At 44.3% G+C, this 144,179-nt stretch overlaps 3 protein-coding genes and 3 pseudogenes across 3 annotated transcripts; 3 read left to right on the forward strand and 3 right to left on the reverse strand.

Moving 5' to 3' along the window:
- The first annotated feature begins 27,942 nt into the window (after positions 1–27,942).
- LOC133761071 (SLC35A4 upstream open reading frame protein-like) lies at positions 27,943–28,315 on the forward strand (annotated as a pseudogene).
- Positions 28,316–28,625: 310 nt separating this feature from the next.
- Positions 28,626–30,543, forward strand: LOC133761070 (probable UDP-sugar transporter protein SLC35A4). The gene has a single exon (XM_062193720.1). The coding sequence runs from the start codon at positions 28,683–28,685 to the stop codon at positions 29,655–29,657; it is 975 nt and encodes a 324-aa protein (XP_062049704.1). The 5' UTR covers positions 28,626–28,682; the 3' UTR covers positions 29,658–30,543.
- Positions 30,544–35,955: 5,412 nt separating this feature from the next.
- On the reverse strand, positions 35,956–43,260 carry LOC133761072 (intelectin-1-like). Its single transcript, XM_062193721.1, has 7 exons — positions 43,203–43,260; positions 41,810–41,908; positions 40,470–40,717; positions 39,976–40,134; positions 39,479–39,599; positions 38,304–38,407; positions 35,956–36,108 (listed from the first exon to the last, which is right to left on the reverse strand). The coding sequence occupies exons 1-7, from the start codon at positions 43,258–43,260 to the stop codon at positions 35,956–35,958; spliced, it is 942 nt and encodes a 313-aa protein (XP_062049705.1).
- Positions 43,261–59,537: 16,277 nt separating this feature from the next.
- Positions 59,538–104,832, reverse strand: LOC133759248 (intelectin-2-like; annotated as a pseudogene).
- LOC133759251 (voltage-dependent anion-selective channel protein 2-like) lies at positions 104,831–109,116 on the forward strand (annotated as a pseudogene).
- Positions 109,117–110,164: 1,048 nt separating this feature from the next.
- LOC133761074 (intelectin-2-like) lies at positions 110,165–119,855 on the reverse strand. The gene is made up of 7 exons (XM_062193723.1): positions 119,783–119,855; positions 117,733–117,843; positions 115,566–115,813; positions 115,085–115,243; positions 114,281–114,401; positions 112,996–113,099; positions 110,165–110,391 (listed from the first exon to the last, which is right to left on the reverse strand). Exons 1-7 carry the CDS (start codon positions 119,838–119,840, stop codon positions 110,239–110,241), a joined length of 954 nt encoding a protein of 317 aa, XP_062049707.1. The 5' UTR covers positions 119,841–119,855; the 3' UTR covers positions 110,165–110,238.
- Between the last annotated feature and the right edge of the window lie 24,324 nt (positions 119,856–144,179).

Here is a 144,179-nt window from a genome sequence, read left to right on the forward strand (position 1 = left end):
TCTTCCATATGGGTAGCAGGAGCCAGTTAAAATTAACTGAGCCATCCCTGCTGCCCATAATGACCTGCATTATCAGGAAACTGAAGTCAGTAGCCAAAGCAGAGTGTTTACATATCTCCCAATGCCATTATCGGGAAAAAGTTTATGAGACACTGTGTTTGCTAAGATAATATTTTATATCTTATGGATGCATGAACAAGAGAAAACAGAATTGTATCCAGGACAAAGACAGCATTCAAATATAATTTAACTTTCCTAAATAGTACACTTTACACCTTAATAGCCTGGATTTGGGTATACCTTAATTCAATGGCATATCTATGTTTGTATTTCAAGTATATAAAACAGCAGGCATGTTATCGCTAGCATCACAGAATCTGCAGAAAGGCTAACTCCAACATTAACAATGAAGTGCTACTCTGAAGTGAGAACTTCCTACAATCCCCAACATGAGATATCAAACCCAGGGTCCAGAACTAATTAGATATGTGACACTGGGCAAACCACTGCATCCCTCTCAACCTCAGGCTTCTCATCTGTCAATTCGGGGTGATACGCTCCTCCTCACTGGAGTGTGGAGAGGGTAAAATGACAAGAGCAAATGAGAATGTGTGCACACATATGAAAGGCATGATTATCAACAAGATGACCTCAGAGACCTTGACTTCTCTTTCCACCACTGTTAGCAGCTCCCTTCAGCTGGGACGCACAGTTCAGTCCAGAGATGACAACATTCCACATAATAACTCAATAGCACTTCAGCCAGACCCAGTCTAGACTCACTTCTACTTCCAGAGATTCCCTTCTTTGGGAGACATGTGTAGTTTGTAAATTGAGCTGCAATAAACATTAAGGTGCAGACAAGGAGCATGGAATTTCATCAGATCTCCCCTGTGGGTGGCAGGGGCCTAGCTACATCAGCCAAAATCTGCTGATTTCCTAAGTGAAATGGCAGAGAGCTGGATTGGAAGCACCGCAGCCTGGATTCCAACTGGAACGCATAAAGATGCCCATGTCACAGGCCACAGCATAATACACTGGTGCCAGGATGCTGGCCAATAAACCTTGATTTGACTTTAAGATGAATTTATTATTTATTTTAAACAGAGTTACATAGAGAGAGGGAGACAAACACACAGAGAGAGAGAGAAGAGAGAAAAAGAGAAAGAGAGAGAGAGAAACTTTCCATTGAGTAGCCAGTTTCCCAAATGACCACAACAGCCATAGCTTGGCCAGGTCAAAGCCAGGAACATAGGAACGTGGAACTACTTCTGGGTGTCCCCTGTACAAACCCCAAGTTCAGAGAAAGAAGAAATCTAAACAAACCTACATATACACAAATAACTGCTGATCAGACTCAGGATCATACTGCTGAGGGTGATCCTTCTGTGCTACTGACACTGCTGAAACCCCATCAGGAACTGCACACCAGATAAAAGAAAAGTCAGGGCCCCACCCCAGTGAAGACCCAGAAGTTCCTGGTTTATCCTGGCCGAGCCCCAGCTGTTATGGCCATTTGGGGAGTGTACAGTGGGTGCAAGATATCCCTTTCAAACTCTCTCTCTGTGTGTCTCTATAACTCTTCCTTTCAAATAAATAAAAATATATATTTATAAAGATTTATTTATTTATTGGAAAGTCAGAGTTACACAGAGAGAGAAGGAGAGGCAGAGAGAGAAAGTGAGCAAGACTTTCCATCCGCTGGTTCACTCCCTAAATAGCTGAAATGGCCAAAGCTGTGCCAATCTGAAGCCAGGATCCAGGAGCCTCCTCCTGGTCTTCCATGCAGGTGCAGGGGCCCAAGGATTTGGGTCATCTTCCACTGCTTTCCCAGACCATAGCAAAGAGCTGAATCGGAAGTGGAGCAACCGGGACTAAAATCAGTGCCCATATGGGATGCCGGTGCTTCAGGCCATGGCCTCACCCACTATGCCATAGCACCAGTCCCAAATAAATATTTTAAAAAGTAATCAAGAATGTGAAATGCAATTGATGCCCCCACTCCTTATGATCACCACACCTTTCCTGCTTGAGCAGGCAGTCATCCAACTCCCAGTACAGAGTATGTACCAGGTAAAGTGTGCCACGTCACAGTGACCATTGGTGGTACAAAAGCTGACACTGTTTGTCCTATAGAAGCCTTGTGAAGGACAAAATAACAACTAAGAATTCTTGCCCTGGAGTTGGAGCCTGTGAGGTTTCCAAGGTGGCTGAATAGGAATCCTGTAACAGAAAGGAAATAGCCAGAAAACCAAACTGAGGAACAGTGTGCAAATAATAGACCTCCTACACTCTTAGATGTAACCATATCATTAAAAACCAAAAAAAAAAATCTGTTACTATTCTAGATTCAAAGGTCCAAAATATGTAGCAAATAAAGTAACCATCTTTAATGCCTGCCAATTGGTAGCAGGTGCGTCCACCAACAAGGCTGTCTCTCAGTCTTGTTCAGCTGGTTCTGGTTGACTGTCAGTTGTAGGCTTGATGTTTCTGGCTGGTACCCAAATAGGCTATCCGCATTCTCTGGAAAGAAACAATCATATCCTTGGCCCTTGGTTAGCATAAGTATTTTTAAGGGCATTGGAAATCATGATCTGAATTTTGCATCCACTCTGACATTAATGGCAAACATGCAGGTAGGATGGGGTTTAATGGATGGGGTTGCCTAAGTTTTTTCCACAGATATTTGAGAAGTGGCTGACTAGACATTGCTGCGTTGCTGCTGTCATGTCATTTTCACTGTTGGAGCTCTCTCTCCCCAAGCCTTCATCTGTTACCTGTGAATTTGCCGGGTGAACAGAAAGTGAAAGGAGGAGCTGAGAAGCGGCATTATGCTCTGGGCGGTGTGTGCCTAACCTGGGGTCACTTCGACCAGCAACAAGGACAAGGAAACAGGTGTAGGAGGGGGTTCTGTGCTCACCCTCACAGAACCAAACAGCACACAAAACAGAGGGGCCTACTTGCCAAAATCAAGGGGGGACATTGCCAAGTCTGTCCACTGTCTCTCTCCTACCCACGTTGGGCACCAGATGTTGAGGTTGATTCATTCTGAGAGGAGTAGCACGGTTGGGGTAAGAGGTGCAGAGTCATAGCAAAGACACCAGGAGTGGGTGAAAGTGGGCCAGAGTCGCGCAGCCCACAGACTCATTTATTTCAGTTGTTGCAGCAGCTTATATAGTCGTGGCAGCCAATCTGGTCAAGGGGCAGTTTATGCCCTAACCAATCACTGCCTGTTGCCAGGGAGGCTCCTTTGAAAGTGGATGCAAAGCACATTAGCTCCTGCTCGGGCTCCTAGTACAGGCTTCAGAAGCATCTGAAATTCAGGCTCTGCTTCCTGCAGGAACAGCAGAGAAGCCAGCATCACCCTCTGACCACCATGCTGCACACCTCGGCTCCCCATGCTCCTTGTTTCAGATCCCAGGGCCTTCAGTTTCTTCTCACAGGCAGGGGATGAGGGTGCAGCATTGCCTCCCTATCAGCTGGGTGGGACTCTGACCACTCCACCAGTGCCAGGTGTTGGTTGCCAGCAGCAACATGCCTGATCAGCGGAAACAGGCCAGAGAGGGAACAGTGGTAAACACGAGGCGTGCATCAGACCAAGCACCTGTGAGGAAGTGGAACTTTTCCGAGTGCTCCATGGTGCCCACTAAGTACTGCATGTCTGCACTTTCTCCTGCCTGCCGTCTTGTCTGTAGGAGCAGGTGTCCAGGAACTGAACAAAGAGCTCCTAGAGCTCTGTGTCGCATGAAGGTTATGAATTTCCACAAATTTAAAATGACGTTAAGAATTCAAATGATCATGGTGCCTCAAATTAAAGTGCAGGAAATCACCACAGAAAGGAGAAGCAGGTGGGAAGCTAGGCCTTACGGATGCCACTGGGAAGCAAGTGTTTTTCAGGCTCATTTTAGATGTCTCCCTTGTGAAAAGCAGAAACCAACTGGAGGAGCAAGGAATCAAGGCGCTGAGCACACAGTTCAGGGAGCAGAATGCCGATCCCCATGGGCCAGGGACACCCTCCCATGTGGTGGAATGAGACAGCTGTGTCAAGATGGCCGCTGGCAAGCAAGCATCAGTTATTCAGGAATGGCTTCGGAACCCACCTTTCAAAGGAGCCTCCCTGGAGGGGATCGGGCATGTGCATTGGATTGCCCCCCTCCTTCTTCTTGGGCGGGAGGGGACAATTCATGACCAGCACCAGCTAAAACCCAGGCCTTCCCAGTCAACATAGAGCCTGGGGGAGCCAGGCCACAAGCATGGTACCCCTGGGAGGCTAAGGACTGCAAGGAACTCTGCAAGGCGGTTGCTGAGGACGGCTCCAATTCACCATGGGCGCTTACTCTCCTTCAGGACATAGCATATCACCCCTGCGTGCCTAAGGATTGGTTTGACTGCACAAACGCTACCCTCAGTGGCCCACAATTCATTAAATGGGTGGCATATTACAAGGAGGAATGCAGGGTTTGGCCCGAAGCTAATAGGCAGGCACAACCGCCAATCTCTATTACCTACCCCATGCTTGTGGGAACCAGGGAAGGTTTCACTACTGGCATTCAGCAGGCTGCAGTGCCCACCCCCTACCGGGACCAGGTTAGGCAAGTGGGATTGTCAGCCTGGCAAAAGTTGGACGAGGGGCCAACAGAGTCACCCCTGGCAGGAGTTAGACAAAAACTTGGCGAACCCCTTGTGGACTTCATCAATAGGGTGGAACAGAGTGTTAAATGTAAGCTCCCTGCAGGAGACCTTAGGGAACAGTTATTAAAACAAAAAGGGGGAGTGGCTATCCCCCCATCTACAGTTACATAAGGCCTTGTTTATCAATAATATTTTAAATTTTTAAAAGGATCAAGTGAATCAAGTTTCCAAAAACATTGGGGACATTTAACCCCTAAACCACAGATGCTCATTAGATGGAGAGACCCTCTCACCCAACTCTGGAGAGGGCCTGACCCACTGATTCAGCTGGGAAGGGGATTTGTCTGTGTGTTCCCCATAGGGAAGTTGACTCCAATTTGGATACCGGCCAGAAATATCAGGCCTATGTCCAATACAAGTAACAATCCACCCAGGGAGCAGTACACCCCTGAGGGAGATCCCCTTGCCTTCCCTCTTCCAGAAACAGATGGAAATCCAGATGCAGGTGATGATGCGGATGCTACTCTTTGCTGTGAACCTGACAATAAGTGCCCAGCCCAGTGATGGGGCATTCGATGACCCAAACGTGATCATCAGAACACTCCAAGAGGACCTGGAAAAAAGACATAGAACTCCAAGAAAGCCCCTTTTGGACGGGCCTTAATGGACTCCTGCCCTACCTCCTCCCTCTTCTTGGACCGCTGCTTGCCCTACTTTTAATCCTTGCTATTGGCCCCATGCATAATGAATAGGCTTATACAGTTTATACAACAGTGCATAGAGGCAATAAGGGTGAGACAGGTTGAGGTTCATTACCAGAGGCTGGTAGCCACAGAGGGCTACGATCCCCTGCACTGGGGAAGTGCCCCTGGTGCTCTACACATTGCCAATGACGGGTAAGACTCTGGATGAACTGGAACAACCTAAGACAGGCGGTGGGGAAGGCTCACCACGCTCCCATAATTACAAGTCATGCGACACCCCAAGACGGGTAAAGCACTCAGCATCCTGTACCATCCTAAGACAGGGCTCATGGTCAAGCTGCCTGGGTTACCAATGATGGGTAAGGGCAAGGACTGCTGAGGGCAACCTAAGACAGGGACTGTGTGTTAAAACATAAAGGGGGAGCTGTGGGGGAGGCTGAATCCGGAGAGGCCTAGAGGAACTTCCTAAGCCTGCCTCGAGTTTGAAGACCTGTCTTTAAGTTTCAAACCCCCGGCGGTAAACAACCCAGACCCAGGGCGCTTTTGCCTAACAATCATTGAGGTGTTATAATGGGATTGGCTAAAACCCTTTTGCATCACATCACCCTACCCCTTGCTCGCATCCACTCTGTACCGCCGCTATATAAACACCTCTCTTTTACAATAAAGTGAGATCCTGCTGCGACTCCACTCCCCACCACTTCTGATTGTCCCCTGGTTCAGGGAGGCTGAGTGGCGGGTGGTGCACTTCCACTCCTCAGACAAGACAGGCTGCAGGCAGCCTGCCTAATTCCCTGGCAGTGAAAAGGAAGAGTCACCGCAGACATGCATGCCAACAGAAAATAAAAGAGTTGGTGGATCCATCTTAATATCAGACAAAATAGACTTTAACACAAAAAGTGTTAAAAGAGACAAAGAAGGGCACTATGTAATGATTAAGGGATCAATTCAACAGGAAGATATAACTATTATAAACGTATATGACCTAACTAGAGGGTAGCTGGCTATAAAAAAAGAAATGCTAAGAGATTTAAAGTGAGACTTAATCTCCAGTACAATAGTAATGTGGGACTTCAGTACTTCACTTTCAGCACTGGACATATCAACCAGACAGAAAATCAACAAGGAAACAGCAGATTTAATTGATACTATAGACCAAATGGACCTAACAGATATCTAAAGAACTTTTCATCCTACAGTTGCAGAATACACATTCTTCTCAGCAGTGCATGGAACTTTCTCTAAGATTGACCACACATTAAGCCATAAAGCAAGTATCAGCAAATTTTTAAAAAACGGAAACCATACCATGCATCTTCTCAGACCACAATGGAATGAAGCTGGAAATCAGCAACTCAGGAATACCTAGAGCATACGCAAACACATGGAGACTGAACAATATGCACCTAAATAATCAGTGGATCATAGAAGAAGTCAGAAGAGAAATCAAAAACTTTCTGGAAACAAATGAAGATGACAACACAACATATCAAAACTTATAGGATACAGCAAAAGCAGTGTTAAGAGGAAAGTTTATAGCAATAGGTGCTTACATCAAAAAATTAGAAAGGCACTAAATAAATGAGCTCTCCATATATCTCAAGGATATAGAAAAACAATAGCAAACCAAACCCAAATCTAGTAAGAGAAACAAAATAATTAAAATTAGAGAAGAAATCAACAAAACTGAATCCAAAAAAATAATACAAAAGATTAGCAAAATGAAGAGCTATTTTTTTTTGAAAAAAATAAACAATATTGACAAAACAAGACCCAACTAACCAAAAAAAAAAAGGAGGGAGAAGATCCAAATCAATAAAATTAGAGATGAAAAAGGAAATGTAACAAGACACCACAGAAACAAAAAGAAACATCAGAAATTACTACAAAGAGTTGCATGCCAACATACTGAGAAACCTAGCAGATATGGATAGATTCCTGGACACATACAACGTAACTAAATTGAGCCATGAAGACATAGAAAACCTAAACAGACCCCTAACCAAGATGGAAATTTAATCTGTAATAAAGACCCTCCCAACAAAGAAAAGCCCAAGACCAGATGGATTCACTACTGAATTCTACCAGACATTTAAGGAAGAATGAACTCCAAATCTTAACAAGTTACTCAAAACAATGGAAAGAGAGGGAATGTTGCTGTGGATTCGTTCTGAGAGGAGAAGCATGGTGGAGGCAAGAGGTGCAGAGTCACAATACAGACACCGAGAGTCGGGTGAAAGCAGGCCAGAGGAGAGCAGCTTGCAGACTCATTTATTTCAGTTGGAGAAGCAGCTTATATAGCCAAGGCAGCCAATCCAGTCAAGGGACAGTTAATACCATAACCAATAACTGCCTGTTGCCAGGCAGGCTCCTTTGCCAGGTGGGTTCTGAAGCCATTTCCTGAGTAACTGACGCTCGCTCACCAGTGCCATCTTGGCATGGCCTTCTCATTCCATCATATTTCCCCTTTTTTGTTCATTTTTGAGCAACTGAAGGTATGATCATTGGCCATATCATTGTTGTCCCCATTTGCATGCAGTCTCCTCATGCAGCTGTGCCTGTCTTGGGTTGTTCCCCAGGGGATCTTACCTGTCATTGACTAACCAGCCCTCAAAACGGGAGACCACAGGAGTGCTTGCTCAAATGAGGGTAGGAATGAGGAACAATGGTAATCAGGAATGCATGACCACATGCAGGCTGCAGGCCATTCGAGTTGCTGACTGGAGCTAGTATGGTATTAAGCAGTAGCGGATGTGGCTATAGGCAGTTCCTCAGGCCAGGATGATGGGGCAGGTACGTCCTCTAACAAGGCACTCTCCCAGTCTTGTTCAGCTGGTTCTGGTTGACTGTCAGTTCCAGGCTTGATGTTTCTGGCTGGTACCAAAATGGGCTGTCCTGCATTCTCTTGAAAGACACAGCATATCCTCAGCCCTTGGTTAGCAGAAGCCTTTTTATGGGCATTGGAATCCATGGCCTGAATTTTGCTTCCATCCTGACATTAACAGCAAACATGCAGGTGGGATGGGATCTAGTGGCTGCCCTAAGAGCCTGGAGTGCCCAGGACTGCCACAAATGTGGGGCTCCTCATTGGGTGTGGATAGGATAACCTCACATGGGTTATTGCCTTGAGGTCACCTAAGTTCATCCCACAGATATTGGGGGGGGGGGGTGACTGACTAGACATTGCTGCGTTGTCTGCTGTCATGTCAATTTCACTATTGGAGCTCTCTCTCCCCAAATCATCTTCTGTTACCTGTGAAGCAGAGGCCTGGAGTATCTTTCCCATGTTTGAGTGCTTAACAATGGCATGCCACCAACTAAAGCCAAAGGAATTACACCACAGCACTGCTGCCATAACAAAACAAATTCCTAAAACCTAAGTGGCTGATGGAACTATGAAAGGACTTCCCTTTGCTAGATGAACAGACAGTGGTGTATTAGATCATAAGTATGTGCTGTACTTAGAGAAGGACTTCCTTGATTCGTTAGGTCAAGGCCGTATTCCCACATGGTGTCTCCAGAGCGTCACCTCTCTCTTGAGTGAGGGAAGATGACTTGGATCTGAATTCTGGGATGATCAGTTCCTTATGTGAATTTGCCAGGCAAACCAAAAGTAAAAGGAGGAGCTGAGAAGTGGCATTGTGCTTCTGGTGGTGTGTGCCTAACCTTGACCGAGGACAAGGAAAGGAAAGGGTGTAGGAGGGGGTTCTGTGCTCACGCTCACAGAACTGCACACAAAACACCTAGGGGCCTACTTGCTTAAAACAAGGGGGACCTCGCCAAGTCCAACACACTGTCTTTCTCTCAGCCACATTGGGTGACAGATTTTGAAGTTGATTTGTTCTGAGATGAGAAGCAAGGTGAGGGCAAGAGGCACAAAATCATGACACAGACACTGGGAGTCAGGTGAAAGCAGGCCAGAGGCGAGCAGCTCAAAGACTTGTTTATTTCAGTTGGTGTAGCAGCTTATATAGCCAAGAAAGCCAATCTGGTCAAGGGGCGGTTTATGATGTAACCAATCCTAGCCTGTAGCCAGGCAGGCTCCTTTGCCAGGTGGGTTCTGAAGCCATTTCCTGAGTAACTGACGCTCGCTCTCCAGTGCCATCTTGGCATGGTCATTTCATTCCACCACAAGGGAATCCTTTCAGTTTCTTTCTATAAACCCTGCATCACCTTAATTCCTAGACCTCAAAAAGATACAAAAGAGAGAGTTACAGATCAATTTCTCTGATGAACATAGATGCAAAAATCCTCAACAAAATTCTACCCAATCGAACCCAACAACACATCAGAAAGATCATCCACCCAGACCAAGTGGGATTTATCCCTGGTTTGCAGGGATGGTTCAATGTTCACAAATCAATCAATGTGGTACACCACATTACCAAACTGCTGAAGAAAAGCCATATGATTATCTCAATAGATGCAAGAAAGCATTAGACAAAATATGATCAGAGTCGGCGAACTCAAAAGGACTCCATAGCTTTGGTAACTAATGACAAGAGCCTCAGATGATTACTGACGTCATAAACAAGAGTGTCAACTTGTTAAGTCAACAACAGGAGTCACTATGCACTTACTCCTCATGTAGGATCTCTGTCCTAAATGTGTTGTACATCGTGATTTAATGCTATAACTAGTACTCAAACAGTATCTTACACTTTGTGTTTCTGTGTGGGTGCAAACTGTTGAAATCTTTACTTAATATATGCTAAACTGATCTTCTGTATATAAAGATAATTGAAAATGAATCTTGATGTGAATGGAAGGGGAGAAGAAGCTGGAGAGGGGAGGGTTGCAGGTGGAGAGAAGTTATGGGGGGGGAAGCTATTGTAATGCATAAGCTGCACTTTGGAAATTTATATTCATTAAATAAAAGCAAAGAAAAACAGAAAGCATTAGACAAAATATGACAGCCTTTCATGATGAAAACTCTAAGCAAATTGGGTATAGAAGGAACATTCCTCAACACAATCAAGGCAATTTATGAAAAACCAATGGCCAGTATCATATCGAATGGGGATAATCATTGGAAGCATTCCCACTGAGATCCAGCACAAGATAGGGATACCCACTATCACCATTTTTTATTCAATATAGTCCTGTAAGTTTTAGCCAGAGCCAGGCAAGAAAAGGAAATCAAAGGGATACAAATTGGAAGGAAAAAAGTCAAACTATTCCTATTTGCAGACGACATGATTCTTTATATAGGGGATCCAAAGAACTCCACTAAGACCCTTGGAACTCATAGAAGAGTTTGGCAAAGTAGCAGGATAAAAAACAATACACAAAAATCAATAGCCTTTGTATACACATACAATGCCATACCTGAGAAAGAACTTCTAAGATTAATCCCACTCACAATAGCTACCAAAAAATCAAATACCTTGGAATAAATTTAACCAAGGATGTCAAAGAATTACAAAATATTAAAGAAACAGAAGAAGATACGAAAAATGGAAAAATCTTCCATGCTCATGGTTTGGAAGAACCAATATCATCAAAATGCCCATTGTTATAAAAGGAATTTACATATTCAATTAATACCAATCAATATACCAAAGTCATTCTCCTCAGATCTAGAAAAAATGATATTAAAATATATATGGGGGCACAGGAGACCTCAAATAGCTAAAGCAATCTGATACGACAAAAGCAAAGCTGGAGGCATCACAATACCAGATTTCAAGATATAACACAGTGCAGTTATAATCAAAACAGCCTGGTACTGGTACAAAAACATATGGATAGACCAATGGAACAGAATAGAAACACTAGAAATCAGTCAAAACATCTACAACCAACTTATATTTGATCAAGGAGCTAAAACCAATTCCTGAAGCAAGGACAGTCTATTCAACAAATGGTGCTGGGGAAACTGGATTTCCACATGCAGAAGTATGAAGCAAGATTCCCATGCTAAATTTTTCACAAAAATCCAATCAACATGAATTAAAGATCTAAACCTATGATCCGACACCATCAAATTATTAGAAAACATTGGAGAAACCATACAAGATATAGGCACAGACAAAGACTTCCTGGAAAACACCCCAGAGGCACAGGCAGTCAAAGCCAAAATTAACAATTGGGATTGCATCAAACTGAGAAGTTTATGTACCACAAAAAAAAAAGCCAGGAAAGTGAAGAGGTAACTGACAGGATGGGAAAAATTATTTACAAACTATACAACTGATAAAGGATTAAAAACCAGATTATACAAAGAGATCAATAAATTCCACAACACCCAAACAAACAACCCCCTTAAGAGAAGGGCTGAGGACTAAAACAGATATTTTTCAAAAGAGGAAATCCAAATGGCCAACAGACACAGGAAAAAATGTTCAGGATCACCAGCCATCAGGGAAATCATATCAAAACCACAATGAGGTTTCACCTCACCCTGGTTAGAATGATATCATACAGAAATCAACAAACAACACATGTGGGGGAAAAGGTACACTAAAGCATTGTTGGTGGAGATGCAAACTGGTAAAGACACTATGGAGGACAGTTTGAAGATACCTCAGAAATCTTAATATAGACCTATCATATGACGCAGCCATCCCACTCCTTGTAATTTACCCAAAAGAAAATAATCTGTAAATAAAAGAGCTATCTGCACTTCCATGTTTATTGCAGCTCAATTCACAATAGCTAAAACATGGAATCAACCTAAATGCCTGACAACAGAATTCTGGATAAAGAAATTATGGGATATGCACTCTATGGACTATTACACCATGGTTAAAAAATGAAATCCAGTCATTTGTAACAAAATGGAGCATAATGCTGAGTGAAATAAGCCAGTCCCAAGAGACAAATATCATACATTCTACCTGATTTGTGACAAGTAACTGAGCACCTCAAAAGAAACCTGTAGAAGTGAAACTGACACTATGAGAAGCAATGACTTGATCAGCCTAACTTGTCCTGATTGTTGAGTAATAGCTTACTATTTAATTCTTTTTAGTATTTTCTTTTTCTACTTAATACCATTGATTGAACTCTTTACTTAACAAAAAATTATTCTTGGGTGTTTAAATCCAATTGAAAATTGATCCTTGTAAAAAATAAGAGTGGGAATAAGAGTGGGAGGAGACGTACAGTTCAGCACACATTCGCACGAACTTACACTTAAGGGTAAAGATAAAAATTTGCCATAGGACTCCAAATTTCTTTTAGTTGGTAGGTACTAATGCCATCTTACATGTTAAAGTGATCATATTAAGTGTATAACTGATAATATAGATAGAATAGATAGAATTAAGTGTCAAAGGGCTCACAAAAATAAGACCAAGTGTCTGCTAATAACAATAGATAGAATTAAAAAGGGGAGAATGATCCAACATGAGAAGCAGGCCACACAGCAGACTCATAGAATGACAAATACCCTTAACAGCACTCTGGCCTCAGAATCAGTCCGTAAGGCATTAAGATCTGCTGAAAAGCCCATGAGAGCATTTCAGGCATGGAAAACCAAGATACTGTGGCAAAAAATTATCTACATGAAGGATCTCTGTGAGTGAGATCCCAGTAGAAAGAAGGAGCCATCAAAGAAGGAGGACATTTCTGAAGGGAGGAAAGAACTTCCACTTTGTTTTTGGCCTTGTCTAAATAAGGTCAGAGTTTGTGGACTCAGAAGTCTTCCAGGAGAGGAGCCAAGATGGCGGAATAGTGAGGGCGTGCACTGATAGTCCAGGAAAAATAGTTTAATAAAAGTGGAGTTACTGTAGTCTCCGGAAAAGGCTCAGGAAAAAATTGCAGAGGAAACTCTTCTGGATCTAGTGGATGTGCACAGAGGACCTACAGGGAGAGCAAGGACGCTCACGGTGCAGAAGCCAAGGCACAGGAGCTGAGGCGTGGAAGCCGAGTCACGGAAGCCAAGCTGTGGAAGCTGAGCCGCGGAGTCTGCACGCCAGCGCTGGAAGGGGAGGTGAGACAAAAACCTCGGTAACCCGAGTCATTGGCAGGGAAAGGCAGAAAGAGCCTAGAGGGAACAAGGGTTGAAGCCCCACTGGGGAAACTTCACCAGGCCTCCTGGAGGAGAGAAAAATAAATAAATAAATAAAGGGAACCAGCACGGACACTAGCCTCTCTCTCCACTCACCTTACAAAGCTGAGCAAGACAAAGAGCAGGCGCCATTTTGGACATACGTAAAGTGGCGCCCGCCATCAGCCAAGCAGAAAAACCTGACTCTGATGGGGAGAAATAACTGGAGTTTAGAACCTAGTAAAAGTGTGGAGCTAACGAACTGAGACTGTGAAAATCTAAGGGTGGGTGAGAGAACTCACCAAGCACACAAACTCAGCAACCTTGGCAACCCGGTGAGAGACTGCTGAGAAATTTGAGACCACACTGAGAGCTGCATAGACCCTTTGTGTGGTCCTAGGGGTAGAGCAGACTAATACCCACAGGGGCCAGATTTCATACATCAACTACCCTCAATTCCACTCAGCTGTGCAGAATTACTTCCCAACTGAGTCAAAAAAGAGAGAGAGAGAGAGAGAGCAAGAGAGAGAACAAACTGAGTGAGTCACCTTTGGCACATCCTTAACCCTGAAGAACCAAACAGAGCTCTCTGGCCACATCCATCACAGCCTCTAAGGATCCATCAAAAGCAGACAGTCCACTTAATCTAGAGTCATAGTATAATGAGAAAAAACACCACACCCAAGAAACCAAAGAATATCTCCACAATGCCAAACAACAAGTGCAGAAACCGAGGTAACAAGAACAAGGAAGACACTATGATGCCCCAAATGAAAAAGACACCCCAATTCAAGATTATGAAGATGATGAGATAGAAGAAATGCAAGAAGCAGATCTCAAAAAATTGATAAGAACATTAAGAAGTTCTCAAAAACAAATTCTTGAACTACAGAAATCCTTAATGGACAAGATAGAAAATCTCTCTCGTGAAAATGAAATATTAAGGAGGAATCAAAATGAAATGAAACAACTAGTAGAACAAGAAACTGTGGTAGTGACGAGAAATCATAATGAAATGAAGAATTCAATAGATCAAATGACAAACACATTAGAGAGCCTTAAAAACAGAATGTGTGAATCAGAAGAGAGAATATCGGACTTAGAAGACAGAGCATAGGAAAGTATACAGTCACACCAAAGAAAAGAAGAGGAAATTAGAAATCTAAAAAATATCTACAGGATAGTCCCCCAGTACTATTGTATTGGAATCTAAGTCTCCCTTTAAGTCTACAGGATACTATTTAAAAACCCAACATTTGGGTTCTAGGAGTTCCTGAAGGCATGGAGAGAGAGAAAGGATTAGAAGGCCTTTTTAGTGAGACACTAACAGAAAATTTCCCAGGTTTGGAGAAGGACAGAGACATCCTAGTACAGGAAGCTCATAGAACCCCTAATAAACCTGACTAAAAGAGATCCTCACCACGTCGTAATCAAACTCACCACAGTGAAACATAAAGAAAAGATCCTAAAATGTGCAAGAGAGAAATGGCAGATTAGTCTCAGAGGATCTCCAATTAGACTCACAACAGACTTCTCATCAGAAACCCTACAGGCTAGGAGGGAATGGCAAGATATAGCCCAGGTACTTAGAAAAATTGCCAGCCCAGAATATTATATCCTGCAAAGCTCTCATTTGTGAATGAAGGTGAAATAAACACCTTTCATAGCAAACATAAATTGAAAGAATTTGTCGCCACTCATCCAGCCCTGCAAAACAGAACACAGCCAGCAATATGAAAGAAGGTAAAAGAAGAAAACCTAGCAGTAAAAAATCATAGGAAGCTTAAAGCATATACTAGAAAATATCTTTGGGGAAATTGCAAGGCAAAGTCACTACTTATCAATAGTCACATTGAACATTAATGGACTCAACTCTCCAGTTAAAAGGCACACTGGCTGAATGGATTAAGGAACAAAACCCATCTATTTGCTGTCTACAAGAAACACATCTTTCCAACAAAGATACATACAGACAGAAAGTGGAAGGCTGGAAAAAGATATTCCATGCCAACAGAAATGAAAAAAAGCAGGTGTAGCCATATCAATATCAGACAAAATAAACTTTAACACAAAAACTCTTAAGAGAGATAAAGAGGGATACTATATAATGATTAAGGGTTCAATTCAACAGGAAGATATAACAATTATCAATGTATATGCACCTAATCACAGGGCACCGGTTTATTCAAAAGGTATGTTAAGAGACTTAAAGGGAGACTTAGATTCCAATACAATAGTACTGGGGGACTTTAATACTCCACTCTCAGAAATAGACAGATCAACCAGACAGAAGATCAACAAGGAAACAGCAGATTTAATCGATACTATTGCCCAAATGGATCTAATAGATATCCACAAAATTTTCAATCCTATATTTGAAGATTTTACATTCTTCTCAGCAGTGCATGGAGCCTTCTCTAGGATTGACCACATACTAGGCCATAAAGCAAGTCTCAGCAAATTTAAAAGAATTAGAATCCTACCATGCAGCTTCTCAGACCATAGGGGAATGAAGGTGGAAATTAGCAACTCAGGAATCCCTAGAGAGTATACAAGCACATTGAGACTGAACAACATGCTCTTGAATGAACACTGGGTCATAGAAGAAATCAAGAGAGAAATCAACAACTTTCTGGAAGTAAATGAGGATAATACCACAACATATCAAAACTTATGGGATTTGGCAAAAGCGGTGTTGAGAGGAAAGTTTATAGCAATAGGTGCCTACATCATGAAATTGGAAAGGCATCAAATAAATAGCTTTCAACGCATCTCACGGATCTCAAAATACTGCAGCAAACCAGACCCAAATCTAGTAGGAGAAGAGAAATAATTAAAATCAGAGAAGAAATCAACAGGATTGAATTCAAAAAAATACATTACAAAAAAATCAGCCAAACAAAGAACTGGTTTTTTGAAAAAATGAATAAATTGACACACCATTGGCTCAACTAACTAAAAAAAGAAAAGACCCAAATCAATAAAATCAGGGATGAGAAAGGAAACATAACAACAGACACTACAGAAATGAAAAGAATCATCAGAAATTACTACAAGGACTTGTATGCCAGCAAACACGGAAATCTATCAGAAATGGATAGATTCCTGGACATATGCAACCTACCTAAATTAAACCAGGAAAACATAGAAAACCTAAGCAGACCCATAACTGAGACAGAAATTGAAACAGTAATAAAGGCCCTCCCAACAAAGAAAAGCCCAGGATCAGATGGATTCACAGCTGAATTCTACCAGACATTTAGAGAAGAACTAACTCCAATTCTTCTCAAACTGTCCAGAACAGTAAAAAATGGAATCCTCCCAAATTCTTTCTATAAAGCCAGCATCACCCTAATCCCTAAGCCAGTGAAAGATGAAGCATTGAAAGAAAATTACAGACCAATATCCCTGATGAACATAGATGCAAATTTCCTCAATAAAATTCTCGCCAATAGAATACAACAACACATCACAAAGATCATCCACCCAGACCAAGTGTGAATTATCCCTGGTATGCAGTGATCGATCAATGTTTGCAAATCAATCAATGTGATACACCACATCAACAAACTGCAGAAGAAAAACCACATGATTATCTCAATAGACGCAGAGAAAACATTTGATAAAATACAACACCCTTTCATGATGGAAACTCTAAGCAAACTGGGTATGGGAGGAACATTCCTCAATACAATCAAAGCAATTTATGAAAAACCCACGGCCAGCATCCTATTGAACGGGGAAAAGTTGGAAGCATTTCCGCTGAGATCTGGTACCGGGCAGGTATGCCCACTCTCACCACTGCTATTCAATATAGTTCTGGAAGTTTTAGCCAGAGCTATTAGGCAAGAAAAAGAAATTAAAGGGATACAAATTGGGAAGGAAGAAGTAAATTATCCCTCTTTGCAGACGATATGATTCTTTATTTAGAGGTTCCAAAGAACTCTACTGAGAGACTATTGGAACTCATAGAAGGGTTTGGCAAAGTAGCAGGATATAAAATCAATGCACAAAAATCAACAGCCTTTGTATACACAGGCAATGCCATGGCTGAGAAAGAATTTCTGAGTTCAATCCCATTCACAATAGCTACAAAAACAATCAAATACTTTGGAATAAACTTAACCAAGGATGTTAAAGGTCTCTAGGATGAGAATTACAAAACCTTAAAGAAGGAAAATAGAAGAGGATACCAAAAAATGGAAAAATCTTTCATGCTCATGGATTGCAAGAATCGATATCATCAAAATGTCCATTCTCCCAAAAGCAATTTATACATTCAATGCATTACCAATCAAGATACCGAAGACATTCTTCTCAAATCTGAAAAAAATGATGCTGAAATTCATATGGAGACGCAGGAGACCTCGAATAGCTAAAGCAATCTTGTACAACAAAAACAAAGCCGGAGGCATCACAATACCAGATTTCAGGACATGCTACAGGGTAGTTGTTATCAAAATAGCATGGTATTGGTACAGAAACAGATGGATAGACCAATGGCACAGAATAGAAACACCAGAAATCAACCCAAACATCTACAGCCAACTTGTATTTGATCAAGGATCTAAAACCAATTCCTGGAGCAAGGACAGTCTATTCAATAAATTGTGCTGGGAAAATTGGATTTCCACGTACAGAATCATGAAGCAAGACCCCTACCTTACATCTTACACAAAAATCCACTCAACATGGATTAAAGACCTAAATCTACCACCTGACACCATCAAATTATTAGAGAACATTGGAGAAACCATGCAAGATATAGGCACAGGCAAAGACTTCCTGGAAAAGACCCTAGAGGCGCAGTAGTCAAAGCCAAAATTAACATTTGTGGTTGATAAATTTGAGATGTTTTTGCACTGCAAAAGAAACAATCAGGAAAGTGAAGAGGCAACCAACAGAATGGGAAAAATATTTGTAAACTATGCTATATATAAAGGGTTAATAACTAGTATCTACAAACAGATCAAGAAACTCCACAACATCAAAACAAACAACCCACTTGAGAGATGGGCCAAGGACCTCATAGACATTTTTCAAAAGAGGAAATCCAAATGGCCAAGAGACACATGAAAAAATGTTCCAGTTCACTAGCAATCAGGGAAATGCAAATCAAAACCACAATGAGGTTTCACCTCACCCCGGTGAGAATGGCTCACATTCAGAAATCCACCAACAATAGATGCTGGAGAGGATGTGGGGAAAAAGTGACACTAATCCACTGTTGGTGGGAATGCAAACTGGTAAAGCCACTATGGAAGTCAGTCTGGAGATTCCTCAGAAACCTGAATATAACCCTACCATTCAACCCAGCCATCCCACTCCTTGGAATTTACCCAAAGGAAATTAAATTGGCAAACTAAAAAGCAGTCTGCACCTTAATGTTTATTGCAGCTCAGTTCACAATAGCTAAGACCTGGAACCAACCAAAATGCCCATCAACAGTAGACTGGCTAAAGAAATTATGGGACATGAACTCTATAGAATACTATACAGCATTCAAAAACAATGAAACCCGGTCATTTGCAACAAGATGGAGGAATCTGGAAAACATCATGCTGAGTGAATTAAGCCAGTCTCAAAGGGACAAATATCATATGTACTCCCTGATCAGTGACAACTAACTGTGCACCTAAAAGGAAACCTATTGAAGTGAAATGGACACTATGAGAAACAGTAACTTGATCAGCCCTTGCCCTGACTCTTGATGAACAACTTAATACTTTATCCCTCCTAGTATTTTTTTTGTTCTACTTAATACTATTGGTTGAATTCTGTAATTAATACACAGTTATTCTTAAGTGTTGATACTTAACTGAGAAAATGATCCCTGTTAAATATAAGAGTGGGAATAAGAGAGGGCAGAGATGTACAATTTGGGACATGCTCAAGCTGACTTGCCCCAAACGGTAGAGTTAGAAACATAACAGGGGATTCCAATTCAATCCCATCAAGGTGGCATGTACCAATGCCATCTCACTAGTCCAAGTGATCAATTTCTGTTCACAATTCATCATAATGATAGGACTAAGAGTCAAAGAGATCAACAAGACTAGTGTCTGCAAATACTAACTGATAGAATAAAAAAGGGAGAGAACGATCCAACATGGGAAGCGGGATACACAGCAGGCTCATAGAATGGCAGCTGTCCTAAACAGCACTCTGGCCTCAGAATCAGCCCTTGGGGCATTCGGGTCTGGCTGAAGATCCCATGAGAGTATTTCGGGCATGGAAAGCCAAGACACTCAGTAAAAAAAAAAAAAAAAAAAAAAAATGACCTAAATGAAAGATCTCCGCGAGTGAGATCCTAGTGGAAAGAACAGGTCATCAAAGAAGGAGGTACCTTTCTCTGAAGGGAGGAGAGAACTTCCACTTCTTCCACTTTGACTATGATCTTGTCTAAGGTGGACTCAAAAGGCTTCCATAGCCTTGGCAACTCATGACAAGATCCTAGGGGGATTACTGATGCCATAAACAAGAGTGTCAATTTGTTAAGTCAGCAACAGGAGTCACTGTGCACTTACTCCCCATGTAGGATCTCTGTCCTAAATGTGCTGTACATTGTGAAGTAATGCTATAACTAGTACTCAAACAGTATTTTTCACTTTGTGTTGCTATGTGGGTGCAAACTGTTGAAATCTTTAATTAATATATACTGAACTGATCTTCTGTATATAAAGATAATTGAAAATGAATCTTGATGAGAATGGAAGGGGAGAGGGAGCGGGAAAGGGGAGGGTTGCGGGTGGGAGGGAAGTTATGTGGGGGTATCCATTGTAATCCATAAGCTGTACTTTGGAAACTTATATTCATTAAATAAAAAGTTAAAAACAAAACAAAACAAAAAAAAGAAGTCTTCCATCGCCTTGAGAGCTCATGACAAGAGCCTTGGGTGATGTCATAAATAAGAATGTCAATTGTTAAATCAACAACAGGAGTCACTGTGCAGTTGCTCCACATGTAGGACCTCCATTCTTAATGAGTTGTACTATGATAATTAACAATAAAACTTGTCTTCAAACAGTACTTTATACTTTGTGTGTCTGTGTGGATGCAAACCATTGAAATTTTTACTTAGGATAGAGTTGATGTTCTGTATATAAAGAAAATTAAAAATGCATCTTAATGAAGAATGGGATGGAAGAGGAAGTAAGAGGTGGGACATCTGGGGGTAGGAGAGCAGGTATTGGGTGAAGAACTGCTGTAATTCCAAAAGTTATACCTATGAAATTTATATTTATTAAATAAAAGTTTTCTACTATAAAAAATTTTTCATCATGAAATGTTGTTGTATTTTATCAGATGCTTGCTCTGCATCTATTGAGAAAATCACATGGTTTTTTGTTCTTCAGTTTGTTAATGTGCCATATTACATTTATTGATTTGCAAATGTGGTACCATCCTTGCATACCAGGGATAAATCCTACTTGGTCCCAGTGAAATTCTGTCTGATGTATTGTTGGAATCAAATAGTTAGTATTTTTTGAGAATTTTTTATCTAATTCATGAGGGAAATTGGCTATAGTATTTTTCTCTGTTGTATCTTTTTCTGGCTTAGGAATTAAGGTGATGCTGGCTTCATGGAAGGAGTTTTGGAGGACTCCCTCCCTTTCAATTGTTTTAAATAGCTTGAGAAGAATTGAAGTTAGTTCTTTAAATGTTTCATAGAACTCAGCAGTGAATCCGTCTAGTCCTGGACTTTTTTTGTTTTTGTTGGGAGGGTCTTTATTCCTGATTCAATCTCTGTCTTGGTTTTTGGTCTATTTAGGTATTCTGTGTTTTCATGGCTCAATTTTGGGAGGTTGTATGTGTCCAGGAATCTATCCGTTACTTCTAGGTTTCCTGGTTTGTTGGCATATAGCTCTTTGTAGTAATTCCTGTTAATTCTCTTTGTTTCTGTAATATCTGTTGTTACATTTCCTTTATCATCTCTGATTTTATTAATTGGGGTCTTCTCCTTTTATTTTTTTTTTTTGGTTTGTTGTGCCAGTGATATATCAATTTTGCTTTCTTTCAAAAACTCAGCTCTTCATTTTGTTTATCTTTTTTATTTTATTTCCTTTTTTAAGATTTTATTTATTGATTTATTCAAGAAGCAGGTTACAGATAGTGAGAGGAAGAGACAGAGAGAGAGGTAGAGAGGGAGAGAGGGACAGAAGGGGAGAGAGAGAGAGAGAGGGAGAGAGAGAATCTTCCATCTTCTCATTCATTCCCAAAATGGCCACAATGGCCAGAACTGAGCCGATCTGAAGCCAGGAGCCAGGAGCTTCTTCCAGGTCTCCCATGTGAGTACAGGGGCCAATTATTTGGGCCATCTTCTACAACTTTGCCAGGCAATGGCAGAGAGCTGGATTGGAAGAGGAGCACCCAGGACTAGAACCAGTGCCCATGTGGGATGCTGGCACTGCAGGTGGAGGACTAACCCATGGCACCACAGCACTGGCCCTTTATTTAATTTCAATTTTGTTTATTTCTTCTCTAATTTTAATTATTTCTTTTCTCCTACTAAATTTGGGTTTGGTTTGTTTTTATAGGTGCTTGAGATGCACTGATAACTCATTTATTTGGTGCCTTTCCAATTTCTTAATGTAGGCACCAATTGATATAAACTTCCCTCTTAAAACTGCTTCTGCTCTATCCCATAATTTTTAATAAGATTTATTTATTTATTTGAATATCAGAGTTACACAGAGAGTAGAGGTGGAGGGGGGTGTCTTCCATCGGATGATTCACTCCCCGTTGGCTACAATGGCTGGAGCTGCACCAATCCAAAGCCAGGAGCCAGGAGCTTCTTCTAGGTCTCCCATGTGGGTGCAACAAGAACTTGGGCCGTCTTCCACTGCTTTCCCAGGCCACAGCAGAGAGCTGGATCGAAAGTGGAGCAGCCAGATCTCGAACAAGCACCCATATGGGATGCTGGCTCTTCTGACCAGGACATTAACCTGCTGTGTCACAGGGCCGGCCCCTATCCATAAGTTTTTATATGTTGTATTGTTGTCGTCATTTGTTTCCAAAAATTTTTTTGATTTCTATTTGGATTTCTCCTGTGATGCACTGTTCCTTCAGGAGCATGTTCAGTCTCCATGTACACACAGGTTTTAAAGAGCATCTAGTTAACAGCTGTGTGAACTCATATTTGTGTATTTCCAAACTATTTCTTTTAAACAACTAGAATCAGTTCTAGCTACTTATGGAGTTTACAGGTAGTATGCTACTTGTATTTCTGTATTTGAAACATTTTGTTTGAATCTTTGTCCAAGTACTATTTTTTTAATGTAAAGAAATATATATTTTGCAGCCAGAGCTGGGGCTTAGTGAATAAAGCCACTGCCTAGAGTGCCAGCATCCCATATGGGTGCCAGTTCAATCTAGTTCTCTCCCAATATGCCTAGGAAAGCAGCAGAAGATAGTTCAAGAGCTTGGGCCCTTCACCTACGTGAAAGACCCAAATGAAACTCCTGGCTCCTGGCTTTGGCCTGGCCAAGCCCTGGCCATTGTGGCCATTGGGGAGTGAACCAATGGGTGGAAGATCTCTCTCTCTCTCTAATCTCCTTCTGCAAATCTGTAACTCTAGCTTTGAAATAAATAAAGTAAATCTTTAAAAAAAAAAACTAACATTCCACTTACTTGATTTGTGTATTTTACACTACTAGAAACATACACAAAAAAATTAGGAGAAAGGCAAACAATTTTGTCAGTTTCCTTGATACACCCCAGCATCCAGAATTTAGTAACTGCTACACTCCCCATTAATGCTTGTCAAAAGATTAAACACATTAACAAATCAATAGGAAAAAATCATGAAGCAGGTGGTTCATGCTATATAGTGACATAAAGAATGAAAGCAAAGTGCATAATTTTATAACTAGTAGAGAGAAAAAAGCATGGAAAGTGAAACACAATTGTGTTTATTCCAGGGCTGCTAAAGAAATGCCACAAATTAGTGCCTTAAAAAGGAGAAATGTATTCTCTCACAGTCCTGGAGGTTAGCATTTAAAATTAAGGGGTCCACATGGCCAAGTTTTGTTCCAGAGACTTATGGGAGGCTCTGTTCTGCCTCTTCCTCGTTTGTGGTGGTTGACAGTACTCTTGGAATTTCTTGATTTGTGGCAACATAACTCATTTCTACCTCCATTTTCGTGTGGCCGTCTTCCTACTCTGTGTATGTTTGTGTGTGTATGTGTGTGTGTGCACACATACATCACTCCTCCTCTCCTTTTAGTGATACCAGTCACACTTGATTAGAGCCCTCCTTAAGTCTGTACACCCCTATCCAAATGAAAACCATCTGGAAAATCTCCATTACCAAATAATGACACATTACACGTTCTAGAATTAGAACTTCAACCAAACTTTTTAGTCAAAACAATTTAACCCACAACAACAATCTTTGTCATAGCTGTTGAGTTATGTCTATAATGTCCCATTAGCAGTGTCTAGCACCCTTGTAATCTGAATGCTAGTGACAGAGCCCCAATCCCCCAGTGTATTTACTGAAACATCACCCCAATATGGCAGCATTTGGGTGTAATTAGATCATAAGGGCAGTGCCCTTAAGAATGGGATTAGAGGTGGTCAGCACTGTGGTGTAGTGGGTAAAGCACTGCCTGTGGTGCCGGCATCCCATTGGGCACTGGTTTGAGTTCCAGCCGCTCCACTTCCTATCCAGTTCTCTGGTGTGGCCTGGGAAAGCCATGTAGGAGGGCCCAAGACCTTGGGCCCATGCATACGTATGGGAGACCTGGAAGAAGCTCTTGGTTCCTGGCTTCATATTGGCCCAGCTCCAGCTGTTGTGGCCATTTGGAGAGTGAACCAGCAGATGGAAGACTTCTCTCTCTCTCTCTCTCTCTCTCTCTCTCTCTCTCTCTCTCTCTCTCTCTCTCTCTCTTTCTCTCTCTCTCTTTCTCTTTCGCTTTCTCTTTGCATTTGAATGGGAATAGAGCCCTTGTAGAAGAGATTTCTCACACCTACCACCAGGGGGCAATGACAGTGGGAAGTCAGCCCTCTGTGTGGCTCAGACTCTCATCACACACTCAACTTGCCAGTGCCTGACTATTGCACATCTGGGCCTCCGGGACTGTGAAAAATAAATTCCTGTGGTTTATAAACCACCAGTCTATGATATTTGGTTATAGGAGCCAGATTGAGACAATCATCCAATTATAAACAATGTAGCCTAGGTACAGAAAAGACTTATCTTTTACAATTAGGGTGCAAGTGTGTCTGATTCACTGATTGCCTGCCAACAGATCAGAATCTGATCTGCCACATTGGCAAGCCCTGTCCATCACAATAGGCTTTCTTTATTTTACTAGTAGTGCATGCCTGTTAACCTTAACCTGCATCACAGAATCCTTGCACTGCACCCCCCCTCACACAAATGTGATTGTTTGTCTCCATCCTGACTCCTTTCTTGGGCTTTTCATTGGCCAGGGCAAGCACAAAAGTCTTCTCAGCTGCTGATCCATGAAACAGGGACCAGGTCAGCACCAAAGGAGCACACCAGCAGCACCAGGAGTGGCTGCAGTACCATGATTCTTAGCTCTTTCATGAGGTTGAAGTCAGGTGGTGGATGGGACTGAGATCATCTCTATGGTTTCTTCTCTGACATGTTAGAGATCTGGCTGGGAAGAGTGAAACAGATGTAACTGGAAAGACATAGAGCATCATTCACATCTCTCTACTTCCATATACTAGTTTCTCATGGTATCTGGAACATAGCAGCTTCAGGGTGACTGAACATTTCACAGGATGAATCAGAGCTGCAAAGACAAAAGTCCTAAGAAAAAAGCCAAGGAGAAATGCTATCATTTTTATGATTTGATCTCAGAATCCACTTAATGTCACTTCAGCCATACTCTATTCATATCAAATCAATCACTGAGCCCCCAAATGTCAGTAACATGGTGCAGTCTTATCTGTGGTACAATCTACATCCCAGATACCACCCTATGATCTAGCCCCTGCTCCCATTGCTGGAAGCCAGGTGACCACATGTCCCAACCACCGGTGTCAGCTCCACCCCCATCCTAATGGGATTCACTGCTCCTACTTCCCTGCCTGCCCCCCAGCAAAGTTTTAAGAAGACCTGTTGGCCAGCACATTGGCTCACTTGGTTAATCCTCCACCTATGGCGCGGGCATCCCAGGTTCTAGTCCCTTTGGGGCGCCAGATTCTGTCCCGGTTGCCCCTCTTCCAGTCCAGCTCTCTGCTGCAGCCCAGGAAGGCAGTGGTGGATGGCCCAAGTGCTTGGGCCCTGCACCCGCATGGGAAACCAGGAGGAAGCACCTGGCCCCTGGCTTCGGATCGGCGCAGTGCACCAGCCACAGCTCGCCGGCCGTAGCGGCCATTTAGGGGGTGAACCAACGGAAGGAAGACTTTTCTCTGTCTCTCTCTCTCTCTCACTAACTCTGCCTGTCAAAAAGAAGAAGAAGAAGAAGACCTGTTCCTGAACACGTGGCTCTTTCTGAGTCTCTATCTCCCTGTGTCTCTCTCTTTCTCTCATTCTCTTTCTAGATCTCTCTCTCTAGCACCCTCCTTCTCTCTCTTTTTCTTCATCCCTTCCTTCTGGTTTGTCCAGTTTCCCTACCAATAAACTCATTCCCTTATAAAAAAATCAGAAGCCCCTAAAATTTTGTAGGAAATTTATTAAGGAATTAATCAACTGAGTGGAGAATATGCCATTCACTGTGCATCCATACTGTGCATCTACCAGTGAATTTTCTAGACCAGAATTTGTTTCCTAAGGTGAAACATTTTCACCACCCATTTTGAAGATAAGAGGTCATAACTGAGCCTGAGTGGACTTTGGATTTTGGAAGTGATACACAGAACAATTGCTGGTTCTACACAAAACCACAAGAATACACATTTTTGAAGGGGCTCAGAACAAAAAAAAAAATGTGTACAGCAGAGCCTGGCTCTAGGGAAATTATTCCTTCTGTATGGTCCTGTGATTGATCACTCTGTATCAACAGGTACATGGTAAAGCTTCTGTTTGGAGTCACTGGCAAGGCACAATAGGAGAACCACACCACATACTACAAAGGTTTCTTAGGTTGTTCATCCTTCCTCTGCCAGGTATTCTGCACCTGACAGCTCCTGGCTTGCTACTCAATGCTGGATGGAAAAAATGCACAAGGAAGGAACATCAAGAAACTACTGGGGCCAGCATCATGGTGCCACTGATTGATTGCCGCTTACAATGCCAGCATCCCCTATCGGACTGTAGGTTAAGGCCCAGATCCTCTTCTAATCCAGTTTAGATTCAGCTCTCTGCTAATGCTCCTGAGAAAGCAGCACAAAATGGCACAAGTACCTGAGGCTCTGCCACCCAAGTGGAAGACAAGGAAAACGTTGCTGACTCCTGGCTCTGAAATGGCCCAACTTGGCTGTTGGTACCACTTGGGAAGTGAATCAGTAACAGAAGACCTCTCTTCCTTTCTCTCTCCCCCCATATCTCTCTCTCTCTCTCTCTCTCTCTCTCTCTCTCTCTCTTTCTCTCTCTCTCTTCTCTCAGGGCCCAGTCTCTTCACTTTCCCTTACAAATAAACCTTTTTAAATGAGAGACAGAAAAACCCAAGGAACCTAAACTTTTTGTTATACTCTGAATATTCCCTCCAATATCAAATCATATGTTATAAAATGGAAAGGATTGGCCGGCACCACAGCTCAATAGGCTAATCCTCCGCTATGCGGCGCTGGCACACCGGGTTCTAGTCCCGGTCGGGGCACTGGATTCTGTCCCGGTTGCCCCTCTTCCAGGCCAGCTCTCTGCTGTGGCCAGGGAGTGCAGTGGAGGATGGCCCAAGTGTTTGGGTCCTGCACCCCATGGGAGACCAGGATAAGCTCTTGGCTCCTGGCTTCGGATCAGCGCGGTGCGCCGGCCGCAGCAGCCATTGGAGGGTGAACTAACAGCAAAGGAAGACCTTTCTCTCTGTCTCTCTCTCTCACTGTCCACTCTGCCTGTCAAAAAAAAAAAAGAAAGAAAGAAAGGATATATTTAAGATCAAGTCAAGGCTAGTTAAGGAGACAGAACTAAATCAAATGTCTCAGATTTCCATGTGATCTGCATCTTCTTTTTTGCTTCTTTTTCTTTATTAACATCTATGACCCAATATTAAGTAACCTGTGATCAGTTAATAGAGAAAGAAAGTGTGATTGACACATGGATCTGACTATATTGACACTGGCTATAAGTAGATACCCACTGTATCATAGCCCTACATAAGTTTAGCCTGAAATGTACCAATAGAGGAAAATTCTCCTTGAGAATAACTTCAACTGTTTCATCTGGCTGCTCACTTTTTAAGGAAGAAGACCATGACCCACAGTATAAATTTACACTCACTTTTACACAGTGGCTTGCAGATTTTCCCTTTAGTGAAGGGACTTGGATAAACCAAGAGTAAAGATTTTAAAAAGCACAACCTTTTCGACTAGTAAATAAGATTCTTACATGCCATATCAGAGAACGTTAGATTCCCAGCTCTGGTTTCTGAATCTACCTTCCTGCTAATGAAGATGTGGAGTGCAATGGTCTTGACTCAAGTAAACCTGGTCCCTGCCACCAAGGTGAGAAACTCTGTTTAAGATCCTGATTCCTGGAAGATGGCGGATGACAAGGATTCTGTACCCAAGCTTAAGGACCTGGCATTCCTCAAAAACCAGCTGGAAAGCCTACAGTGACGTGTGGAAAGTGAGGTCAACAGTGGCGTGAGCCAGGATGGCTCACTCTTGTCCTCCCCATTCCTCAAGGGATTCCTGGCTGGCTATGTGGTAGCCAAACTGAGGGCGTCAGCCGTATTGGGCTTTGTTGTGGGCACCTGCACTGGCATCTACGCAGCTCAGGCATATGCTGTGCCCAACGTGGAGAAGACATTGAGGGACTATTTTCAGTCACTACGTAAGGGGCCAGACTAGTTCTGGATCCCATGGGGGAGGCAGGATGAGTAGCTGGGGCCTGCAGGTAGAGGCCTTTCAATCACAGACACTGTTTGGCTTCCCTGGCTGCTACCCATTGGCTTTTTTCAACTTCCCTGCTACCTTCATCTTTGCTTCCCTTCCTGCAGAGGGTGGGTGGTGGCTTGTCAGCCTGCACCTTGGACTTCTTTTTCCCTCCCTAACTCCATGGTACTGTTCCCAAGACTGTGGCTTCGAGGGCCAGCAGCCCCTTCTTCTCCCAGCCCTGAGCTCCCAGTCTGCAGCCGACTGTCATCTTCAGTATTCTCTCTGGCGATGTGCCACGGCTCCTCCCTCCTGCGCATCAGCTCCATAACTTGATTTCCCCCAAACATTGCAACTCCCGCTGTCCCTCGCTAGGTATACAGGCCACTTGGTCTGGTGTGGGCATGAGTGTAGAGGACGGGGGTATGCCACGCCTGGGCCGTCCACGGCAGGCCCGCTGGATCCTGATGCTACTCCTGTCCACTGCCATGTATGGTGCCCATGCCCCGTTGCTGGCGCTGTGTCACGTAGACGGCCGAGTGCCTTTCCGGCCCTCTTCAGCCGTGCTGCTGACGGAACTTACAAAGCTGCTGCTGTGCGCCTTCGCCCTCCTGGTGGGTTGGCAAACATGGCCCCCAGGAGCCCCACCCTGGCGCCAGGCTGCTCCCTTCGCACTATCAGCCCTCCTGTATGGCGCTAACAACAACCTGGTGATCTATCTTCAGCGTTACATGGATCCCAGTACCTACCAGGTGCTGAGCAATCTCAAGATCGGAAGCACAGCCCTGTTCTACTGCCTGTGCCTCCGGCACCGCCTCTCCGCACGCCAAGGGTTAGCACTGCTGCTGCTGATGGCAGCAGGGGCCTGCTGTGCAGCAGGTGGTCTTCAGGAGCCTAGGAACCCTCTTCCCGAGACCCCTCGAGTAGCTGCTGCCAGCCCCGTGCCCCTGCATATCACTCCACTCGGACTGCTGCTCCTCGTCCTGTACTGCCTCATCTCGGGCTTGTCATCTGTGTACACCGAGCTACTCATGAAGCGACAGCGGCTGCCCCTGGCACTTCAGAACCTCTTCCTCTACACTTTTGGTGTGCTCCTGAACCTAGGTCTGCATGTAGGCGGTGGCTCCGGCCCAGGATTCCTGGAAGGTTTCTCAGGATGGGCAGTGCTGGTGGTGCTGAGCCAGGCGCTCAGCAGCCTGCTCATGTCAGCTGTCATGAAGCACGGCAGCAGCATCACACGCCTCTTTGTTGTGTCCTGCTCGCTGGTGGTCAACGCTGTGCTCTCGGCGGCCCTCCTGCAGCTGCAGCTCACAGCCGCCTTCTTCCTGGCCACACTGCTCATCGGCCTGGCTGTGCACCTGTACTATGGCAGCCGCTAGCCCCTGGACACCTGCTCCCTGACCCTAGACCCCATAGATCGGGCACCACCTTCAGAGCCACCCCCCAGGTCTCCGGCCCCCTCCCCTCAGCAGCCCTGTAACAAGTGCCTTGTGAGAAAAACGGGAAGTGAGAGCATCCAGACTGGTGTCTGCGAGGTGGATGGATAATGGGGTACCTCTGGGAGTTGTGAAGAGTGGGTTTGGTTAAGGAAACTCTTGCCCTCCCTACCCCCAAATTCTTCCAGACTAAGGAATTAAATATCTAGGCCTGAGAAATGACCCTATCCCTGATGAGGGAGGCACTCTGCCTTATCTTGGATGAAGGCAGCTGCTCAGAATAGGGTGTGGGTGACAGGTGGCTTTCCTTGCCAGCTGTGGTCATCCCCACAGACCCACTTCTCCCAGGCCTGGTGCTTACTGCTCCAGACACCATAAGGGATGCTTAACCCCTGACTCATGCAGGAAGAGCCAGTTGCCACAGTTCATACAACCACCACTTAGGCGCTCTGCCAGCTACAGTAGTGCCTAGAGATGTGGCCCTCCCACCCCTGCAGTGCTGCTCCCCTCCCCCAGCCTTTGTTCTGGAAACCCCAGAGAGGGCTGTGGCTTGACTATCTCAGGGAATGTTGCCCCTGGGCCCTGGCTTAAGCCCACACTTCTGACATCTCCACTCACCCCAGGGGCCCTCTTGAAGCCCTTCGCCACCTCTAAAGCTCCTAGGAGATATCACCCTTCCCACTCTGGGTCCTGCTCCAAGCTGGCAGTGTCCCAACTTCCAACAGCCTGGGGAAGCTCTCTGCAGAGTGACCGGTTACAGGAAGCTTCTACAGTTCAATCAATGTCTCTAATTGCATAAGCAATAAGGTGTTAATAAAGTGTTCTAGGGTCTGGGCTGGTTCCTAAAAAAAAAAAAAAAAAAAAATCCTGATTCCTGGGTCCACTACTGTGAGTCAGTGGTTAAAACTGCCTCATGGATGCCCACATCCCATATGGAAGTGCCCAAGATCAAGTCCATCCCCTGCTTCCATCCCAGAATCCTGCTCATGTGTACCAAGTTAGACAGCAGGTCATGGCCCAAATGTTTGGATCTTTGCCACCATTGTCAGAGACCTGGATGGAGATCCTGGTTTCTGGCTTTGTTCTGGTTTGATCTGACTCTTTTTTGGCCTTGGGGGAGTGAACCAGCAAATGGAAGGTGTGTGTGTGTGTGTGTGTGTGTGTCCCTCTCGCCCTGTGACATGTCTTTACTATAGATAAATAATAGATATAGGGATAGAATGATAGATGGTTAGAGAGATAGGCTTCAGTCCTGGAATCCTGGGGCATTTGGGAGTTAGGCAGTGACCCAATGAATGTGAATTCTCATTTTCTTTTCTCTGCCTTTGACCCTCTCAACTAAAATTTTCAAAATAGAGAGAGGGGCTGCCACTGTGGCGTAGCAGGTAAAGCCACAGACTGCAGTACCGGCATCCCATATGGGTGCTGGTTCAAGTCCTGGCTGCTCCACTTCCAACCCAGTTCTCTGCTATGGCCTGGGAAAGCAGTAGCAGATGGCCCAACGGTGCCATGGCTCACTAGGTTAATCCTCAGCCTGCTGCGCCGGCATCCTATATGGGCTCCAGGTTTTAGTTCCCACTGCCCCTCTTCCAGTCCAGCTCTCTGCTGTGGCCTGGGAGGGCAGCAGGACCCTGCACCCGCATGGGAGACCAGGAATGAAGCACCTGGCTCCTAGCTTCGGATTGGCACAGTGCTGACCGTGGCGGACATTTGGGGAGTGAACCAACAGCAAAGGAAGACCTTTCTCTCTTTCTCTTTCTCTCTCTCTCTCACTGTCCACTCTGCCTGTCAAAAAAAAAAAAAAAAGAAGAAGAAGACCCAAGCCCTTGGGCCCCTGGGCCCCTGCACCCATGTGGGAGACCTGGAAGAAGCTCCTGGCTCCTGGCTACGGATTGGCCCAGCTCCAGCCTTTGTGGCCATTTGGAGAGTGAACCAGCAGATGAAAGACCTCTCTCTCTCTCTCTCTCTCTCTCTCTCTCTCCCTCTCAGTGTGTGTGTGTGTGTGTGTATGTCTTCTCTCTCTGTGAAACTCTGACTTTCCAATTAGTAAATAAATCTTTAAAAAAATGAAGAGAAAAAATGATCTTTCTAAGTGAATCACAATTAATATTTATTAAGTATTATCAAGTGACTGTTAAATATTTTTCCAAGGAACACTATTATTTAAGGAACACAACTTCATGCATTTCACAAGTAAAACTTTAGGAATATAGTGATTCTTCCCACCATGCCTGCCCTCCCACCCACATTTCCACCCCTCCTCTCCCTCTCTCTCCCATTCCCAGTCCCATTCTCCACTAAGATCCAGTTTCAATTTCCTTTATACACAGAAGAACAACTCTATACTAAGTAAAGAATTCAACAATTTGCACCAAAAAAGAAAAAAAACTGTCTTCAACAGTTGAGACAAGGGCTGTTCAGTCATTTTCAGTCATTGCATCTTGAATTTAATTTCACTTCTTTTTGTTTTAAAGAAAATTAATTAACTTTAAAGAAACACCCAAGAACGATACATCTTTTGTGGGCACTCAGACATAATTATAATACAGCTCTTTGAATACAGAGAGGTCCTGCATTGGAAGTTAGTGCACAGCGACTCTTGTTGTTAACAATTAACAATCTTATATATGAAGTCAGTGATCACCTGAGGCTCCTGACATGAGCTGCCTAGGTATGGAAGCCTTTTGAATCCACAGACTTTTTTCAGTACTTAGACAATGCCATAGCAAAGTGGAAGTTCTCTCCTCTCTTCCTTATTTGATAAAAAAAATCTTTAAAAGATTAGATAGGGGGTTGGTGCTGTGTCCCAGTGGGTTAACACCCCGGCCTGAAGCGCTGGCATCCCATATGCGTGCCGGTTCGAGACCAGGCTGCTCCACTTCTGATCCAGCTCTTCTATGGCCTGGGAAAGCAATAGAAGATGGCCCAATTATTTGGGCCCCTGCAGCCACATGGGAGACCCAGAAGAAGCTCCTGGCTCCTGGCTTCTGAATGGTGCAGCTCCAGCCATTAAGCCAAATGGGGAGTGAACCATCAGATGGAAGACTTCTCTCTCTCTCTCTCTCTCTCTCTCTCTGCCTCTCCTCTCTGTGTAACTCAGACTTTCAAATAAAAATTAATAAATCTTTTTAAAAAAGATTAGATTGCTGACCAAAAACGTGGAAAACAATAGGAGTCGACATTTAGGAACAAGCACAAAATCTGCAGAGCATTATTCCAGGTAGTGTGCACTAGAGAGCATCTCCTGTCAAGGAGGAACTCAATGACCAGAATGATAAGATGACCCATCTGATGGAAGCCAGCCACCATCTTTCCCTAGCAACTGCAGTGTTTTTTAGTGCATTTATGTAAAATGCAGCCATGGCACCTGGGATGAGGATTGCACAGACAAAATAGCAAGTCCTTCTATTCACCAACACCAATCTGGCCAGAGCCACTTGAAAGTTTCCCATCATCAATATCAGTGGTCAATACTGAACCTCAATGTAACATAATTTCTTATTAGAAGACAGATTTCCTACTACCTAGTGATAGGCTGGATTACCTTAGACTATTTCTATAATAGAGGAATGATAATCTTAAACAGGAAAGACAATTTATTCTGGTTATAGACTACCTCCCTGGCCATAATTCTCAGGCAGAACCGATATTCACACACTTAAAGAATACCTCTTCTATCACCATGATATCTAATAGAACATTACCTAAAACCAGATGTCATATTTTATGGAATTTATCATCTCACCACAAGTCCTATTTCTGAGAAGAAATGACTACATTGAATGATGAAATGAGCTGCTAACTTCCTCATCCGCACCTCTTCATGGTAAAGGCACTTTGTTACAAGACACAAACTAAATAAGGAGCTAATGTATTGTCTCCATTCCCTGCTCTGGCGTAGCCTGAATGCACAGGTCTGGAGAGTGAGGAGGCAGAACTGAAAGACTCCTATCAATATTACACCAAAAATAAATACTGAAGGAATGTTAATTTCTCATATCCACAACATTGACGTCAGTAGTATGAATGACCCTGTGAGTGACAGGAGAGCTGATGGGATAACTTTGAGTCCTCTGGGGTGGAATCATGAATTCATCAACTGGACTAAAGAAAATTGGATACTTATGGGCAAAAGGACTTGACCATGACAGATAATCTTCATTAGTCCTTCCAGGACCATTCTCTATGTGACTCTGTTTCCCATGAGAGTGACCTTGAGGATCTCTCATGACCGACCACCAACCACAGGCCCCACCCCTTATCCCCCAACATTGATGATTAGGGTCAACATGTGAATTGGGGGGACACATTCACAGCACTACAAGGGGAACAAAGGAATAGGAAGAAAAGCAGGAATGCAGTAGGAAGGCAAAATGAAATGTACCCACAGTAGCTGACCAAGTACCATCCAAATCAGGCTCAACCGACAACAACCATTGATGTTAACTTGCAGGAGACATGGCAGAACTCAAAGGAGCTCAGCCTCAGCAGCAAACAGAGAGACAGTTACAGCATCAGGGCCCCTCAAAGAGCACCAAACACCTCCTCCCATGACCTTGGCATAGTCCCACAGACAGAGCTGCACACAGCTGATGTGTTTGCCTCCATCTAGAACTCTACATGGCAAAGCTCATAGAGATATTTTATAAACAGATTTTGTTTATGCTTGGTAATGCAAAATGAAAGCCATGCAATGGCGTGGAATTCTCAACATGTTGTTCAATTACTGATTGGGTAAATGGTATTGTTAGTGGAACCTTGGAGGTAAAAAACCAATGGTATGAGTCTGGTTTAACTTTCACTGAAGATGGAACTGTGGTAAGAGTCTGGAAATAGATTTAAATCACATGGAAGGCAAGGGCCCTCAAGAAACGGGCACAGACATTAGATACTCTGTTCTAACCAACTCAAGAAATAAAAATGGTTAAATGATATTTTTCCGGGGGAGGGGGCATGTATAAGTCTTGGGTGTGATGCTGACTTTGGTTTTGCTAGAACTGAAAACACTGATCCCATTGTCTATGGTCAAGGAATTGCAGAATGCCAGGTGACCTTATATCCAATCATTGCATTCTCTAGAATTTAAACAATACTCTCTATGCTTTCCCACACACTGCTACTGACATCTCAGATCACATCATTCTTGGTTTTGCACAGAAGATGTCCTGTGCAGTATAAGATGCTTCTTGGAATTCCTGGCCTCTAGTCAGTACATACCAATCACATTCCACCTCAACCCCTACCCCACCCTTACACACGCACAGTGGTGATGATACCAACACATGGCCAAATGTTCTTGGGAGAACGGAGAGTTGTCACATGACATATTGCATAGGATTCACTTACAGAAAATACATGGTTTATTGTTTGAAATTCAAACTAGAGCTGTCCTAACCTATATTTAATTGCTAAATCTGTTAATCCAATCTGAGAGACAATTTCACCCTATCTCTCACAACTCATTTCCCATTTGAGAACAAATGCTCTTGCCCCTGATGAGTAGTGGACAAAAATTGCAATGTTGAGGTTTAGAGAATGTAATTACCAGACTTTCATTTTGAGGAAAACAGTATAACCCACCTGAGCTCTGCTCCCTAGTCAGTACTGCTCTGGTCAGCATCCCATTTGCACAGATGAGTCATTCAAACCCCAGTTAAACGTATGGCTCCTATTTGAGTAAGCAATTCAAGATGAGATTCCAGATGTCCCAACCACATCCACCCCTGGGAAGACTGTCCTGACTGCCGAGGTAGCAGTTGGTTGTACCCTCTGTTTCCTGGGTTTCTGCCAAATCTAAGCAGTGTTCTCTTTAAGGTATTTTGTATTGAAGACTTTACTCAACCAATAAGAATACATTAGGGAATCACTATATTCCTAAAGTTGTACTTATGAAATGCATGAAGCTGGTATTCCTTAAATAAAAAGTTTCTTTGGGAAAAAGAAAATACATTAGGGAGAAATTAACTTGAAATACTTGCCCCTGTGCCTCATTCAGGGCTTCCTAGAAAGAGGGGTTACTTGTGTTCCAAGCCCAGAATGTCCATGTTGGAACTCACTAGAACAACTATGTGTTCTTTTATATATCTCCCAGGTTGTTGGCTGACTTACAGAAAGAATCAAAGACACCTAGAGCCACAAATTGATGTACTTTATTCTTCCCCCTCCTTATTACAATTCCAGTTCCTCTGTTCTGACGGTCTGGGATTTGGAGATGGCTTCCTGGTCCCACACCACAGAGCTCTCATCTGTAGAACAACAGCACAGCTGCCTCGGTGATCTCCCGGCTGCTGCTATAACTCTGATGAGTTCCATATCCACTCCAGTCAAAGGCGGAGAAATCCCCACACTGCCTGGGATTGCCCTCCGGGAAGTATCCTCCTCCACCAATGCAGTGCTGGGAACACAAAGAAGGGACACAAGAAGTCTGAGATTCACTGCTGACACCAGTGGGTAATTAATGGCCAAGGTCCCTGGAGTCCTTGGCCAGAAACTATGAGACTGACCACTCCCTCCCCCAAACCCCGTCCTCCAAAGGATTCATTGGTATTTATCTTTTTTCTTAATTCTTCTGTGCTTTTCTTTTTTGAAGAGACAGGAAATCTTTATTTATTAGAAAGAAAGAATAACAGAGAGAGTTAGGGGGACAGAGAGACAGATCTTAACACTGGCTGATTCAATCACAAAATGACCATGAGTGAGGCTGGGTCATGCAAAATCAGGAGTGAGGAACTTCATCTTTGTCTCCACATGAGTGCAGGGACTCTAGTACTTGAACCACCATCTGCTGCCTCCCAACAGCATTTAAGAGGGAAGGGTACCTGGGCCAGCACTATGTGCAGTAAGTTAATCCCCCACCTGTAATGCCAGCATCCCATGTGGGCGCTGGTTCTAGTCCCTGCTGTTCTGCATCTGATCCAGCTCTCTGCTATGGCCAGGGAAAGCAGTAGAAGATGGCCCAAGTCCTTGGGCCCCTAAGCTCATGTGGGAGCCCCAGAAGAAACTCCAGGCTCCTGGCTTCAGATTGGTTCAGCTGAGCCATTGCTGCCATTTGGGGAATAAACCAGTGGATGGAAGACCTTTCTGTCTCTCCCTCTCATTGTCTGTAACTCTACCTCTCAAACAAATAAATAAAATCCTTTTAAAAAAGGAAGCAGTTTACAAAGCACAGTGGACAGGACTCAAACAAGGCACTCAAATATGGGATGCAGTTGTCCCAAGCAGCAGCTTAGCCCATTGCACCAAAACACAGGACCGTCTATATATTATTCGGGGCATTCATTCTCAGACCCACCAACTGAGCATTCATCTGCACATGTCCTAAGTACTTAAGGCTCAGTCTACACCTCAGTTTCCTGTTATGCTGGCTCAACTTCTCATAACTTTAAAGCATCATCCAACAGCACTGAGTCCCAAATCTCTCATTCCTGCCCAGATATTGCTTACACTTGAGACTTCCATATACAACCAACTCAAAGGTGTGTCTGCTCAGATATCTCACAGGTATCTGAATGCCACCTGAGGGAAAGGAAAAACTCTGTTCACTTCCCTTGAATTGTTCTGCAACCTATCTTAGGTAACTGAAAACACACAGTTACCAAAACACCTGGTAATCAAAACATGTTCAGTCTATCACCTGTGTGTCTCTGGAGCTCATCCACCCTTATCAAGAACACACTGACTGGGTCAGCATTGTGGCATAGTGGGTAAAGCTGCCGCCTACAATGCAAGCATACTCTATGGACACTGATTGAGACCAGCTGCTCCACTTCTGATCTAGCTCCCTGCTAAGGCACCTGGGAAAGCAGCAGAAAATGATCCAAGTGCTTGGGTCCCTACACCCACATTAGAGACCTGATAGAATCTCCCTTCTCCTGATACAGCCAGAACAAGCCCGAACAAGCCCTGGCCTTTGCAGCCATTTGGAGAGTGAATCAGCACACAGAAGATTCTCTCCCTCTCTCTCTCTCTTTCTCGTTCTCTCCTTTCCTCCCTCTTTCCCTCTCTTTTTGTAACTCTGACTTTTAAAAAAGTAAATAAATCTTTTTAAAAAATTAAAAGGAAACGTGACTCAGATACACCCTCTTCTACAATAGGACTTGAACCTAATTCAAATTCCCCTTGCCACTAATTTATCTGCCCTTGAATCCACATCTTCCACACACACATTGGAATCATCTTAGTAAAACCAAAGCTGATCAGGACAGTCCTCTTTAAAATTCCCCAATGATTTTCATCTCCCAAAATATATACTCCCATTGTTAACATTAGACAAAGTCCCTCCATGCTCTGGTTCCTGTAGGTATTTCCATCATCAGCCCCTTGCTCTATCTCATGCCACAGAATTATACAACACCTTGCTGCTCATTCAACACACCAGGATTTCTCACACACCAATGATTCTGAACATGTTATGATACATATATCTTGGTGAATCCCATTAAAGTAAGTTCTGTTCATATGACACATTATAATAGTAAAGGATATGAGAACAAGAGAATAGATACACACAGGCACACCAATATACAGTCACTCAGAGACAAACACACCTATACACACACCCACATGGAAATGGTCTCCAGAAAAACTCACCAATTCAGTGTTACAGCCAGTAACTCTCATCCCAGCACACAGCGCATTGGCTGCTCTCTCATTGTTAAACACCCTGAACTGGACAAATCCGGCAACAAATTCATCTGAAAAGGAAGAGGTAAAGAAACAGTCAAATATTCAAAGAAAGGGCTAGAAACAGTTTTTGATCTGCTCATCAATACCTTAAGCCCAAAGTCCAGCATACAGTCCAACCCAGCACCTCTGTCTGTGGCCAGTGGCAGGTGCACTGAACCCTGAAAGAGTTCCTGTGGGAACTTCCTTCCATGAGGAAAGACAGAGCTAACCCTAGGACTTTACAAAGGATGCTCCTCTGCCTGGGACATGGAGGAGAAATGAGGCTCAACACAGAGATCATCACCAAGACCTTACAAGGTCCAGCAAGGATCAGCCATGGTCAGGTGTCACCACCTGCTTCTCTTCACATGTCTCCAATTGCCAGGTGTGGATCCTCCCATCATCACCTGTCCTCATCCACACAGAAAAGTATAACCAAAATGCCGTTGCCAGTCTGTGACTTAACACTTGCAATTTTTTTATACCAGAAGGAGTTTGTCTTATTATCACTAACAGCTATCCTTCAGCACAGAAATTAATTTCTCTCACCACATTGCCAGTTTTTTTTCCTGGGAACAGTATCCTGTACCTTGCCTTACCGCTTGCAAGAGGCAACTTCCTTCTTTTGTTCTTTTCATATCCAGAGCAACTTAAGTTGGTGTGGGTATACCTTATTCAAGCATATTATATCTCTTCTGCATTTATTTTCTTAGAAATAGGATTATTTTGACAAAGTGTATGAGTATTTCTGTGACAGTGTTATTGTCTGTATATAATTTACAAATTCCTTCTTCTCTACTATGATTCTTGACAAACAAAAAGGGAAAGATACAAAAATATAAAACAACATTTGGAAAAGAAAAAGAAAGTAATTTACAAGAGGCAAGTTAAGGCAGTGGATTTTAAAAAAGAAACCTAGGTTTAACTCCTCTGAAAATACTAACTCCATCATTGTCTCATGATAAATAAATGACAGAAGACCATGTCGAGATTCTAGAGAAGACTCAGGCACGTGGTAAATGCTCAGTGAACACCAGCAATAATGAACTATCAGTGATAATTTCCCGTGAAGGCACGAAAAGGTTAATGATGGCACTCACTCCGACCCAGAGGTGAGTAATAAAATGCAGTTTTCTCAGCATCACCAAAGTCATAGAGCACAGGAACTACTGGGCCATTGTCAGTCCAACACTTCCCCGAGCCGTACTTCACCGGGTATTTCTGCAAGACGTAAAAGAGGAGTTGAGTGAGGAGAGTGGAGCAGCTGCCAAATTGTGACAAGCTAAGAGGTCCTTCAAGCCAATTCATAATTCAGAAACCACTTTCAATAATACTGATTCCTTTCTCCCCAGAGCTATGTCTCTCCAACAGTCCCAAGCTCCTAGTCCCCGCCTCTCTCCCCAGCCTCCATAGTTCTCTGCCCTTGCTTGGCTCAGACTTCTGGGAGAGGCAGGACATGGGTTCACAGTGAACCACAAGTAGCAGAAACAGGCAAGCACAGGTGCTCAGAGGTTATGTGGGACCACAGAGCTAACTTGCTCCACCTTAACACATGCTCCCTGTTCACCAAAGTGCCCACATCCAGAGCCCTGTGTACCTGGTAGAGGCCAAACAGATTGTGTCCCAGATGCTGGAAGAAGCCAGTGCTGGTGCGGTACCTCAGCAGGGAGCTGTTCCTCCAGTGCTGCAGGGGCGTCTTGTTGGGCACGTGCCAGATTTCTAGGTCCTGGGCCTGGATGTCGTAGTAGCCGGGGTTCTGGGGAGCAGCACATACTGAGACAACCAGCCCAGGAGGTCCCATCTGGCAGACAACTCCCATGGGCAGCATTGGCTGAACTGGTGGCTTGGGGCTCAGGTGGGACATGGCCAGCAGCCTCAGACAACCCCACTTTCAGCACACAATGAATCCCCAACACTACTCCAGTCCATCATGGTCTTGTAGGAGGGAAGATGTGGTCAAGACATCTAAGCACTTCTTCTCCAACCCTACTCCATGTCCCTGCCTTAGAGCCCTCCCTCCTGCCCGCATGTGGCCCTGCAAACTCAACTCCTCACCTTGCCCAAGTGGTGGGAAGGAGACACGGTACCAACCTTGTAGTCATCACTTGTGGCTGCCTCCGCGGACCCGAAGGTGTTGTAATTGGCCCAGTTGCCGTCCCCCTCGGGGTAGTCTGCTCTGTTGCCCTGCTGACTGGACCAGCGATCACCCAACGTGCACTTCCCAGCCATGTAGTCCTCGTGCACACTGGCCACCAGGGTCCAGCCACCACCCCCAGAGGTCATGTCGCAGAAGGTCTGGTAGATGACCCCATTCTCAGTGCTGAGGAAATACAGGCCATCTGTAGAGGGGACCAGATATGCAAGCTCATGGTGGGGCTCACCATACACCCAGAAGGGCCCTGGGCACCAGGAACACAGCCTAATGTCTCCCCCATCCTGCATCCTTTACCAAGTGTGCCCAAGGCTGCTGCAAGATCCCCCAGGTTCAAGAGTTCATTTTCCTGTGCCTGGGGCAGAGCCTAGAATCACCGAAATCTTTAGCGACATTCCTCAGAAGTTCAACATGGAACCATCATGACTCAGCAATTCCATCCCAAGTTGTACCCACAGCAGCTCACACAGATATCTGTACATGTATCACACAGATATCTGTGACATTCATCACAGCATTAGTGCAAGAGGCAAAATGTAGGAATAACGTGAACACGCATCAACAGACAAATGGATGCACAAAGTATTCTCTCTGTCTCTGTCTCTGTCTCTCTCTCTGTCTCTCTCTCTCTCTCTGTGTGTGTGTGTGTATGTGTGTAAACATATGAAAAGCATAAAAAGCATTGAGTTACCCAATGGTAAACTACAGACTAGCCTCATAAAATGATGCTAAGTAAAATATCCAGGCATAAAGGGCTAAGCGCTAATGGTTCTCATTCAGGGAGGTGATGAGAAGAGGCAAATACATAGTGAGGGAAAGAAGAGCAGCAGTGACCACAGCTGGAGGACAAGGAGAATAAGGAGTTAGTGCTTAGTGGGCACGGAGTGTCTGCATCCACCTTAGGAAATGAAAATGTTGTAGAGATGCAGCCTTGTAACGGCTGCACACCAGTGAAAAGGTGGTTAATGATAGTGAGTGAGCAACTAAAATTGTTTAAACTGGAAAATGTTATCCAATACGTTATATATGGGTGTGTGTATTTGTGTGTGTATATACATATATATATATATTCCTATGTATATACTTATATATGTATTCAGAAAAGTAGTAGCTACATACATTTAAAGAAAAAGAATATTGATATATATTTATTATACAACTGATATATATGAATATATATTTTGCCACAAGTTTTTCAAAACTTCTAAAGGAAACTACACTCTCAGAGGACAGACCCTGACCACGCTGCCTGGCTCTGTCTAGATGTCTCAGCACTCACCGCGTGACTTAGGGCACTCTTGTTTGATTTCCTTGCAGCTTCTGGGCAGATTTGGAGAATATGAACAGGTCCATTCCGAGGGATCTGCGTAGGCCACAGCTACAGAACAAGCAGAGTTCGAATCTCATTCCTGCTTTCACCCAAATCCCAGTGTCCTTTTGTGCCAGATCCCAAAACCATTGTACCCCTACTGCAGTCCCCAGCTGCCCGGGATCCACAGCCCTGTGTGATCCAGATCAGCTCCATAAAGCTCTGTTGACCCTGCACTCAGTAGGCTTCATGCACATCACTTCCACATGACCCCAACTGTGACCCTCCTTGCCCTAGACACTGGGCATTCCAACACACTCAACATCCCCACGAATTGCTTCCCTGGGGATGAATGGATACTCAACAAAATTATATGGAGAAGAATAAAGGATAAGAGCTAGACATGCCAGCAAACCAAAACAAAGTGTGTGATATGAGAGGGGAGAGGCCAGAATGGAGGCAGGAGTTGTCAGGATAGGATGTGTGAGGCCCAGGAGGATTCTGAGTCCAGGTGACACCCAAGTGTGTTCTTAGGAAATATACAAGATGTCTCTGTAGGATGAAAGAGAAGAGAAATAAAGGCAGGGGGAACACTATATCCAAGACTCTGTAAAAACAAAGGAAATCATAATCCAACCTATTGAAGAAATTAAGTAGCTAAACGTGGCTGAACCTGGGGTGTGATGTAGGGAAGAGGGAGACAGTGGCCAGGAGACTAACAGAGGCACAGAATGAAGACCATTGTATGTAACTCCAGCTCTGTAAACTGCTCTAATGTCGGGAGGATTGGGAACAACCACGATCTGCGAGGACAGGGGTGTTTACCTGTAAAGAACTCAGCCCTCACCATTGTGTCCTTTGAATCGAACTTCATATAATGAAGCGTCAGTCTCCTAGTTCTCAAATAAGCTAAGAACTAAGTTTTGTGAAGATTAAGAAAGAAGATATCTAAAAACATTGTTTTTCATAAAAAAAAACTGAAGAAAGAAAAATACAGATGTTAAGATGCCATCACTCTGATTTTTATAGGAAAACCATCAAGATAACATTTCTGAGCATAAAGCTGACTATGCCCATCCCATGGAAACTCAAGGTCCACAGGATGAGGAATAGCACAGGACAGACTTTCCCTGGAGCCTCCACAGGATCACACAGAGGCACAGACATGGCCCCAGCCAGTGCCACAGGAAACACCCTCCCAGCTATGGCTCTGTACCCCTGGTGGCCAGAAATCAGCAATCAGCCCACATGCCTGTCGATCTGTGAATCTCAAAAACACCCTCTCTAGCCTGGATCCAGCCTAGTTCTGCTGTTGAGCTCCAAAGCTGAGCTGAGAACTTGCCGTTCCCAGTGTGAGACCCACCTGCACTTCGCCATCCTGTGGCCACAAGGAGGAGCAGCAGGAAGCCCCACTGGGTCATGTCAACCTAAAGAAAAGAAAGATGAAGGTCACCACCTTGACATATTGGGTCTCTAAGTCCTTGCTCCACTAGACACTGCTATAAAGACTCTAGGATCCCTTGCCTTTGGTTAAACTCACACATCCCTAGGACCCACATCACGGCAGCCTCCCTGAGCTGAAGACGGGGCTCTTGCACTCACAGAGCTTGTTTCTGTCCCAGCTGCACCTTCTCCAACACGATCACACCGTCCTCCCCTCCAAGCCGGCACAACAGCTAAGTGGAGACAGGGAGCTCTCTACAGAGGCTCCTGGTGCAGGGTGAGAAGCTGAGCCCTTTATGGTGAAAGCCCGTGGGGCCCCACACCCAGGTAGGTGTCCACCTCACCTCACTGGGCTCAATGCCCAGTGGAGGGACAGCCCTAGTTTTCTCAAGGAGGGTCCTTAAATCAATATTAATTTGTGTAATTTCAAGTGCTGAAAAACAATTCCTAAGGTCATATACAGCCATGTACCCAAAATTTGGGGAACTCATAGACCATCGCCTTCTCCAAAAGGAAACACAAATGGGTGAGTAAACCACCCAGAGTCGGTATTATTCGGGGTGTGTGTGTGTGTGTGTGTGTATCTTTCCTTCTGGTAGAAACTTTTTAAAATTAACCATGTACTATCTTTTTTTTTTTTTTTGATAGGCAGAGTGGATAGTGAGAGAGAGAGACAGAGAGAAAGGTCTTCCTTTTTGCCATTGGTTCACCCTCCAATGGCCGCTGCAGCCGGCGCATTGCGCCGATCCGAAGCCAGGAGCCACGTGCTTCTCCTGGTCTCCAATGCAGTTGCAGGGCCCAAGGACTTGGGTCATCCTCCACTGCACTCCCAGGCCATAGCAGAGAGCTGGCCTGGAAAAGGGGCAACCGGAATAGAATCCGGTGCCCCAACCGGGACTAGAACCCGGTCTGCCGGCGCCCCAAGGCGGAGGATTAGCCTGTTAAGCCACGGCGCCGGCCCCATGTACTATCTTAACAGTAAAAGGAAATTTTAACACAAACCAGAAAAGGGTCATTTCAGAATCAACATAAACATTCAGGCTGATAAATGCATGGTTACAAAGACTAGCCTTTTTTTTTTTTTTTTTTTTATTTTCCATTGACTGGTGAAACTTTGCTACAAATGCATTTGGGAATAAATCAGAACAAATTCTCTGCAATGCCTCACCCCTCCTGTATCATTCCTGTGCTGATGTCATTCTTCAGGACCTGAAAGTCATGTTCAGCTATAATAGTAATGGTCAGATCCTCCTCAATAAAACCATGTGCGTAACATAAAGGTTACTACAGCCTAGGTGATAAGCAGTCTTCAGGAAAAATCACAAATGATTTTTTAAGCCAATATTTTCTGGGTTTATATGTTCAAAGTACTGCTTTAAACGAAATCCTCAAAAATGCTGAGTTTAAAAACAGCACCAAGAAGAAAAGCTCAGTAGAACATGTGAAGGTCTTTCACTACTTTTCTCATTGATTTTTGAAATGCTTTGGATTTTCAGCATCATTAGCATCTCATCCTCAGGGAAACATAAATCATGGACTAACTGGCAATGGACGGCATCTACGAATCTAGGGAAAATGAACGTCTGTGGTAGGGAGGTCCCCTTCGACCACCATCGTCCAGCAGTGACTGTGTCCATCGGCTGACTCGTCCTCCCAGCTCAGGTCTGCACTGTGATGAAGCTCCCAGGGGGGAGATGAGGACTCAGCTGATTCCAGCATCGCCTGTCCCTCATGGGCACACATAGCCCTGGACCTGGAACTGAAGCTGGGCCAAAGCTCCAAGCCAGGCACTCCAAGGTGGAGGAGGCATTTCTCAGTACCGGCTTAGCTACCAGCCAGACGCCACTCCTTTTGGATCCATGTTAGGAGGTGGCCCGCCTTCCCCAGAACCTCAGTCCATTTTTCCTCTTGGCAGCCTGCCCGGAGATGAGTTACATGCTCACTGGGTCAGGATGGCTGCCATAACAGAATGCCACACTTGTGGCCAAAACACTGCAAATTGTCTGGGCCTCAGTTCTGGTGGCTGCAAGCCCAAGAGTGACACGTGGCCAGCTCTGCGCTCTTCTCAGGCCTCCAGCTTCACCTTGCAGGGGGCCACAATCTAGGCGCTACTGTGGTCATTGTGCATTCTTCCCTGAATTCCTCTGTGTGACTGTATTTCCTCCTCTTATAAAGAAGCCAGTCATACTGTCAGAGCCCACCTAACAACATCTTCCTCACAAAGTCACATCTTTAAAGACCCTCCTTAAAAAACTGTCACAGGGGCCGGCCCTGTGGCATAGTGGGTAAAGCCGAGTCTGCATACCAGCATCCCATATGGGCACTGGTTTTAGTCCTGGTTGTTCCACTCCTGATCCAGATCTATGCAACGGCCTGGGAAAGCAGTGGAAGATGGCCTAAGTCCTTGGGCTCCTGCACCCATGTGGGAGACCCAGAAGAAGCTCCTGGCTTCTGGCTTCGGATCCACTCAGCTCCAGTCATTGTGGCCATTTGAGGAGTGAACCAGAATATGGAAGACCCCTGACTCTCTGTAACTCTGCCTTAAACATAAATAAATAAATCTTTAAAAAAAATAAATAAAGTTGGGGCTGGTGCTGTGGGACAGTAGGTTAACGCCCTGGTCTATAGTGCCAACATCCCATGTGGGCAGCAGTTGAGACCTGGCTGCTCCACTTCCAGTCCAGCACTCTGCTAAGGCCTGGAAAGCAGTGGAGGATAGCCCAGGTCCTTGAGCCCCTGCTCCTGTGTGGGAGACCCAGAGGAGGCTCCTGGCTCCTGGCTTTGGATTGGCATAGCTCCAGCTATTGCGGACATCTGGGGAGTGAACCAACAGATGGAAGATCTCTCTCTCTCTCTCTCTCTCTCTTCCCTCTCCTTCTCTCTTTGTGTAACTCCTAATTTCAAGTAAAATAAATAAAATCTTTAAAAACAAAAAATCATATGCTGAGGCCTGGGTATTAGGACTTCAGCATAACAATTTTGGGTGGACACAACTCAGCCCACAGCTCATGCTCACTCGTGATGCAGTCTCTGGCCAGGGGGATGACATAATCCCAATGGCCTCAAACTCAGCATCTCAGCTGGGATTGATTCTGAAACATCTGACATCAAGGCCCTTCCCTGGTCACACTACAGAGATAGGGACAAGGGTTTGAGCAACAGTTTCAGCTGCCATTTGGGTATCTCACATCCATTGAATGCCTGCCACTCTGCTTCTGTCCAGCTGACCGTTAATATGCCTGGCAATACACCAGAGGATAGCCAAGTACTAGGGCTCCTGAAACCCATGGGGGAGATCCTCATGGGGTTCCTGTCCACTAGCATTGGCCTGACACAAGCTTTGTTATTGCTGCAATTTGGGGAGTGAAACAACTGACAGGAGCCAGCGCTGCTGCATAGCAGGGGAAGCCAGTACCTGCAGCACTGGCATTCCATACGGGCTTTGATTCAAGTCCCGGCTGGTCCACGTCTCATCCAGCTCCTTGCCAATGTTCCTGGGAAAGCAGAATAAGATGGCCCGAGTCCCTGGGCCCCTGCATCCACGTAGGAGATCTGGATGAAGCTCCAGGCTCCTGCATCAGCCTGGTCAACCCTGGCCATCTGGGGAGTGAGCCAGTGGATGGAAGATCTCAGTCTCTGTGCCTCTGCCTCGCCCCCTCTGTAACTCTGACTCTCAAATAAATAAAGAATGTTTAAAAAAAACAGATGTAACATTTCTGTCTCTTTCTCTTCCCCATTTCTGTCACTATGGAAAAATAAGCAAATATTTTAAAAGGAAATTATTCTCATCATTTCTAGCTAAAATTCATCTCCATTATTTTTTTCTCATTATTTTTTGTCATATGGTGTTTGGCTTTTTTTTTTTGTCCTGTATACTGAGGTTTCTTGAAAGATTTATTTATTGGGTCCGGCTCTGTGGCTTGTGGGTTAAACCTCCGCCTGAGGCACCAGACTCTCACATGGCGCCAGTTCCTGTACCTGCTGCTCCTCTTCCTGTACAGCTCTCAGCTGTGGCCTCAGAAAGCAGAGGAAGATGGCCCAAGTGTTTGGGCACTTGCACCCATGTGGGAGATCAAGAAGGAGCTCCTGTCTCCTGGCTTTGGATCAACCCTGCTGTTGTGTTTATTTGGGGAGTGAACCAGTGGATGCAAGACCTTCCTCTCTGTTTCTCCCTCTCTGTAATTCTACCTCTCAAATTAAAAAAAAAAATTACAAAGTCTTTATAAAAGATTTATTTATTTATTTGAGAGGCACAATTAAAAGAGGGAGAGATAGAGAGGTCTTCCATCCTCTGGTTCACTCCCCAAATGGCTTTGGATAGAGTTGCTTCTTGTGAGTTTAAATGTCTCACAAGAGTCAACCCCTGTCAAAATAACTCAAAATGTAACTGAGTCAATAATGTGCCCTGAGAGAGAACAGTGTGAAGAAAAATCCCTCCTCAACCACCTCCTCCAGGTGCCTTGCCTACACTCCCTTGTTTTAAAACAGTAAGTAAATGAAGTTTTACTGTAAAAACTAACACACAAACAGAAAAGGATATAAAATAAGGACTGTTTAATGAATTACAGAAAGACAAACTCTGTGTAATAAAATGTGTGACTATCCAGGAACACAGGGCATCCATTCTTATTCCACTGAAGAACTCTTGTTTATTCTTGGTGTTTTCCATGACATAAAATTTTTTTGTCATTTAGATTTTACATACACAAACACACACACACACACACACATAATCCGACAGACTTGATGTGAAATACATTGAATTAATGTCTCTTCAATACTGAATGTGAACTGTTTGCAAATAGCTTGGATTTTCATTGGATTCTTATATCTCACATCTATTGTAGAGATTTTCCTTGTATTACATTTTCTAATTTTTTAATGTACTCATCTGAGATACAGAGAAAGACTGGCATATAGACAGACAAACACTGACAGCTTGAATCCCCTGGTTCACTCTCCAATTGCCTCAAACACGTAAGGCAGGGACAGGCTCAAGCTAGGAGCCTGGTACTCAAGCCAGTTCCCCCACCAGGGTGCCAGGGTCCCAGTCACTAGAACCATCACTGCTGCCTCAAGGAAAACACACTTTGATGCTACTGCCTATGCTTCTTTTTTTTAACTTTTATTTAGTAGATATAAATTTCCAAAGTACAGTTTATGGATTACAGTGGCTTTTCCCCCCCTATAACTTCCCTCCCAACTGCACCCCTCCCATCTCCCACCCCCTCTCCCATTCCATTCAAACCAAGACTCATTTTCTATTATCTTTATATGCAGAAGATCAATTCAGTATATATTAAGTAAAGAGTTCATCAGTTTGCCCCCACACAGAACACAAAGTGCCAAATACTATTTGAGCACTAGTCATATCATTAATTCACATTGAACTACACATTAAGGACAGAGATCCTACATGGGGAGCAAGTGCACAGTGACTCCTGTTGTTGACTTAACAAATTGACACTCTTGTTTAAGCTGTCAGCAATCTCCCCAGGCTCTAGTCATGAGTTGCCAAGGCCATGGAGCCCCCTGAGCTCGCCGACTTTGATCCTATTTCGACAAGGCCGTAGTCAAAGTGGAAGCTCTCTCTTCCCCTCAGAGAAAGGTACCTCACTCCTTGATGGCCTGTTCTCTCCACTGGGATCTCACTCGCAGAGATCTTTCATCTAGGTCCTTTTTTTTTTCCAGAGTGTCTTGGCCTTCCATGCCTAAAACACTCTCATGGGCTCCTCAGCCAGACCCAAACGCCCCAAGGGCTGATTCTGAGGCCAGAGTGCTGTCCAGGACAACTGCCATTCTATGAGTCTGCTGTGTATCCTGCTTCCCATGTTGGATCATTCTCTCCCCTTTTGATTCTATCAGTTAGCATTAGCAGACACCAGTCCTGCCTATGTGATCCCTTTGACTCTTAGACCTATCATTATGATCTATTGTGACCTGAAATTGATCACTTGGACTAGTGAGGTGGCATTGGTACATGCCACCATGATGAGATTGTATTGGAATCCCCTGGCACATTCCCAACTCCACCACTTGGGGCAAGTCAGCTTGAGCATGTCCCAAATTGCACATCCCCTCCCTCACTTATTCCCACTCTTATATTTAACAAAGATCAATTTTCAGTTAATTTAAACACCTAAGAATAATTGTGTGTTAATTACATAGCTCAACCAATGGTGTTAAGTAGAACAAACAAAAATACTAAAAGACATATAGTATTAAATTGTACATCAACAGTGATGATAAGGGTTGAACAAGACGCTGTTTCTCATAGTGTCCATTTCACTTCAACAGGTTTCCTTTTTGATGCTCGGTTAGTTGTCACCAATCAGGGAGAATATATGATATTTGTCCCTCTGGGAATGGCTTATTACACTCAAATTGATGTTTTCCAGGTTCCTCCATTTTGTTGCAAATGACCGGATTTCATTGTTTTTGACTGCTGTATACTATTCTATAGAGTACATGTCCCATAATTTCTTTAGCCAGTCTACTGTTGATGGGTATTTGGGTTGGTTCCAGGTCTTAGCTATTGTGAATTGAGCTGCAATAAACATTAAGGTGCAGACCGCTTTTTTGTTTGCCAATTTAATTTCCTTTGGGTAAATTCCAAGGAGTGGGATGCCTGGGTTGAATGGTAGGGTTATATTCAGGTTTCTGAGGAATCTCCAAACTGTCTTCCATAGTGGCTTTACCAGCTTGCATTCCCACCAACAGTGGATTAGTGTCACTTTTTCCCCACATCCTCGCCAGCATCTGTTGTTGGTGGATTTCTGAATGTGAGCCATTCTCACCGGGGTGAGGTGAAACCTCATTGTGGTTTTGATTTACATTTCCCTGATTGCTAGTGAACTTGAACATTTTTTCAAGTGCCTGTTGGCCATTTGGATTTCCTCTTTTGAAAAATGTCTATTGAGGTCCTTGGCCCATCTCTTGAGTGGGTCATTTGTTTTGATGTTCTGGAGTTTCTTGATTTCTTTGTAGATTTTGGTTATCAACCCTTTATCTGTAGTATAGTTTGCAAATATTTTTCCCCATTCTGTTGGTTGCCTCTTCACTTTCCTGACTGTTTCTTTTGCAGTACAGAAACTTCTCAATTTGATGCAATCCCAATGGTTAATTCTGGCTTTGACTGCCTGCGCCTCTAGGGTCTTTTCCAGGAAGTCTTTGCCTGTGCCTGTATCTTGCAGGGTTTCTCCAATGTTCTCTAATAATTTGATGGTGTCAGGTGGTAGATTTAGGTCTTTAATCCATGTTGAGTGGATTTTTGTGTAAGGTGTAAGGTAGGGGTCTTGCTTCATACTTCTGCACGTGGAAATCCAATTTTCCCAGCACCATTTATTGAATAGACTGTCCTTACTCCAGGGATTGATTTTGGATCCTTGATCAAATATGAGTTGGCTGTAGATGTTTGGATTGATTTCTGGTGTTTCTATTCTGTTCCATTGGTCTATCCATCTGTTTCTATACCAGTACCATGCTGTTTTGATAACAACTACCCTGTAGCATGTCCTGAAATCTGGTATTGTGATGCCTCCGGCTTTGTTTTTGTTGTACAAGATTGCTTCAGCTATTCGAGGTCTCCTGCGTCTCCATATGAATTTCAGCATCATTTTTTCCAGATTTGAGAAGAATGTCTTCGGTATCTTGATTGGTAATGCATTGAATGTATAAATTGCTTCTGGGATAATGGACCTCTTGATGATATTGATTCTTTCAATCTATGAGCATGAAAGATTTTTCCATTTTTGGTATCCTCTTCTATTTTCTTTCTTTAACGTTTTGTAATTCTCATCCTAGAGACTTTTAACATCCTTGGTTAAGTTTATTCCAAGGTATTTGATTGTTTTTGTGGCTATTGTGAATGGGATTGATCTTAGGAGTTCTTCCTCAGCCGTGGCACTGCCTGTGTATACAAAGGCTGTTGATTTTTGTGCATTGATTTTATATCCTGCTACTTTGCCAAACCCTTCTATGAGTTCCAATAGTCTCTCAGTAGTGTTCTTTGGATCCCCTAAGTAAAGAATCATATCATCTGCAAAGAGGGATAATTTACTTCTTACTTCCTAATTTGTATCCCTTTAATTTCTTTTTCTTGCCTAATAGCTCTGGCTAAAACTTCCAGAACTATATTGAATAGCAGTGGTGAAAGTGGGCATCCCTGCCTGGTATCAGATCTCAGTGGAAATGCTTCCAACTTTTCCCCATTCAATAGGATGCTGGCTGTGGGCTTTTCATAAATTGCTTTGATTGCATTGAGAATGTTCCTTCTATATCCAGTTTGCTTAGGGTTTTCATCATGAAAGGGTGTTGTATTTTATCAAATGCTTTCTCTTTTTTGTGCTTATCTGGTCATGTGTAGGTTACATTTTCTTTTTTTTTTTTTTTTTTTTTTTTTTTTTTTTTGCTTTCTCTGCGTCTATTGAGAAAACCATATGGTTTTCTTCAGCAGTCTGTTAATATGGTGTATCACATTTATTGATTTGTAAACACTGAACCATCCCTGCATACCGAGGATAAATCCCACTTGGTCTGGGTGGATGATCTTTCTGATGTGTTGTTGTATTCTATTGGCAAGAATTTTATTGAGGAAATTTGAGTCTATGTTCATCAGGGATATTGGTCTGTAATTTTCTTTCAATGCTGCATCTTTCTCCAGCTTAGGAATTAAGGTGATGCTGGCTTCATAGAAAGAATTTGGGAGGATTCCCTCTTTTTCGATTGTTCTGAATAGTTTGAGAAGAAATGGAGTTAATTCTTCTTTAAATGTCCGGTAGAAATCACCAGTGGAGGATGGCCCAAGTGTTTGGGCTCTGCACCCCATGGGAGACCAGGAGAAGCACCTGGCTCCTGCCATCGGAACAGCGCGGTGCGCTGGCCGCAGCGCGCTACCGCGGCGGCCATTAGAGGGTGAACCAACGGCAAAGGAAGACCTTTCTCTCTGTCTCTCTCTCTCTCACTGTCCACTCTGCCTGTCAAAAATACAAAAAAAAAAAAAAAGAAATCACCAGTGAATCCAACTAGTCCTGGGCTTTTCTTTGTTGGGAGGGCCTTTATTACTGTTTCAATTTTTGTCTCAGTTATGGGTCTGTTTAGGTTTTCTATGTCTTCCTGGCTCAATTTAGGTAGGTTGCATATGTCCAGGAATCTATCCATTTCTGATAGATTTCCGTGTTTGCTGGCATACAAGTCCTTGTAGTAATTTCTGATGATTCTTTTTATTTCTGTAATGTCTGTTGTTGCATTTTCTTTTTCATCTCTGATTTTATTGATTTGGGTCTTTTCTTTTTTTAGTTAGTTGGGCCAGTGGGGTGTCAATTTTGTTTATTTTTTCAAAAAACCAGCTCCTCGCTCGTTTGGCTGGGTTTTTGTAATTTTTTTTTTATTCAATCCTGTTCATTTCTTCTCTGATTTTAATTATTTCTCTTCTACTAGATTTGGGTCTGGTTTGCTGCAGATTTTCTAGATCCTTGAGATGAATTGAAAGCCCATCTATTTGGTGCCTTTCCAATTTCTTGATGTAGGCACCTATTGCTATAAACTTTCCTCTTAACACTGCTTTTGCTGTATCCCATAGGTTTTGGTATGTTGTGCTGTTATCCTCATTTACTTCCAGCGAATTTTTGATTTCTCTTTTAATTTCTTCTATGACCCATTGTTCATTCAGGAGCATGTTGTTCAGTCTCCATGTGTTTGCATATGCCCTAGGGATTCCCGAGTTACTAATTTCCAATTTCATTCCTTTGTGGTCTGAGAAGCTGCATGGTATGATTCTAATTTTTTTGAATTTGCTGAAACTTGCTTTATGGCCTAGTATGTGATCAATCCTAGAGAAGGTTCCATGTACTGCTGAGAAGAATATAAATGCTTTCTGTGTAGGATGAAAAGTTCTGTAGATATCTGTTAGGTCCATTTGGGCTATAGTGTCATTTAAATCTACTGTCTCCTGCCGGCGCCGTGGCTCAACAGGCTAATCCTCTGCCTTGCGGCACCGGCACACCGGGTTCTAGTCCCGGTCGGGGTGCCAGATTCTGTCCTGGTTGCACCTCTTCCAGGCCAGCTCTCTGCTGTGGCCAGGGAGTGCAGAGGAGGATGGCCCAAGTACTTAGGCCCTGCACCCGCATGGAAGACCAGGATAAGCACCTGGCTCCTGCCATCAGATCAGCACGGTGCGCCAGCCGCAGCGCGCCAGCCGCGGCAGCCATTGGAGGGTAAACCAATGGCAAAGGAAGACCTTTCTCTCTGTCTCTCTCTCTCACTGTCCACTCTGCCTGTCAAAAAAAAGAAAAAAAAATCTACTGTCTCCTTGTTGATCTTCTGTCCTGTTGATCTGTCTATCTCTGAGAGTGGGGTGTTGAAATCCCCCAGTACTATTGTATTGGGGTCTAAGTCTCCCTTTAAGTCCCTTAAAAATCTTTTAAATAAACCGGTGCCCTCTAATTAGGTGTATATACATTGATAATCATTATATCTTCCTGTTGAATGGATCCCTTAATCATTATATAGTGCCACTCTTTGTCTCTCCTAACATTTTTTGTGGTAAAGTTTATGTTGTCCGATATTAAGATGGCTACGCCCGCTCTTTTTTCATTTCTGTTGGCATGGTATATCTTTTTCCAGCCTTTCACTTTCAGTCTGTATGCATCTTTGTTGAAAAGATGTGTTTCTTGTAAGCAGCAAATAGATAGGTTTTGTTCGTTAACACAATCAGCCAATCGGTATCTTTTAACTGGACAGTTCAGGCCATTAACGTTCAATGTGACTATTGATAAATAGTAACTTTGCCCTGCCATTTTCCAAAGATATTTTCTAATATATGCTTTGAGTTTCCTGTGATCTTTTGCTGTGAGGTTTCCTTCCTTTACCTTCTTTCATACTGATGACCGAGTTTCTGTGTTTCTGTGTGTAACACATCTTTAAGCATCTTTTGCAGGGCAGGATGAGTGGCGACAAATTCTTTCAATTTCTGTTTGCTGTGAAAGGTCTGTATTTCACCTTCATTCACAAATCAGAGCTTTGCAGGATATAATATTCTGGGCTGGCAGTTTTTGTCTCTTAGTACTTGGGCTATGTCTCACCATTCCCTCCTCGCTTGTAGGGTTTCTGATGAGAAGTCAGCTGTGAGTCTAATTGGAGATCCTCTGAGAGTAATCTGACGTTTCTCTCTTGCACATTTTAAGATCTTTTCTTTCTGTTTCACTGTGGTGAGTTTAATTACGACGTGGTGAGAATCTCTTTTAGTCAGGTTTATTAGGGGTTCTATGAGCTTCCTGTACTAGGATATCTCTGTCCTTCTCCAAACCTGGGAAATTTTCTGCTAGTATCTCACTGAAAATGCCTTCTAATCCTTTCTCCCTCTCCATGCCTTCAGGAACTCCTAGAACCCGAATGTTGGGTTTTTTAAGAGTATCCTGTAGATTCCTGACAGTATTTTTTAGATTTCTAATTTCCTCTTCTTTTCTTTGATTTGACTGTTTCCTTTCCTGTTCTTTGTCTTCTAAGTCTGATATTCTCTCTTCTGCTTCGCCCATTCTGTTTTTAAGGCTCTGCAATGTGTTTGTCATTTGATCTATTGAATTCTTCATTTCATTATGATTTCTCGTCACTATCACAGTTTCATGTTCTACTAGTTGTTTCATTTCATTTTGATTCCTCCTTAATATTTCATTTTCATGAGAGAGATTTTCTATCTTGTCCATTAAGGATTTCTGTAGTTCAAGAATTTGTTTTTGAGAACTTCTTAATGTTCTTATCAATTTTTTGAGATCTGCTTCTTACATTTCTTCTATCTCATCATCTTCATAATCTTGAATTGGGGTGTCTTTTTCATTTGGGGGCATCATAGTGTCTTCCTTGCTCTTGTTACCTTGGTTTCTGCATTTGTTGTTTAGCATTGTGGAGATATTCTTTGGTTCCTTCGCTGTGGTGCTTTTTCTCATAATACTATGACTCTAGATTAAGTGGACTGTCTGCTTTTGATGGATCCTTTTGATGGGTGTGGCCAGAGAGCTCTGTTTTGTTCTTCAGGGTTAAGGGTGTGCCAAAGGTGACTCACCCAGATTGTTCTCTCGCTCGCTCTCTCTCTTTTTTTTTTTTTTTTTTTTGACTCAGTTAGGAAGTAATTCTGCACAGCTGAGTGGAATTGAGGGTAGTTGATGTATGAAATCTGGCCTCTGTGAAACGTATGAAATCTACCCCTGGGACCACACAAAGAGTTTATGCATCCCTCAGTGTGGTCTCAGATTCTCCACAGTCTCTCACCGGGTTGCCAAGGTTACCAAGTTTGTGTACTCGGTGAGTTCTCTCACCCCTCCTCAGATTTTCACAGTCTCAGTTCGTTAGCTCCACACACTTTAACTAGATCCTAACCTCCTGTTACTTCTCCCCACCAGAGTCAGGTTTTTCTGCTTGGCTAATGGTCGGCGCCGCTTTGCATACGTAAAATAGCGCCTGCTCTTTGTCTTGCTCGGCTTTGTAAGGTGAGAGGAGAGAGAGGCTAGTGTCCGTGCCGGTTCCCCTTATTTATTCATTTTTTTCTCTCCTCCAGTCAGCCTGATGAACTTTCCCCAGTGGGGCCTTAGGACTCGTTCTGCCTTTCCCCGCCAATGTCTCAGGTTACTGAGGTTTTTGTCTCACCTCCCCTTCCAGCACTGGCGCACAGACTCTGCGGCTTGGCTCCTGCGGCTCTGCTTCCACGCGTTGGGCGACCTTGCTCTCCCCATAGGTCCTCTGTGTCACATCCACTAGATCCAGAAGAGTTTCCAATGCAGTTTTTTCCTGCGTCTTTTCCTGAGGCTACAGTAACTCCACTTTTATTAAACTATCTTTTCCCGGACTATTGGTGCGCGCCCTCGCTATTCCACCATCTTGGCTCCCAGGAAGAGCTGTTTATTAAAAAAATAAACAAAACTGACACACCATTGGCCCAACTAACTAAAAAAAGGAGAGAAGACCCAAATCAATAAGATCAGAGGTGAAAAAGGGAATGTAACAAAAGACACCACAGAAATAAAAAAAAAGTCATCAGAAATTACTACAAAGAGTTGTATGCCAACATACTGGAAAAACCTAGCACATATGGATAGATTCTTGGACACATACAACCTACCTAAATTGAACATGAAGACATAGAAAACCTAAACAGACTCATAACTGAGTCCGAAATTGAATCTTTAATAAAGACCCTCCCCGCCAAGAAAAGCTTAGGAAATATGTGAAATCAATGAAGAATAGATGATGGCGAGAATGTGAGGGAAAAGACACACTAATCCACTATTGGTGGGAATGCAAACTGATAAAGCCACTATGGAAGACAGTTCGGAGATTCCTCAGAAACCTGAATATAGCCCTACCACATGACCCAGCCATCCAACTCCTCAGGATTTACCCAAAGGAAATTAAATTGGCAAATAAAAGAGCTACCTGCACCTCAATGTTTATTGCAGCTCAATTCACAATAGCTAAGACATGGAATCAACCAAAATGTCCTCAACAGTAGACTGGATAAAGAAATTATGGGACATGTACTCTATAGAATACTAATCAGCAGTATAAAAAATGAAATCCGGTGATTTGCAACAAAATGGAGGAATCTGGAAAACATCATACTGAGTGAAATAAGCCAGTTCCAAAGGGACAAATATCATATGTTCTCCCTGATCTGTGACAACTAACTGAGCGCCTAGAAGGAAAACTGTAGAAGTGAAACGGACACTATGAGAAACAATGAGTTGAGCAATCCTAGTCCTGACTATTGAGGAACAGCTTACTATTTTATTTCTTTTAGTATTTTCTTGTTCTACTCAATAACATAGGTTGAACTTTTAAATAATGCACAATTATTCTTAGGTGTTTAAATTTAACTGAAAAGTGATCCCTGTTAAAAATAAGAGTGGGAATAAGAGAGGGAGGAGATGTACAGTTCAGGACACGTTCACTCCAACTTACCCCTAATGGTAGAGCTACAAACATGACAGGGGATTCCAAATCCCATTAAGTTGGCATGTACCTATGCCATCTTACTAGTCAAAGTGGTCAATTTCAGGTCACAATAGGTCATAATGATAGTCTAAGAGTCAAAGGGATCACACAAACAAGACAAGTGTCTGCTAATACTAACTGATAGAACCAAAAAGGGAGAGAACGATCCAACATGGGAAGTGGGGTACACAGCAGACTCAAAGAATGGCAAATGCCCTAAACAACACTCTGGCCTCAGAAGCAGCCCTTAAGGCATTCAGATCTGGCTAAAAAGCCCATGAGAGTTTCTTAGGCATGGAAAGCAAGACATTGTGGGGGAAAAAATGACCTAAATGAAAGATCTCTATGAGTGAGATCCCAGTGGAAAGAATGGGCCATCAAAGTAGGAGGTACCTTTCTCAGAAGGGAGGAGAGAACTTCCACTTTGACTATGACCTTGTCTAAATAAGATTGGAGTTGACAAAATCAAAAGGCTTCCATAGCCTTGACAGCTAATGACAAGACCCTTGGGTGATTATTGATGTCATAAATAAGAGTGTCAGTTGTCAAATCAACAACAGGAGTCACTGTGCACTTACTCCCCTTGTAGGATCTTGTCCTTATAGTGTTGTATTATGTGAATTAATGCTACAACTAGTACTCAAACAGTACTTTATACACTGTATTTCTGTGTGGGTGCAAACTGTTGAAATCTTTACTTAGTATATACTAAGTTGATCTTCTTATATAATTATTAAAATAATAATTAATAAAATAATTAAATTTAAATTAATAATAAAATAATTAATTAAAAGATAAGATCTTCTTATATAAAGATAATTAAAAATGAATCTTAATGAGAATGGAATGGGAGAGGGAGTGGGAGATGGGATGGTTTGTGGGTGGGAGGGTGGTTATGGGGGGAAAACCACTATAATACAAAAGTACTTTCAAAATTTGTATTTATTAAATAAAAGAAAAAAATAAGTCTTGGGTGTGATGTTGACTCTGGTTTTGCTGGAACTGCAAACAATGATCCCATTGTCTATGGTCATGAAAGCTGATTGCAGATTGCCAGGTGACTTTATATCCAATCATTCCATTCTCCATAATTTAAACAATACTCATGACACTTTCTCACACAGTGCTATTGACGTCTCAAATCATATCATTCTTCGTTGTGCACAGAAGATGTCCTGTGCAGTATAAGATGCTTCTTGGAATTCCTGGCCTCTAGTCAGTACATACCAATTTAATTCCACCTCAACCTCTACCCCTACCCCACCCTTACACACACACAGTGGTGACACTATTGTAGACATGACCATATGTTCCAGGGAGGAGGGAGGGCTGTCACATGAAATATTGCATAGGATTCACTTACAGAAAATACATGGTTTATTGTTTGAAATTCAAACTAGAGTTGTCCAAACCTATATTTAATTGCTAAATCTGTTAATCCAATCTGAGACAATTTCACATCTATCTCTCACAACTCATATCCCCTTTGAGAACAAATGCTCTTGCCCCTGATGAGTAGTGGACAAAAATTGCAATGTTGAGGTTTAGAGAATGTAATTACCAGACTTTCATTTTGAGGAAAACAGTATAACCCACCTGAGCTCTGCTCCCTAGTCAGTACTGCTCTGGTCAACATCCCATTTGCACAGATGAGTCATTCAAACCCCAGTTAAACGTATGGCTCCTATTTGAGTAAGCAATTCAAGATGAGATTCCAGATGTCCCAACCACATCCACCCCTGGGAAGTCTGTCCTGACTGCCGAGGTAGCAGAATAAAAGCAGTGGTTGGTTGTACCCTCTGTTTCCTGGGTTTCTGCCAAATCTAAGCAGTGTTCTCTTTAAGGTATTTTGTATTGAAGACTTTACTCAGTCAATAAGAATACATTAGGGAATCACTATATTCCTAAAGTTGTACTTATGAAATGCATGAAGCTGGTATTCCTTAAATAAAAAGTTTCTTTGGGAAAAAGAAAATACATTAGGGAGAAATTAACTTGAAATACTTGCCCCTGTGCCTCATTCAGGGCTTCCTAGAAAGAGGGGTTACTTGCGTTCCAAGCACAGAATGTCCATATTGGAACTCACTAGAACAACTATGTGTTCTTTTATATATCTCCCAGGTTGTTGGCTGACTTACAGAAAGAATCAAAGACACCTAGAGCCACAAATTGATGTACTTTATTCTTCCCCCTCCTTATTACAATTCCAGTTCCTCTGTTCCTGACAGCCTGGGATTTGGAGATGGCTTCCTGGTCCCACACCACAGAGCTCTCATCTGTAGAACAACAGCACAGCTGCCTCGGTGATCTCCCGGCTGCTGCTAGAACCCTGATGAGTTCCATATCCACTCCAGTCAAAGGCGGAGAAATCCCCACACTACCTGGGATTGCCCTCCGGGAAGAATCCTCCTCCACCGATGCAGTGCTGGGAACACAAAGAAGGGACACAAGAAGTCTGAGATTCACTGCTGACACCAGTGGGTAATTAATGGCCAAGGTCCCTGGAGTCCTTGGCCAGAAACTATGAGACTGACCACTCCCTCCCCCAAGCCCCGTCCTCCAAAGGATTCATTGGCATTTATTTATCTTTTTTCTTAATTCTTCTGTGGTTTTCTTTTTTGTAGTGACAAAATGTCTTTATTTATTAGAAAGGAAGAGTAACAGAGAGAGAGAGAGAGAGAGAGAGAGAGAGAGATTGTACACTGGCTAATTCAATCCCAAAATGACTATAATAACTGCGGTTGGGTTGTGCAGAAATCAGGAGGTAGGAACTCCACTTGACTGGCAGAGACTCAAGTACTTGAGCCAACATCTGCTGCCTCCCAACAGCATTTAAGGGAGCAGGGTACATGGTCCGGTGCTATAGGCCAGTAAGTTAATCCTCCACCTGTGGCACCAGCATCCCAAGTGGGCAGTGGTTCTAGTCCCAGCTGCTTCGCATGTGATCTAGCTCTCTACTATGGCCTGGGAAAGCAGAAGATGGCCCAAGTCCTTGAGCTCTGCGCTCATGTGGGGGACCTGGAAGAAACTTCAGGCTCCTGGCTTCAGATTGGTTCAGCTGAGCCATTGCTGCCATTTGGGGAGTGAACCAGTGGATGGAAGACCTTTCTCTCTGTCTCTCCCTCTCACTGCCTGTAACTCTACCTCTCAAACAAATAAATAAAATCCTTTAAAAAAAAAAAAAAAAGGAAGCAGGATACCAAGCACAGTAGTCAGGACTCAAACAAGGCACTCAAATATGGGATGCAGTTGTCCCAAGCAGCAGCTTAGCCCATTGCACCAAAACACTTGGCCCTTCTATCTATCCTTCAAAGCATTCATTCTCAGACCCACCAACTGAGCATTCATCTGCACATGTCCTAAGTACTTAAGGCTCAGTCTACACCTCAGTTTCCTGTTATGCTGGCTCAACTTCTCATAACTTTAAAGCATCATCCAACAGCACTGAGTCCCAAATCTCTCATTCCTGCCCAGATATTGCTTACACTTGAGACTTCCATATACAATCAACTCAAAGGTGTGTCTACTCAGATATCTCACAGGTATCTGAATGCCACCTGAGGGAAAGGCTGCTTCCCTTCACACTTCTCCAATTGCCAGATATGGATCCTCCCCTCATCCACACAGAAAAACATAACCCAAATGACTTTGCCCATCTGAGATTTAACACTTGCAATATTACTATGCTAAAATATTTGTCGTGGAGCCGGCACTATGCCATAGTAGGTAAAACCACCACCTGCAGTGCCAACATCACATATGGGTGTCGATTCGAGTCCCGGCTGCTCCACTTCTGTTCCAGCTCTCTGCTATGGCCTAAGAAAGCAGTGGAAGATGTCCCAAGTCCTTGACCCCTGCAACCATGTTAGGAGACCTGCAGTAAGCTCCAGGCTCCTGGCTTTGCATCAGCACAACTCCAGCTGTTGCAGCCATCTAGGGAGTGAACCAGCAGATGGAAGACCTTTCTCTGCCTCTCCTTCTCTCTATGTGTAACTCTGACTTTTAAATAAAAAATCTTAAAAAAAAAAAACTCTTAAAAAAAAGTTTGTCATAGATTTAGGAAGCACCCAAAATATTGTGATCTTGAAGCTTTTAGCTCACCATTTGAAGGGCGAACATTTTGAGCCTTAACTTTCACACTTTGATACTTGGACTTTTTATTTATTAAAATAAGTAGCCCATCTTTATAGAAATAATTGATAAAATTTGGGGAGAGGGTACTATTTAGAATAAATTAATTAAACCAATTTTATTCCATGATCAACTTCTTATAAACTAGGATTAAATAATTTTCATTTTACTGAAAACTATGATCCATTGTCGTTTTTTACTGAAAATATTTTAATAAGGTCAGCTATTTTCTATTTAAATTTTATGATAAATATTTTAATAAAATATTATTCTCCAGGATTCGGAGCGGCAGGATGGCGGAATAGGAAGGGAGCACATTGATAGTTCAGCAAGACACACAGGTTAATAAAAGTGGAGATACTGCAGGGTCAAGGAAGAGTAGGGGAAGAAACAGCAGAGGAAACTCTTCTGGAACTAGTGATTCACAGTGGACCTGCGTGGAGAGCGTGGGAGCCCAAGTTCAGGACACCAGCAGCAGACTCAACGCACCAGCGCTGGAACGTGAGGTGAGCCGAACATCAATAGCCTGAGACACCAGCGGGCAAGCGGAAAGAGGAAACTAGAGGGAACGAGGCTTGAAACTCCATGGGGAAAAGCTCACCAGGCTAACTAGAAGAGAGAGAGGAAAAAAAAAAAAAGTGACCGATACGGACACGAGTTTCTCTCTCTCCACTCACCCCTCAAAGGCGAGCAAGACAAAGAGCAGGCGCCATTTTGGACATATGTCATAAGCAGGGCGACCTCAGGTCTGCACCGGCCCTGAGCCTAGCAGAAAAACCTGACTCTGGGGGGAGGGGTGAAATAACAGGAGATTAGCATCTAACTTGGCAACCCAGTGGGAGACTGCAGGAGAATTGGAGCCCACACTGAGGGCAGCACAGATTCCCTGTGTGGTCCTTGGGAAAGAGCTTCCAATCTCTGGCTCCTGTGGGTATATCATTCGCCTGCTAACTACCTCCAATTACGTTCAGCTGTGCGGAATTACTTCCCTTTTGAATCAAAAAAAAAAAAGAAAGAGAGATTTACCACGCCTAACCTGGGAGTGTCATCTTTGACACACCCTCAGCCCTGAGGAACCAAACACAGCTCTCAGGCCACACTTATCTCAAGCCTCTAAGGCTCCACTGAAAGCAGACAGTCCACTTAATATAGAGCCATAGTGTAACAAGAAAAAACACCACAGTGAAGAAACCAAATATCTCCAACATGCCATACAACAAACGCAAAAACCAAGGTAACAAGAACAAGGAAGACACCATGACGCACCCAAATGAAAAAGACACCCCAATTCAAGATTATGAAGATGATGAGACAGAAGAAATGCAAGAAGCAGATCTCAAAAAATTGATAAGAACATTAAGAAGTTCTCAAAAACAAATTCTTGAACTACAGAAATCCTTAATGGACAAGATAGAAAATCTCTCTCGTGAAAATGAAATATTAAGGAGGAATCAAAATGAAATGAAACAACTAGTAGAACATGAAACTGTGATAGTGACAAAAAAACCACAATGAAATGAAGAACTCAATAGATCAAATGAAAAACACATTAGAGAGCCTTAAAAACAGAATGGGCAAAGCAGAAGAGAGAATATCAGACTTAGAAGACAGAGAACAGGAAAGGAAACAGGCAAACCAAAGAAAAGAAGAAGAAATTAGAAATCTAAAAAATATTGCCAGGAATCTACAGGATACTATTAAAAAACCTAATATTCGGGTTCTAGGAGTTCCTGAAGGCATGGAGAGTAAGAAAGGATTAGAAGGCATTTTCAGTGAGATACTAGCAGAAAATTTCCCAGGTTTGGAGAAGGACAGAGGCATCTTAGTACAGGAAGCTTATAGAACCCCTAATAAACATGACCAAAAGAGATCCTCACCACGACACATTGTAATCAAACTCACCACAGTGAAACATAAAGAAAAGATTCTAAAAGGTGCAAGAGAGTAACGTCAGATTACTCTCAGAGGATCTCCAATTAGACTCACAGCAGACTTCTCATCAGAAACCCTACAAGCTAGAAGGGAATGGCGAGACATAGCCCAGGTACTAAGAGAGAAAAACTGCCAGCCCAGAATATTATATCCAGCAAAGCTCTCATTTGTGAATGAAGGTGAAATTAAGACTTTTCATAGCAAACAGAAACTGAAAGAATTTGTTGCCACTCATCCTGCCCTGCAAAAGATGCTTAAACATGTGTTACACACAGAAACACAGAAACATGGTCACCAATATGAAAGAAGGTAAAGGAAGGAAACCTCACAGCAAAAGATCATAGGAAGCTCAATTTCTCTTTGACATAGAATTACACGCTGATGCTCTGTTAAAGCAATGTGTTAAAGTAATCTAAAAACAAAAAGCAATTCAAATCAATTGGCAATCTACAAAAAGAGTTAAAGATTTTAAAAGCTATTATTAAAATTGCTATATTGGTCTATTATGCTATGTTATATGTGTGTACATATTGTATGTCCACATAGGAAATTTTATTAAGAGTTTTATTTTAAATGGCTTATAGATTAAGATTGTCCATAAATTTAAGCTGCTAAAATCAATCAAAGATACATTTTAATTTGTGGGACCTGAATCTGTGTATCATATGTTTTAAACTTGTTGGTAGAAAGAAACTAAAAACATTTTATATGGTTGTGTTTAAGTTTACTGGTTAAACAATCTATACCATGTTAGATATTTAAGAGGTGTTTTCAAATACATGATTCTTAAAATTTATAGAAGGCATTGGACCTTCTGGTAAATGTTTTCTTAAGTTGTTATCTAATGGTTGAAACGGTTTGCTAAGTATTCATGTAATATTGCTATTGTCAGCAAGCGATCTAGGACTTGCTCCCTCATTTCTCTATTCTAAGCCCAACTTGTTCTTTCATTTCTCTATTCTCTTCAAGGTAGGAAACTAATTCTACTATAAAGGAATCTGTAGGACGCACAATTTAATCTTTAGACCTTATACAAGAGATGGCTAACATTTTTCTGCAATAGCATAGCCAAAATAAGAATTTAAATAATAATCTCATAGCTAGATTCACTTCGCCATCAGCGAAGTATACAGTAAGTAGAAAAAACCTCCCTTTCAGACCAAAGGGAAAGAAAGTTTTAAAGTGAGAATATAATTTTCCTCATGGGCATTGTCTACCTTAGAAAAACTACTACAGAACATGCCTGTGACTATAGACTTGTAGTTCAGGCCACCGAAGAATAGAGATGGGATACGGGCACTCCCTTGACTTGCATCCTCTGGTCTGCTTTAACACAAACCAGGAGGAAAAGAAAGCTAGGCATCAGAAGCAATGGGTGGCAGGCCTATTAATGGCTGATCTGTACAGTGATCTGCCCTCAAGGAGACCCAACAGGCCAGTCCACTGCAGTGGCTTTCAATGTGGTAAGCCTGGGCTTCAGCAGAAGTCAGCTTGTGAAGAGCCCTGGCAGCTCTGCCAAGAGTTGGATCACTGGAAATGGACCTGCCCTGGAGTCGAAGGATGCCCAGGTCAGAGCCACAGATCTTATTGGCTCTAAGCTGAAAAGCCCTTCACTCAGCCCAACTTCCAAAGTGACCACTGCAGCTGAGGGGATGGTCAAGTAGGGTCAGCAACATTGCAGGCAGAACTGTAAATTTCTTGTTAGAGATGCCACCTGCCTTTACCTGGCCAGCTCTCCTCCCAGCCCAGCCAAGTAATGAAAGTCAACAGAGTGCCTTCCCCTAGGAGGTTCACACCTCCCTTAGGATATACCCCATGTGAAGAGATAGATAGGTCTGGGCCTCTTAACTTACAAGGCCTAAAGCCCACCAGATTATTATCAAGCCCCTTCTATCAGGTTCTATTTGCCTCTCAATCAGAAAACTTAATTGTAGCTTAGACAGCACCTTTCTTAGCACATCTAATAATGACTCTGTCCTTTGTTCTAGACCCTGTCTAGCACACTTGGGCCTCATTCCTTTGTAATCATAACCTCTACTCTACCACCAATGGCTCTACTCCCAACCTGTGTGTACTGATGGTCCTCTTCCCCACTTAATGCTGTATAATTGTTCAAACCTGGTAAATGCCACTCTTAGGATCATTGGTTACTATCCTCACTCTGTCTTTTATGACCTTGTCTAAATATGATCAGAGTTGGGGAACTTGGAAGGCTTCCATAGCCTTGGCAACTCATGACGACAGCCTAGGGTGGTTACTGGCACCATAAACTAGAGTGTCAATTTGTTGGGTCAACAACAAGAGCCGCTGTGCACTTGCTCCTCATGTGGGATCTCTGTCCTTAATGTGCTGTACATTTTGATTTAATGCTGTAACTAGTACTCAAACAGTATGTTTCACTTTGTGTTTCTATGTGGGTGCAAACTGTTGAAATTTTTATACTAAATTTATCTTCTGTATATAAAGAGAATTGAAAATGAAACTTGATGTGAATGGAAGGGGAGAAGGAGCGGGAGAGGGGAGGGTTGTGGGTGGGAGGGAAGTTATGGGAGGGGGAAGCCATTGTAATCCATAAGCTGTACACTGGAAATTTATATTCATTAAATAAAAGTTAAAAATAAAATAAAAAATATATATATTATTCTCCAAGTTTAGTTAATAAAGTTTTTCATGTGCAGTTAAAAAAAAAAGTTTGTCTTATGATCATTAATAGCTATTCTTCAGTACAGAAATTACTTTCTCTCATCACATTGCCAGTTTTTCTTTCCTGGGAACAGTATCCTGTCCCTTTCCTTAACTCTTAAAAGAGGCAACTTCCCTCTTTTGATATTTTCATATCCAGAGCAACTTAAGTTAGTGTGGCTATACCCTATTCAACCATATTGGATCTCTTCTGTACTAATATCTCAGAAATAAGATTATCATGTCATCATTGTCTCATGATAAATAAATGATGGAAGACCATGTCGAGTTCCTAGAGAACAGTCAGGCGTGTTGTAAGTGCACAGTGAATACCAGCAATAAATGTCATTGACAATTTCCCATGAAGGCACCAAAAGATTAATGATGGCACTCACTCCGACCCAGATGTGAGTAATAAGATGCAGTTTTCTCAGCATCACCAAAGTCATAGAGCACAGGAACTGCTGGGCCATTGTCAGTCTCACACTTACCCGAGCCGTACTTCACTGGATATGTCTTCAAGGTGAAAAAGAGAAGTTGAGTGAGGAGAGTGGAGCAGCTGCCAAATTGTGACAAGGTAGATATTTCTACAAGCCAATTCATAATTCAGAAACCACTTTCTTTTTTTCTTTTTTTCTTTTTTTCTTTTTTTGACAGGCAGAGTGGACAGTGAGAGAGAGAGAGAGAGAGACAGAGAGAAAGGTCTTCCTTTGCCGTTGGTTCACCCTCCAATGGCCACCACGGCTGGCACGCTGCAGCCAGCGCACCACGCTGATCTGAAGGCAGGAGCCAGGTGCTTCTCCCAGTCTCCCATGTGGGTGCAGGGCCCAAGCACTTGGGCCATACTCCACTGCCTTCCCGGGCCACAGCAGAGAGCTGGCCTGGAAGAGGGGCAACTGGGACAGAATCCGGCGCCCAAACCGGGACTAGAACCTGGTGTGCCGGCGCCGCTAGGCGGAGGATTAGCCTGTTGAGCCACGGTGCCAGCCCCAGGAACCACTTTCCATAACACTGACTCCTTTCTCCCCAGAGCTAAGTCTCTCCAATAGTCTCAAGCTCCTAGTCCCCGCCTCTCTTCCCAGCCTCCATAGTTCTCTGCCCTTGCTTGGCTCAGACTTCTGGGAGAGGCAGGACATGGGTTCACAGTGAACCACAAGTAGCAGAAACAGGCAAGCACAGGTGCTCAGAGGTTATGTAGGACCACAGAGCTAACTTGCTCCACCCCTAACACATGCACCCTGTTCACCAAAGTGCCCACATCCAGAGCCCTGTGTACCTGGTAGAGGCCAAACAGATTGTGTCCCAGATGCTGGAAGAAGCCAGTGTTGGTGCGGTACCTCAGCAGGGAGCTGTTCCTCCAGTGCTGCAGGGGCGTCTTGTTGGGCACGTGCTAGATTTCTAGGTCCTGGGCCTGGATGTCGTAGTAGCCGGGGTTCTGGGGAGCAGCACATACTGAGACAACCAGCCCAGGAGGTCCCATCTGGCAGAAGACCCCCAAGGGCAGCCCTGGCTGAACTGGCGGCTTAGGGCTCAGGTGGGACATGGCCAGCAGCCTCAGACAACCCCACGTTCAGCACACAATGACTCCCCAACACTACTCCAGTCCATCATGGTCTTGTATTAGGGAAAATGTGGTCAAGACATCTAAGCACTTCTTCTCCAACCCTACTCCATGTCCCTGCCTTAGAGCCCTCCCTCCTGCCCGCATGTGGCCCTGCAAACTCAACTTCTCACCTTGCCCAAGTGGTGGGAAAGAGGCACGGTACCAACCTTGTAGTCATCACCTGTGGCTGCCTCCGCGGACCCGAAGGTGTTGTAATTGGCCCAGTTGCCGTCCCCCTCGGGGTAGTCTGCTCTGCTTCCCTGCTGACTGGACCAGCGATCACCCAATGTGCACTTCCCAACCATGAGGTTCTCATGCACACTGGCCACCAGGGTCCAGCCACACTACCCCCTGAGGTCATGTCGCAGAAGGTCTGGTAGATGACCCTATTCTCAGTGCAGAGGAAACACAGGCCATCTGTAGAAAGGACCAGATATGCAAGCTCTTGGTGAGGCTCACCACTCACCCAAAAAGGCCCTGGGAACCAGGAACACAGCCTAATGTCTCCCCGACCGTGCATTCGCATTCCTGCTTTCACCCAAAACCCAGTGTCCTTTTGTGCCAGATCCCAAAACCATTGTACCCGCACTGCAGGGCACAGCTGCCTGGATTCTACAGCCTGGGAGATCCAGATCAGCTACATTCAGCCAAGATGACCCTGCACTCAGCAGGCTTCTTGGACATCCCCTCCACACAACCCCTCCTTGCCCTAGACACTAGGCATTCCAACACACTCAACATCTCCAAGAATTGTCTCCCCGAGGACGAATGGATACTCAACAAAATTATATGGAGAAGAATAAAGGATAAGAGCTAGACATGCCAGCAAACCGAAACAAAGTTTGTGATATGAGAGGGGAGAGGCCAGAATGGAGGCAGGAGTCATCAGGATAAGATGTGTGAGACCCAGGAGGACTCTGAGTCCAGGCAACACCCAAGTGTGTTCTTAGGAAATATACAAGATTTCTCTGTAGGATGAAAAAGAAGAGAAATAAAGGCAGGGGGAACGCTATATCCAAGACCTTGTAAAAACAAAAGAAATTATAATTCAACCTACTCAAAAAATTAAGTAGCTAAACGTGGCTGAACCTGGGGTGTGATGTAGGGAAGAGGGAGACAGTGGCCAGGAGACTAACAGAGGCACAGAATGAAGACCATTGTATATAACTCCAGCTCTGTAAACTGCTCTAAATGTCTGTAGGAATGGGAACAACCATGATCTGCGAGGGCAGGAGTGTTCAAGTGCAAGGGACCCAACCCTCACCACTGTATCCTTGGATTTAACTTCCCATAATGAAGCCTCATCATCCTTGTTCCTCAAATAAGCTACCAAACAGAGCTTTGTGAAGATTAATGAAAAAGATATCTAAAAACATTTTTTCATGGAAAAAAAGGAAACAAGAAAGAAAAATACAGATGTTAAGATGCCATCACTCTGATTTTTATAGAAAAACCATCAAGACAACATTTCTGAGCATGAAGCTGACTATGCCCATCCCATGGAAACTCAAGGTCAAGACCACAGGATGAGGAATAGCACAGGACAGACAGTTTCCCTGGAGCCTCCACAGGATCACACAGATGCACAGAACATGGCCCCAGCCAGTGCCATGGGAAACACCCTCCCAGCTATGGCTCTGTACCCCAGGTCTCCAGAAATGAGCAATCAGCCCACATACTTGTCGATCTGTGAATGCAGTCTGTTGAAATCTTTACTTAGTATATACTAAGTTGACCTTCTGTATATAAAGATAATTGAAAATGAACCTTGATAAAGAATGGGATGGGAGAGGGAGTGGGAGATGGGATGGTTGCAGATGGGAAGGAGGTTATAGGGGAGAAAGCGTCCATAATTCAAAAGTTGTACTTTGGAAATTTATATTTATTAAATAAAAGTTGAAAAAAAAAAAGAAACACCCTTTCTAGCCTGGATCCATCCTAGTTCTACTGTTAAGCTCCAAAGCTGAGCTGGGAACCTGCTGCTCCCAGTGTGAGGACCCACCTGCACTTCGCCATCCTGTGGCCACAGGAGGAGCAGCAGGAAGCCCCACTGGGTCATGTCAACCTAAAGAGAAGGAAGATGAAGGTCACAGCCTTGACATACTGGGTCTGTAAGTCTTTGCTCCACTGGACACTCACACATCCCTGGGACCAACATCACGGCAGCTTCTCTGATTTGAAGACGGGGCGCTTTCTCTCACAGAGCTTGTTTCTGTCTGTGACAGCAAATTATTTTTTCAGCTCTCTGTTCTGTGCTGACTTAATTACTTTCAGCTTGATCCACAAGAAATACGCTGAAAGCCTTGTAATATTAAGAAACAAGCAGTTTATTTAAGTAGCAAATTTTAAGAAGTAGGAGAGAAAGAGAGAAAGAACGGGGAGGGAGGGAGAGTCCCTAAGAGTAGGAGACCCAACCCAGGAATTTACCACTAGGCAATCCACACACAGCACCGGAAAAGGATCCTTACTGAAACCCAAATATCATCAGTAATCATCACGAGCATGTTCAATGTTCAGCTTCACTGCATGTTCCCCCGGGATGAAACAGCAGCAGCAGAGGCTTGCTCTGGCTCCCTCTTAAAGCCCCCAAGGACAAAGGTGGCTCATTGCCAAGATTTTAGGCAAGCAGTGCATCCCATCTAGGATCTTTGCCAGAGAGCCAAGACGAAGCATGCCCACCTGTTTATCAAAAACATTGCTTTATCCTCCTCCCCGGGAACTGGCCAGGCTCCCAAGGAGCAGGAGAAGGTCATTTGGCAGACATTTACTTGTTTACCAGAGCCGAACCTAGATACAAGCCTCTCCATCCTAAAAATTTGTCCTTACACTGTCCCATCTGTACCTTCTCCAGCATGGATCACACCGTCCTCCCCTCCAAGCCTGCACAGTAGCTAAGTGGAGACAAGGATCTCTCTCTGTAGAGGCTCCAGCTGCGGAGTGAGAAGCTGAGCCCTTTGTGGTGAAAGCCCAGTGGGGCCAACACCCAGGTGTCCTCCTCACCTCACCCAGTGGAGGGACAGTCCTAGTTGTCTCAAGGAGGGTCCTTTATGCAGTGTTAATTTGTGTAATTTCAACAATTTTAAAGGTTATATACAGGCATGTGTCCAAAATTTCGGGAACTCATAGACCATTGCCTTCTCCAAAAGAAAACTCAAGTAGGTGAGTAAACCAACCAGAGTCTGTATTATTTGGTTTTTGTTTGTGTCTTTCTTTCCTTCAAATAAAAACTTTCTAAAATTGACCATGTACCATCTTCACAGAAAAAGGAAATTTTAACACAAACCAGAAAAGGATCATTTCAGAATCAACATAAACATTCAGCTTGAATAAATGCACTGCTCCACAAAGACTTTTTATTCCACAAACAGGTGAAACAGTACTACAAATGCATTTTCAAATAAATCAGCACAAATTCCCTGGGATGACTCACCCCTCCTGTATCGTTCCTGTCCTGATGTCATTCTTCAGTTCTCAAGAGCCCTGTTGAGCTATAATAGAATTGATCAGTTCCTCCTGAGTGATACCACATGCCTAATATAAGTTTACTATGACCTTGGTGATATGCAATCTTTAGAAAAACATTGCGAATCATTTCTTTGAACCCAATATTTTCTGGGTTTATACGTTCAAAGTACTGCTTTACACAAAACCCTCAGACATGTTGATTGAAAAAAAGCATGAGGAAGAAAAGCTCAGTAGAACATTTATAGTTCTGTCACTGGAGAAAAGAGCCGTGGAAGCCATGGGGTTCTTGTCTTCATGCAAGAAAGAATTCAGGTGTGAGACAGAGAGCAAAGTAATAAGGTTTTATTGGGGATAGGGTATCTGTCAAAATGGAAGAGATAGGGAGAGAGTGCCCAGTAACTCGGACTGAAGGAGAGTGAGTTTCCGTGGTTGAATGGGGAGAATACACGAGGGCAGGCCAGGTAGGGTGCTCAGCTCTCTGCTGAGCACCAAGTCTTTGTTTGGACTCCCTAGGTTTTTAAGGGAGTCTGTTTACCCACCTCCCCCTCTCTTCCAGGAAAAAGGATGGGGAGTCCTAGCAGAAGGATTTGTTGAGTAAAAATTAGCACATTCCTCCCCAGATTTGCTGGACAAGGCAGAGTAGAGGGGCTTCCCTTAGGGTGTCTGTGAAGGTTTTGTTGCCCCATGTTATCAGGTCAGGTAACGCATTTGGTCCTGAGGAGAGAATTTCCTTGGGAGCTTTCCTTGGAGGAAGGGCTGGGAACACCTGGAAGGTGATCAGGGTCTGAGCCAGACTTTGAAGAGCAAAATGATGGATTTCAGGAGCTTCCGCAGTAGGTGCTGGTCTTCAGGCCCTTCTCATACACCCATAGGCTAATTCCTGATTTCCTACCTAACACTTCTTTTATACTTTTCTCATTGATTTCTGAAATGCTTTGGATTTTTACATCTTCAGCATTATTAGCATCTCATCCTCAGAGATACATGAATTATAGACTAATTTGCAATTGACAGCATCTAAGAATCTAGGGAAAATGAAAATCTTTGGTAGGGAGGTCACCCTCTTTGAATCACCATCATCCGACAGTGACCGTGTCCCATTGGCTGACTAATCCTCCCAGTTCGGGTCTACATCTATGATGAAGCTTTCCACTGGGAATATGAGCAAGCCCCTCAGCAGGTGGACACAAAAACTACACACATCACCTCATGAAACAGGATATGAGGGGCAGGCAGGCTTGGGCGTGTGTGACACAGGCACTCCTGGATCGACAACTTCAAGGCCCCTGGCTGTGGGCTCATCCTGTCGGGATGGTGGGGCAATGGCGTTCTTCGCCAAAAACACCAGCGAAAGTTTTGGTTAATATTTCCATTCATTAGCAGTTAGGCACAAGCTTTTATAGAGCAGGAAAAAGGGAGTAGCTAGTTCAGGGTAGCAACACTAATTGTATAGGATAAAGCCAATACTGGTGCCACTATGCTTCTCCAATCAGCTTGAAGGTCACGTAGCCCACGTAGCCTTCCAGGCGGTCTTATGGGTCTGGGCCATATCTGGGAGCTGTTTACCTAGCTAGCAGTTACAAGGCCCCTCATCAGGAAGAAGGAGTGGAAGAAATATGTCTGGGGCCCCTGCCACCTGCCAGCAGTCAGGTCATATGTGGATCTCAGTGTGCTGAGTCCTCAACTAGGGTTTTTCCCAGGGAGGCATGGTGTGCCACACCCTCTTGACTTCCTGCATAGGCTAGGCAGGCAGTCTTCCAGCCAGGCACATTTGGCTCCTAAGTTCTCTCTTCTCTGACCACAGCCAGTGGCTGTGCCAGACATCACCTACAAGACACAGAGAGGGGGGAGGTCGCTGCTCCTTCTAGATCTATTCCTCTTTTTCTTTATTTACTTTATTGGTAGAGAATAGATCATCAGAAATTTCCAGTTTGCTAGTTCACAATTCAGATGCCTACAAAAGCTCGAGCTGAGCCAGGCTGATGCCAGGAGCCAGGAACTAAGGGTGGGTGATAAGGACTCAACTGATTCCAGCATCACCTGTCCCTCCTGGGTACATATTACCCAGAACCTGGAATTGGGAGCCAAGCCAAAAGTCTAAGACAGGCACTCTAAAGTGGGAGGCAGGCATTTCCCAGTAACATATTAACTACTAGCCAAACAACCACTCCGTTTGGATCTATTTTAGGAGGCGGCCCGCCTTCCCCAGAACCTCAGTCCATTTTTCCTCTTGGAAGGCTTCCCAGAGATGGGTCTCATGCTCACTGGGTCAGGATAGCTGCCATAACAGAATGACACACCTGTGGCTGAAACTGCAAATTGTCTGGGCCTCAGTTCTGGCAGCTGCAAGCCCAAGAGTGACATGTGGCCAGCTATGCACTCTTCTCAGGCCTCCAGCTTCACCTTGCAGGGGGCCACAATCTAGGAGTTGGTGTGGTCATTGTGGATTCTTCCCGGGTTTCCCTATATGTGTCTGTATTTCCTCCTATTATAAAGTCACCAGTCATACTGTGTTACAACCCACATAACAACCTCATCCTCACAAAGTCACATCTTTAAAGACCCTCCTTAAAAAACTGTCACAGGGGCCGGCGCCATGGCTCACTAGGCTAATCCTCCGCCTTGCGGCTTCGGCACACCAGGTTCTAGTCCCGGTCGGGGCGCCGGTTCTGTCCTGGCTGCCCCTCTTCCAGGCCAGCTCTCTGCTGTGGCCCGGGAGTGCAGTGGAGGATGGCTCAAGTGCTTGGGCCCTGCACCCCATGGGAGACCAGGATAGGCACCTGGCTCCTGCCATCAGATCAGCGCGGTGCGCCGGCCGCAGCACACCAGCTGCGGCGGCCATTGGAGGGTGAACCAATGGCAAAAGGAAGACCTTTCTCTCTGTCTCTCTCTCTCACTGTCCACTCTGCCTGTCAAAAAAAAAAAAAAAACTGTCACAGGGGCCGGCATTGTGGCATAGTGGGTAAACTTGTTGCTCAACTTCTGATCCAGCTCTCTGCTATAGCCTGGGAAAGCATTAGAAGATGGCCCAAGTGCTTGGGCCTCTGCACCTGCATGGGGACCCAGAAGAAACTCCTAACTCCTGGATTTGGAACGGCTCAGATCTGGATGTTGTGGCCATTTGGGGAGTAACCAGAGTATGGAAGACTCTCTCTCCCTCTCTGCCTCTGACTCTCTGTAACACTGCCTGACAAGTAAATAAATAAATCTTTTTCTAAAAAAATGTCACAATCTGAGGGCTGGGTATTAGGACTTCAGCATAACTACTTTGGGTGGACACCACTCAGCCCACAGCACATGCTCACTCATGATGCAGTCTCTGGCCAGGGGGGTGACAAAATCCCAATGACCTCAAACTCAGCATCTCAGCTGGGATTGATACTGAAGCATCTGACATCAAGGCCCCTCCCTGGTCACATTACAGACATAGGGACCAGGGTTGGAGCAACAGTTTCAGCTGCCATTTGGGACTCACATTCCTCTAATGCCTGCCCCTGGGCTTTTGATCCAGCTGACTGTTAATACGCCTGGCAAGACACCAGAGGATAGCCAAGAATTAGGGCCCCTGAAACCCATGGGGGAGACCCTCATGGGGTTCCTGTCCACTAGCATTGGCCTGACACAAGCCTGGTTATGGCTGCCGTTTGGGGAGTGAAACAACTGACGGGGACCAGTGCTGTTGCTTAGCGGGCAAAGCCAGCACCTGCAGCACCAGCATTCCATACACGCATTGATTCAAGTCCTAGCTGCTCTACGTCCCATCCAGCTCCCTGCCAATGTGCCTGGGAAAGCAGCAGAAGATGGCCCGAACCCCTGGACCCCTGCATCCACGTAGGCAATCTGGGTGAAGCTCCAGGCTCCTGGCTTCAGCCTGGTTCAGCCCTGGCTATTGTGGCCATTTGGGGAGTGAACCAATGGATAGAAGATCTCAGGCTCTCTCTGTGTATCTGCCTCACCCTCTCTGTAACTCTTTCAAAATAATAAACAATCTTTAAAAAAAAAAAAAGATATAAGATCTGTCTCTTCTCCATCTCTGTCACTATAAAAAAAAAAAAAGCAAATATTTTTAAAAGTAAATGATTCTCGGCCGGCGCCGTGGCTTAACAGGCTAATCCTCCGCCTTGGGGCGCCGGCACACCAGGTTCTAGTCCCAGTTGGGGCACCGGATTCTATCCCGGTTGCCCCTCTTCCAGGCCAGCTCTCTGCTATGGCCCGGGAAGGCAGTGGAGGATGGCCCAAGTGCTTGGGCCCTGCACCCTCATGGGAGACCAGGAGAAGCACCTGGCTCCTGGCTTCGGATCAGCGCGATGCGCCAGCCACAGCGGCCACTGGAGGGTGAACCGACGGCAAAAAGGAAGACCTTTCTCTCTGTCTCTCTCTCTCACTATCCACTCTGCCTGTCAAAAAAAAAAAAAAAAGAAAAAAAAGTAAATGATTCTCATCATTCCTAACTAAATTCCATCTCCAGTATATTTTTTCTAAAATATGTGTCATGTGGTTTTTTGTCCTGTGTGCTGAGTTTTTTTTAAAGATTTATTTATTGGATCTGGTGCTGTGGCATAGTGGGCTAAGCCTCCTCCTGAGGCACCGGCGTCCTATATGGGCTCTGGTTCGTGTACCTGCTGCTCCTCTTCCAATCCACCTCTCTGCTATGGCCTGAGGAAGCAGAGGAAGATGGCCCAAGTGGGCCTAAACCCATTTGAGAGACCCAGAAGAAGCTCCTGGTTCCTAGCTTCGGATGAGCTCAGCTCTAGGTGTTGCAGTCATTTGGGGAGTGAACCAGAGGATGAAGACCTTTCTCTCTGTCTCTCCTTCTCTGTAACTCTACCTCTCAAATAAATTTTGAAAAGTTTTTAAAACTTTTTAGAAAAAGATTTTTTTATTTATTTGATATTTGAGAAGCACAGTTAAAAGAGGAAGAAATAGAAAAGTCTTCCATCCTCTGGTTCACTCCCCAAATGGCTTTGGATAGAGTTGCTTCTTGTGGGTTTAAATGTCTCACAATAGTCAACCCCTGTCAAAATAACTCAAAATGTATCTGAGTCTAAAGTTGTGCCCTGAGAGAGAACAATGTGAAGAAAATCCCTCCCCAGCCACCTCCTCCAGGTGCCTTGGCTACACTTCCTTGTTTTAAAACAGTAAGTAAATGAAGTTTTACTGTAAAAACTAACACAAAAACTGAAAAGGATATAAAATAAGGACTGTTTAATGAATTACAGAAAGACAAACTCTGTGTAATAAAATGTGTGACTATCCAGGAACACACTCCTTCCTTATTCTTCTGAAGAACTCTCGTTTATTCTTAGTGCTTTCCCCTACAAAAAAATTTTTTTGTCATTTATATTTTACATACACATGCACACACACACACACACCCTGCAGGCTTTATGTGAATTATATTGAATTGGTGTCTTTATAATACTGAATGTTATCTCTATAGTTTCTTTGAATTTTTTTGTTTTTGTTTCATTTTGTTTTTAAAGATTTATTTTTTGAAAGTCAGGGTTACGCAGAGAGAGGAGAGGGAGAGAGAGAGAGAAAGAAAGAGGTCTTCCATCTGATGGTTCACTCCCCAATTGACCACAATGGCCGGAGCTGAGCCGATCCTAAGTCAGGAGCCAGGAGCTTCTTCCAGGTCTCCCATGTGGGTACAAGGCCCCAAGTACTTGGACCATCTTCTACATAGCAGAGAGCTAGATCAGAAGTGGAGCAGCCATGTCTCAAACCGGTGCCTATATAGGATGCCGGCGCTTCAGGCCAGAGCATTAACCCACTGCACCACAGTGCCAACCCCATTTGTTTGAATTTTCATTCCACTCTCATAATATCTTACAACTTTTCTGTAGAGATTTTTCTTGTGTAAGTTTTTTTAACTTATTCATTTGAGACATGGAGAGAGGCTGGGATATGGACAAATTTTGAGAACTCCCAGTCCCGGGTTTACTCTCCAAATACCCCAACCACCTAGGGCTGGGAAAGGCTCAAGCTAGGAGCCTGGTATTCAATCCAGGTTTACCACCTGGGTGCCAGGGACCCAGTCACTAGAGCCATCACCACTGCCTTAAAGCAACACACTTTGATGCTATTGCCTGTGCTGTCTTTATGAATTTACTTCTCCAATTGCGAATTCTAATTGTTTATATGGAAAGATATATGTTGACTTCGTATCTGGCAAAAAAAAATGTTCCTTTCTTTGGTTCATAATAATCATTTTGGATTATATGGGATTCTATGTAACAATTACATTATCTGAAAAATAGTACCTGTTAACCTTTCTTACCAATTGTCACAGCTTTTAGTTCTTTCTCATGTGTTACTACACTGCTGTTCCCATCTGTATCACGTTAACTAGCAGAGAAGAAAGTGCGCATCAACCTCCCCATTACACTGCTGCACAGTTAAGTAGGAAGTTGCTATAAATTTTTGTAAATAACCTTTACCTGATTGAGAATCTCCATTTTTTTAACTTACTTAAGAGATAGAGAGAGCTCTAATGCTACTTCAATCCTGAAACCATGTCCAACAATGTGGACAACAGGGACACAACTACTTGCAGCAGGAGGCTAGAGTCATGAGTTTCAACTAGGTAGCAAACTCAGGCACTGATGGGTGGAATGCTATGCCTTAACCAGAATCTTATATCACTAGCATAAATACTCAACCCAGAAATTCTTTCTTATCCTTGGATTTTTTTTTTTTTGAGAGGCAGAAAGATAGAGACAGCTCCCCTTTGCTAATCCACTCCCCCAAATGCCCACAACAGCCAGGACTGTGCCAGGCCAAAACTTGGAGTTGGGAATTCAATCTAAGACTCCCACATGGGTAGCAGGAGCTCAATTACTTGAGCCAGCACTGCTGCCTAGGATGCTGTGTGCTGGCAGGAAGCTGGAGTCAGTAGCCAAAGTAGGTACTATGGTTCAGAATAGGCATCTTTTTTTTGTTCTGTTTTGTTTTTAAGGGAAAGATTTTATTTGAGGAAACCCAACAGACTGGAGGGAAGGGGTGAAGAAGGAAAAGAGGGAGGAGAGTGTAAGAGAGACAGAGACAGAGGTCAGGAGATGGAGAGGAAGAGAGAGATTTAGAGAGAGAGAGAGACATGTTCATGAGTAGGTTCTTTTAAAACTTCACGGAGTGGGAGCGGGCAGGGAAGTAGGAGCAGTGAATCCCATTAGGATGAGGGTGGGACTAACACCGGTGCTTTGGCCATGTGGCTTACCTGGCTTCCAGCAATGGTGGCGGAGGCTAGAGCCTAGGATAGTGTCAGGGTGTAGATCGTGCCATAGATAAGACTGCACCATTTTGCTAACATTCCCCCCCTTTGTTTTTTTATAAAGCAGGATTTGTATGGGATTACATTAGTCCCCAAAGTCCAGGAGGGGTAGAGGGACAATGATTTGTCTTTAGAGCTACTTTCTGCTGATGTGGGGTGACGAGGTACTCTTCACTGGCATGGAGCGATGTCTCAAGCCACTGTCTCCTGGGTGGGGAGCCGAGTATATTCCTGTAGCTGCATTTGGTTGACTGCCTGTTGCTGAAGGCCTTGGTTTGTTTCATTATCACCTCCTGTAAACACTTAAGCAGACACAGTAGTATAAAAGACGGGGTGAGAATAACAACCAATGATCCTAAGAGTGGCATTAACCAGGTAATGAGAGGATTTCATGAAGAGAGAAATGAGGCGGGGGGCGGGGGGGGTGTCTCTGGACCCTTGTGAGGACTGTTTGATGGACGTGGTTTAAAGCTGATCCCAGGGGCCAGCGCCGAGGTGCAGTAGGTTGATCCTCCACCTGCAGTGCCAGCATCCCATATGGGCACTGGGTGCTAGTCCCAGCTGCTCCTCTTCCAATCCAGCTCTCCACTGTGGCCTGGGAAATCAGTGGAAGATGGCCCAAGTTCTTGGGCCCCTGCACTCACATGGGAGACTGGGAAGAAGCACCTAGCTCCTGGCTTCGGATCGGCGCAGCTCTGGCCGTTGTGGCCATTGGGGGAGTGAACCAATGGACGGAGGACCTTTCTCTGTCTCTCCCTCTCACTGTCTGTAACTCTGCCTCTCAAATAAATAAATAAAATCTTAAAAAAAAAAAAAAAAAGCTGATCCCAACCAAGGACGGGAGAAAGGCCACTCAATTTTTGCAGGTAGAGTGGTTTGTCTATGGAGAAAATCCTAAACAATCATACAACATTAAGTGGAGGAGAGGACCATCAATACACACAGCTTGGGAGTAGAGCCATTGAAGTTAGAGTAGAGGCTATGATTACAAAGGAACAAGGCCCCAAGTGGGCTAGACATGGTCTAGAACAAAGGACAGAGTCATTACTAGAGGACCTAAGAAAGGAGCTGTCTCAGCCAAATAGAAACTGACAGAAGGGGCCTGATAACAATCTGGTGGGCTTTAAGACCTTGCCAGTCATGAGGCCCAGACCTATCTGTCTCTTCACATGGGCTACATCATAAGGGAGGTGTGAACTTTCTTGGGGAAGGCACCCTATTGACTTCCATTACCTAGCTGGCCTAGGAAGAGAACTGGCCAGGTAAAGGCAGGTGGCAACTCTAATAGGAAATTTACAGTTCTGCCTGCAATGTTGCTGACCCTACTTGGCTGTCCCCTCAGCAGCAGTGGTCACCTTGGAAGCTGGGCCAAGTGAAGAGCTTTTCAGCTTGTATCCAGCAAGGTCTGTGGCTCTGACCTGGGCATCCTTTGACTCCAGGGCAGTTCTATTTCCAGTTATCCAACTCTTGGCTGGCAGAGCTGCCAGGGCTCTTCACAAGCTGACTTCTGCTGAAGCCCTAGATTTCCACTTCGAAAACCAATGCAGTGGACTGGCCTGTTGGTTCTCCTTGATGGCAGACCACTGTACAGAGCTGCCTTTAATAGGCCTGCCACCTATCTTTACATTTCTTCTGATGCCTAGCTTTCTTTTCCTCCTGTTTTTTGTTAAAGCAGACCAGAGCATGCAAGTCAAGGGGGTTCTCAAGTCCCATCTCTAGTCTTTGGTGGCCTAAACTACAAGTCTATAGTCACAGGCATGTCTGGTAGTGGCTTTTTCTGAGGTAGACAATGCCCATGAGGAAAGCCATGTCCTCACTTTAAAACTTTCTCTCCCTTTGTTTAGTCTGAAAGGGAGGTTTTTCCTGTTCACTGTGCCAATGGCGAAGTACATCTAGCTGTGAAATTATAATTTAAGCTTTCATTTTGGCTATACTATTACAGAAAATGTTAGCCACCCCTTTTATAAGACATGAAGATCAAATTTTGCACCTTGGAGAGTCCTTCAGAATAGAATTAGTTTCCTACCTCAAAGAGAACAGAGAAATGAAAGAACTAGTTGGGCTTAGAATAGAGAAATGAGGGAGCAAGTCCCAGATTGCTTACTGACAATAGCAATATCGAATGAAAACTTAGCAAGTGATTTCAAGCATTAGATAACAATTTAGGAAAACATTTACCAGAAGGTCCAATGCTTTCCATAAATTTTAAGAATACATGTATTTGGAAACATCTCTTAAGTATCTAATATGGTGTAGCTTGTTTAACCAGCAAATTCAAGCACAAGAATATAAAACGTTTTTAGTTTCTTTCTATCAACAGATTTAAAACATCTAATACAGAGATTCAGGTCACATGAATCAAAATGTATCTTTGATTAATTTTAACAGCTTAAATTGATGAGTAATCTTTTATCTATAGGCCAATTAAAATAGAACTCTTAATGAATTTTCCCCTGTAGACATACAATATGTATACCTGTATAACATAACATACAAGATAGAACAATAAAGCAGTTTCAGTAATAGCTTTTTAAAAACTTTAACTTCTTTTTGTAAATTACCAATTGATTCGAATTACTTTCTGCTCTTAGTAATGTCAGTTAACCATATTTTCTCTCAGTTGGTACCTGTAATACATTATTGGCTTCATCTGTTTACAGAGCCATCCCAAAGTACTGAATACAATAGATGTGGCTGGAAAAAGTCTATCAGAACCTATACAAAACTGTGCATGACAAAAGACTTTAAATAGCCATATTTAAAATTATAAACTTATTAACCAACAAGAGGTACTTGCTTACTTCACAGTATTTTTAAAAGCACCTGTAGGATTTTACAAAGAATTTAACCCTTTTAGGCCTTTGGGGCTCTCTCATTAAGGTAACCATCATGTGTAGTAATATTAGATCATTAGACTTTTTAACTTTCAGAAATTTGTATCAGTAGCATTTTATATTACAAAAACTTAAAATTTAGCACTGTTTCACATCTTGACAGTACTTCTAACATAATACAAATAGCCTGATTAGTTGGTGTCTCTACAAGATGAGAGACATATTTCCTTTGATTTTTCCAGTTGGGCCCAAACTGGAAAAACCGAAGTCCAAACTTACTGGAAATTTCAGAGTCCAACTTGTTTGGAATTTGATGTTTATTTTTTGAATGTCTGTCAAGGATGCCAAGAAGACTTAAAGTATCTGGTTGAAATATGACCCCTTAACATCATAACATAATATGGACCAAATTTGATCATTGTTACAAGGTGATTATTTAAATGTTTTAGAATAAGCATATATTTAAATGACCCATAACTCTTAATAAAAAACTCAGCTGTTTTTAAACAATTAGAATTTAACAGAGACATTAAAAGAACGTAATAAATTACTGTAACTCATTGCTTTAACAGAGAATCAGATTCTAATTCTATGTCATAGGAAAATAGATTAATAGCTTTTGTATCCAAGATTTATTTCTTTCATAACTTTCTGTGACTTCCACACACACTTTTCAACTTACTTAAAACGTTCCATCATTTCCATCCCAGTTTAGAATAAACTAGCCATCAGGATGAAGTCATTCGTACAAACCATGTCCTTTCTTTATTCAAAAATCTCATTCCTTCTTAACCTTCCTTACCAAGAACACATTTCTATACTTGTGATGTTTTCCATCTATCTGCCAATTTTCTTGATTTACATTTTGAAATAACCTGTTTAAAATCTCCAAATTAAGACAACATTTTTAAATAAGGTAACACATCAAATTTCAGCCTGAGTTACTTTAGGCAGTGTTGAACTATTTTTATGGACAGTTTATGAAAACATATTTGTTAAACCAACCCAAATAGTTTTTCTATAGAATATAACATACTGAGAGTACCAAAGTTTACATTTAGATGCATTTATTTCATTTGCCTTTACCCAATTTAAATTAGCAGCTACACCTAAATGATTTAAGATGCTGATATTATATCTCTATCTAAATTCAATTAAAATTAAAATTTCATTCATCTAAAACAAGTACTAATTACCCATTGCTGTTTCATTGAGTACTGATTACTCGGAAACCTGTTAAAATAAATTGCCAAATAAATTTAGCAAGTTACAAAACACCAAGGACAAAAAGTGAAGGTCAAAAGACCTGATTTTCCTGTCTGGCCTGCTCATGATAAAGCAAGAGTCACCTCTCAATAAGCAGGGAGCTCAAAAGGATGGGATTACCACTCCCTTGCTGTTCTTATGGTAAAACTGGAACAAGAGAGGTAGGGGCAAAAGACCATTTGGAGGACAAGGCTGGAGTGTGAAAGCATGGAGACAGCCATTCCCAAACTTGCAGGAGGATCACTGATAAAGACAGGGAGAGTAGACTTTGGACAAGGCCTGGTTCTAAGATAAAGTCAGAATTTCTGGGTGGGAGGGGGAGGTATAGTGAGCTGAGATAGTGAAAAGTTGGGGCTACAAACATGGAAGGCAGAGGTTTCAGCTCAGGCGTTTGACCTCTAGTGGAAACTTTGGAGGCCAATGGGACCTGGGCCAGAAAGAAGTGCACATAGAAGGTTTAGATCAAAGATAGTAAAGCTTGAACATATGGGATCTCCTTCCATTTTCCTGAACACTCAGAAGTAATAAAGATCTTGAATGATATCAGGGTCAAACCACTCTGACTTTGGGTCAATCCCCTCAGGGCCAAATGTGCCACCATGGAGGGGCCACTTTGATAGACTGTTAAGGTCATACATGGGCCATGCTCGATTACAGAGAAAGATGAGGTATTGACGTTTGAGGGCTGGAGCCAAATTGAAAGGGACTTAGGAGGCTACCAAGAGGAAAATTGGATGGAACACAGTTAGAGAAATTTCCCATGGCAACTTGATAGGTCAGATTGGTGGATGTCAAGCATCCTTGAAATCCCGGTCATCTGACTAACGAGAGGATATGGGAGCAGAGGGCGGGGTTATTGCCCAAGCGCCCACTAGAGCCCAAGGCTTAGCCTGTAGAAAGGAAACAGGAGGTTGAGTCGTCACCCACACCCACCGTTGCCCAGACACGGCACCTGTAGAGACTAAAAGCCTTTAGGAGTTGTGGTTGGCGCCCAGTACTAGGACTTTCAGATGAGCAGGTGAGAGTAGAACCTCAACTCAAAGTAGAAGTCACCGTAAGAATTTCCCATTCCGCGTCTTACCTCAGAATTTGGAAAGCTGGTGCGTGGATGGAGATCACGGAGCATTCAGTGGTGTGGAAGGAATTCCGGGGATGTGTTTTGTGACTTGCAGAAATCCAGGACCCCAGAGCAGCTCAGGGATCCCCGAAGGGAGAGCAAAGTCATTGGGGGGCCTGGGTCCAAGTCACAGCACCAATGTAAGGCCACCACAAAACACACCAAACACTGGAGTAAGGGAAAGAATTTATTGGGGGAAAGCCAACAGACTGGAGGGAAGGGGCAAAGAAGGAAAAGAGGGAGGAGAGCATAAGAGAAAGAGAGAGACAGAGACAGAGGTCAGGAGATGGAGAGGAAGAGAGAGAGAGAAAGCTGGAACATGCATCTTAACCACTAGGTGAAAGCCCATGCCTTATCCTAGTTTTGACCATAAGTGAATGTTCAAAATACCACAACAGATGTCCTACTATAAATTGATGCTGATATATATATATGTATATATATATATATAAACTTTTTTTCACATCTACCTAGATGATTATATTGTTTTATCCTTGTCTTGCTACAAAGCATTAAAAACTCATTCTAGATCAACACTGGTACCCAGACTGCATTTTGGAGCCACTGATCCAATACACACCTGCCCTGATATCTCAGGATATGCTCTAACATTCCTGTCCTAGTATCAATTCTCAATTCCCTCAGCATGACTGGTACTTACAGCTCGCCTCCCTCAGAAATGGAAGAATCACTTCCTCCTGGGTATTACTGCACTGTTTGTGAACAAGATTATCTTCATGCCTAAATGATAATGTTCCTGTCAACACGTCTCTCAATGCAATTCTTAGAAAGAAGTTTATGAGACACCATGTTTGCTAAGCAAATACTTCCCATCTTTGTAGATTTCCACATCACCAGACACATGAATATGAGGAAATATTATTGCATACAGGACAAAGAAAATATGCAAATAAAAGTCATGCTTCTTAATTATTGCATTTTTCTGTGTATAAGGTTATTTGAAAATGGATCATAGTGGAGAACAGGACTGCCAAGGGGAGAGGGAGGAGGAGCTGTGGAGTGTGGGTGGGAAGGCAGATATGGTGGGAAGAATCACTGTATTCCTAAAGTTGTACTTATGAAATGCATGAAGTTTGTATTCCTTAAATAAAGGGTCTCTTTGGGAAAAATAAATAAATAAATAAATAGCTATGCTTCCTATAATAGTTTATTTTGCACTTTAATTTCCCAGATTTGGGGCACACCTTCATTCAGTGGCATACCATAGTTAGTATTTCATGTTGAGAATAATAGTGCATTTTATCACTAGCATCATAGCTTCCATGAAAAATGCCAGTTCTGAAATTAGCAAAGAAATGCTACATTTGAATAGGAACTTTTCACAAGCCCAAACATGTGAGCTCAACATGTGCAATCCCCAACATCGGGGACATTGAGCAAACCACTTCATCCCTCTGAACCTCACATTTCACATCTGTAAATTGTATGTACCGAGTTCCACCTCACTAGAAAGTTGTAAGGGTAAAATGGCAACAGCAAACAAGGATTTATGCAAAATGTGCAAGGCAGGATGATCAACATGAAAACCTCAGAAACTTTGACTTTTCTTTCCAATACTGTCAGCAGCTTCCCTCAACAGAGAAACCCAGCTCAGTCAACACATAGGATCATGGTCTATATTTCACATAAGGCCACTGCTATGTTCTGAGGGATACTAGCACACTTCACGGCATGAAAATTCAGGAGATAGTTGTTAAGGAAGGAAAGACTGTTGAAGCATCTACTATTGCAAGAATAGAATTTAAGTAGCTCTAAACCCAGAGTCCAGGGGGCCGGTGTTACGGTGTAGCAGGTAAAGACACCGCCTGGGACACCAGTGTCCCAAAAGAGCAGCAGGTCATGTCCCAGCTGCTGTGCCTCCAGTCCAGCTCCCTGCTAATGGCCTAAGAGAGCAGTCGAAGATGGCCCAAGTGCTTGGGCCCCGCCACCCATGTGGGAGACCCAGATGAAGCTCCTGGCTGTTAGCTTCAGCCTAGCCTGGCCCTGGCCATTGTAGCCATCTGTAGAGTATACCAGCAGAAGGAAGATCTCTCTCGATCTCTCTCTCTCTCTCTCTCTCACTCTCTCTTTCTTCCTCTCTTTCTGAAACTGTGACTTTGAAATGAATAAATAAATATTTTTTTAGTAAACAAATAAAACCAGGGCTGCTAGGGATATAGCGATTGAAATGCAACTGTTGATATTCTAGGAGATTCTGCAATGTTTTAGAGCTAAATAAATTCTAGCAATCGGTATTTGTATGTTTTGAACTTCTCCTCTCTCTTGGGTATAGATATTCAAAGCAAGATACAAACCACATTAAAGGTACACTTGGGATCAAGGACAGCTCCCTCGGAGAGCAAGCTTCTGATCACATCACTCCTTTTTCCAAACCCTCTCAGGGTATGTTCTTTCTTTTAAACACTCATGCACCAGCAGACTAGTGAGAGGGAAAATGTTTTCTATTGACAACTCATTGGCAGTTCACCCAGACCCAGTCTAGACTCTCGTCTACTTCCAGAGATCCCTTCTTTGGGAGATGAGGATTAGTTTGAAAAATCATGTGCTCTTGGTAGAGCCTGCAAAGCCTGTACCTTTCTCTTTTGTGGCCTTTGTTCCTGTTCTGGCCGCCCCACATCAGGACACCTTTCCTCTTTTGGAGAAATCTCTCCCACATCTCACATGATGGAAGACCTGGAGGGAGGCACAGCCTGGCCTCTAAGGAAGCTGAAGGGACCTGATTCTCCCTCACACCCCCTCTAGCTGCCTGTAGTACAGAGAGATAGCCTGGATTTGGACAACCTGGTGTTGCAGCCTGTACTCTGAACCACGAGCTGGAGAAGGCAGATCAGAGAGTTCAGCCATTGCAACAGTAGAGGCAGCATCAGCAGTCCATCAGCAACCTCAAAGAGTCTGATGGCCATGGTGGCCACAGCAGCCTCCTGGCTAGGCAGGTCCTGTAGCCCATCCATGGTGACACCCCTGCTCCTCATCCTCCTGTGAGCTCCAGCCCCTTCACCAAGCCTAGGACCCCAACATGCTCATTGGTTACAGAATACCCAGAGCTTGTTTAATAGACTCCTGTCTGCTTTAGTGGATTGTGAAGGCGTGTGGGTGCCTGCACACAGGTGCTAGAGAATGAGACACACAGAGGCCGTCAGGGAGAGATATAAGATAGCTAAGTGAGAGGGTACAAAGTTAAAATCTCCCCATTGGACAATATTTCCGGTCAAAATTCTATGAAAAACTGGACCAAAAAAGTGAGTCTTCTGCCCAGCGTGAACATCTTCATTACATAGTCATTTTCCAACATATAAACCCTGATATTAGAGAAAGATTTTATTTTTTGTTTTATTTTCCCCTTCTTTTTTTAAAGATTTATTTTATATATTTGAAAGTGAGAGTTAGCAAGAGAGAGGTTATTTTCTATCCCCGGTTTACCCCCAAAATGGCCACAATGAAGCCAGGAACTTCATCTGGGTCTCCCACAAGGTTACAGGGGCCCAAGTGCTTGGGCCAACTTCTGCTGCTTTCCAAGGCAAATTAGCAGGGAGTTGAATTGGAAGTGGAGCAGCTAGGACTCAAACCAGGGCCCTTATGGGATGCTGGCATTGCAGACAGCAGCTTAACCCACTATGCCACAGCACCGGGCCTGAAAGAAGGAACTTAACAAACCTGTGGATGCCCAAAGAGCCACAGCTGGGCTCAGGATGACACAGCAAAGGGAGGTCTCCCTGTGCTGCTGACAGTTCCAGACACAGCAGCTGAGAAGAAAATCAACCAAGGATGTGCGATGCAAGTCACTGCTCCATGCTCCTTTTCCTGAACACACTTTTCCTGCTTGAGCACACACCCAATACCCCACCACTGGGCCCACATCACAGCGCCCAGTGGTGGCACAAAAGCTGACACTGTTTGCCCCCTAGATGAACTGGCAAGGACAAAATAGCAACTACATAGGATTCCTACCTTAAAAGTTTATGCTGATCCTGTAACCTTAAGGCAAAGCCCAGAAAATGCTAACTGAGAATCATTCTGCCAAGCAACAGTCTTTCAAGACTCTTCAGCCTTGACAACATCAATGAAGACCCAAACACCTGATTTACTTTTCCAGATTAAAAGAGCTCAGGCATGTGACAAATGACTGAAAGGTGTGATCCTTTATTGAATCCAAGTCAAAGAAAAGGCTATAAAGGATATCAGGGGGATGACTAATGGAATTTAACATGAGAAATGTATTGGAAAACAGTATTAATGTAAGGGTTCCTGTGTAATATCTGTACGGTACAGGAGATGCAGGTTGAAATAATTCACTGTGGGGCTGGCACTGTGGCGTAGTAGATTAAGCCTTCATGTGCAGTGCTGGGATCCTATATGGGTTCCAGTTCATGTTCTGGCTGCTCCACTTCCTATCCAGATCTCTGCTTATGGCCTGGAAAAGCAGTGGAAGATGGCCCAAGAGCTTGGTGTCCTGCACCTGTGTGGGAGACTCAGAAGAAGCTCCTGGCTCCTGGCTTCAGATCAGCCCAACTCCAGCCATTGAGGCCATTTTATGGAGTGAACCAGCTGATGGAAGACCTCTCTCTTTCTCTGTCTCTCCCTCTGTCTGTAACTCTACCTCTCAAATAAATAAATTAAAAAAATTTTAAATCCTCATTCCTTCATAATTTAAATAAAAAGAAATAATTCAAGGTAAAATGTCACATCTGCAACTTATTCAATGAGCTAAAAATTGTGTGTGTGTGTGTGTGTGTGTGTGTGAGAGAGAGAGAGAGAGAGAGAGAGAGAGAGAGACTGTGACAACACATCTAAGTGAAGGTACTCCTGGTCTGTTTTTTGCACTTTGTTTCCTGTCCCTTTTGTTAACAAATGATCACAAACCTAGAGGCTTGAATGTAAAATACAATGTCTTGCAGTTCTGCACGGCAGAAATTCAAAATCAATCCAAAGGGCCTAAAGGGTATGTGCAGAGCTGTGTTTCTCCTTGGTACTCCAGGAAAGATTCTCCTTGCCTTTCTCAGTTTTTACTGGCTGCCCAGGTCCGTTGGCTGACATCTACAAAAGCCCTATTTCCAAATAAGATCACATGTATACAACCCTAGGATTAGAACTACAACAAAGCTTCAGTGGTGCTGGGGATAAGGGGGTGTTATGGTGCAGCAGGTTGAGTCACTACTTGGGATGCCAACATCTCATATTAGAGGGACACAGCTCCCAACAAATATGCCAGGAAAGGCAGTGAAAGCCCAAGAACTTGAGCCCCTGCCACCCAAGTGGGAGACCAGGCAGAGTTCCCAGCCAGTTTCAGCCTCTCTCTTTCTCTCTCTTTCTCTCTCTCTCTCTCCCCCCATTTTCCTCTGGCACTCTGCCTTCCATATAAATAAAATATATGCTTAGGGACCAGCATTGTGGTTTAGTGGGTAAAGCCACTGCCTAAGACACTGCCATTCCATATGGATGCTGCTTTGTATCCTGGCTGCTCCACTTCTGATCCAGTTCCCTGCTAATGGCCTGGAAAAAGCAGAAGATGATGACCCAAGTACTTAGCCCCTACACCCACGTGGGAAACCCACATGAAGATCCTGGCTCCTGGCTTCAGCCTAGTCCAGCTTCAGCCATTACAGCCATTAGTGAGTGAACCAACTGACAGAAGACCTCTCTTTCTCTCCCCCTTTGGTTCTCCCTCTATCTCTCTGTAACTCAGGACTTTAAAGTAAGTAAACAAATAAATATTTAAATGCATATAAAAATATATATTTTGGGGGGCGATACAACCTACACCAGGGATCATTACCATAGCTGTTGAATTACATCTATAATTTCCTTATACAATGTCTAGCACACCTGTGACCTGAATGATTGTGACTACTGCCCCCCACCCAAATGCATATGTTGAAACCTGATCCCCAATATGACAGCATTTGGGTGTAAGGGCTTTGTGAGGTCAAAAGGGTGGAGCCCCCAAGAAGGAAATGAGAGCCCTTATAAAAGATGCCCAGAGGAGAATTCCAAGAAGATGGAATAAGGAGGGAACTTACTGCTCTATTCTAGGGGAAGAGAGTCCAAAAAAAAAAAAAAGTGAAAAGAAGGGCAGAGGAGCTTCCAAGATAGTGGAGTAGGGAGGGAGCTTACTGCTCTAGTCTAAGAAGATAGTTTTAAATTGTAGAGAGGGAAGAGTTAGGAAGAAAATGGCAGAGGAAACTCTATGCAAATTAGAGGAATACAGTGGACCTACATGGAGGGCACGGATGCCCACAACTCAGGACCCCAGCAGCTGAGAGCCTACACACCAGTGTTGGAGAGTGAGGTGAGACCAGACGGCAGCAGCCCAAACCAGTGGCAATAAAGCTGCAGGAAGAGCTTAAAGGGAACCTGGCTTGGAGTCCCGTGGGGGATAGTGTACCTGCCAAACTAGGGGGAAAAAAGAGAAGGAATACGTTTCTTTCTCCCTGACCACCTTACAATGGAGTCCTGCAAAAAGCTGATAGAGGGGCTGGCACTGTGGCATAGCAGGTAAAGCCACTGCCTGCAGTGTCAGCATTCCATATGGGCTCCAGTTCAAGTCCCAGCTGCTCCACTTCTGATCCAGCTCTTTGCTATTGCCTGGGAAACCAGTGGAAGATGGCCCAAGGCCTTGAGCCCCTGCACCCATGGGAGAAGACCTGCAGGAAGCTCCTGGCTCCTGGCTTCAGATCAGTGCAGCTCCGACAGTTGTGGACAATTGGGGAATGAACCAGCAGATGGAAGACTTCTCTCTGGCTCTACCTCTCCTTCTCTCTCAGTGTAACTTTGACTTTCAAATAGATAAATAAATCTTGGGGAGAAAAAAAAGGGTGATAGAATGGGTGCCATTTTGGACATATGTAACAGCTGCACCAGCTCATATCCATCCCCAGAAACCAGCCGAGTGGAGACTCCAGACTTTGGTGGGGAGAACAGACAGGGGGCTGGGTGCTCATGACTATGGGAGGCTTGTGTGTCAAAACTGTGAAAAAAATTGAGGCTGTGTGGGAGGACTGACAGTATGGCTGGGACTTTGAGCAGTCACTGTGGGAGAATCCACATGTTCAGGGCTTTCTAGTTACCTGGTGAGGGGCATTGCTGGGGATGGGGATTCTGAGCTTACACTGAGGGCTGCACAGATCCTTTGTGTGGTCCTTGGGGCACAGCAAACAAATATTATACCCACTGGGTCTAGCTCTCAGTCACTGGTCTCCTTTGAGGAGAAGAGCTCAGCTGAGCATATTAAACCTCTCTTCTGATAAGAGAAAGAAAGAGAGAGACAGAGACAGAGACAGAGGGAGATTTACCACACCAAACCTGGGTGTGCCACCTTAGACACACTCTTCATCTTAGAGAACTGAACAGAGCTCCCTGGCCACACCCACCACATGGCTCTAAATACTCACTGAAAGCAGACACAGAGGCATAGTACAAAGATAAAAGCTACCACAGTGAAAAAAACAAATAAACCAATGAGTATCTCCACAAATGTCAAATAACAAATGCACCAATTTAAGAACTAAGAATAAGGAAGACAAAATAACACCCCACAAAGAACACAACACTTCAACACTAGATTGTGAAGATGATAAGATTGAAGAAATACCAGAAATGGAATTCAAAAAATTGATCATAAGATTACATAAAAGTAATCAGAAGCAAATTCATGAGCTACTGAAATCCGTACATGCCATGAGAGAAAATTTCTCCCATAAAATTGAGATCTTTTTAAACTTTTTTTTTTTTGACAGGCAGAGTGGACAGTGAGAGAGAGAGACACAGAGAAAGGTCTTCCTTTTACCGTTGGTTCACCCTCTAATGGTCGCCGCGGCCAGCACACTGCAGCCGGCGCACCGCACTGATCCGAAGGCAGGAGCCAGGTGCTTCTCCTGATCTCCCATGTGGGTGCAGGGCCCAAGCACGTGGGCCATCCTCCACTGCACTCCCGGGCCACAGCAGAGAGCTGGCCTGGAAGAGGGGCAACCAGGACAGAATCTGGTGCCCCGACCAGGACTATAACCTGGTGTGCCGGCGCCTCAGGTGGAGGATAAAATTGAGATCTTAAAGAGAAATCAAAATGAAATGAAGAATTCAATAGTACAAATAAAAAATACAATGGAAAGCCTTAAGGACAAAATTGGTGAAATAGAAGAAAGAATATCTGACTTATAAACAAAGCACAGGATTTTATACAGTCAAACCAAAAACAAGAAGAGGAAATTAGAAAACTATAAACCACTGTTGGGAATCTACAGGATACTATCAAATGACCCTATATATGGATTCTAGGAGTTCCTGAAGGCATGGAAAGAAAAATGATTAGAAGCCCTTTTTAGTGAAATAATAACAGAAAGCTTCCCTAATTTGGAGAAAGAAAGGGACATCAAAATACAGAAAGCACATGGAACTCCTGATAGACATGACCAGAAAAGGTATTCACCACAACACATTGTAGTCAAATTCTCTACATTAAAACGTAAAGAAAAGATTCTAAACTGTGCACAAGATAAATGCCAGATTACATACAGAGGACCTCCAATTAGACTCACAGATGATGTCTCATCAGAAACCCTACAGCCTGGGAGAGAATGATGAGATATATTCCATGTCTTAGGAGAAAAAATTGTCAACACAGAATACTATACCCTGAAAAGCTCTCACTTATGAATGAAGGTAGAATAAAGACCTTCCATAACAAACAGAAATTGAAAGAGTTTGGCACCACCTGTCCAGCCCTCCAAAAAATGCTTAAGGATATGCTGCACACAGAAACATGTCCATCATTATGAAAGAAGAAAAAAGAAGAAAATCTCCCAGTAAAAGTCCAAAGGAAATTCAAAGTAAAAAATACGAACATTTTTGGAAAACTGGTAAGGCGAAGTCGTTACTTATCAATAGTCACCTTGAATGTAAATGGCCTCAACTCTCCAGTTAAAAGATACAGATTAGCTAAATGAATTTAAAAAAAAAAAACATCATTTGCTGCCTACAAGAAACACATCTCACCAACTAATATGCACACAGACTGAAAGTAAAAGGATGGAAAAAGATATTCTATGCTAACAGAAACCAAAAATGAGCTAGTGTTGCCATCCTAACATAAGACAAAATAGACTTTAGCACAAAAACTGTTAAAAGAAACAAAAAGGGGGGCCAGCACCGTGGCTTAGTGGGTAAAGCTACCACCTACAGTGATGGCCCAAGTCCTTGGAACCCTGCAAAGAAGAAGAGGCTGCAGGTTCTTGGCTTCAGATCAGTGCAGCTCCTACTGTTGTGGCCAATTGGGGAATGAACCAGCAGATGGAAGACCTCTCTCTACCTCTCTGCCTCTCCTTCTTTCTCTGTGTAACTCTGATTTTCAAATAAATAAATAAATCTTTAAAAGAAAAACATATTGCTTTAAAAGAGATAAGAACAGCACTATGTAATGATTAAGGGATCAATTCAACAGGAAGATGAAACTATTATAAATGTAAATGCACATGAATAGCCAAAGCACCTGCTATTTAAAAGAAATGTTAAGAGATCTCAAGAGAAACATAGACTCAAGCACAATAGTAAGGGCGACTTCAAAACTCCACTTTCAAAAATGCACAGAACAACCAGACAGAAAATAAGCAAGGAAACAGTAGAGTTAATCAACAGTATAGACCAAATGGACCTAACTGATATCTACAGAACTTTTCATCCTACAGTTGCAGAATACACATTCTTCCCACCAGTGCATGGAATTTTCTCTAGGACTGACCACATACTAGGCCATAAAGCAAGTCTCAGCAAATTCAAAAAAAAAAAAATAGAAATCATACCATGCATCTTCTCAGACAACAATGCAATGAAGCTGGAACTCAGCAACTCAGGAATCCCTAGAACATATGCAAACACATGGAGACTGAACAACATGCTCCTGAATGAACAGTGGGTCATAGAAGAAATCAAAAGAGAAATCAAAAATTTCTGGAAACAATTGAAGATGACAATAAACATATCAGAACTTATGGGATATAGTAAAGGCAGTGTTAAAAGTTTATAGCAATTGGTGCCTACATCAAGAAATTGGAAAGGCACCAAATAAATGAGCTATCAGTGCATCTCAAGGATCTAAGAAAACAACAGCAAACCAAACCCAAAACTAGTAGGAAAAAAGAAATAATTAAAAATAGTGAAGAAATAGGCCAGTGCCGTGGCTTAACAGGCTAATCCTCTGCCTTGCGGCACTGGCACACCAGGTTCTAGTCCCGGTTGGGGCGCTGGATTCTATCCAGGTTGCCCCTCTTCCAGGCCAGCTCTCTGCTATGGCCCGGGAAGGCAGTGGAGGATGGCCCAAGTCCTTGGGCCCTGCACCCGTATGGGAGACCAGGAGAAGCACCTGGCTCCTGGCTTCGGATCAGCGAGATGCGCTGGCCGTAGCGGCCATTGGAGGGTGAACCAATGGCAAAAAGGAAGACCTTTCTCTCTGTCTCTCTCTCTCACTATCCACTCTGCCTGTCCAAAAAAAAAAAAAAAAAAAATAGTGAAGAAATCAACAAAATCGAATCCAAAAAACAATACAAAAAATCAGCAAAACAAAGAGCTGGTTTTTTGTAAAAGGAAACAAAATTGACAAATCATTGGCCCAACTAACCAAAAAAAAAGAGAAGACCCAAATCAATAAAATCAGAGATGAAAAAGAAAATGTAACAACAGACACAATAGAAATGAAAAGAATCATCATCAAAAATTACTATAAAGAACTATATGCCAGGCCGGCGCCGTGGCTCAATAGGCTAATCCTCTGCCTGTGGCACCGGCACACTGGGTTCTAGTCCCAGTCGGGGCACCAGATTCTGTCCCGGTTGCCCCTCTTCCAGGCCAGCTCTCTTCTGTGGCCTGGGAGTGCAGTGGAGGATGGTCCAAGTGCTTGGGCCCTGCACCCGCATGGGAGACCAGGAGAAGCACCTGGCTCCTGCCTTCGGATCAGCACTGTGCACTGGCCGCAGTGCGCCAGCTGAGGCGGCCATTGGAGGGTGAACCAACGGCAAAAGGAAGACCTTTCTCTCTGTCTCTCTAACTGTTAACTCTGCCTGTCAAAAAAAAATTTTTTTAAAAAAGAACTGTATGCCAACATACTGAGAAACCTAGAAGAAATGGATAGATTCATGAACACATAGAATCTATCTAAATTGAGCCATGAAGACACAGAACACCTAAACAGACCCCTAACCAAGACAGAAATTGAATCTGTAATAAATTCCCTACCAACAAAGAAAATCCCAGGACTGGATGGATTCACTACTGAATTCTAACAGACATTTAAAAAAGAACTAACTCTGATTCTTCTCAAGCTATTCAAAACAATTGTAAGGAAGAGAGTCCTCCCAAATTCTTTCTAAGGAACCAGCATCACCATAATATCTAAACCTGAAAAAGATGCAACAGAAAGATAATTTCAGACCAATTTCCCTGATGAACATAGGTGCAAAAATCCTCAACAAAATTCTAGCCAATCAAATCCAACAGCACATCAGAAAGATTATTCACCCAGAACCAGTGGGATTTATTCCTGGTATGCAGGGATAGTTCAACATTCACAAATCAATCAATGTGATACATCACATTAACTAACTGAAGAACAAAAACCATATGATTATTTCAAGATGCAGAGAAAGCATTTGATAAAATATACCTTTCATGTTGAAAACTCGAAGCAAATTGGATATCGAAGGAGCCTTCCTCAACATAATCATGGCAATTTATGACAAATCCATGGCCAGTGTCCTACTGAATGGAGAAAAGTTGAAAGCATTCCCACTGAGATCTGGTACCAGACAAGGATGCCCACTCTCACCATTGCTATTCAATATAGTCCTGGAAGCTCTAGCCAGAGCCATTAGGCAAGAAAAAGAAATCAATGATACACAAATTGGGAATTAGGAAGTCAAACTATTCTTATTTGCAGATGACGTGAGTCTATATACAGGGAATCCAAAAGACTCCACCAAGAGACTATTGGAACTCATAGAAGAGTTTGGAGCAAAGACTAGATCTCTTTAAAATTGAATCTTTCTATACAACGGCAAGTGTTTGGTAACCACTATTCCACTTTGAACTTCTATGAGCTTTAACTGAGATGTTTTCAGCTTGAGAAATGAAAACTTTTAGATGCTTCACTACATGACATTTGCATATCAATTGAAATAATTGTACTTATCATTCTTGTGGACTTCATTCTTCAATTGTGCTGCTTCTATACTCTCCCGGTGGTGACTCTGTGGACAAAAGGGTAACAGTCATCTGCAGTGGTTCCATCCTTAGCATCACCAAAATGCTAACCTTACTTCTCCTTTTTGGGATCTTACTCTATCTTTATATCCCAAGGGGCACAACTTTTATAGAAGTATGCCCAAGAATGGTCAAGTAGGGTCAGCAACATTGCAGGCAGAACTGTAAATTTCTTGTTAGAGATGCCACCTGCCTTTACCTGGCCAGCTCTCCTCCCAGCCCAGCCAAGTAATGAAAGTCAACAGAGTGCCTTCCCCTAGGAGATTCACACCTCCCTTAGGATATACCCCATGTGAAGAGATAGATAGGTCTGGGCCTCTTAACTTACATGGCCTAAAACCCAACAGATTATTATCAAGCCCCTTCTATCAGGTTCTATTTGCCTCTCAATCAGAAAAATTACTTGTAGCTTAGACAGCACCTTTCTTAGCTCCTCTAATAATGACTCTGTCCTTTGTTCTAGACCCTGTCTAGTGCACTTGAGCCTCATTCCTTTGTAATCATAACCTCTACTCTACCACCAATGGCTCTACTCCCAACCTGTGTGTACTGATGGTCCTCTTCCCCACTTAATGCTGTATAATTGTTCAGACCTGGTTAAGGCCACTCTTAGGATCATTGGTTACTATCCTCACCCTGTCTTTTATGACCTTGTCTAAATATGATCAGAGTTGGGGAACTTGGAAGGCTTCCATAGCCTTGGCAACTCATGACGACAGCCTAGGGTGGTTACTGGCGCCATAAACTAGAGTGTCAATTTGTTGGATCAACAACAGGAGCCACTGTGCGCTTGCTCCTGATGTGGGATCTCTGTCCTTGATGTACTGTACATTTTGATTTAATGCTATAACTAGTACTCAAACAGTATGTTTCACTTTGTGTTTCTATGTGGGTGCAAACTGTTGAAGTATTTTATACTAAATTGATCTTCTGTATATAAATAGAATTGAAAATTAATCTTGATGTGAATGGAAGGGGAGAGGGAGCGGGAGAGGGGAGGGTTGCGGGTAGGAGGGAAGTTATGGGAAGGGGAAGCCATTGTAATCCATAAGCTGTATACTGGAAATTTATATTCATTAAATAAAAGTCAAAAAATAAAAAAATAAAAAAGTAAAAAAAATAAAAAAAAAAGAAGTATGCCCAAGAATAAAAGTGAACTGCTTTTTGGCAAGTAATTACCTATGTTGCTATGTTACTAACCTAAAGTTAACTATTACTCTGTGCTCAGTGTATTCTGTGCTTCCCTCTATAGTTGTGTATTACCTCATTGCATTTCTTACTCATATTATGGAAGTGAGATTGAATGCAGTGGTTGTAATCAATGGAAACCTGTGGACACCTTACTCATATCCAGATGATAACCAGGCTTTCTGACAAGCTGAGTGCCTCCCATGTAGCACTTCTGTCTGTATTTGTAAAATATTTCCTTCCTCATTTAAATCAGATAGGTCCCAAAAATATCATCTGTGTTACCTGAATTAAACATCTATAGTTTATCTTCTGTTGAGCTAAAAAAAAAAAAAAAAGAAGAGTTTGGTAAAGTAGCAGTATATAAAAACAATACACAAAAATCCAACAGCCTTTGTATACACAGATAATGCCAAGGCTGAGACTGAGTTTCTAAGATGAATCTCACTTACAGTAAAAATTGTAAAATCTATTACAATGAGAATTATAAAACATTACAAAAATATGTAGAAGATACAAAAAAAATGAAAAATCTTCAATGCTCTTGGATTAGAAGAATCAATATCATCAAAATGTCCATTCTTCAGAAAGCAATTTATGGATTCAATGTGATACCAATCAAAAATTTTTTTTCTTTCTTTTTTGGATTTTTTTTTCTTTTTTTTTATTTTTGACAGGCAGAGTGGACAGTGAGAGAGAGACAGAGAGAAAGGTCTTCCTTTTGCCGTTGGTTCACCCTCCAATGGCCGCCGCGGTAGCGCGCTGCGGCCGGCGCACGGTGCTGATCCGATGGCAGGAGCCAGGTGCTTATCCTGGTCTCCCATGGGGTGCAGGGCCCAAGCACTTGGGCCATCCTCCACTGCATTCCCGGGCCACAGCAGAGAGCTGGCCTGGAAGAGGGGCAACCGGGACAGGATCGGTGCCCCAACCGGGACTAGAACCCGGTGTGCCGGCGCCGCAAGGCGGAGGATTAGCCTAGTGAGCCGCGGCGCCGGCCGACCAATCAAAATATTAAAGACATTCTCAGATATAGAAAAAATGATGTTGAAATTCATATGGAAACACAGGAGACCCCGAATAGCTAAAGCAATCTTATACAACAAAAAGAGAGCCTGAGGCATCACAATACCAGATTTCAAGAAATGCTACAGGGCAGTTATAATCAAAACAGCCTGGTACTGGTACAAAAACAGATGGATAGACCAATGGAACAGAATAGAAACACCAGAAATCAATCCAAACATCTACAACCAACTTATATTTGACCAAGGAGCTAAAATCAATCTCTGAAGCAAGGACAGCCTATTCAACAAATAGTGCTGGGAAAACTGGATTTCCACATGCAGAAGCATGAAGCAACACCCCTACCTTACATCTTATACTCAACATGGATTAAAAATCTAAATCTATAACCCAACACCATCAAATTATTAGAGAACATTGGAGAAACCTGGAAGACATTTGCACAGGCAAAGAGTTCTTGAGAAAGACCCCAGAGGCACAGGCAGTCAAAGTCCAAATTAACAAATGGGATTACATCAAATTGAGAAGTTTCTGTACAGAAAAAGAAACACTCAGCAAAGTGAAGAGACAACTGACAGAATGAGAGAAATTATTTTCAAACTATGCAACTGATAAAGGATTAATAACCAAAATATATAAAGAGATAAAGAAACTCCACCACACCAAAACAAACAACCCACTTAAGAGATGGGCGAAGGACTTAAACAGACAGTTTTCAAAAGAGGAAATCCAAATGGCCAACACATAAAAAAAGTGTTCAGGATAACTAGCTATCGGGAAATGCAAATCAAAACCACAATAAGTTTCACCTCACCTCAGCTAGAATGGCTGTCACACAGAAATCAAAAAAACAACAAACTGGAGACAGCACTGTGGTGCAGCGGATTAACACCCTGGCCTGAAACGCCAGCATCTCATGTGGTTGACGGTTCGAGACATGGCTGCTCCACTTCTGATACAGCTCTCTGCTATGGCCTGGGAAAGCAGTACAAGATGGCCCAAGTCCTTGGGCCCCTACACCCACATGGGAGACCCAGAAGAAGCTCCTGGCTCCTGGCTTCGGATCAGCACAGCTCCAGCCATTGCGGCCAATTGGGGAGTGAACCATTGGATGGAAGAACTTTCTTTCTCGCTCTCTCTGCCTCTCCTGTCTCTGTGTAACTGTGACTTTCAAATAAATAAATAAATCTTTAAAAAAGAGCAAGGGTTGGAGATATATTTGAGTCCCTGCAAATGCTGGCAAGGATGTGGGGAAATAAGTACCTGAATCCACTGTTGTTAGGAATGTTAAACTGGTAAAACCAAGACAGCATGGAGATAACTCAGAAATCTGAATATAGACCTACCACATGACCCAGCCATTCCACTCCTGGGAATTTACCCACAGGAAATGAAATCAGTAAATAGAAGAGTTATTTGTACTCCCATGTTTATTGCAGCTCAATTCACAATAGCTAAGAGATGGAATCAACATAAATAAATGCCCGTCAACTGAAGACTGGATAAAGAAATGAGACATGAGATATGCATATTATGGAATACCACACAGCAATTAAAATAAATGAAATCTGGTCATTTGCAACAAAGTAGATGAATCTGGAAAACATCATACTTAGTGAAATAAGTCAGTCCCATAGGGACAAATACCATATGTTTTCCCTGATCTGTGAGAACTAATAGAGCACCTAAAATGAAATCTGTAGGAGCGAAATTGACACTTCAAAAAGGGATGACTTGAGTTGCCCTTGTCTTGATTGTCGAGGAACAGGTTTTTTGTCTCTTTGTTTTTTTCATTTTTTTCTTCATACTATTTGTTGAACACTTTACTTAACAGAATTATTCATATGTGTGTAAAGTCAATTGAGGACACATCTCTTTAAAAAATAAGAGCTGGAATAAGAGAGAGGGGAGGAAGTTTGTAACTGCAAAGCTGTATAGTTCTGCATAAATTTCTACGTACTTACTTCTAAGAGTACACGATAAAACTTATCATGGGACCCCAATCCATAACACTTGGTGGTAAAAATGCCATCTTAAGTGTTAAAGTTATCATATTAAGTGTTAAAGTAATACAATAGATAGGATTAAGCATTGAAGGGATCATATAAATAGGGCCAAATATCTGGTAACAATAATAGAATTAAAAAGAAGAGAATGTTCCAACATGGGAAGCACTTCACACAGCAGACTCATAGAATGACAATTGCTTTAAGTAAAACTCTGACCTCAAAATCATCACTTAAGGCTTCCTGGTCTGGATTAAAAGCCCTTGAGAGCATTTTAGGTATGGAAATCCAAGACTCTGTGGCAAAAAATGTTCTACATGATGGATCTCAGTGAGTGAGATCCCAGCAGAAATTAAGTGGCCATCAAGTGGCCATCAAAGAATGATGTACTTTTCTCTAAAGGGAGGAGAGAACTTCCACTTTGATTATCGCCTTGTCTAAATACTGATTCAGTTTGTGGATTCAAAAAGCTTCCATAGCCTAGACAGATCATGTCAAGAGCCTTGAGTGGTCACTGACATCATACATAAGAGTGTTAATTGTTACACTAACAGCAGGGGTCACTGTGCACTAACTCCCTATGCAGGACATCTGTCTTCAATGAGTTGTTTTATGAGAATTAACTGTAAAACTAGTTCTCAAACATTGTGTGTGTGTGCAAATTGTTGAAATATTTATTTAGTATAGAGTTGGTCTTCTGTGTACAAAGTGAATTGAAAACTTATCTTAATAGAGAATGGTACTGGGAAGGAGAGAGGGAGGAAGTGGAGGAGTGAGAGTGTGGGTAGAGGGCATGTATGGTAGGAAGAATAACTATATTCCTAAAGCTGTACTTATGAAATTATAATTCCTTAAAAATTAATTTAAAAAGTGGAGAGAGTGCAATCTCAGAGAAGAGTTAGAGAGAAAACTGCAAAGGAAAATCAAAGCAGGGGGCCAGCGCCATGGTGCAGTAGGTTAATCCTCCGCCTGCTTCACCAGCATCCTATATGAGCGACAGTTCTAGTTGTGGCTGCTCCTCTTCTGATCCAGCTCTCTGCTGTGGCCTGGGAAGGCAGTAAAAGATGGTCCAAGTCCTTGGGTCCCTGTACCCACATGGGAGACCAGGAAGAAGGTCCTGGCTCCTGGCTTCAAATCGGCATAGTTCCAGCCATTGCGGCCATTTGGGGAGTAAACCAACAGATGGAAGACCTTTCTCTGTTTCTCCCTCTCACTGTCTGTAACTCTACCTCTCAAATAAATAAATAAAATCTTTAAAAAAAAAAAAAGAAAATCAAAGCAAATTAGAGACACTGTGTATCCACATGGATGGTGTGGGTGTGCACAACTCAAAACCCCAGCAGCTGAGAGCCTCAGCACCAGCTTTGGAGAGTGAGGTGAGATCAGACTGTTACAGCCCAAGCCACTGGCGATAGAGCTGCGGGAAGAGGTTGGCAAGGGTCCAACTTGGAGCCCAGTAGGGGACAGCGTACTGCCAACCTAGAGGGAAAAAAGGGGGGCACGTTTCTCTCTCCCTGACAACCTGGCACCATCATCCTGTAACTAGCTGAAAGTGGGCGGACGCAATTTTGAACATACATAACAGCTATGCCAGCTTGTGTCCATGCACACAGCAACCGAGAGATGCATGAATCTGGCCAGGAGAATTGACAGGGAGTTGGGCACTCATAACTGTGGGAGCCTTGTGTGCTGGAACAGACTGTGAAAACACTGTGGCTGCACAGGAGGGCACAGGAAATGGCTATGAGATCCCAACAGAAATTAAGTGGCCATCAAGTGGCCATCAAAGAACGATGTACTTTTCTCTAAAGGGAGGAGAGAACTTCCACTTTGTGGAAGTTCCTTCCACAGGAAATGCTCACACTGCGGACTGCACGAATCCTTTGTGTGGTTCTTGTGGCAGTGCAGATGAATATTGCGCACACTGGGGCTAGCACCTGGGCATTGGTCTCCTTGGAGGAGAGGAGATGAACACAAGACTATGCCAACAGAGCTGATCAAACACTTCCCTCTGATTAAAAAAAAGAGAGAGAGAGAGAGAGGAGAGAGACTTACCATGCCCAACCTGGGTGCCATCTTGAACACTTCCTTCACCCTGGGGCACAGAACAGAGCTCCCTGGCCAAACCAGGAAGTGGCTCTGGGTACTCACTGAAAGAGCAGACACTCCAGTAAGCCACAGAGGCATAGTCCAAAGACAAAAGCCATCACAGGGTAAAAAAAAAGTCTCTATACAAATGCCTAAAAATAAATACAGAAATTTAACAATGGGAATATTTATGGAAAAATGGCAGGGCCAAGTCGTTACTTATCAATAGTCACCTTGATTGTAAATGGCCTCAACTCTCCAGTTAAAAGATACAGACTGGCTGAATGGATTAAAAAACAAGACCCATCTTTTTGCTTCCTACAAGAAATATATCTCACCATCAAAGATACACGCAGACTGAAAGTGAAAGGATGAAAAAAGATAGTCCATGCTAACAGAAACCAAAAAAAAAAAAAGAGCTGGTTTAGCCATCTTAATATCAGATAAAATAGACTGTGACACAAAAACTGTTAAAAGAGACAAAGAAATACACTATGTAATGATTAAGGGATCAATTCAACAAGAAGATATGACTATAGTGAATATATTTGCATCCAATTACAGGGCACTTGGGTATTGAGTGTTCAGAACATCCGCAAAGACATAGTTTATCATGGATGGATGTTGAATTTCATGTATTATCTTTTTACATCTATCAAGTCAACCAAACTGTTCTTACTTAGCGCTGATCCCCAGACTGCATTTTGGAGTCACTGATCTGGTACAAGCCTCCTCTGAGGTTTCAGGACTGCTGCAGCCTTCCTGTCCTAGTGTCAGTTCTCAATCCCAGTTACATACTCTTGTAAGACCCCTGCTAAAAGTAAATATTAAAATAATATTATAGTAAAGGGTTAAAAAAGTTTAGCTGCTGGCGGTAGACATCCCTTAAGATAACTGTGTCTCCACCCGCCTGCAGAATAACCTTGGGAAACTGCCTTGTGTAACTGCTCTGTGTAACTGTCTCACTTGATAACACTTGCAGATGTCCGAAAAGAGCTGCAATAAGTTTCTGTAACTTAGTGACCATTGTATAAACTTACCCCCTCCCAACACGGGTGCCAAATGTACCCTAGATTAGCGAGCAGAACATTTTGGGGCTTTTCCAGGAAAGACCATCACCCCTTCCCTCGCCCTTCAAAATAGCTAATCACAGGCCGGCACCGCGGCTCACTAGGCTAATCCTCCACCTTGCGGCGCCGGCACACCGGGTTCTAGTCCCGGTCGGGGCACCGGTCCTGTCCCGGATGCCCCTCTTCCAGGCCAACTCTCTGCTGTGGCCAGGGAGTGCAGTGGAGGATGGCCCAAGTGCTTGGGCCCTGCACCCCATGGGAGACCTCGAGAAGCACCTGGCTCCTGCCATCGGAACAGCGCGGTGCGCCGGCCGCAGCACGCCAACCGCGGCGGCCATTGGAGGGTGAACCAACGGCAAAAGGAAGACCTTTCTCTCTGTCTCTCTCTCTCACTGTCCACTCTGCCTGTCAAAAAAAAAAAATAGCTAATCACCAAACGCTCCACATAATCATGTGGCTATTGTCTTTAAAAACTGCCTGTAACCCCTGCTCAGGGCTCTCTCCACCTGTGGTGCTGGGGAGCCCGTTTGCGCAAATGTTCAATAAACCGCCTCGTGTTCTTTGCATCGTCTGGCCTGAGGTCTGGGTCTCTGGGGTCGCCATCCTGACCACCACGAAATTGGGGTCGTTCATTGGGGGCTCGTCCAGGATTTGATGACCCCAGACCCCCACACTCTACAGGCCCGCCGGAGGTAAGGTTGCTGCTTTGCTGCTCTGTGTGGATATTTGTCTTTTGTGTTTGTCTGGTTTATTGGTATCTAAAAAGTTGCGCCTGCGCAGGACCTAAATCTGTATTGGACCAGTGGGGGAGGCAGACATGCCCTGAGACCCCTGGTCCCACCCTGGAGGACGCTCCAGTGGTGGTCTGGGGAAAGGGGAGAGAGAGCGTCTCTCTCCTTCCTGGGGAGAGCCTGGCCAGACGGCCACTCCCGTCTGAATTTCTGGGAGAGCCTGGCCAGACGGCCGCTCCCGTCTGAATTTCTATCTGTCGCCACGCGGCTTGTGGTTTCTGTTCTGTGTGTTTGTGTATTCCTTGTTCTCTATTTTATTTGCTTCCCTCTTCCCATCCCCATGGGGCAACAACTAACTACCCCTTTAAGCCTTACTTTAGATCACTGGGGAGAAGTACAAGACCGCGCACACAATCAGTCAGTCGAAATCAAGACCACAGAAGAAGTGGATGACTTTCTGCACCTCGGAGTGGCCGACCTTTGGGGCCGGCTAGCCGAGGAGTGGAACCTTTAATCTTGACCTTATTTTGCAGGTGAAGGATTGGGTCTGTCAGTCCAGCCCACAGGGACACCCTGATCAGGTGCCTTACATCACCGTGTGGGAAGACCTGACCCAAGACCCTCCCTCCTGGGTTAAGTCCTTTCTTTCTCTGTTCCCATCTCAAAAGGAGGACCCCCTAAGTCCCAAACCACCTCCTCCTCCTCCTGCGCTGCCCTCCCTGGTGCCTTGCCTCTGGGCTAATTGAGTCCATCCTGCTGACTCACCAGCCCACCTGGGATGACTGCCAGCAATTCTTGCAGACCCTCCTCACTACTGATTAGAGACAGCAGGTCTTTCTGGAGGCTCGTAAACGAGGCTTTCCCGATGACCCTTCCTGACTGGGATTTCAACACCATGGCCGGTAGGGAGCGATTCTGTCTCTATCGCCAGATTCTCCTGGCAGGTCTCAGAGGGGCCGGAAGGCGCCTGACCAATTTGGCTAAGGTATGTGCAATTATACAGGGAAATGAGGAGACTCCAGCAGAATTTTTGAAAAGGTTAATGGAAGGGTATCGAATGTATACTCCCTTTGACCCTCAGGCCCCTGACAGGCAAGCCGAGGTAATCATGTCCTTCATTGGACAATCGGCGCTGGACATCCGGACCAGGTTACAGAGGCTGGAGGGGTTACAGGGGTATATGTTGCCAGATCTAGTAAAAGAGGCTGATAAAATTTTTAATAAAAGAAAAACTCAGGAAAAAAAAAGAAAGACTGTGTAGAAAACAAGAGCATAAAAAGGACCAGAGAGATAGGAAATGGAGTAAAGGCCGCGAGTAAGCCGCAACCAGTGCACCTACTGTAAAAAAAAAAAGGACATTGGGTCAAACTTCATCCTGATGGCTAGTTTACTCTAGACTAAAATAAAAATAATAAAATGTTTTAAGTAAGTTAAAGAGGGTATGTAAAAGTCAAAAAAGGTTACAGAAGACATTTAATAAAAAAGGTTAAAAAAAAGAGGTTTTTAAATAAAAAGGGGACATGGTTTGTAAAAATTGTTCATCTTAATGGCTAGTTTATACTGAAATAAAAAAAGATTTAAATAAGTTACAAAAGGTGTAAAAAAGTTACAAAATGTTATAAAAAAAGACATTTTTGTTACAAAACTATTAGTCTATTTTCTTTGACATAAAATCAAGATCTAATCCTCTGTTAAAGCAATGAGTTAAAGTAATCTATTATGTTCTCTTAATGTCTCTGTTAAATTCTAATTGTTTAAAAACAGCTGTAAAAAAAATGGTAAAATGGAGGGATCCTATCACCAATCAATGAAATGGGACGCGGGCTCCTAAGGGATGGGTTTTTCTATGCAGCCAATATGCCTTTACATCATTAGCCTCTGATAACTTCCACAATTGCTCCCTGGGCCGTGTGGCCCCGATGCTGACATCTGTATTTACAGCAGCAGACAGAGCGTGTCGGTGGCATGCTTCACCTGAAGACTGTAATGGCAACGTCATCCTAATAGGAGAGGACACTGCCCTTGCCATGGCTGTAACAGTAGTAAGTGTTCCTGGACTGGCCTTTGGAAATAACCATGGACTGCGAAGGCTTGCATGTTTAGTGACCAAAACAATTAATCTTACTGCTACTGGACTGTCCAATATAGCTGAAGAATTGGATCAAGTTCACTCAGGAGTGCTTTTAAACCATGCAGCTATCAATTACTTGCTGTTAAAAGATCATATAAGCTGTAAATCTGTACCAGGGGGATGTTGTTTTAACATTACTAACAATGTGCCACATATAGAGTCTGTTATTAATAAACTTAAGAGTGAAATGCAAAACATATTTATTACTAACCCCCTAACATTTGGAGGGTTTCAATGGATTCATTGGTTATTAATGCTGGCTGGACCACTACTGCTTTTCCTACTTTGTATGTAATGTTTTCAGTGTGTTCTGCATTTTATGCTGATTTCACTACAGTCTGTATGGACTGACATTCGTTACTTAAAACTTTGTACCAAACCTCCTTTGTAATCAAAAATAATTGATATTTGGCTGTATGTTTCATCTCTCACCTAATGTCAAGCTGGAATGGTAGATGGATAAGACACTCAGCATCCTGTACCAACCTAAGACAGGGCTCTAGGCCATGCTGCCAGAGTTACCAATGACGGGTAAGGACAGAGATGACTGAGGGCAACCTAAGACAGAGGCCATTCTCAATTAAATAAAAAAGGGGTAGCTGTAATAAAAAATTATAACACCACCTCATCCCTTAATTTGTGCACCAACAGCAAGCCTACCCTTACCCTAACCGAGGTCTCAGGGAAGGGTGTCTGTCTGGGAAAACGGGATCTCTTGTTATTCTTCTCCTGCTCCTAACTTTTGGACCCTGTATCCTCAATAGACTGCTTCAGTTCAACCGTGAAAGACTTTCCATCACTCAAGCCCTGGTACTGACTCAACAGTACCAGGCCCTAAAGATCACAGAAGCCCCATAAATTTTAAGATTAAAATCAGTACAAAAAGAAGAGGAGGGAATGTAAGACCCCTGCTAAAAGTAAATATTAAAATAATATTATAGTAAAGGGTTAAAAAAGTTTAGCTGCTGGCGGTAGACATCCCTTAAGATAACTGTGTCTCCACCCGCCTGCAGAATAACCTTGGGAAACTGCCTTGTGTAACTGCTCTGTGTAACTATCTCACTTGATAACGCTTGCAGATGTCCGAAAAGAGCTGCAATAAGTTTCTGTAACTTAGTGACCATTGTATAAACTTACCCCCTCCCAACACGGGTGCCAAATGTACCCTAGATTAGCGAGCAGAACATTTTGGGGCTTTTCCAGGAAAGACCATCACCCCTTCCCTCGCCCTTCAAAATAGCTAATCACCAAACACTCCACATAATCATGTGGCTATTGTCTTTAAAAACTGCCTATAACCCCTGCTCAGGGCTCTCTCCGCCTGTGGTGCTGGGGAGCCCGTTTGCGCAAACGTTCAATAAACCGCCTCGTGTTCTTTGCATCATCTGGCCTGAGGTCTGGGTCTCTGGGGTCGCCATCCTGACGACCACGAAATTGGGGTCGTTCACTCTCCTCCTGCCTCATTGAAAGAATGAGGTATTACCTTGTCCCTTAGAAGTGTGACCTGGATGCAACAGCAGGATCATTTAACTGGTTACACCTCTCTCAGAGCACCTCTTCGGAAATACTATGTTTGAGATACTATGAGATATATACTATGAGATATATATACTATGAGATATATATACTATAAGATACTATGTTTGTAAGGCCAATCCTTTCTTTTGTATATTTACATATCTCTGGATCCATTAACAAGCAGAAATGGAACTGTGTCCAGGGCCAAGAAAATATTCAAATAAAACTATTACTTCCTTTAATATCTTATTTGATACCTAATATCTCTGATACTGGGTGCATCTTCATTCAGTGGCACATCAGTTTGTATTTCATCCTGGGTGGTACAGAAAATAATGGTGCATTATATCAGTAGTATCTATATTTGATGAAAAATTCCTGTTCTGATACTACTCTTGTTGCAAACTCAAAGACTTGAGCTCAAATCCAGAATCAGGGACTAATTAGATATGCGACCCTGAGCAAGCCACTTCATCTATCTGGATCTAAATTTTCTTATTGAAATATGAATACAAAGCTCCACCTCACAGGATTCCTGTGAGGCATGAAAAAAGAAGACCAAAATGAAAAATGCATGTAAACACATGAGAAGTATAATTATTAAGAAAGATGGTATCGGCCGGCGCCGTGGCTTAACAGGCTAATCCTCCGCCTTGTGGCGCTGGCACACCGGGTGCTAGTCCCGGTTGGGGCGCCGGATTCTATCCCAGTTGCCCCTCTTCCAGGCCAGCTCTCTGCTATGGCCCGGGAATGCAGTGGAGGATGGCCCAAGTCCTTGGGCCCTGCACCCGTATGGGAGACCAGGAGAAGCACCTGGCTCCTGGCTTCGGATCAGTGAGATGCGCTGGCCTCAGCGGCCATTGGAGGGTGAACCAATGGCAAAAAGGAAGACCTTTCTCTCTGTCTCTCTCTCTCACTGTCCACTCTGCCTGTCAAAAAAATTTTTAAAAAAAGATTACTTACTCCTGCCTCATCTTCCTACCTAGTTTTCCCCATCAAGGGGACCACTGGATCATTTCTTCCTGTGGCCAGAGTTATGCACAGCCAGTGAGCCTTCCACCAGCATGGGCTGACCTCGATAAGCTGTCAGAGGTATTTTCAAAAGAAGGCCTGGTTTAGGCTTGGTGATGTGGCAATAAAGCCATGCAGTTGCATGGAATTCTCAGCATCTGGTTCAGTGACTGGTATATAACCAGCAAAGTCAGTGAAGCCTTGGAGACCAAATACAAATAATGTGAATATGATCTGACTTTTACTGAAAGATGGAACTCCAGGAACACTCTGGGAACAGGCCTGGGTGGCAACTGGAGACCAGAGTACTCAAGGTGTGCCATAGACATTTGATACTCTGTTCTCACCAAACACAAGAAAGAAAAGTGGTAACACGATCTTTGTAAAGAGGGCTTCTATCAACCTTGGTTGTGCTGTGGCCTTTGATTTTGCTGGACCTGCAGTCCAGGGTTCAGTTGTTTGTGGACAAGAGGGCTGGCTTACAGGGTAGATACCAGATGACCTTTGACAGTGTCAATTGATTCTGTTCTACAGAATTGAAACAATGCTCTCTACGCGTTCTCACCACTCAGCTATTGACATTTCAGATCACATCATTCTCAGTCGTGGGGAGGGGACGCCCTGTGCAGTGTCAAGTGTTTCTCAGCTCTTCTGACCTCTCTTCTCTGCATGCCAATAACATTCCTGCCAGGATGAGACATACATACTACACTGGTGACAACGTCACCAGACAATGCCAAATGTTCCCTAGGGTAAGCAGAGTTACCAGAGAAAATATTGCATGAAACACACATATACCACAACCACAGTTCATTGTTTGTTTGCAACTCAACTGGACGTTGGCCTTCTACAACTGTACTTCCTTACTCTGGGAACCCTACCTGAGAGACAAACTCACCCCTTCCTCTCACACTGCCTATCTCATTTGCGATCCAGTGCTCTTGTCCATGGGGTGCAGTGTAGGAAAGTGTGCTGATGGGGCTTGGAGAACGTTATGATCAGATTTGCATTTTGAGCAAAACAGTGTAACTTGCATCTGAGTTGTGCTCACAAGTCAGTGCAGCTGTGGTCAGCATCCGATTAGCACAGATGAGGCATTTACACCTGATTGAAACCCTCGTTCTCCTGCTGAGTAAGCAAATCAAGATGGAGTTCCAGATAAAGCCAACCACATCCACCCCCGGGGAGACTGCAGGCTGCTAAAACTGCAGGGATAAAAGCAGAGGGTGCTTTGCCCTGTGCTTCCCATTTCCCTGCTGAATCTAAATATTTTCCTTTTCTTCCTTAAGTTGTTTGAGTTTAATTAGCCAACAAGGATGTGTTAGGAAGAATTAAGATGAAATATTCTCGCCTGCCCCCAAATCTAATTCAGGGTCTCCTAGGAACAAGGCATGCTCCTGTTCTGGCATCGCTGGGGCTTAAAATTCCAAACCCAGGATGTCTGTGCTGGAATTCACCACCAGAACAGCGTGTATGCTTTCACATCCCTCTCAAGTTATTAGCCAACTTACACAAAGAACTCAAAGAAGCAGATAGCCACAAATTGATATCATTTATTGCTCTCTCCTTATTCCATTCCAGATGCCCTGTCTCTGATGGTCTGGGGTTTAGAGATGGCTTCCTGGTCGCACACCGCAGAGCTCTCATCTGTAGAACAACAGCACAGCTGCCTCGGTGATCTCCCGGCTGCTGCTAGAACCCTGATGAGTTCCATATCCATCCCAGTCAAAGGCGGAGAAATCCCCACACTGCCTGGGATTGCCCTCCTTGAAGTATCCTCCTCCACCGATGCAGTGCTGGGAACACAAAGAAGGGACACAGGGAGGGCTCGGATTGGCTGCTGACACCAGCGGGCTCTTAGTGGCCCAGTCCCCCGGAATCGTCGATCACTCCCTCCCATGAAGCTCTTTTCTCCAGAGGACTCCATGATGGCTTCCTGCCCCCCACGTGGGAGACTCAGAGTTTCTGGTTCCTGGCTTCAGCTCGATACAGCCCCAGCTATTATAAGCATTTGGGGAGTGAACCAGCAAATGAAAAATCAAGCTCACTTGCTCGCTCTCTCTCTCTCTCTTTCTCTGTTACTCTGCCTTTCAAATAAATAAATATTTTGAAAGATACTGATAAAGGAAATGAAATCAGCCTATGAAAGAGTTATGTGTATCCCCACGTTTATTGCAGTTCAATTCATGATAGCTAAGATATGGAATCTTCCATCAAGTGAAGACTGGATAAAGAAATTATAGGATATATACACCATGGAATACTACACAGCAGCAAAAATAAAAATGAAATCCTGTCCTTTGCAAAAAAATGGATGAAACTGGAAAACATTATACTTAGAGAAATAAGCCAATCCCAAAAAGACAAATACAATATGTTCTCCCTGATCTGAGGTAATTAATAGAGTACCTAAAAGGTAATCTATAGAAATGAAATTGACACTTTGAGATGTAGTGACTTTGAACAGCCCTTGTTTAGACTTGTGCAACAGTTTCTTTTTTTTTTTTTTCATACTATTTGTTGAACTCTTTACTTAGTGTAGGGTTAATCCTATGTGTATAAAGTTAATTGAAAATAGATCATAGTAAAATGTAAGAATGGGAATAGGAGAGGGAGGAGGAAGAAGGGTGGGAGAGCAGGTAGAGGGTAGAGTGGGAAGAATCACTATATTCCTAAATTTTTTGTTTTGTTTTGTTTTGTTTTGACAGGCAGAGTTAGACAGTGAGAGAGAGAGAGAGAGACAGAGAGAAAGGTCTTCCTTCCGTTGGTTTACCCCTTAAATGGCCGCTACGGCTGGCGCGCTGCAGCCGGCGTGCCATGCTGATCCGAAGCCAGGAGCCAGGTGCTTCCTCTTGGTCTCCCATGCGGGTGCAGGGCTCAAGCACTTGGGCCATCCTCCACTGCCTTCCCGGGCCACAGCAGAGAGCTGGACTAGAAGAAGAGCAACCGGGACAGAATCCGGTGCCCCAACTGGGACTAGAACCCAGGGTGCCGGCGCCGCAGGCAGAGGATTAACCTAGTGAGCCATGGCACCGGCCTATATTCCTGAATTTGTATTCATAAAATCCATGAAGTTTGTATTCCTTAAATTTAAAAAAAAAATTTTTTTTAAATATATTATAAGAGCAAGTGTTGCTGCACAGTGGGTTAAAGTTACTACTTGTGGTGCCAGCATCCCATATCAGGGTGCTGACTTGAATTCTCATTGCTTGGCTTCCTATCCAGCTTCCTGCTAATGCACCTAGGAATGCAGAATTAAATGACCCAAGTACTGGGCCCCTGCCACACATGTGGGAGATCAGGACAGAGTTCCTAGCTCTTGGCTTCAGACTGGCCCAGACCCAGCTATTGTGGCCATTTGGGGAATGAACCAGTGGATGGAAGACATCTCTTTAAAAAAAAAAAAAAGATTTATTTCTTTATTTGAAAGGCAGAGTTAGAGAGAGGCAGAGGTAGAAGTAAAGAGAGAGAGAGAGATCTTCCATGCGCTGATTCACTCCAAATGACCACAACAACTGGAGCCAGACTGATCCGAAGCCAGGAGCCAGGAGCTTCTTACAGATCTCCTCATGGGTGCAGGGGCCCAAGCACTTGAGCCATCTCCTACTGCTTTCCCAGACCATAGCCGGGAGCTGGATTAGTGGCTTTACCCACTACAACACATCACCAGCCCCAGAAGATTTCTCTTTCTGTCTCTTCCTCTCTCCTTGTCACTCTGCTTTCCAATAAATCATTCTTTAAAAAAATGTACAGGGCCAGCATTGTGGTACAGTGTGTTAATCCATTGCCTGTGACACCATCATCGCATATGAATGCAGGTTTGAGTCCTGGCTGCTCCACTTCCAATCCAGCTCCCAGCTAATATGTCTGGGAAAGGAGTAAAAGATGACCCAAGAACCTAAACCACTGCCACTCTCACGGAAGATCTTGATGGAGTTCCTGACTCCTGGCTCCTGGCTTTGGTCTTGCCCAGCCCCAGCCATTGTGGCCATGGTGGTTATTTGGAGAGTGAACCAATAGATGGATGGTACTGCTCTCCTTCTCTATATATAACTCTGCCTTTCAAATAAATAATCTTTAAATAAATACATAAGTAAATACAATATATTGATAAGCAAAATTCCAACAAAATGAATTCTGTTCCTGTGACATCATCAACAGTCAATAGAGTGAGAGCAAGTGAGCATCCACAGAGACACACACTGACAGAGCCACACAGGCACACACACACAGACACACGCACAAACTCACACAGGCATTCACAAATACACAGACACATGTCCGGGCACGCACAGGCACACATACACATATAATCACATACACATACACATATAATCACACAGAGACACATTCACACAGAGACACACACCCACAGGGCACTGAACTCCTAAAATACTCACATGCTCAGTGTTACAGCCAGTAACTCTGATCCCAGCACACAGTGCATTGGCTGCTCTCTCATTGTTAAACACCCTGAACTGGACAAATCCAGCAACAAATTCCACTGAAAAAGAAGAAAGTAAAGTCAAGTATTCAAAGGGAGGGCTGCAAATAACCTCTCTGACCTGCCCGGGGAGTCCCTAAGCCCAGAGCCCAGGCTATAGCCATACCCCATGCTGTCGGGGGTGTAGCCCAGTGCCTCTATTTGTTGCCCATGGCTGGTGCATCTCTAGCCTGAATTTGTCCTGGTGAGAACTTCTCTCCATCTGGGAGGAGACAGCTAACACCAGGGTTTACAAAAGGATGCTCCTCTGCCTAGGACTTGGAAGAGAAATGAGACTCAACAGGAAGACCACCAAGAAAACCTCCAAAGATCCAGGAGGAGCGACAGTGAGCAGTGTGGCCCCTGCTGCTCTTCCCATGTCTCTATTTGCCAGGTGTGGGTTCTCCCAGTCATTGCCTGCCCTCCTAACACAGTCAATGCAAACAGTAATGGCTTTGAATTTGCCATATAAGACTTACTCCTGCCATTTTATTATACTGAAAAATATCTGTTTAAGATAATTAATAGAGGCTGGCACTGTGGCATAGTGGGCTAAGACTCTGCCTGCAGCGCTGACATCCCATTTGGCCACTGATTCGTGTCCTGGCTGCTCCTCTTCCAATCCAGCTCTCTGCTGTGGCCTGGGAAAGCAGTAGAAGATGGTCCAAGTGCTTGGGCCCCTGCACCCACGTGGGAGACCTGGAAGAAGCTCCTGGCTCCTGGCTTCAGATCAGTCCAGCTCCAGCTGTTGCAGCTATTTGGTGAATGAACCAGCAAATGGAAGACCTCTCTCTCTCTCTGCCTCTCTCTCCCTCTGTCTGTAACTCTACCTCTCAAATAAATAAATAAATCCTTTTTCAAAAAAGATGATTAATAGTTATCCTTCACAACAAAAATGAATCTTTCCCACCACTTTGCTAGCTGTTCTTCCTGAGAACATGAGCCTAACTGAGCCTTTCCTTAACTATTGTAAGAAGTCAGGGCAAGTGGGTGAGAAACCTGGGCTTGTGTCCTCTAAAATGGGAATAACAAGAATCCTAAATTCATCATTTTCTCATGATAAGTAAAGGACACAGGTTATGTCAAGAGCCCTGTCAAGAAAACAGACTGGCATGCTGTAAATGCTTAGTAAATACCAGCGATTATGAATCGTTGTTAGCAATTTCCCCAGGGGTATGCGGGAGGCCAAAGGTGGGACTCACACTGGCTGACAGGTGAGTAATAAGATGCGGTTTTCTGAGCATTGCCAAAGTCATACAGCACAGGAATCGCCGGGCCGTTGTCAGTCCAACACTTCCCTGATCCGTATTTCACTGGGTATTTCTGCAGGGGCCAGGAAAAGAGGTTATGTGAGGAGACTAGACAGGCTGGCAAACCATGGAAAGAGGAATTCCTTTTAGCTTTCTCATTATGTAGAAACCAGTCTCAGTAACAGGGATTCCTTTCTCCCCAGTGGTCCCAAGTCCCTGTCTCTCTCCATCTGCCTTTGCCTGGCTCAGAGCTTCTGGGAGAGGGCAGGACATGGGTTCTCAGTGAACTGGAAGTAGGAGAAACAGCCAAGCACAGGTTGTCAGGAGTGATGTCACAACCACAGAGCAGATCTGCTCCACCCCAAACATGTGAATCTCTGTTCACCAAAGAAAGTGCCCACAACTGGACCCAGCATTGTGGCACAGTGGATTAAGCCACCATCTGAGATGCCAGCATCCCATATGAGTGCCAGTTCAAGTCCTGGCTTCTCCACTTCCAGTCCAGCTCCCTAATCCCTGCTAATGCACCTGGGAAAGCAGCCAAAGATGACCCAAGTACTTGGGTTCTGCCACCCACATGGGAGACCCAGATGGAGTTCCAAGTTCTTGGTTTCAGTCTGGCTGTTGTGGTCATGCTGCTCTTCCCATGTCTCTATTTGCCAGGTGTGGGTTCTCCCAATCATCGCCTGCCTTCCTAACACAGTCAATGCAAACAGTGAACCAGGAAAAGTGCCCACATCCAGTAGCCCTGTGTACCTGGTAGAGGCCAAACAGATTGTGTCCCAAGTTCTGGAAGAAGCCAGTGTTGGTGCGGTACCTCAGCAAGGACCTCTTCCTCCAGTGCTGCAGGGGCGTCTTGTTGGGCACGTGCCAGATTTCCAGGTCCTGGGCCTGGATGTCGTAGTAGCCGGGGTTCTGGGGAGCAGCACATACTGAGACAACCAGCCCAGGAGGTCCCATCTGGCAGACAACTCCCATGGGCAGCATTGGCTGAACTGGCGGCTTGGGGCTCAGGTGGGACATGGCCAGCAGCCTCAGACAACCCCACTTTCAGCACACAATGAATCCCCAACACTACTCCAGTCCATCATGGTCTTGTAGGAGGGAAGATGTGGTCAAGACATCTAAGCACTTCTTCTCCAACCCTACTCCATGTCCCTCCCTCCTGCCCGCATGTGGCCCTGCAAACTCAACTCCTCACCTTGCCCAAGTGGTGGGAAAGAGGCATGGTACCAACCTTGTAGTCATCACCTGTGGCTGCCTCCGCGGACCCGAAGGTGTTGTAATTGGCCCAGTTGCCATCCCCCTCTGGGTAGTCTGCTCTGCTGCCCTGCTGACTGGACCAGCGATCACCCGATGTGCACTTCCCAGCCATGTAGTTCTCATGCACACTGGCCACCAGGGTCCAGCCACCACCGTCTGTGGTCATGTCGCAGAAGGTCTGGTAGATGACCCCATTCTCAGTGCGGAGGAAATACAGGCCATCTGTAGAGAGAATCAGACAGAACTTTGCTGTCTGCAAGCTCATGGTGCAGCTCAGCCCCACTCCCAGAACAGCTCTGGGAAGTCCACAGTGTACTCTGAAGACTCCCACACAAATTCATTTGTTAGAAGATAATTCTCGGGCTGGCGCCTTGGAGTAATAGGTTAGGTTTCTGCCTGCAGTGCCCCCATCCCATATGGGCGCCTGTTCAAGTCCTGGTTGTTCCAGTTCCAATCCAGCTCCCTGTTAATAGCCTGGTAAAGCAGTGAAAGATGGCTCAAATTCTTGGGCCCCTGCACCCATGTGGGAGACCCAGAAGAAGCTCCTGGCTCCTGGCTTCAGATCAGCCTGGCTCTGGCCATTGTGGCCATTTGGGGAGTGAACCAGTAGATGGAAAATATCTCTCTCTCTCCCTCTCTCCTCTCTCCCTCTCTCTCTCCCCCTCTCTCCCTCTCTCTCTCTCTCTCTCTGTCTTTTCCTCTCTCTGACTATAATTGTGCCTCTCAAGTAAATAAATAAATCATTGGAAAAAAATGAGACAATTCTCTGTGGGTGACACAGCTGTGCACACCTATAAACAGAGGTACTGTCTGTCTTCATTCCACACAATCTTCAGTATGTATAAAGCAAATAGTCTTGAGAGAGAGATTTAGTCTCTCCTTCTGCACAGTGCTCCTTTTGGCCAGGAGAGGCCAGATATGAGCAGCCACAATGGCATCTACACCAGAAGGTGGCCTCTGTGCATCTCAGAATTGATTGGTTCCTGCCCACCATATAAGATTTTTTTAAAAGATTTATTTATTTGAAAGTCAGAGTTACACAGAGAGAGGAAAGGCAGAGAGAGAGAGAGGTCTTCCGTCCGATGGTTCACTCCCAGATGGCTGCAACAGCCGGAACTGCGCCAATCCGAAGCCAGGAGCCAGGAGCTTCTTCCGGGTCTCCCACACGGGCGTAAGAGCCCAAGGACTTGCGCCATCTTTTACTGCTTTCCCAGGCCAACCATATATGATTTAGTTCTCTAAGCTCAGAGTTCCTCTCCTGTGCATAACCCTACAGAAGGCTGGCCCCGCTGTGGCACCCAGGTGACCTTACCCATTTCCACATAAGCTATGCAGCCATCGGAAGCCTCAGCAGAAAACCTGTGATTCTCCCGAAGCAAGGAAACATGGCAAACTTGGGAGGAGCTTTTCCAAGGTCATTTCTCACCTCCTCCCCACCCCCACCACCATCTTTCACACTCTCCCAAGGCTGTCATCACCTCCCAGGTTCTGATGAGGAATGAGATTTCTTGCCTTGCCCAACCCCCACCCCTTAGGGAACTGCATAGCGGCAGCCTGGGCTGGCTCCTCATCCACAGAGCCCCTACTACCCGTGCTGCCTGACCAGCTGGACTCCCATTCCTGCTCCGTCCTGTGGAACAATAGGAGATCGTGCTGATTGTGTTTCTGTCCATGTGAGTAGTAAACTAACTCTAAAACAGACTTGTTGTCTGTTAACAGGCATTTTTGTCAGCCTGCTTGACAAACCCACTGCTTGTGCTGGCATCATCGGGCCAGCACAAGAAAATGCTGGTACCCTCGCTACTGCTGCTGCTGCCACTAATGAAGTCTCTGGCTCAGGAGTCTCAGATTTTCTACCAGCATCATGAGACAGTGGCAGGCTAAGCCCTCGCTTACAAGTAGGGGGAAATCATAGACTCTCCACAGTTCTTGCCACCAACATGAGCGTCACCAGGATCACTGCATTCTCCCTGTGTTCAGAAGATGGTGTGACTGGAGCAAGATGCAAAACCTCAAAATTCCCCCTGGAGAGCTCCTTGGGCAGAGCTGGAGCCAGACAGAACATTCCCCCGGGTTTCCACCAGTGTACTCAGCTGTTACCAGGCTCCCAGGAGACAATGCTGGGCTGGTTCATTACTTACCACCTGCTCTCTGACAACTTTGTTTGATTTCCTTGCAGCTTCTAGGCAGGGAAGAAAAGGAAGATGCACAGAGGTTGTCCTGCCAGAGCATCTCAAGAGAATGGTTCACAGCTGGAGGATGTGAGAATAATTCTCATTAATGTCTGGCACCAATGAAGCTGGCTTTCCTGGCCATTAGTTCTCAGTCCCTGCCCACTGCATTAGTTCATCACCATGTTGTGAAGTCCCAAGAGGTCAAGGGTTCTCTTCACTAAGACTATCTGATCTCACAATTAATACAAGCTGAACGCACACAACATGCCACTCAACTAACTTCAGTTATATTCCAGCAATGGGAACTTCCTAGACACTGGGCATTCAAAGATGCTGTGATGCACTCTTCTGAGAGATCACACGGGGAAGGAGACAGTATGGACAGAGCCATACAGAGGGACACAGCTGAGAATGGATAGAGTCCCAGCTATAGTGGCAGGGATGGGAACTTGGTGGGGAAGGAACCAGAGGTAATTTAAAGCAGGTTGATTGTGATCAAATGAATAGGAGTTGGACATGAGACAGGAGGGAGAGAGAACACTCCGGGGGCATGGGGAGTGGGGAGAAAGCACGCAAGATGAGCTGAAGAGACAATGGAATACAGTCCAGTCTGCTGAATCCCACAGGTCGGTCACTTACTGCAGTTGGAACACAGGTGATAAGGGGAAGAGTAAAAGCTAAAGGCAAGAAATGACCAGAAGGCAGCAGATGAAGAGCATAGTATATTAGTCTAAAAGGTTGCAAATCATCCTGGAAGCCTGGCAGAGTGAGGGGGAGTGGGGTGGGAAGAGGAGTGCATTTTGAAAGAAAGACCCCAAGTTAAAGTCTACAGCCATACCACCCTGAACGTGCTCGATCTCATCTGATCTCAGAAGCTAAGCAGGGTCGAGCCCGGTTAGTACTTGGATGGGAGAACTCAAGTTAACATCCCAGACAAGGGCCGGCGTTATGGTGTAGCAGGTAAAGCCGCTGCCTGCAGTGCCAGCATCCCATATGGGCGCCGGTTCAAGACCCAGCTGCTCCACTTCCGATCCAGCTCTACGCTATGGCCTCCTCTCTCTGTGTAACTGTGACTTTCAAGTAAAATAAACAAATCTTTAAAAATAAAAATCCCGGGTTCTAGTCCCGGTCGGGGCACCGATCCTGTCCCGGTTGCCCCTCTTCCAGGCCAGCTCTCTGCTGTGGCCAGGGAGTGCAGTGGAGGATGGCCCAAGTCCTTGGGCCCTGCACCCCATGGGAGACCAGGAGAAGCACCTGGCTCCTGCCATTGGATCAGCGCGGTGCACCGGCCGCAGCGCGCCTACCGCGGCGGCCATTGGAGGGTGAACCAACGGCAAAAGGAAGACCTTTCTCTCTGTCTCTCTCTCACTGTCCACTCTGCCTGTCAAAAAATTTAAAAAAATAAATAAATAAATAAAAAATCTCTCTCTAAAAAAAAATAAATCAATCAATAAAAAATAAAAATCCCCGACAAGCTCTGACTGCAGAGGCTCCTGGGGTAGACCCTTAATATCACTGATTCTCCTTTTCTTCAGCTTTAAGACATCATTCCTAAGTTCTTATTCATGGAGATCAAGTGAGGTGACTATGCAAATGTGCTTGTTAATTGATGAATTGAATAAATAACAGAACCCAGGAAGAATGGAAAACACCACTCGATGCCCATTATAAGAAGTGGAATAGTGAGAATGCTGAGTAGAGAAAGACTGGATGTGGTGGACACTGACCGCCCAGTTCCCTCTTCAGACCCTGGGAGAGGACGCAGTCCTCGCTCACCCTGGAGCCCCCTGGCAGCCTCAAAGGCACAGGAACAGGGCCTCAGAACCCGCCATAGCTACTGTCCAAACTGCTCCAAGACCCCAGGACAGGCCAGAAATCAGCACTCAGTCTACACCACAAGTTGGCCTCCAACTGTGGGTTGTGGTCATCTCCACGACTTCCCTTCTGGCCCTGGGCTTCAGAACTCAGCCCAGCTCTGTGCCCCCCCCACTGCCCTCTATACCCCAGGGTGATTTACCTGCGCTGCATTCTTTAGTAGCCACAGAGAGGAACAGCAGGAGGCAGAGCCCGGTCATTGTTCTCTAAGGGGAAACAAGATGCACAAGGTCATCGCCTGGGCCATCCCTTGTCTTCCTCCCATTCTTACTCCCTGACCTTCCAGAGTCAGGAACCCTCCAAAGGTAAGGGATGGGCTTCTGAGCATTCTGGAACCTCCTGGAATGGCCCTCACCCCTACCCAGCCCTACAAATATCCCAGGGGTCATGACCCTTTTTCCTGAACTCTGCATCCCTGGAACTGAGACTGAGACCTGGGCTGGCATCATTGCTCCCCATACACACAGGTCTTATCTCAAACTCAAAAACACCTCTCACCAGCACAGACAGCTCCCTCCTTCCTTTGTTACAGGTGCCAGAAGCCGTTAGTTCCCTGCTGGGTGGAGACTCAGAGCTCCCTCCACAGAAGGTCCTGATGTGGAGTGAAGGGCTGAGCCTTTTATGGGAAAAGCCAAACCAGTAAGGCCCGCCCAGCCCAGCCCTCCCCTCCCTCTGCAGCCCCTCCTTTTGAGTGTACCTGAGCCTGGGCCCTGGGAACGAGGAGGGCCTTGGCACTGCTGGAGGGAACAGGGTGCTGGGCTCTTGTTCACCCATGTGAGGAGGGGCACCTGCTTCATCAGCGCACACCTCACAGTGTCATCAGACCGAGGATCCATCAGACCTTGCAGAACCTCCCTGCCTCCTACCCGTCCCATCCCGATCAGATGCTCCTGCACCCTGTACACCTCCCTGTCCACAAATCACCCTTCCAGTCTCTCCTCACACCCCTCCGTGAGCCCTTCTCTAACACTTCCACCCCAGCCAAGGTGGGGTGGTTCAGCTAGGCTTCGTCCTTTGTCCTATGGCTGTACACTGCCCGAACACTAATGGTCGCATATGTCACACTATAATTTCATTGTTTTAGCTTTTTTCAGAAATAATTTAAAACTTACAAATTGCTGCAAAAATAAAAATAGTGAAAAAACACACATATACCTTTTATCTATTTAACTGTTGTAAATATTTTAAGTCATTTACTTTATTATTGATGCTCTCTATATACTTGTATACACACACAAATATTCACACTCACACACACTTTCTGAACTCTTGGAGGGGAAGTTACAGGTACCATGGCCTCTGCCCCTAAATAGGTACATGTTTTCTAACAATGAGCATAGTCTCACATATAACCATGGTACAACTATCAACTTCATGTCATTAACTATTTTTAAATAACAGATACTTCCCTAGGGTATACAGGCTCAGGGGTCATGCTGAGTTGACATCAATGGCACTGAAATTTCTCTGGTTTCCAGCTCCTTCCATTGTAAAAAGATTCCCAAGGGTCAGTGCTGTGGAATCGCAGGTAAAGCTACTGCCTGCAATGCTGGGATTCCATATGGTTGCAGTGCTGGCTGCTGCACTTCCTGTCCAGCTCTCTGCTGTGGCCTGGGAAAGCAGTGGAAGATGGCCCGAGTGCTTGGGCCCCTGCACCCGCGTGGGAGACCCGGAAGAAGCTCCTGGCTCCTGGCTTCAGATCAGCCCAGCTCCAGCCATTTAGCCACTTGGGAAGTGAAACAGCAGAGGGAAGACCTCTCTCTCTCTCTCTCTCTCTCTCTCTCTCTGCCTCTCTGCCTTTCAAATAAATAAATCTTTAAAAAATAAAAATAAAAGATTTCCAATCTCCTTGAGGTCTATAACCCCCAGGAGAGGTACTGTGTGTATGACAACCAAAACTTTTCCATTTCACACCTACTCCCAGCACCCTGATTCCTTTCAGCACTGCCACCGCTGAGGCCTTGCTCACCCCCTTTGATTTGGCATTCCTGATGGCTCCGATGCTGAGCCTGGTGTCTGGAGCAAGTTGCTGATGTTCAGGGCACTGTTTGCCCTTTCTCCCAGGCCTCCAGGGTACCTCGCTGGCAGAGGACCCATCCACCTTGTTCAGTGATGAAGATGGGAAATACCTCACTGCCCTTTCGATGGGCACCCAAGCCAGATTTGTCTCTGGGTGTGTCAGTCACCTCCGTAAACCTTCTCTCTCAGTGCTCCCTGCAGCTCGCTCACTCACTCACTTGCTAGCTCTCTCTCCCTCATTCAGACCCAGGGGATGATGCTAGAGGAAAAGTCTGAAGGACAACATGCTATATTTGATTGACTTTTGTTTTGGGAGGATTATATGGGTTCCTTATCAAAAAACTTCTGAATCCCCTTATTCAACAACAACTATGTGTGTGGCCATCTACCATATCTCCAGGGTTGCACAAAATACCTGGTACAACTAAAATCGTCAGTAGGCATTCGCGGAATAAAAGCAATTGACCCCAGGGGTTACAAAAAGGCATACTGCTACCCCCAGGTTCAATAAATTTCTCAGAATATTAATGTCCAATGCAAAATTTAGAAGTTTTCTTATCTATGCTACCATTTCAACCATCAAATACCCAGTGAAAGTCCTAACACACACAACAGCCTGGTGTTTACTGCTGCTTTGGGAGAACAAAGGAAGACATGTGATGTCCTATTTGGCCAAGCCAGAGAAAACCACTGGCAGCCACCATCAGACAGATGATAAGAACACAGACAGACGTTGGAAGCCAAGGAACCAGCTGGAAAGCAGATTCACATGGGAGAGAGGTCTCTTTGGGACTGCTCAGTCGAAGAGGAAAGTGCAGGTTAATTTTCCTTGGGACCGGCACTCCTCTCCTACAGGCAATTCAAGAAACGTGTGACTCCAAGAGAGTGGGTGAAAGAGACCTTGTGCTAACATTACATATTTCCAGATGTCTCTTAGCTACTTGGTGTATTTATCTGCCATGTCTGAAATATTTAAATCTTAATTTTTAATCTCTGGAGTTAATCTTCATGCATGATGTCAGTGAAGTTCAAATTGACTTTTCAATCTGCAAATACACTTTTCCAAAATTATTTCTGAATTTCCTTCAGTCACAATTAATGCCTTCACTAAGAACTAGATGCATTATTTGTTGTTTAATTATTTTATTTATTTGAAAGACACAGTTACAGAGAGAGGTAGAACCAGAAGGAGGTCTTCTGTTCCACCGGTTCACTCCCCAAATGACTGCAATGGCCAAAGCTGAGCTGATCTGAAACCAGGAGCAAGGAGCTTCTTTCAGGTCTCCCACATGGGTGCAGGAGCCCAAGGACTTAGGCCATCTTCTACTGCTTTCCCAGGCCATAGCAGAGAGCTGGATCAGAAGAGGAGCAGCGGCCGGCACCTATGGCGCCGGCACCCCGGGTTCTAGTCCCGGTCGGGGTGCCAGATTCTGTCTTGGTTGCCCCTCTTCCAGGCCAGCTCTCTGCTGTGGCCCGGGAGTGCAGTGGAGGATGGCCCAAGTGCTTGGGCCCTGCACCCCAAGGGAGACCAGGAAAAGCACCTGGCTCCTGGCTTCGGATCAGCGCTGTGCGCCGGCCGCAGTGCACCGGCCGCAGCAGCCATTGGAGGGTGAACCAATGGTAAAGGAAGACCTTTCTCTCTCTCTCTCTCACTGTCCACTCTGCCTGTCAAAAAAAAAAAAAAAAGAGGAGCAGCTGGGACTTGAACTGGTACCCATATGAGATGCCGGCACCGCAGGCTGTGGCTTTAACCCACTGCGCCACAGCACTGGCCCCATACACGCATTCTTACTCGGAACCAATTCATCTAGTTTTTCACCAGTACTGTGCTATTTAAATTATTATAGCTTAATAATATATTTTGATAGCACGAAAGGCCAATGTCCACAGACCATATATAGTGCTTGTTTATTAAATGTAAAATATTGTTAAGTGTTTATTTGATGTCCTTTCTGTATATTTATTTCAGGATAACTTTTTTTTTTTTTTTAATTTTTGACAGGCAGAGTGGACAGTGAGAGAGAGAGAGACAGAGAGAAAGGTCTTCCTTTTTGCTGTTGGTTCACCCTCCAATGGCCGTCGCGGCCGGCGCATCGCGCTAATCCGAAGCCAGGAGCCAGGTGCTTCCCCTGGTCTCCCATGGGGTGCAGGGCCCAAGCACTTGCACCATCCTCCACTGCACTCCCTGGCCACAGCAGAGAGCTGGCCTGGAAGAGGGGCAACCGGGACAGAATCCGGCGCCCTGACCGGTACTAGAACCCGGTGTGCCGGTGCCGCAAGGTGGAGGATTAGCCTATTGAGCCACGGTGCCGGCCAGGATAACTTTTAAAATAAAAGAAAAATTCCTCTTTATCTTGCCATTCTAAGATAGCTCCTATTAATTTCAAGTCACTTGTACATAACTAGAGAAACAGAAAAGTGTGCATATCCTCAGTTGGTTTATTTACTTTCACAAAATTGTTGAGTATGGGAGCTGGCATTGTAGCATAGCAGGTTAAGCTGCTGCCTACGATCACTGCCTTTGATGCCAGCATCCCATATAGGTGCTGGTTCCAGTTCCCACGGCTCCACTTCCTATCCAGCTACCTGTTAATGGATCTGGAAGAAGTAGAGGATGGCCCGAGTAGTTGGACCCCTTCTGCCCATGTAGGAGACCCTGATGAAGCTCCTAGCGTCTAGCTTTGGTCTGGCCCAGCCATGACCATTGGGGCCATGTAGGGAGTGAACCAGCCAATGGAAAGTCTCTCTCTTTCTGTCTCTTCTTCTCTCTGTAATTCTGCCTTCCAAATAAATAAATATTACAAATAATAATAAAATAAAATATTATTTAAAAACAAGATTTTAATGTTTATTTATTTATTTGTGTGTTTGAAAGGCAGTGACAGGGGCCAGCGTTGTGGCATAGCAGGTAAAGCCGCAGTCTGCAGCACTGAAATCCAATATGGGTGCTGGTTCAAGTCCCTGCTAATGAAAAAGCAGTGAAAGATGGCCCAAGTGCTTGGGCCACTGCACCCACATAAGAAACCCAGAAGAAGCTCCTGGATCCTGGCTTCAGACCCACCCAGCTCTGGCCATTGCAGTCATTTGGTTAATGAACCATCAAACAGAAGGTCTCTCTCTTTCTGTCTCCCCCTCTCTCTCTGTAACTCTGCCTTTCAAACTGATAAATAAATCTTAAAAAAAAAAAAAAAAAGGCAGTGATAGATAGAGGGAAGGATTTAGAGAGAGTCCACACAACTGGTTTACTCCCCAAATAGCTACAACACTTGGGGTTGGAATAGAATGAAGGAGCCAGAAACTCCATCTGGGTCTCCCACGTGGCAGGAACCCAACTAATTGAGCCATCATCTGGTGCCTCAGAGGACACATTAGCAGGAAACTGACTCAGAATCAGAGGCAGGACTCACCCCAGGTACTCTGATTTGAGCTGCAAGCATTCCAAATTGTAGCTTAACTAACTGTACCTCAATGCCCACCCCATTAACAAGATTTCTAATCACCAAATATTCAGTTACATAATTTTTTAAAAAATTATCTCCTTCTTGTTGGACACTTAAGCTATTTTCAAATTTCCACAACAATAAACACTGCAAGCATCCTAATACATATGTCTTTATTTATATCTATAATTATTTCCTAGAGGTGAAATTTCTGAGTAAAATAGTGTGAACACTTCTGAAGTTATCTCTATTGTTCTCCTGATAACTTGTGCCAATTTTTATTTCCACTAGTAGTGAAGAGATGAGTCCATTTCTTCCCCCTTTTTTTAAGATTTTTATTTATTTATTTATTTATTTGACAGGTAAGGTCTTCCATCTGCCGGTTCACTCCTCAAATGTCCCCAGTGGCCGGAGCTGAGCTGATCCAAAGCCAGGAACCAGGAGCTTCTTCCGGGTTTCCCACATGGGTGTAGCCAGGACATGCCCATATGGGATGCCAGTACTATAGGCAGAGGCTTAGCCTACTACACCACAGTGTCAACCCCCAATTTTATTTTTTTTAAATAAACTTATAATCTTTATTTCCTTCATGATTAATGTGAAGTTGACATTGATGATGGGGGGGGTGGATTTTGATCTGAGTTGCATTAAATCTGGAAAATAATTAAGGAATAATAGTCATTTTCAAATGTTTAACCTAACAAGAAATTTGGCTCGTCTATTTCTCCAATTGCTATATAAAATTTTTCTTTGTATACTTTATATCTGATTATGTGTTTATGTGTCTAATTTTCCCATTAGATAAATCATCTTGAACAGCGGCAACACTTCTCTGCCAAGAAGCCCTATAGGATGAAGCCTGCTCCTTGGAGGTTCTTCAGTTTCCTCGTGGGTCAGATAGAGGTAGCAACTCAAACCCATAGTTCCTCATCCCAAATAGCACCGGACAAGTTTGACTTCAAAAATGCAAGGATCCTCAAAAGAAATAGGTTGGATATTCTGTATTTAGACTAATTTATATCCAGAAGAATCTAAGGCAACCCTCATAATCAAACATGGTACTACATTTCTTTGGAATTGTGGCCTTAACCAACCTCATCCAATTATCATCGGGTCAAATGTAGATAATTCATGGCCATTCCCTTTGTATATTCTAAAACACTGAGAAAACATTAGGTCATATTCAATTACTTTATAATTGCTGAGCTCACCATCTGCTCCCTAATGGCTGCTCTCCAGGTAGTGTGACATCACAGGAAAGTCAACACAAACCTTCCTAAATGTGCCTTTTGTGTCAAATGGTCTATGGGCTTAAACAAAGGGAGAGGGGCTGGCATTGTAGCATAATGGATTAAGCTGCCACCTGCAATGCCAGCATCCCATATGGGCACTGGTTGGAGCCCTGACTGCTCCACTTCCAAGCCAGCTCCCTGCTAATGCACCTGAGAGAGAAGCAGAAGATGGCCCAAGTACTTGGACCCCTAAACCCATACAGGAGACCTGAATGAAGCTCCCAGCTCCTGGCTTCAGCCTGGCCTGCGCGAAGCAGCAGATGGAAGATATACCTCTCTTTCTCTCCCTCTCTCTCTGTAACTCTGCCTTTCAAATACATAAAAGAAATCTTAAAAAAATAAATAAAATAGATGAAGGGAAAAAGGTCAAATAACAACAGGGTCTGAGGGAAACCACTGCTGGCCCAAGATCCATCCTGTTCCCAGGAATCACCAATTGGTCCCTAAAGTGCATGAAGAAAATGCCTCACATCACTGTAAATTATCATGGTGATATCAGTTCAGATTTCTAGTTATTTATATAACATTTAAACAAAAAATTTAACAGGACCCAAAATTCCACAGAGTTGTACTGAAATACAAAATATTCTTAAAAATTAAAGTGATAATAACTGCATGATAAATAACTCAAAGTGATTAGAACATGCAAATAAATTTTAATTAAATGTATTCATTAGTATGTTCCAATATCACCCCCAGTAGTATTTATTTGTTTACCTGTGACAAAAACTGGGAAATTGTGCTAAATTACAAAATGTGCCTGAAAGATGTAGAAAAAAGAACCCAATACATTTCCCTTGGAATAGAATCCCAGATTTCATTCTGCTTTTAATGTTTGATTCGACTAGAAACAGAAAAATATTCATACTCCCCTTTAACTAGTTGTATAAAATCAGATTGGTCACCTTACTTCTCTAGGTATCACTATTCTCATTTGTAAAGTAGACACGGGGCCTTGATCCAGCAGCAGGGGCTGGAATGACAGCTGAAGCGCCCAGATTCCTAGGCTAACAAGCAAAGGAAGACAGATACAAGAGGGTCCTCTCAGTAAGCATCCAGGGGAAAATAAAGAACAGGAATAAGGATTCAGAAGCAAGAAGTGGGAGGAGACAGTACAGCAGCCCAGCTGGGAGAGCAAACCCTTACCATTCCCTTGGGGAAGCTCTATTTCCTCAATTGTGGAGTGAGGAGATTATCACCTCTCATGGGCATTTTCATGAGAATCGAAAGGGAGGGTTTCTGTGTAACACTTTGTAAACTGTAAAACACTGCACAAACACTAGATAACATGAACTTCTTTGGAACTGTGGTGCCTACCATCTGCTCCCTAGTGCCTAGTCCCCGGATAAGGTGGCATCAAAGGGAATCCGAACTTGCCTGAATGAGCCTGTTGTGTCAATAGATCCTCAGATTCTGGAGAAAGGAAAGGGAGGGCAGGGGGCACAGGTGAGAAGCTGGACCCAGGCCTGGGATCTCCTTTGCAGTTCAGAAAAGTCCCTGCCTCCAGAAACCACTTATTGATCCTTGCATTTGGTAATTAACGTCAGACCCTCACCAAGACTGAGGCTGAAATAAAATATTTCAGCAACTTTTTTACAGAGATTGATCATTTCTCTGAAAAGTTGGGTGGCAGAGACAGACAAAATCTTAGATCCACTGGTTCATTTCCCAAATGCCCACAGCAGCCGGGGAAGGAAGCCAGGAACTCCATTGGAGTCTCGCATGTGGGTGACAGGAAGCCACGCACTGGAGCCATCATCTGCTGCCTCCCAGGTCCATCAGTAGAAAGCTGGATCGGAAGCACTGAACAGCCAGGACTCAAACCAGGCACTCTAAAATGAGATGCAGGCATTCCAAGTGCACCACACAACACTCACAACAATAACAAATATTTTATGTAAAATTTGGCTTCAAAATCATTTGCAAGGGCAGGCATTTAGATGCCTAGTAGTTAAGATGGCAGTTGGTGTGCCCGCGACCTATATCAGACTATCTGGGTTCAATTCCCACTTCCAGCCCCTGGCTCCTGCTAATGATGACCGTGAGAGACAAAGGTGATAGCTGTAATAATTAGGTTCTTGCCACCCACATAGGAGATCTGGATTTATTTATTTTTTTTTTTTTTGACAGGCAGAGTGGACAGTCAGAGAGAGAGACAGAGAGAAAGGTCTTCCTTTTTGCCATTGGTTCACCCTCCAATGGCCGCTGCGGCCGGCACACCGCGCTGATCCGATGGCAGGAGCCAGGTGCTTCTCCTGGTCTCCCATGGGGTGCAGAGCCCAAGCATTTGGGCCATCCTCCACTGCATTCCCGGGCCATAGCAGAGAGCTGGCCTGGAAGAGGGGCAACCAGGACAGAATCCGGCGCCCCAACCAGGACTAGAACCTGGTGTGCCGGCGCCGCAAGGCGGAGAAGAGATCTGGATTGAGTTCCTGGCTCCCACCTTTGGCCTCGGCCTAGCACAGTCATTGTGTGAGTTTGGGAGTGAGCCAGTAAAGGATGGGACTTCTTTATCTGTCTCTTTCTCTTTGTCTCTCAAAAAAAAATTTTAAAGAAATTATAATGCATGATTATGACCATGTATGTTTTTGACACCCCAACATTTTATTTCTTCTTAATCAAAAACCTTGCAATCCTAATCAATATTCTAATTTATACAGACTGCTCAGGTAATTCAGAACAAGAAAATAGGGCCCATCCATTATCCTTGGGCCAAGAATCCCCCTGAAACATCTAATTTGTGCCACTCCATGAAGTGGTGGGTACAGTAGGGAAAGAACCAGTTCCACACATGCACTATTTTGCTGGGACAAGGTAGACCTCTCTGAACCCCAGAGTTTCATCTGCCAAATAGGTAATGAGGTTTGCTTTGTACAAGTTTTATGTGTTTATGAAATTACAACTCTCCACAACCAGGCACACTTTGAATAGCAAACATCCCATTTGCAATTGTCCAGAAGGGCTCATTGGTGTAACTGATAAGCACTATGGTGCACATGTGAAATCTATTTCACATTTATTCTCGTCAAAAGATCCTTAAAATATTTCACTGGAGAACCAACATGATCAGTGATTCCTACAGAGAGACTTTGAAGGCCCAGAACTTCAGGATAAAAAGCCAGAATGAGGGCACCACACAGCCTTGCCTACTGGGTAAGGTGCAGAGAAACTCAAAATCCTGAATGAAGGCTGAACAAATGCTCAGTGCAGACAAAGACTCGGTCACCAGGGCCTGAAGCCAGGGGTCTTCAGTTCAGCCTGCCAGGCAGGAGTGCCACCTCTGGAGCCGGAACCTCAGGCTCTCACCCCTTGCCACCTGAGCGACCTTGGGTAAATTTTTTACAGAATATTTTTTATTGTCATTTATTTGAAAGACAGAGACCTCCCATCCACTGGTTCATTCTCCAAATGCCTTCAACAACAGAGCTAGGCCAGGCCAAAGCTAGGAGCCAGAAACTCCATCAGGGTCTCCCACGTGGGTAGCAGGTACACATGTACTCAAGCCCTTGCTGCCTCCCAGGGTGCACCTCAGCAGGAAGCTGGAATGGAAAGCAGGACCAAGACTCGAACCAGGCAGTCTGATATGGGCTGTGGGGGACCAAGTGGTATTTTAACCCCTGCATCAGACACCTGAACGTTGGGTAATTTAATTATTCTCTTTGTACTCCAAGTGTAAAAAAAGATAATGAAATTATTTAGCTTATAGAAAAATCTGTGTAAACATGTCACATTCTCAGACTCACAAGGCCGTATATAGTCAAACAATTGATTAATTTTTTCTGTAACATAAAATGACTTAATGATGAACATTTTTTGAATTGAAAATATTTCCTATGGCTGTAGTTATGTGAGAGTTGCATAATCAGTTAAAGTGCTTTTGGTGGAATTTTTATTATTTATCATTTTAGGAGACTGCTATCAGCTGGTTTCAATCTATAATATTATGTTTTCCATCGTACTTTCAAGAATAAGACTGGTTTAATGGACATGATGTCAGAGGCAAATATACAAGAATCAAACTGTCATTTAAAAAGAAAACCAAATAGCATTTCCCAATTTTTTGCCTTTAAGAAAAAAAGTTCCCAATAAAAAAGTTTAAAAGTTTATAAAAATTACTGACCTTATAGAATGCTGTGAGCACCAGATATGAAGAACGAACACATAAAACAGTAAAAACAGCGCGGGGCACAGAACAAGTGCTGACCCTTGTCATTCCCAGTAGTTCACGCTCTTGAGTCAATTTAGTTACCAAGCACACATCAAAGTTCTAATAAAATTTACATGCAGGAATATGTCCTAGGTAACCAATTCAAAGATTCCTTTTCTGTAGGAAGATTTGGTAGAAAATGAGAATGCTGGGGCTGGCGCTATGGTGTAGCAGGTAAAGTCACCACCCGCAGTGCCAGCATCCCATATGGGTGCCACTTCGAGTCCTGGCTGCTCCACTCCTGATCCAGCTCTCTGCTATAGCCTGGGAAAGCAGTAGAAGATGGCCCAAGTCCTTGGGCTCCTGCACCCTCATGGAAAACTCAGAAGAAGTTGCTGGCTCCTGGCTTTGCTGGCTCCTGGCTTTGGATCTGCCCAGCTCCAATGGTTGCAGCCATCTGGGGAGTGAACCAACAGACGAAAGATCTCTCTCTCTCTCTCTCTCTCTCTCTCTCTTTCCTTTCAAATAAATAAATAAATATTTTTCAAAAAATGTCACTAGATTCTTGACCGACAGTTGACAGCTCATCTGGGGACAAGGAAGACATTTTCCCAAAATAAACCTTAATCCCATTGAAGTTTATCAGAAGATCATTTAAACATGTAAAAGGAATGCTGACTTTTTCCCAAAAGGAAGTTGTGAATTATGTCGCACAAAAAGGTTCTATTCCAGAACAGGTTTGCAGCAGTTTTATTCTCACTCAGCACAGTATAGACTGCCAAGGGCCAGAGCAACAGGTGGCATCCCACTGCCATCCGATGGAGACTGGTCACCAGCACCACTGTCTGTCCCATCTGTAATTCTCTTTCCTTTCATTGAGCGACAGGGAGGGCTTCCCTCTCCTGGTTCACTCTTCAAATGCTCATGACAGCCTGGGTCGGGCTGAGTAGAAGCCAGGAGCCAGGAACTCAATCCAGGTCTATCCCATGGTGTCAAGAACCCAATTCCTTGCACCACCACCACTGCCTCCCAGGGTCTGCCCTGACAGGAAGCTGGAGGCAGGAGCTGGGAATCGAATCCAGGTACTCCCATATGGAATGAGGGCATCTTAACTACGAGGCTAAACACCTCTCACTCCTATAATTCACTTTAATATACTTCAGCTTAGACAGTGTGAGCTATGTCAGCTTCAGTCTACATTCTAGGAATGGTTGGTCAATGCTGGAAATGCCCTAATCCAGGATGATGGGTCAGTATTTGAAAGACCCTACCCCGGGGTCTACACTCTGCATGTACAAAGGGCTTCACCACAAGCTTCAACTGGCCTTCTCTACATCTGCCCAGGAAGAGGTTTTAGTTGGCATATGACATAACAGATGCAATGCTTTCTTCAGTGAAGTGAGTGGAGATCCAATGGGGGGAAGGGCTAGGTGCTGTACAGGCCTTGCCCCAGGTATGACGATCTGATAAACAGAAGGCCCAATGCTTGGCGGTACGCCCTCAGTAGGGAACTCTGAATTCCACCTCTTAAAGGAGGGCTCTGGGGGCCGGCACTGTGGCTCAGAGGGTTAAAGCCCTGACAGAGTCCTAGCTGCTCCACTTCCGAACCAGCTCTCTGCCAGTGTGCCTAGGAGGGCAGCAGAAGATGGTTCAAGTGCTTAGGCCCCTGCATCCATGCGGGAGACCCGGAGGAAACTCCTGGCTTCTGGCATTAGCCTGTGTCTCTCTCTCTCTCTCTCTCTCTCTCTCTCACTCTCTCTCATTCTGTAACTCTGCCTTCCAAATAAATAAATAAAGGAGGGCTCTGATTCTGATCGAGCTGAAAGGAAAGCTTAAGCTTAGTCCTGCGATAGAACGCTGTCACCTTCAAGGTTTTGGATGGAGGACCTGAATGCAGAATACTCCCACTTTACTGAACTTCAAAGGACACGCTGCATGATTGGTTTGCACCTGCTCACTAATAAATATGCATACTAGGTTTCAGTCTAAGATGTGCTTTCATTGTAATGCAGTTGACCCTCTAGATCTGTGGGTTCCACATCCATGGGTTGAACAATCTCAGAACCAAACTATTCACATGTACAAATTAAACCATAGCTTCTGAGAGGAGAAGCATGTCACACCAAGGTCAGAGAGGAAAACTTAGGCTAGAGTCTTTATTGTGGCTTCTACAGGAAGGAACAGGAGAGCAGGGTAAGCAGGCTTAAGATAGACCGGTTTGAATACTTTCAGTTGGGTGACAGGGTATAGGGGCTCTAGTGATCTATAACTGGTCATAGGTGATTAAGGCAGGTGGATAGTGGCCCAGAGTTTCAGCCCAACAGAGGAGGTGGCAGGGCACCGGACTTATTGGTTTGTATATGAAAAACATGAGCATAGACAAGTTACTTGCTCTCAGTAAGAATTGGCTAACCCAGGGACAGCCAGTCTGTCTATGGTCAGCAAAGCCCTAAGATGTCAAGACATCAGAAAATAAAAGATTAATGATGCCACAGACTCGGTTAGGTAAACCCTAAATATACTTCTACCACCAAATTTATTAAACTCCATTGCGATAATTGCTTTTGCCGGTCTTTCACCTGCTCAATTTAATTCTGGTAGATAGGGATTCTGTCTGTTCATCTCTGTACTCTCAGCTCACAGTACAGCGCCCGGCCCAGAGCTTCCAAACTCATGTAGCATATCACCCTGGTAAGGCTAAACAGTTTACAGTATCCCAGGAGATGCTGATAATTATAAATACTTTATAGTGGAACAAAACCCAAAGCTCTGGGGGCTGGCACTGTGACACAGCGGGTTAAGCCCACTTCCCATGTCAGAGGCCTGAATCAAGTCCAAGCTGCTCCAATTCCTGCTAATGTACTTTAGAAGCAGCAGATGAGGACTTAAGCACCTGAGTCCCCGCAACCCATGTGGGAGGCCCGGATGGAGCTCCTGTCTCCTGGCTTCTGCCTGGCCCAATCTTGACTTGCAGCCATCTGGGGAGTGAACCAGCAGATGGAAGATTATCTCTTTCTCCCCACTCCCTTCTCTCTGTCTCACCGCCTTTCAGATAAGTAATTAAAAAAAAAAAAAACTGTGTTTTCACAACCATTTACATTTTTACCTCAGTTAAAATTATGTTTGAACCCCCATTTGTATCCTCCCTCTATACACATCCTGGAGTTGGTTCTTATTACCTTGGCAAAAGATTAGGCATAGCCACCACCAGCAGTGAGTGGTGCCACACCAGGGATCACCTCCCCCAGAAGCATCAAAGATTACCCTTCTATGTATGTTCTGTGAAGCAAAGGTTTGGCAGCACTAGTCTATCAGAATTCAGGAAAGGACTATAAATTAAACAAGATCACATGGGTAAATTGATGAATGAGATCAAAGCACTTGCTTTGTCTCTTAGTAACTGCAAATCACCAGACTCTCCAAGCCCTGATTTTCAAGCTACAAACAGAGAACAATGCTTACTTGGAGGATTAATAAGGAATGCTATAAATGAAATTTCAGCTATAAAGTATTACACAAATGCAATCATCACCACCTTTGGCACGAACAGGCATACTACCATCTCCCTAGCTAATCATTCTTCCTCCAACCCCACCCTCTGCCACTTATCCTACTCTCATCAGCAAATTATCCTTCAAACACCTTTTTGTTTTTCCAGATCACTCCCTGAATTAAAAGTGTTTGGCAGCTTCCTTTTGCCTACTCAGCCACAAGAACCTATAATCACTTGGCTGCAACTTCCCTCTGTTCTCTCTGACAGTTCTGGGGACAGCCCAAGGCCTACTTGGCAGGCACACCAGCCACTAGGGATATAAGGTTCCAGGGCCAAGTTATATTAAGCAAAAGTTTACATGGGGAAGTCAGAAGCAACAGCATAAAGGGGCAAGTTTCACTGACGAGGCAGGAAGCCAGAAGTCAGAGCTGCAGAAGCAGCATCAGTGTCCAGTTTATGGGCAAGGTGAGCATAGAAGCCTAAAACACAGGATGGGCTTCAAAACTCCACTGGCTTAACACAACAAAGGTTTGCTTCTCGCAAAGTCTGCTGCAGTTGACTCTCAAGGGTAACTTCTCTAAAGAGAAGCTGAAGAGGGAGCGATACAGTCTACAGATCATACACCTTCTTAGCCCCAGCAGAGAAGTGAAATATGTCATTTTTCCATTGTCCATTGTCCAAATGATGCTGCCTCATTGCACGAGGACTGGTAAATCTGTGTAGAGTAGACAGAATCCAAAGATGTTCCCCACACCTCTTCCATCCCTATCTACACCTGCCACCGCTCTCAATAAGAAGTAGAATCTGTTTCCCCTTCCCTAAAGCCAGGTTTGGCACTGTGATTTCCTCTGACCAACAGAGTGCAGTGGAAATGATGTAGGTGCTACCTAGGCCTAAATAAGTGGTACTCTTGGGCCCAGCATTGTGGCATAGCAAGTAAACCCACAGCCTGTGATGCCAGCAATCCCATAAAGGCCTGGTTCGTGTCCCTGTTGCTCCACTTCTGATCCAGCTCCCTGCTAATGGCCTGGAAAAACAGTGGAAGATGGCCCAACTGTTTGGGACCCTGCTACCCACATGGGAGACACGGATAAAGCTCCTTGCTCCTGGCTTCAGCCTGGCCTAGTGCTGGCTATTGTGGCCATCTGGGAAGTAAACCAAAGGATGGAAGATCTCTCTCTCTCTCTCTCTGCCTCTGCCTCTGCCTCTCTGTAACTCCGCCTTTCAAATAAATAAATAAATCTTTTTAAAATAAATAAATCGGCCAGCGCCGTGGCTCACTTGGCTAATCTTCCACCTGCGGTGCTGGCACCCCAGGTTCTAGTCCCTGTTGGGGCGCCAGGTACTAGTCCGAGTTGCTCCTCTTCCAGTCCAGCTCTCTGCTGTGGCCCGGGAGGGCAGTGGAGGATGGCCCAAGTGCTTAGGTCCCTGCACCCGCATGGGAGACTGGGAGGAAGCACCCAGCTCCTGGCTTCGGGTCGGCGCAGCGCTGGCTGTGGCAGCCATTAGAGGAGTGAACCAACGGAAGAAAGACCTTTCTCTCTGTCTCTCTCTCACTGTCTATAACTCTACCTGTCTAATTAAAAACAAAATAAAATAAATAAATAAATCTTTTTTAAAATAAATAAATAAGGCCAGCGCCACGGCTCAACAGGCTAATCCTCCACCTGTGGCGCTGGCACACCAGGTTCTAGTCCTGGTCGGGGCACCAGATTCTGTCCCAGTTGCTCCTCTTCCAGTCCAGCTCTCTGCTGTGGCCAGGGAGTGCAGTAGAGGATGGCCCAAGTGCTTGGGCCCTGCACCCGCATGGGAGACCAGGAGGAAGCACCTGGCTCCTGGCTTCGGATCAGTGTGGTGCACCAGCCACAGTGGCCATTGGGGGGTGAACCAATGGCAAAGGAAGACCTTTCTCTCTGTCTCTCTCTCTCTCTCTCTCACTGTTCACTCTGCCTGTCAAAAAATAAAATAAATAAATAAATCTTTTAAAAAATACCTTAAAAACAGAAAAGAAGTGGTACTCCCAGGTAGCCATATTGCAAGTTTTTCCCTCCATCAGTGAAAGAATTCAGAGGTAAAGGCGTGAAATTGTACAGGAGAGCAGGATTTATCTGCAGCCAAAACAAAAGTACACACTGAAGCATCAAGCCGTGCATGAACAAATAGCCAAAAAGGCAAATAGTCCCCAAAGAAAAATCCCTCACCGCAGGGAAACTTCCAACAGTGAGAAAGTCCCAACAAAGAAAAAGCCCCATCGACAAGGTTAGGGCTTCCCTTTAAACCCTCCAGAGGGGATGCTGGTGATGTCTGGGGTGGAGCTCAGTTGAATATTCAGAAGGGAGCAGGGTAAGGAGAAGCAACATCCATTTCCTGCCCTCTTCAGGAAATATCGCGAGTGTCATGGAGTCCACCTGATGGCATGGGTCTATGCCCACATTGCCCTGAAGATCATCAGAGTGGACACATCTTGAAGCCATATTTGCAACACTGTGGAACCTGCAGTTTCTGCTACCAGAAATGGGGTAGGGTTTGCTGGTGCTTGGGGTTGGCTTACACAGTGCCCAGAAAGGGAGACTTGGGTAGTGCACAGATAGGGAGGGGAGTTTTGATGACCCACGGGAGGGGAGTAGTCGCGTGGGCAGGGCAGGCTGTCCTATGGCTATCAGTCATGACTGTGGAAATCTGAATCACTGGAGCTGTTGATCACTGCCCCATACGTCAGTGAGGAGCTGGCAACAGCAGTTTGACTGAAACTGCAACACTACCTTCTGTCTTGCTATCTTGGAACCCAGTTTCCGCGCTATAAGGAAATGCACACTATTCTGCAGAGAGAGGGGCCTATGTGACACAGTGCTGAAAGCTGAGAGAGGGAGGCAGGTGGAAGAGATCTAAGGAGCCTACGCTGTGGCCAGCTGACTGGGGCACATCATTAGCCTGGCCACAGCTAACCATATTGTTGCTCAGTTAACACAGAATCCAGAGATACATGGATACATGCAACAAAATGGAGGAACCATGAACACGAAATATCCAGAGTGGATAATTCTATAGTGATAGAAACATTAATGGTTGCCTAAGGCTGAAGTAGGGAGAATAAATGGGATTTGACAGCTAATGGGTATGGCACCTCTGTTTAGAATAAGAAATGTTCTAAAATTGATTGTGCGATGATTATATAACTCTGTGAATATACTAAAAAACATTCTGTTGTTAGTTAGTCTCCCTTTATCTGTGGTTGCACTCCTCATGGTCTCAGTTACCACAATCAACCACTGTCCAAAAATATTACATGGAAAACTACAGAAATAAAGAAATAAGTCCTAAGTTGTAAACGGCATGCCACTTTGAGTAGAGTGTGCTGTCCACTCCTGCCTGCCTGGGAAGTGAATCAGGCACAGAGTGTACACTGTGGGACACGGCTTGCCACGTTACTCACTTAGTGGTCGTCTTGGTTATCAGATCAACTGCAATATCACAGTGCTGGTGTTAACCAGCTCTTGTTTTACTGAACAAGGCCCCAAAGCACAAAAATAGAGATGGTGGGGATTGGGATACACTCAAGACAAACACTTCCCTTCAAGTGAGAAGCGGAAAGTACAATGAGGTATATTGAGAGAGAGAGACCAAAGTCACAAAGCCTTTATGATAATGTAGTGTTGGGGCTGATGCTGTGGTGTAGCAGGTAAAGCCACCACCTGCAGTGCCAGCATCCTATATGGCACCGGTTCAAGTCCCGGCTGCTCCACTTCCAATCCAGCTCTCTGCTATGGCCTGGGAAAGCGGTAGAAGATGGCCCATGTCCTTGGGCCCCTACACCCACATGGGAGACCCAGATCTGTTCCTGACTCCTGGCTTCAGATCGGCACAGCTCCAGCAGTTGCGGCCAACTGGGGAGTGAACCAGCAGATGGAAGACCTCTCTCTCTCTCTCTCTGCCTCTCCTCTCTCTGTGTAACTCTGACTTTCAAATAAATAAGTAAATCTTTAAAAAAATTCTTAAAAATGATAATGTAGTGTTATAATTATGCTATTTTATTATTAAGTGTCACTGTCAATCTCTTACTGTGCCTAATTTTTTGAAAAATTGATTGACAGATTGATTTAAAAGGCATAGATACAGACAGAAGGGGGACAGGGAAAAAAAGATATCTTCCATCCACTGGTTCACCCCCCTCCCCAAATAGTTGCAAATGCCTGGAACTCCATCTGAGTCTCCCACATGGATAACAGAGGTGCAAGCACTTGAACCATCCCCCACTGCTTTCTCAGGCACATTAGCAGGGAGATGGATTGGAAGTGGAGCAGCTGGGACTGGAGCCAGAACCCACAGGAGATGCCAGTATTGCTGGCAGGAGTTTAACCTGCTGTGCCACAACACTGGTCCCCTAATTTATGAATTAAACTTTATTATAGTAAAATGTTGTAACTATCCATAGTTTCAAGTATCTACTAGGTGTCTTGGAAGTTTTGCCCCAACAATGGGGGCTGGGAGGGCTGCTATTCTGTATGTTAATAAACTTCCGCTTATTTTTCTCTTGCTCTTCTTTCTTTAGTTACAGGGACCCCATGGAGCACTGTGCAGGTGCTGTGGTTTGACACGGGTGTATATGTTGGGAGCTTGGTCCCTGGCATGGTGGTGCTGGGGTGTGGCCTGACACACGGTGGGACCTTTCAGAGTGAGGCCTATTGGGAGGTCCTTAGGTCACTGACGGAGCTGCCCTTTGAAGGATCAAGGTCCCTCTCAGGAGAGTAAGTTCTGAGAGCAAGCCCCGCCCCTGAGTCAGTCTCTGGTTTTGGCTTTGGCAGTGTGATCTCTGTCTCACACCTGCTCCCACCATGATACTGCTAGGCCCTCGGTAGAGGCCAAACCAAAAAGGCCACCAATCTCAGACTTCCAGCCTCCAAAACTGTGAGCTCAATAAACCTCTTATCTTTGTAGAGTTAGCCTGCTGCTATTTCATCCCAGCCACAGAAAACTAATGCTAGAGGGGACAGAGAAAATTCTTTGTCTTCTCTAAACTCAAATGTTTATGAAGTCAGCTTTTCTATCTGCCAGTTCCCTCATTAATGAGTTAAATAAACCCGTGCTCACTTCACAGATGAATGGGAGTTGTGTCTTTAACCTTTTTAAAATTGACAGAGCACACCAGAATGGTCCCACATAGTCTGGTCATTTCTGTTAATATCATGATTACAATATAATACATTCTTCAAATGAAATAGGTTTTAAATATTTATTATTTATTTGAAAGGCAGAGAAAGAGAGAGAGTTAGAGGGTTTTTCCATTTGCTGGTTCACTACCCAAATGGCTGCAACAGCCAAGTCTAGGCCCGGCCAAAGCCAGGAGCCAAGAATTCCATCTGGGTCTCCCACAAGGGGCAGGGGCTCAGGTACTTGGCCATCTACTGCCTTCCCAGGCACATTAGCAGGCAGATGGATAAGAAACAAAGCAGGGGCTGGCACTGTGGCATAGCAGGTAAAAGCCTCTGCCTGCAGTGCCGGCATCCCATATGGGAGCTGGTTCAAGTCCCAGCTGCTCCACTTCCAATCCAGCTCCCTGCAATGGCCTGGGAAAGCAGTAGAAGATGGCCCAAATCCTTGGGCCCCTGCACCCACATGGAAGACCCAGAAGAAGCTCCTGGCTCTTGGCTTTGGATCAGCACAGCTCTGGCCGTTGTGGCCATTTGGGGAGTGAACCAGCGGATAGAAGAGTCTCTCCTCTCTCTCTCTCTCTCTCTCTCTCTTTCTGCTTCTCCTTCTCTCTGTATGTAACTCTGACTTTCAAATAAATAAATAAGTCTAAGAAAGAAAGAAAGGAAGGAAGAAAGAAAAAAAGAAACAGAGCAGCCTGGACTCTAATCAGCACTCGGATAAGGGATGCTGGCATTGCAAGCAGTAGCTTAACCCACTGCTCCATAATTCTGGCTCTTTAAATTAACTTTCTACAAACATAATTTATAGGGGCGGATCCAGCTTCCTTCTAATGTGTCTGGGAAGGCAGCAGATGATGACCCAAGTACTTGAGTTCCTGTCACCCACATAGGAGATCCAGGTGGAGCTCCTGGCTCCTGGCTTCAGGCTGGTCCAGCCCCAATGATTGCGATTATATGGGGAGTGAATCACCAGACAGAAGATATCTCTCTCTGTGTCTCTCTCTCTCTCTCTCTCTGTGTCTCTGTCTCTCTTTCTCTCTCTCTGCCTCAACCCTGTCATTCTGCCTTTCAAATAAATGAACAGATCTTTTCAAAAATAATAAATAAAACATAATTTCACATTGTTCTTTTTATCCCCTATCCACTTTGGCCTATATATTTTTTTCACATAGATGTAATCATAAAAAGGATATGATTATGCATTCTCTTTTTTCTTAATAGGTATATGCCCAAAATTTATAAGCATTTTTCATGTTTCTACAAGTTCATCATAATTACTGTTTTTAATAGCTATGTAATATTCCATTGGCCTACATGCTGTAACTCAACAATTTGTTTATTGTTGAGAATTTGGTTTCTTTCCAGTGTTTTACTCTTAAAACTCGTGCTACAAAGAACATCTTTCACCTGTATATGTTTCTGACCCTTGGCTTCTGTTTAATTCTCTCCTTAGGGCTTATTCCCATGTGAGGGACTACTGAAGTTCAGGGTCTGAACAATTTTATTACCATTAAAATAAGCTGCTGTAATGTGCTCCAAAAATGATTGTGGTAGTTAGTACCACCACCATCAATCCGTCCATCTACCAGTTTCCCAAAAGCTTCCTGCCTTATTGATAGGGTTTTTATGTTTCTGTTTGGGTTTGATTTTGAATTTTTTGCTATAAATTAATAAACAGACCTGCCATTTAAATATTGCTTATAATTTCCTCCTTTGGCTTTTGTCAAAAGAAAAGCAGGCACTCTGTAGCGCCCAACACAAGGTCGACTCCTAACGGAGAGCTGCCATGTCGCCCTTAACTGCGCTGAGACCAAGCTAGTGAAATACACCGCAGGGGCTGGCGCTGTAGCGACTGGCCGAGCCACAAGCTTGTGGATTAAACCCGCTCCGACGACCGACGGCCTAAACACCGCTAGGGGTCTCAGTTTGCCGCACCCAGAGCACTGCGGCGCTTGGCCGGACGCCAACGTGTTGGTGTTCATTCAGTTTTCGCTGGGGCTCCGGGACTGTGCAACAAGCTTAACCCAGCAGAGGCAAATTAGGGGAGCCCGTCTCCAGCCGGAGGCCTGCGCGAGGTCCGTGAGCTGGGCTCCAGCCGGGGCAGAAGAACGCACTTTGAATGCACTTGCCGCAGCCTCCACTGTGGTCCTGTCTTCTGGGAAAGAAGTCTCCCCCTGGGCTCCCAAGAACACACACACATGCAGACAAAGCCGGTAGAGTGGGTAGTCTCAAGATAGTATAGAAAAGAATTTCTATTCCCATGCATTTTCTACATCCTTCCAGGCTATCAGACGATAGCTTTTCCTCCTTTTAATAACTTTTTAAAAGATTTATTTATTTAGAAGCCAGAGTTACAAAGAGAAAGAGGGAGAGATAGAGAGAAAGAGGTCTTCCATCTGCTGATTCACTCCCTAGATGACTAAAGCAACCAGAGCCAGGCTGATCCAAAGCCAGGAGCCAGGAGCTTCTTCCAGAGCCCCCAGGTGGGAGGCAGGCCATCTTCTACTGCTTTCCCAGGCGCATTAGCAGAGAGCTGGATCGGAAGTGGAGCAGCAGGGACTTGAACTGGTGCCCATATGGGATGCTGGTGTTTCAGATGCTACAGATGGAGGCTTAACCCACTGCGCTACAACGCCTGCCCTGAGTAATTTCTTTCTTTTTTTTTTTTAAGATTTATTTATTTACTTAAGAGGCAGAGTTATAGACAGACAGAGGAAGAGACAGAGAGAAAGGTCTTCCATCCACTGGTTCACTCCCCAAATGGCCACAGTGGCCAGAGCTGGGTCAATCCGAAGCCAGGTACCAGGAGCTTCTTCCAGGTCTCCCACATGAGTGCAGGGGCCCAAACACTTGGGCCATCTTCCACTGCTTTCCCAGGCCACCAGCAGGGAGCTGGATCAAAGGTGGAGCAGCCAGGACCAAACCAGCGCCAATATGGGATGCAGGAGGCGCAGGCAGATGCTTAATCTACTATGCCACAGTGCAGAGCAACAGAATGTGTGTATGAGAGAGAGAAACAGAGATAGAGATTCTCCATCTGCTGATTCACACCCCAAATGCCCACAGCTGCAGGGATTGGGCCAGGCTGCAGCCAGGAGCCAGGAACTCCAACTGGGTTAGCAGAGGCCCAAACACCTGAGCCATTATCCGCTGCCTCCCAGGTGCATCAGCGGGAAGCTGCACCCTAAGTGGAGATGCGGGGACCTAATACGGGATGCAGATGTCCCAAGCAGGGGCTTAACCAGCTATGCCACAATGCTAGCCCTGGAGTAAGTTTAACTTGCAGGTGGCTGACGACACCTAAATTTTGCTACTAATGTAAATCCCATCGCTTCCTACCCCTCTTCCACTGAAAAACCAAGTCTTGCCTCCATTGGAAACAGTTCATTTCACTATCAGTTTACCCTCCATATAAATTAATGTTTCTTTCTATTCTGATTGAAACTGACTATAACATCTACTTAGTTCTCTCAGGAGTAAGATAGAGTCTTTGACTAGATTCATTTTATGTAAGTTTCATCATTTTAGTTTTTTCTCAAAATTGTCCTTTTTTTAAAGAACGCCTCTTTTGGTGGTGGGAGGAGTGTTTTGTGGGTTTTTGTTTGATTTGTTTTGCTTTATTCTGTTTGAAATCCAGAGAGACGGACAAAGAACAACTTTGCATCCATTGGTTCACTCCTCAAATGCCCTCAACAACCAGGGCTGGCGGGAACTCAGTCTGGGTCTCCCCGCTCTGGGTGGCAGAGACCCAACTGATGGATGTGTCAATTAGCTGTTCTGACAGGGTGTTCATGTATCAAAACATTGCACATCAAAAATATATACAATTAGTATCAACTGCAGATTTAAAAAAAAAACATTTGAAACGGTAGAATCATGACTCCCATACAAATATAAAATGAATGCAATCTGTGTTGATAATTAATTAGCTCATTAACTATAGGGCAAAAGTTTAATTTCTGGAAACACCTTACCTTCCCAAGAAAAGCAAGTGTATCTCTACCTGGCAAGATTCATTCATATTTCTATAAACTTAGATCAACTGCATCCTTAGCAGGCTTCCAGAAGCTAATTTCTCTAAGGTTGCAAAATAGAGACAAAGGCAGACACAGATCCCCTAGAAAATCAGAAAATCCTCTAGACTAAGCAAATCCTAGTCCTCCAATTAAGGGGTGCTGCATTTGTCTATTTCAAAATTTTGAAAGAATCCTCACAATTATTTCTTCACTAACAGCAGGAATTTGGGTAGTAAAAGAGTCACACATTATTTATTATTTCCCATGGAGCCTCCCTCCCTCAATCCCAGTGGCCAGCAAGCTGTGAAAATTCTTCCCAAGGCATGTAAAAGCAGCACTCACTATTGTGAGTCATGGATTGGGCACACGAGTCGTCATCGTTGTCCACCCCACCACTCACCTCTTTGAAGGCTTGGCTCATCTGCTGAGCTGAGCCAGCACGGCCCTGAAGGGCCAGGTATAAGGAGAAGAGTGCGGGCTGGTGCTTCCTGGCATGGGGCACCAATTGTAAGGAAAGGGGCACAGAACAGAGGAAACAAAACACGAACTCGCAGCCAGACCAAATTCATTTGGAGAAAATAAACTCGCAGAGGTCGACCAACTGCCATCCTGCTCACAGACCGACACATGGCAGGCTGGGCCCTTTTGTGTCTTAGGTGGGCTGGGATGGGGGTGGGGAGCAGAGATGAGCTTCTCCATACTGGTTCTTCAGGTTTGTTCCACGGGCTTCCAAATCTGGGGAAGAATGCAGGGAGTGGGGTTGGGAACAATACAGCATGTGAGACTGAACTGATGTCTTAAAAGAAGGCAAGGGTGGGGCAGGTGCTGTGGCATAACGGGTAAAGCCACCACTTGCAGTGCTGGCTTTCCATATGGGGGCCAGTTCAAGACCCCAGCTGCTTCACTTCCAATCCAGCTCTCTGCTATGGCCTGGGAAAGCAGTAGAAGATGGTCCAAGTGCTTTGGCCCCCTGACATGGGAG

Source organism: Lepus europaeus, chromosome 5 (assembly GCF_033115175.1).
Source record: "Lepus europaeus isolate LE1 chromosome 5, mLepTim1.pri, whole genome shotgun sequence".
NCBI classification, from domain to species: domain Eukaryota; kingdom Metazoa; phylum Chordata; class Mammalia; order Lagomorpha; family Leporidae; genus Lepus; species Lepus europaeus.

What these genes read in the sequence shown, in the direction of transcription:
- LOC133761072 (XM_062193721.1), bottom strand. Translation starts at nt 43,260, where the DNA reads ATGACCCAGTGGGGCTTCCTGCTGCTCCTCCTTGTGGCCACAGGATGG. An exon ending in AGAGTGCCCTAAGTCACGCG is followed by an intron (nt 40,718 to 41,809) that starts GTGAGTGCTGAG and finishes TCCCCTCTACAG; the next exon opens with ATGGCCTGTATTTCCTCAGC. An exon ending in ATCTGTTTGGCCTCTACCAG is followed by an intron (nt 39,600 to 39,975) that starts GTACACAGGGCT and finishes TACGTCTTGCAG; the next exon opens with AAATACCCGGTGAAGTACGG.
- LOC133761074 (XM_062193723.1), bottom strand. Translation starts at nt 119,840, where the DNA reads ATGACCGGGCTCTGCCTCCTGCTGTTCCTCTCTGTGGCTACTAAAGAA. An exon ending in AAGTTGTCAGAGAGCAGGTG is followed by an intron (nt 115,814 to 117,732) that starts GTAAGTAATGAA and finishes TTCTCTCTACAG; the next exon opens with ATGGCCTGTATTTCCTCCGC. An exon ending in TTACTCACCTGTCAGCCAGT is followed by an intron (nt 113,100 to 114,280) that starts GTGAGTCCCACC and finishes CTTCTTTTTCAG; the next exon opens with TGGAATTTGTTGCTGGATTT.
- LOC133761070 (XM_062193720.1), top strand. Translation starts at nt 28,683, where the DNA reads ATGAGTGTAGAGGACGGGGGTATGCCACGCCTGGGCCGTCCACGGCAG.